The 133,700-nt window shown below is 45.3% G+C and overlaps 3 protein-coding genes and 1 pseudogene across 11 annotated transcripts; 2 read left to right on the top strand and 2 right to left on the bottom strand.

Moving 5' to 3' along the window:
* Nucleotides 1–12,029: 12,029 nt before the first annotated feature.
* Nucleotides 12,030–57,661, bottom strand: LOC8026867 (maestro heat-like repeat-containing protein family member 1). Of its 9 annotated transcripts, none has more exons than XM_040499378.2 (36): nt 57,455–57,661; nt 56,360–56,445; nt 55,226–55,371; nt 54,220–54,351; nt 53,862–54,024; nt 52,197–52,295; nt 50,204–50,355; nt 49,918–50,058; nt 49,539–49,631; nt 49,344–49,422; nt 47,278–47,400; nt 47,110–47,183; nt 45,492–45,611; nt 41,922–42,026; nt 41,377–41,518; nt 41,074–41,256; nt 39,849–40,015; nt 39,368–39,487; nt 39,092–39,211; nt 38,666–38,818; nt 38,388–38,590; nt 37,938–38,175; nt 36,326–36,430; nt 36,096–36,231; nt 35,873–35,982; nt 33,198–33,350; nt 29,695–29,849; nt 28,952–29,117; nt 28,475–28,665; nt 27,999–28,136; nt 26,714–26,975; nt 23,808–23,996; nt 20,865–21,020; nt 17,312–17,446; nt 17,074–17,176; nt 12,030–13,342 (listed from the first exon to the last, which is right to left on the bottom strand). In XM_040499378.2, exons 2-36 carry the CDS (start codon nt 56,400–56,402, stop codon nt 13,194–13,196), a joined length of 4,944 nt encoding a protein of 1,647 aa, XP_040355312.1. In that variant the 5' UTR covers nt 56,403–56,445; nt 57,455–57,661; the 3' UTR covers nt 12,030–13,193. The 9 variants fall into 9 exon arrangements, with proteins under 9 accessions (XP_040355312.1, XP_029850084.1, XP_040355313.1 ...); XM_029994224.3 differs by having other exon boundaries at nt 47,287–47,400; nt 57,455–57,657; XM_040499379.2 differs by having other exon boundaries at nt 47,287–47,400; nt 57,482–57,657.
* Nucleotides 57,662–57,687: 26 nt separating this feature from the next.
* On the top strand, nt 57,688–81,131 carry LOC8026868 (homocysteine-responsive endoplasmic reticulum-resident ubiquitin-like domain member 2 protein). Its single transcript, XM_029994225.4, has 10 exons — nt 57,688–57,853; nt 58,757–58,935; nt 59,291–59,368; nt 64,193–64,276; nt 66,130–66,254; nt 67,243–67,407; nt 70,949–71,132; nt 75,015–75,157; nt 75,971–76,133; nt 79,593–81,131. Exons 1-10 carry the CDS (start codon nt 57,703–57,705, stop codon nt 79,764–79,766), a joined length of 1,446 nt encoding a protein of 481 aa, XP_029850085.2. The 5' UTR covers nt 57,688–57,702; the 3' UTR covers nt 79,767–81,131.
* Nucleotides 81,132–93,898: 12,767 nt separating this feature from the next.
* Nucleotides 93,899–104,117, top strand: LOC8026869. Its single transcript, XM_029994217.4, has 2 exons — nt 93,899–93,962; nt 103,433–104,117. Exons 1-2 carry the CDS (start codon nt 93,942–93,944, stop codon nt 104,003–104,005), a joined length of 594 nt encoding a protein of 197 aa, XP_029850077.2. The 5' UTR covers nt 93,899–93,941; the 3' UTR covers nt 104,006–104,117.
* Nucleotides 104,118–109,760: 5,643 nt separating this feature from the next.
* Nucleotides 109,761–111,416, bottom strand: LOC115331948 (annotated as a pseudogene).
* Between the last annotated feature and the right edge of the window lie 22,284 nt (nt 111,417–133,700).

Genomic DNA, 133,700 nt, shown 5'->3' with positions numbered 1-133,700 from the left:
TATAATTGTCGAATTAACACCATCAAAGGGAGGAGGCAGTCCCTCAGAATTAAAAAGTATTCTCTGGAGGAGAAAAAAAAATAAAAATAAAAAAAGAAGGTGCTGGAAGGAGGGGAGGGGGTTAGTTAAAAAAACAAACAAACAAAAAAAAAAACATACTGTGCTGTAAAGTTCGGCGCAGACCAGAAAGCGTGGCCCCGAAAACTACTTTGTTGGCAAAAAAAAAAAAAAAAAAAAAAAAAATCTCTTGCCAAAAAGCGCCGTTCCTCACGCTCACGCCTTTCCTCACGACGATGCATTAAAGGGGCCCTGCAAAGCGTTTCTGGCCATTTTTTTAATTTGCATCGCGTTCGCTCGAACTAGTGAGAGGGACTCTAGCGGCACATTAAAAATAAAATAAAGAATAAATCTGATGCATTTTAAACATAATAGGTGAAATAAGTTCAGAATTTCGAGCACATTTTCTATTGTTGATAACGTCCTTTGTCTGAACCAATGGAGAACCGAATCGACAAGAGCGTGCAACAACCCTGCGCGATCATCCTAATTGTTGGAATAAACATCCAGTTTTGAAGATGTGAACGCCCCACCAATTTACGGGTGTTCCAAGCAAAGAATTACGCGCTTGAAAGGATCAGAAGGGGTCAGCCAGTTCCTCTAGAATTCTATGTCGTCATTATCCGACGCTCTAGACCAATGTCGTCACTGAACGCTCATGTTTGCCACTGAGAGGCACGCCCTTCGAGCAGCATTTGGTTTTCTTCATGCCTTTGCAGTGTCCTTTAAGAATTTGTGCCTCTCAAATACTTGGCTTGCACTGAGCGCGAACCTCCTGCAGCGCGCATTTTCCACTACCGAATTTGATCTTTTTCAGCAAGAACAAATCGCAATGACCACCGGCATAGGGTGTGACGACGTCACGTGCATTCCATGTTAAACAGTTGAAGCTTTCTCGTGAAATGCGACGTTCGCAACACTAGCAAAAGTAGAAGTCCAAATTGTAAAGTTGTGCGGTATTTATAGCAGTCTCGGGATGATCTGCGGCAGCCTAATGAAATGTTAGAGAGCATGACTGACAAAGCACAGGGTTGTAAATTGGGGGCTCAAAACAAGTGCACGTAAAACCGAATATAACATCAGCCTCCTGAGGCAGTATTTCGCTAAATTTCGAGTTCATGTAAGCTGTTTAAATGTGATTTATATTAGGATTTTAAGAATCTTTGCCTGTCCTTCGCGCTATTTATGTATAATTAGGAACATCATTGCATGCATCTCTATGCACTTCTTTTTGCAGTAAGGCGTTGGTGTAAGGGATTTTTATCTCTCTTTCTGCACATTTCGTGTATTTGCCTTCAGATCTATCATGTGAGCACAAAGTCCTTTAGGCATACCCTGCAACCCGGTGTTTCACACTGCCAAACAGTGAACAAAAAACATGTTTCCGTGGACTAAACAGCGGGCGTATTTTCGAGTATCGTCCTCCCGTGTCCGCCTCAAGCGGTTACGTGAACTTCATAATTAATGAAAAAATATTTTTAATTACTGACTGAAGATTTGACAACATAAGTAAGGGCCGATCATCTTAAAGATATACATCTCCCCTCCCCAAAATTATCTGAAAGGTGCTCAGCAAATCTTTTCCGGTGTTTTTATCCTCGATAGGCACGTTGTGATTTAGGAGAGCCTTACACCAATATCTAAATTTGAAGCTGCTCTAAATAACTATGTGTTCCTGACACATATAACTTCTCAAGCATATAAAAAGTTTGTTATCGCCTCTTTTATGTGGTGAAAATAACTTTGAGGTGTCTGTGGGCTGGACAAAAACAAAGTACACAGGCGCGCGTGGCGGAACTGTGACGATTACGACCGTCAACAGTCAGGGTGTGTCCAATTAAGTAGCTGCCACATCGAGTAGATAATTAAATACTACACTCTAAGAAATGCCTGCGCGTCTCCTTACCCGCAAAACACTCGAAGAGCCAATCTCTGCGATCTACGAAATCAGCTCAGCGAATGATGAGGAGGAACATCTGTGTAGACCTCAAATTGAAGTCTCGGGTGTGGCATTTTCCAATGCAAGCATGGCGCTGTGCATGGCGCTGTGCATTGCGTAATGCCACAGCGTAGACTTTGTTTTTAGGTCTAAACGGATGTTCCGCCTCATTATTCGCTGAGCGGATTTCGTAGATCGCTGAGATTGGCTCTTCGAGTGGTTTTCGGGTAAATATACACTCTAAAAAAAGCCCGTGCGTCAACTTTCCCGCACAACACTTAGAGAACCAATCACCGCAACTTACGGAGGCGGCTCAGCGAATGACGATGCCGAAACGTATGTTTAGACCAAAACGCGCAGTCTGAGTTGTGACATTAAGCAATGCAAAACGTCACGCTTGCATTGCTTAATGTCACAACTCGGACTGCGTTTTTTGGTCTAAACATATGTTTCGGCATAGTCATTCGCTGAACTGCCTCCGTAAGCTGAGGTGATTGGATCTCAGAGTGCTGTGCGGGAAAGTTGACGCACGGGCTTTTTTTAGAGTGATAGACGCGCAGGCATTTCTTAAAGTGTAGTTAGTTTTATTAAAAAAAAAAACAACATCAATTAGCAAGGGTTACGCCTATTTGCAAATTGAGTTGACCCGGCATCTTGTCAAGAACAAACCTCAACATCCAGACTATGTCAGTCTATCCTTGCAAGAAAACGCTCACTTGGGCAAGCGCTATTTTACACTCTAAGAAATGCATGCGCGTCTACTTACCCGCAAAACACTCGAAGAGCCAATCTCTGCGATCTACGAAATCAGCTCAGCGAATGATGAGGCGAAACATCTGTTTAGACCGGATTTAACGACCGATAATTATAAAATTCCTGGACTACAAAAGCAAGAGTGAGGTCATGGGCAGTGCGTACAAGCTAAAAAACCTGACATCGCCTAAAGTATGGGTCAAAGATGTCTTCTCACCTAAAATGCAACTCATCCGCAAACAGCCGAGGGACTTCGCAAGGGCGAATCAAGGCGAAAACAGATATCGGCTCTCATTCGACAAAGTGTTTCTTAACAATGCGGTTTACAAATATGATCCTACCAACGGACAGGTCGTGCCCTGTCAAAATGATCACTCTTCGACCGTAATCCATCGGCAGCCTTTTCAAATCGAGTCCCGTGGAGAACGTTGGTCAGCTGTCCTTTCCTGTCGCCAACTTTCGCAGTCTAACACCGAAAGACGATGACTTGCTTTCTTTTATTGATACATGTTCCGCTGATGTCATTTTGTAAACTGAGACATGAGTCAGCTCAGACATAGCAAATTCAGAGTTGAAATGGTGGGGTTATGATCGCCGTAAGAAAGTGCATCCCATCGTCATTTATTCCAGTTGATACAGCGCTTGAGATTTTGTGGGTTACAATCGGAATAAGTTTTCAAAAGTGCTTAGTCGGGGTGTGCTACAGACCACCGGACTCCGAGGCAGAGTTTATAGACCAGTTGTGATTGGCAAACCCTCTCCTCCCCTCTTCTCATGACGTCAGGTATCCCGCAGGGGTCTGTACTGGGTCCTGTGCTTTTTCTTATGTACATCAATGATCTTCACTCTGACATCAAATCTTGCGCTCGTCTATTCGCGGATGATGATGATAACAGGCGTTGCCCGGCACCAGTATCGTCCGATTTCCGACTTGCTGTGGCTTGCATGCTAAAGTGGCCAAAGCCTCTCACAGACAGCGCTAGCCACCACAGCATTGCTTCGTGCGATTCGTGCTTCGCAGCGTGACGCGCATTTTTGGGCGTGCATTGGATCACATATAAATTTTTTAGCTGGACGGCTTGGACCTGATCCGGGACATATAGCTGTCCCGACAAGGACGATGCGGGACTCGGGACGCCTAATGAAAAGTCGGGATACCCCCGCAAAATCCGGGACGGTTGCAAACCCTACGCACTGACACATCTGTCTCTGTGTTTAAAAAAAAAAAAAAAAAAATCCTCTAATTTTTTTTTTTTTTGTAGTTTGTTGACTGTGATTTTATCTAGTACGGGGTTACAATCGCACCTGTCACAGTGTACTGACAAGTTGCTTGCTGGCGATGATAGAGCATGTCGTCGGTTTGCCCTATGGACACTTTACCGCAGAACCGTTGAGTAGATCGTTCCGATGACTCCGATAATACCCGATACTCACCGCCGCCTTTGCGCATGCATCGTATCGTTATGGGGAATCGTTATCGGGGGTATCGGAACGATCAAATAAACTCTCTAATGTTGCCAACTACAACGACAGCGCACGGCACGTGTACATTACCCTGTGGTTTTTTCCACATGTAAATCTGCTCGCTCTCCCCCTGTTAACTTAGCGCATAACCATAGGCATAACTTCGAAGGCGCCGAGAAAACCATTGGCACACCATGACGTTGCGCTACTGTTTTGAGGCTGTGCAAAACCTTATGTACCATCGGGAATTCGAATGAAATGCGAACAGTGACGGAATTTCGAGCCCACAAACACATCGGAGTAGGGCGCTGCGAGGTTGTGCGTCCTACGCCGATGTGTTTGAACCTCGCCAAGGACAGCGAAAGCTTGGAAGCTGCGCCGGTATACTAGGCTCCAAGTTTCGTCACTTTTCGCATTTCATTTGAACCCGATGATACCTATGTCATAACCATAGGTCTCCTTTTGGGCTTTTCTCGGGCAACCTAGCTTACAAGGGTCTCGAAGCCATTTTGACAGGCTTTACGCCACTCCTGCCAGTAAGCCTTTTGGATAGCCTCCGTCCGTGAGCCTTGCTGTGGTCTATGACGGCACTCAACTTTTGCAGAAGCAAGGGGTAGGTGTTGGGTCTAGCGTTGATCCTGTGTTGAGCGACATTTTTCGTTCAAGCAGGGGATCTTGGAAGTGATGTGATCAGGGTTGACCAGCGTTGTTCCTCAAAAATAATTCTGTTCAAAGTAATTTTTTTTTATTGAGAGCACGTTAAGGCTCGTTCACACAGTTGCGTCGACCGCGTTGCGCTGCGTTGCGTCATGCAGCACAGCGCCTCCCCATTGGCTCGTCGTAATGGTCGCCATAGCAACAGCTCCACGCAAGCAGTCTTAACGCAGTCAATCGACCTTTAGAAGTGTTCGAATCGCATGCCAGTGGGTTGAACGTCACTACAGAAGACCCAGTAGATCGATGCTTAGTTTTTTAGATATCACACTTCAGTTTTTGGATGGACATGTTTGCTGAAGCTACATCCCCAGGAGCAAAAAAGAAAAGCGTACTTAATTTTTACTTTAGTTTAAAACTGGTAAAAAGGGGGTCGCGGTGGTGCGCTCTGCGGGAGGCATTGCCCACACCGAGATGGTTGACTGGTCTTGTTAATCAGGCAACAAGGCTCACGGACGGAGGCTATCCAGATGGTTTACTGACAGGAGTGGTGGAAAGCCTGTTAAAAGGGCTTCGAGACCCTCGTAAGCTTGCCCGAGAAAAGCCCAAAAGGAGACATATGGTTATGCCATATGCACACAAGGTTTCGCACAGCCTCACGAAAGTAGCGCAACGTCATCGTGTACCAGTGCTTTTCTCGGCGCCTTCGAAGTTGGGGAGTCTATGCGCTAAAGTTGACAGGGGTGAGCTAGCAAGCAGATTTGTATTCGGAAAAAAACACACCGATGGCACACGCGCCGTGTGCCATCGGTGTAGTTGACAACATTAAACTGTCCTGCGGGAAAGTGTATATAGGGCAAACCGGCGGATGTGTGTTAATAAGAGGTAAGGGAACCTGCTCAATCGATCAGGTCATCGCCAGCAGGCAACTTGGCAGTACATTGTGACAGATACGGTTGTAACCGCATATTAGATAAAACCACAATTTTAGGACGCCACAGTCAACAGATGACTAAAGAAATTTTATGATTTTTTTTTTTTTTTCGAAGCACAAAGACAGATATTAGTGCGGTGTCAATCGCATTGTTTGACAAAAAGTTGGCATTCCTGTGTAGGCTTGACACGTGTCGGGGACAGACGACTTGGTGCATTTTATGGTTTGCGTTTCACATCGATTTGTGTTTCTTTTAAAATAAATCAGTTGAGTCAGCGCTTCGTGCGTGCACTTCGTCTTCTTGTCCTTTATTTTTTGGCGCTGTTTATTTTACCATTTAACATGTACCACCAACTCTCACAACTTTCCACGGTACCGCTTTCGGTAATCCCTTCTAAAATTATCCTGGAAAGCGGAGTGCAGGAATGTGCGCGCACATATGTTTCCGATAGAGGGAGAAGGGGGCGAAGACTGCCTAGGGCGGTAAACTACGAAGTCCGCTTGGACACGCGTGTACTTCCACTTCTCGTGTTGAGTTAGTCATTGTATAAACTCGAGTTAAAAGTTCCAGGAAGCGGCTTGTAAAAACAAAAATATTAATATTGCAGAAATGGCGCGAGATTGCATTGACTCGCAATAGACCCGTTGCTCTCGGGCAGGGGGCGCGAGCGCGTGCGCAAGACGCGACCATGTTATGCTGGCAGCACTATCCAGGCAGCGCTGTAACGTTCGATTTTGCACGTGCTACGTTCGAATGCAAGCATCAGTCAGCATCTGTAGACGCCCGATAACAAAACGTCTAAAAAATAAAAAATAAAATAAAAAAGAATTATGCAGCTCGCGGCCTCAGCTTTATTATTATATTGCGTTCTTTCATAGCTTCTGTGAGATCGTATGTTTCACTTTACGTGATAGCGAAGCTGAAGCTACTTGCAAAAACATGTTCCCCTGAACGATGCTCGCACTGCACGAGCGCGCGTGCTTGGATGGAACACTGCAAGCTCGGAGCTCGCTCTTGTAGCCTCTGCTGCGCTACACTTAGAATGGAACGGAGTATAAAAAAACTGTAGTGAAGGAAGCGTGATAACGGGCACGTTCGAACCGCGAGCAAAATATTCTATTTTGCTCGCCTGGAGCGCTGCTCAAAACTTGAGGGCTACGGGCCTATGCTCGGAAGGCACACCTTCGAAATGGCTTCCTTCGGAGCGGCGGCGAAGTTAGCAAGAGCGGATGATCGAACTGTCAGAACCGAAAGGCCAGGTGCGCGAGTGTATAGCATGAGGAGTTAAAAACGAGCGAATTCCGCTCCCCTTTCCCGACAGTCGAAGGCAAGTAAGCCAGGGACATTTCGTCGAATACCCGCGCTTTTGTGCCCAGAGGACAGCCGCGTACAGAACCTCCGAAATGGAGCTTAACTAGAGAAAAGCAGGGGCCCACTTTCTCGGCATCACGTTGCTACTGCTCCGACTGCGTCGCGTGCGAGCGATTCGCACTGGCACTCTTCTCTTATTCTTTATTCAGAAAACTCCTCATGTAGCGCCTGGAAGGCATCATTGCAGGAGGGCGAATAATAACGAAAAGAAAGTTTCAGCATTTGCAGCGCAAAGTATACAATCTTCCATATGGTATTCCAGTCTTTGACCGTCCTAACAAAATGAATTTTCGCAGAGCTCCGTCCTGGTACAGTATTCGCTTACCTTTTGTACATGATCATTTCGTTTGGAAAAATAATTTGATTTTAAGATGTATGCCGAGCTCTACACCCCTTTCGAAAGTGTGCCCTCTATTGGAAGCTGTACAATTCCTGCACAATGGCGCAACGTTGCAATGGCGGACACCAGTGCGAGCTTCTTGGGTTCGCCCTTGTTCAGCGGGAGCACAAGTCGAAGCTACACGCTCGCGCTACTGGCACGTCAGCGGTGTCGGATGCTTTACTATTGTGCAGTGGACCGGATTGTTTTTATAAATCGGCACATGACTTTCGAAATCGAGTAGCTTCATGGCAAATGTTGTATACAAATTTCAAACGTAAATGTTTTCGCCAAAGATCCAATGAGAACCATCCTAGTGGTTGTTTTATAGCTACACAAGAAAACAACAAAAAAAAGAACAAAAAAAAAAACGGTCGTACTGTTCCCGGACAAAGCGTGCAGCACGATTTATTTCTTTTTTCAAGTCATCAATGCGATTTTTTTAAGAGTCCCATCAGTGCATGCATAATCTAGAATTGGTCGCACACAAGCAAATATGCTCTTTTTTTTTTTTTTTTTTTTTTTTTTGCGTAGCGTTTTTATAGGTTTTGTTGAACAAAGCCAAGTGCGACACCCGCCCTTTTAATAACATCATCAATTTGCGAATCCAACGTGCAGTGGGATGACAAAATGATTCAGAGATACTTTATTTTATGCTCATTGGTTACTAGCTCAATATTGAAATAATACTTTGTACTGATATGAACACATTTCTTTACGTTAAGTTGCATCCCCCATTCACCGCACCAGTGTTCTACTCGATCTAGGTTAGCCTGCACTTGTCTGGAGCCCTCCTCGTTCTTTATACACGTGTACACAGTGCAGCCATCCTCAAATAATCTCAATTAGAAAGTTACTTTGACATAGATATCGTTGATAAATATGAAGAAGAGTAATGGCCCCAGAACCGACTCCTGTGGTACACCAGACGTAACTTCAACAAAATGGGACGCCTCGCCGTTCAAACATTGCTGACGTGAACTCAAGTGTGACTGAATAAATTTTTGTATTGTAAATTCCATTTTTAAACAATACAATTTGTGGAGTAAGAACGAGTGCGACATTGAGTCAAACGCTTTCCCATAATCAATAAATACACAATCAGTATGTTCACCTCTATCGACGGACATGACAAGATCACGATAAAGCTCGCCGGTTAGTGGCATGATACAAGAATAACCTCTCCTAAACCCGTGTTGAGAATCCATGAAACAATTATGGTAACTAAGATGCTGGATTACCTGGCTATACAAAATGTACTCAAGTATACTTTACAACAAATATAGGTTAGAGAAATCTGCCTGTAATTTGTAACACCCTTCTTTCCAATCGTTTGGCAATGAGTCATTACCAAACGATTGGAAATAAGGGACCCAAAAAGGATGTTACAAATTACAGGCCGATTTATCTAACCTCTATTTGTACACATGTATAGCCAGACGTCCTGATTTAGGCGCTACAAGTCCCGGTTTTCCCGCTGTGGTCCCGCTGTCCCGCCAGCGTGCTTGTGGGACGATGGTTTCTCTGGCTTTCGGCTCCCCCGAACCGCGAATGGATAAAAGACGCAGTCAATCGAAAGGATCACATTAGTGAAAACGTGCTTTCCCTGACCTTTGAGCAAGGTATGCTTGCAAGAGAAGATGATGATGTTGAAGGTTAATTTGCATGGACATATCTACAAAAGTAAATACATTAAAGGGATACTCCAACGAAGTTTGAAATATACCCGTCGTTTTCAGAAATGGGTTGAATATGTTCCACAATATCCGTAAATGTCAATCGCACCTTTGTATTTTGAGCCTGATGGCTGTATTTTTCGTTATAAAAGGCCCACTCTGGCCAGCGCTCGGAGAGCAGCCAGCACAGAGCACGTGACATCCGACGCAATCGTGACGCAGTTCGTCTCGGGGCGAGCAAAGCTGCGGCGAGGCTGACGTCGAGAAAATGACCTAGTCGTTCCAGCCACCGAAGCGGCTGCCTTTGTTCGAAGTTTACAGTGACGGGTTAATCTTCTATAATCTTGTAGATAGCACTTCTGCTACACACAAAAAGAGAGTCTCGGGGAGAGGGGAGTTCCGCTCTTCTCTCGTCGTGCCCCTCGCCCAGTCCCGCTTTGGGGTCCGAGGAATATGGCCATTTTTGTAATGACCCGTCAAGCACAGATGGAATGAAAATTTTAAGAAGGTATGGGGAAATGGCACCAGCACAGCGCTGCAGAGCCTTAGGCGAAATTTGATTAGGGCGGGGGGCACGACGAGTTTCGTCTAATTTGTTTAGGAGCTTTAGGACTCTTTCGACACCAACCTCAACTGGAGCCATTTCATCGGACTTGTATGCGAAAAAAAAAAACAAAAAACAAAAAAAAAAAAACGATTGAAAGTTTTAAAAAGTCAAACTTTTTTACGAGCGTCCTCCCGTAGTGTCAGACACCATCCCTGCGTTGACTAAATTGGGTCCCCTCGCAACAGGAACGCCGGAACCGGGGGAACAAGCCAGAGCCAGCCCCCCTTCCTCCTAGTATTCTTATGGGGGCGGGGGGGTTCAACTTAAACTATAAGAATGCTTGGAAGTCAGACGCCAGGCGCTCGTCAAACGACGTAGTAAAAGGGAAAAAGAAACCCGTGAGGATAGTAAACAAAACTCAGATTACAATGTCTGCGATTTTTTTTTTTTTTTTTACACAAATAAAAAAGACAAAATGCACACGTCCTTCTCGTCCAGCCTCCTCATTGAGCAGAGCGCCGAGGTAGGGAGGACGCTGCTGATGAGCGCGAAGAGCCACTTCTGAGTCACGCCGCCGCCGAAATGTGCGAGTTAAAAAGTTTAAACTCGACCTGGACGAAGTACATGGCCTGTTCGCTGCGCCCTTAGGCTACTTACCATTTCAAGGCATTCGGTGACGTCGGCGATAGAAAGCAGCAAAAGCACTGACGCTTCCCGCTACCGCGAGTGAAGCCACCGGACGGCCATCTTGCTCGCAGACGAATTGCGGTTCTGCTAGCGTTGTAGAGGCTAGCGGCAGCGTACTGAAGACGCATTTTCTACTCGTTCGTCGTCATTCGCCGAGGACATTTTCACGTCTTAGGAGTAAACGTTGAGACTTGCCGTTGAGAACACGTGGAAAATTTTAAACGCAGTGCCGCAGGAAAAAGGCAGAACTCGTGGAAAGCAAGTTTCGCCGGTCGCGCGGCATGATCAAAGCTTCCTTGGCACGCCGAAATGCTGCGTCTCTGTGCGTTCACACGCTTGGATACCGATCAAGAATCGGCGCCGCGGTAAAAAAAAGTTTTGAAAGTTCGTCGCGCGTAGATGTCTTAGCATCATATATCGGCCGCGGAGTTCTCGATCGTCTAGCTGTTCCAGCGATTTGTTATCAATAAAGGGGGGAAAACAATCTGTACGATTGCTCTTATGCACTATCAACCATGGCTATGTTCCTAATCTACTCTAATGGATCACATGGCAGCACAAATAGAGCAACGCTATGGAGCAAGGATGGTTTTCGAAGGCAAAAGTACAAGACGGCGAGATTGAAAATCTCTGAGGCATAACCCATATGGTCGTGTGCAATCGGTTGACCAATTACAATTAGGCGAGCTGCGCTCAAACTTGATGTCACGTGCGATTGTTGATAATGAGCCAGACCACTGATCAGTGATGAGGAGCTGTGTGCGCGGTATTCTGTAAACCGTCTAACGACTTAAAAAAAAAAAAGACGGACCTTCCCCCTCTCCCCTCGTCACTGGATCAAGCTCATTCTGGACTGCGAGAGCCGCAAGTTACAAATACAGTCGTCATAGTAAAGTACGCTGCTCCAGAGGAACATACGGCTCCACGCACATTGCACTCGCAAAACACGTCCACACGGCGTCGAATCTTGATCGGCATGCAAGCGTGCGAAGGCACAGAGACGCAGCACTTTTGCGTGCCAAGGAAGCTTTGATGACGCCGCGTGTCCGGCGACACTTGCTTTCGACGAGTTGCGCCTTTATCGTGCGGCACTGCACTTTCGTAAAAATTTCCACGTGTTCTCAACGACAAGTCTCAACGCTTACAGAGTCTTAAAAACCTTTTCGGTGAATGACGACGAATGAGTAGAAAACGTGTCACCACCACGCTGCCACTGGCCTCTGCAATGCTAGCAAGACCGCAATTTGTCTATGAGCAAGATGGCCGTTCGGTGGCTTCACTCGCACTGCAGCGACCAAGCGGGGAAGCGCGATCCAGCAATTGTCAGTGAGCAAAAGCACCGTTCTTTCTGGCAGAAAGAATGATAGCTTCGGCAAAATTGAAAACTTTCCAGCAGAATTGAAAACAAGAAGAAAAAGAAAGGCCGGTTTTGTTTAGCGGACGATGAAGACGTTCCAGATACAAGTCTAAAAAAAAAATCGTTTTATTTTGAGTGCAGTGTTCCGTTTTTTTTTGTGGCAAGTTTTGATACGTGCTAGTTCGTTTAAGAAATCATTTTCCAGACAGGTTTCAAGACTAAAATACCTTTATTTAGCTCATGCCCAATGAATTGACAGAACAACAAAATTTTATATATCACTCAATCTTGCAGATAATCAAGTGGCGACAACCTCAACTTGTTGGCTATGCTTTGCAATGTAGCCAGTAAAATTGAAATAGTGGTTCTTACAACGGTACTTAGTTCCCGAAATCGGCAAAGGTGCAGCCGTTACGAGTTGCATCGTTGAATAACTGTGCTAATGACTTGTACGAGCAAAACAGTCTGCACTTTCTTGACTTTGGCACTCTCTACAACTTCTATGAGCCAGTTTAAAATATACAGTTAAGAGAAATGTGCTGGAAGTTGTTTAGCATAGTGCAGCCTTCACCATTAGCATCACAATGAGATCGTTGTGAACCGCAGCGGTATTTCGAACCGACAGCGGTATTTCTAAGTTGTGAGCAGCAGCACTCGCAACCATCGCAACAAGTTACCATGCCCCGCTGATAATGAGGCTGGGCTTGTGTTGCACTGACCCTCGCAAGCCTGAAAACACCGGACATAATGGAAGATACAACTGGAGACTTGGAATTCATTCTCCTATTTAGCGTTTTAGTCCAACCATGCAAGCATAAACGTGTTCCACCATTTGAACAATGGTGAAAAGTCCCCGACCAGGTGCCAGCCTGGACATTGACCCGAGACCCGACACATGAATGCAGAGGACCAGTGGAAGAGAGAGGCTCTAATGCAACTTGGGGGGGGAGGGGGGGGGGGGCGACGACCCAGTAATGTCAGAAAGTGGGCAAGGCCATGATTGCAGATGCCACCGACCACAGAAGCAACTTCGAGTTGGTATTTCCCTAGCATGCTGTTTTGCCAAGACTCGGGAGAAGTTTCCGACGGCCATCCATTTCTCTCGATGAGCTCAATCATAACCAACTCCATTGTAATCTTTCTTACATTGAAAAAGAAAAAAAACGTCAAACTTATCGTACACTGGTGAGAGAGTCTATGTGATATCCCCGACCAGATAGCTCCGCCACCGTTTTTGTACAAATCAATGATATGCGATAGTATGTGTACAGATAATTGTGCCACTGCTCAACCTAATGGGTGCAGGCCTCATTGAAACCTAGAAAGACAAAACAGAATCTTGAAAAACACGCGTCCCACAGGCCTCTCGTCGTCTCAGTAGTTGTGCAGCAGGCTCAGCGCCTCGGCTGCCCTTGTACGCTGCTCGACAGTGTCCGCCTTCAGAAGCACAATCAATGCTGCACAGACCCGGTCGTAGGGAAGGGAGTCGTGCATTTCTGCAGGTGCGTTGCCGAGCAGGAAACCTTGGAACACGATGAGAAAAGAGGAACAAAGTTGTTTCCTTCAGCTGGTTCTCCGCAATATCTCGTTGCACTTGGAGCTAAGATGCTAAACGGCATTACGCATTTTAACTATAAAACGAGTTGTCCAATTTACGATAAGGAAAGAAGGACATTAAAGACAAACAGACAAGACAGGCTTTCGCTTTCAACAAAGCGAAAGCCTGTCTTGTCTGTTTGTCTTTAATGTCCTTCTTTCCTTATCGTAAATTAATAACCAACACGCTCAACCATCTACAGTTGTCCAAAATATCTAAAATTTTCGGCAAAGTATTCTAGGTAAACCAGCGATGGAACAGACATCCAAAGAAAGCACGAAGGTAGCAGAAGTTGGTACGAATAGTACTCGAAAAGGAATCTCCTGGAAAGCCTCAGCCTAGTGGTAAACTTTTTGCTACAACACTTAGTCCAGAAGAAGCAATGGAAATATTGGCTGTCATTTTCAGCTCCGCAAGGTTCCTTTTGAAGATGCAGTGGAAATAAAAATGCTGTATGCTTAACAATTTAATGGAATGGGTAGCCCATACAGCAGTTACCAGTGAGTTAGAGTATAGTAAGTAGCCTCGTATTACCTAGCGGAAGATTCAGGGCTAGACAGAGTCCTCCCTAGTTTGGCAGAACTAAATTCAAGCACAATGTTTTATTAATGATAGAATTAGCCAATGGCCTACTAGATACATAAAACTAAAAGACATACTAATATGGAAAATTTGTCACAAAACTGTATTTGCACGAATATACTAACGCGAGGACAAATTTCGATGCCCTCAAAAAGAAAAGAAAAAAAAAATTATTACTATTATAACGCGAACCGAGGCCGCGTCGATTTCTCGCATCGGGGGCATAGCAGATGTGAAAAGTCAATAGAAATAGAAGAAATATCAGTTTATGTTTTGACTGCACTCATCCTCACTGCTCAGGTCCTTCCGTTTACAATCCACTTGGCGACTACGCGGATAAGCAGCAGCACGGCACTTGCTTGTCTGGTAGTTCCTTTTTCTTTCGTGCGAGCACCTCGGCAGCCCACAATCCAAACAAGGCAGGAAGCAGAAGCACCAACACACAAACACCAGATCACTCTGGAGCAGAAACTAAAGAATGCGCAGGCAGAAAAAAGACTGCTGAATCCGATACACAATCACACTTCTTCTTCTGGTCCCTCTGCATAAACAAATCGACTTCTTCCAAAACCTACGCGCCCCATCGCGGCGAAATACCACGCAGTGCACTCTGGGAACTAGTTGGCCACTCAGTTTCGGTTTCGAGTGAGCAGCTTCATCTCATGCTATCACGCCACAACCGAACGCGCTGATTGCGTTTTCAATTACCGGACTTTTTACGAATGCAGAATACACTCCATTCTCGAGCGATACAGAACGAAGGCCGGGGCACTTTTTTTGGTTCATGAAACACAGGATATAGTGCATGCGTATGCAAACATAGTAAGACGTGGCTTAGTCACCCCACCCCACAAGTGCATCTTTGAGCTCAATGTCAGTAATCCCGTCTAGTACCAGTGAACTACAACTGAAATTTGGTCACCTTGAGCCTACACATATTTTGCTTGCCAAACGTCCGCTTCTTGTTACTTTATTGGGCGAAAAGCAAGCCGCATCTTCACAGGATTATCAAAGCTGAGCCCAGTGTTGGCGCATGAACTTTTAAGGAAACGCAATAAATTCGACCTCACTACTGCACAAAAGTTAGTATGATGTCTTCCTCGTGTCATCACATATCTCACACTCAAATTTTATGCTGATAGAAGAATAAGTTATCGCAAACACTGAGATCGGCTAGCTACGACGGGGGCCCTAACAAGCGTCCCCTACTCCTCTGTAAGCCTTTTTGCACAAGCTTTTCCTGATGCCCAAGATCTGTGCCTGAACGGTCTGTCTGAAATTATCTCGGCATACTCAGTCAGGAAGGAAGCAAACACATAACAAATATTATAGCCCTTAGCAACCGTCAAATGCGCTTTGAATAAATTCATTCGTTTGGCGCACCGCATAGGGGTTCATGCCCGTCCGGCGCACCTCCGGCGAACGGTGCGACATTCTTAAAACAAGTGCTCGACTTTTGCTTTCTTAAAACGGTTTGTATGTGCGAATGTGCCTATATGATTGTCAGGATAACTTTATGCACATACACAATGTTGAATATTAGTGGAATGCAAGGGGGTGGAAACTTCACTTCGTGCAGTGCTGTGGGGCAGTACAGGTAAGAGATGAGAAGTGTGTTTAAATGGAGCTTTTCAATGGTGCCTTAGAGTTTTACCTCGCGTACTCAGGCATATTAAGAAAAAAAAAAAAAAAAAACGCATCTCCACGTGGTGAATGATGTTGATTGGAGCGAAGCTCTGGTGGTGCTTGTCTGCGTAGTTGCTGAGCCGCAGCATGCCGAGCCTTTCGTTCGTCTTCATCCATCTCACGCTGAGGTCAAGTGCTCAAATGCGTATATAACCACATTTCCATACCACACATTCTTTTTCTGACATGGATGAAAACGAATGAAAGGCTCGGCATGCTGCGGCTCACCGTCTACACAGACAAGCACCACCAGAGCTTCGCCCCAATCAACATCATTCACCACGTGGAGATGCGGTTTTTTTTTTCCCTACACCAGCACATGAGCTCACGAGCAGGAGCACGTGCACCCGACGGCAAACGGACATACGGACATGGCTAGCCTCTAAGGAGCTTCGCCCCTAAAAAAAGTAATCCCAAAACGTTATATTTCGTCTATGGACGCAGGAAACAAACTTCCTGATCAACAATACTAATGTGAAGGCTCGAGCTCGATGTATGCATATATACTTATTGGTTGCTACAGCTTGCTGATTCGTACACAACCAAGATCCCTGAGCTTCGCAGCGTCCAAATTCCCAGCACTGGCTCGTACACATACCTCGAAACGCTAACAGAAGGGCTCAAGTACAAAAATACAGCAGGCATGCGTTAAGACAAGCTAAACGTCTCGGGCTTGTGCTAAAGCTTCGAGGTCTGGCCATTTAGGTTAGTTTAGAGACCACAAACAACGCTCTCGGGACCAGAAAGCATGAGATAACGGCCGTTAATAGTCCACGCTGTGTGTGTGACCTCTTGTCGACGTGTCAATCGAAACCGAAACCATGCCACTCTCCCCCCTGGCCAACTAGTTCCCAGAGTGCAAAGCGCGCCGTGTTGCATGCAGGGCTTTATGGAAGTAGTCTATTCCTCGTGTTGCACGATTGCGTAAACGCGTTTGGTGGTGTTAGCTGGGCTTGTGTTGACTTGGCCCGGCTTGGCTTGGCTCGAATTGGCCAACGAATTGGCCAACACAAAAGCGATAAAAATGCTTTTTTATGTTTTCTATTCGCCCCTTCACGTGGCCAAATAGCTAATCAATTCCCTTCCACACCCCCACTTCTTTTCCCACTAGATATTTTGCATTGAGCCGGAGGGATGGCTTTCTCCTCTGGCTTTCTCCAGACTCGCACGCCTCGTGGCTGAACTTATTCCGAATATAACGCGAGGTGCGTTTTGGAGCACGTAATTTCGAAAAAAAAAAAAAAAAAATCGGGTTATATTTGTGCAAATACGGCATCCACTGCAAATGTTGGAACACACTTCATTATTTTGTTTTTAACTATGGGCCTCCACCAAGACAGCTCTTCATTGCTACTGCCATGCCAATAAGGAAGTTAAGATTGTACTGACCCAAAAGTAATGCAGCATTGCACTGAATCACAGCTTGAGGGCTCTTGAGATGTCCCAAACACAGGGTCACAAAATTAGCCATGTGCTCCTCGAAGTCATTCACCTAGAAAGGCATGCAAAGAAAGTCAAAGTCTGTTCGTAAATAAGCACAATTGTGACACACTGTCTTGTGTGTAGGCTGACCCAAACAAAAAGTGAAATCCTAAGAAAGGAAAATTATGAAGAACTGTTCACTCACCACAACTTTTGAGAGGTCGTTAATGAACTCTGCATAATGTAGATAAGAATCGTTGGGCAGGTGTTTCTGAAACATGTTGTTAATCTCTTCAGACCCCAAAAGGGGTCCGAGTTTCTTCAAGGTTGTTTTGCAAGCCTGCAAAAATTTTAAGAAACCAAAACAAATATAGAAACCATGTGGTACAGCCCACCATCTTGCAATAATTGCACCTAGGGTTCTACGTTTCGATTTAAACCAAAAAGTAATAAAACCGCAGAAGTGGCCACTTTGTTCAAGCGCCCACTATTAATTTGTTCCAAACTTGGGAATTCTGCAAATTATATGTTAAGCGCCTGATTTGACTGGACAAGTGCCCATGTCTATAGTGGGTTACAAATTAAGAAGGCAGGAGAAGCTCCTCCCACAAGCGTGATGTGCCCGTTTCAAATCTCTCCGCAGTCGAAAGAAGAGTTCACTGGAAACGCTCCTTGTTCCACTTCAATGGATTCCAACTTGTCTCCGATCCCACTTTTTAAGAAAGCGACCTTTGTATTCATCGGAGGGGAAACCGGCCCCTGAAAGCAGCCTTTGTATCCATCGGAGGGGAACCTAATCTCCAAAAGTCGTATTCGTTTCCATCGGACGGGGAAAACTCTAATCTCCCTCTCGTGGCTTCCACAATGCTAAGTCAAAGTCGAAAGATAAAGCAAACATGTACAAAAAGGCAAGACCCTCCTCATGCGTTGGCCGCGACGTCAAGGAAACGATGGGATGCTATTGGATGCGGAAGTGGCGGAGGGATATAGGATTCCCTTTGAGGGGCATTTGCCGCTACCTTCTTGACCTGTAACTTACTATAGATTAATCCAGTTTTCAGTGAAAGTGGGTGCGTGCTCCCCCGGCATTTTATGGTGAAACAATAAAATTATGCCATACTCATTTTTAAGATTTAGGTTTTATCCAAAATAGGTCAGTATATCTTAAAGCAGTGTGGCACAGTTGACGGGCGTTTCTGCGGGAGTGGGGTGTTGTCATTCTGCGATTTTGTAAATCGTTAGCGTATCTTTGGCACTGCCCTTTATTATGCTGGGGGAGGGTCCAACAACAAACAGTGTTTTGGGACCAGTGGTTGCTATCCTTTGAAGATGGGGGTTTGGATTGTTTGAAATGTCCCACAATTTCTCAATGTACGAGGGCACCTTTAAAACATTCAGTCGAAGCCAATGACGAGAATGAAGCATTGCTACCAAAGTTTTATGGGGACATGAAGCGTGCAGTGCACTGAAATGTGGTACCACTTGTCTTTTGGCATTCACATTTGACTGATTGCCCAGCTTTAGCACTTCACATCAAAAGCTTGCTAGTTTTGAGTATAAATGCACAGTCACTCTTTAGAGAGCGGACGTTTAGTGGCTGCGGTAAAGTGTTTCGAGGGTAGTTTTGAAACTGAATGGGCATGCATCAATGAAAAAAACTTGGTAAGTTTACAACATGTCTTAATTACAATCATATATAGTAATTACAATCTAGATGACCAGTGAAATTTAAGGTTCCTTGTTATGCTAAGGCTGGGTACATAGCCTGTCAATATCTATGTCTTTTGTGCTTGTCCGTGCATGTTCTGCCATTCTTTAAATAGTCTATACATCACTTTGACAAATAAAGAAGCTTTTTTTAAATTTTATATTGCTACATCTGAAGCCCAATCTCTTCTAGACTGCCACTCCTTCACATGGCATCAGCAAACTCCCCATGAGAGCACTGCCCTGAATGCCACCATCTGCTCTTAGGCTACAACCTGTGGAGACCCTCTTCCCGTTCCCCGTGACCTTCCCGCTTTCTGCCGCCGTCCTATCCGGGCGTTCCCCCATTTTCCGTCACCTTCCCACTTCCCGCCGCCGTCCTGTCCGGGCTTTACCCCATTTCCCGTGACCTTCCCGCTTTCTGCCGCCGTCCTGTCCGGGCGTTCCCCCATTTCCCGTTACCTTCCCGCTTTCTGCCGCCGTCCTGTCCGGGCGTTCCCCCATTTCCCGTGACCTTCCCGCTTTCTGCCGTCGTCCTGTCCGGGCGTTACCCCATTTCCCGTCACCTTCCCACTTCCCGCCGCCGTCCTGTCCAGGCGTTCCCCCCATTTCCGATCCCCTTCCCGCTTTCTGCCTCCGTCCTGTCCGGGCGTTACCCCATTTCCCGTCACCTTCCCGCTTTCTGCCGCCGTCCTATCCGGGCGTTCCCCCATTTCCCGTCACCTTCCCGCTTTCTGCCGCCGTCCTGTCCGGGTGTTCCCCAATTTCCCGTCACCTTCCCGCTTTCTGCCGCCGTCCTGTCCAGGCATTACCCCATTTCCCGTGACCTTCCCGCTTCCCGCTGCCGTCCTGTCCGGGCGTTCCCCCATTTCCCGTCACCTTCCCGCTTTCTGCCGCCGTCCTGTCTGGGCGTTCCCCCATTTCCTGTCACCTTCCCGCTTTCTGCCGCCGTCCTGTCCGGGCGTTCCCCCATTTCCCGTCACCTTCCCGCTTCCCGCCGCCGTCCTGTCCGGGCGTTACCCCATTTCTTGTGACCTTCCCGCTTCCCTCTGCCGTCCTGTCGGGGAATGTTTACAGCCATCCGGGAGGGACGCGGCAAGCACCCCTTCAACGGTTGGAAGGACAAAGCTAGGAAAGCCTTAAAAGGGGAGGCCAGACAAAGGAAGGCTCTCTCTCGGACGGCGACTCTCTCTAACGGCGGACAGCAACGAGCGTGCAGCAGTGACAGGAGACGAGGACGCTGGCGCGGGATTCGGCGGGAGACGGACGCTGGAGCGGAGAAGTGCGGGCCGCGAAGTCGAGCGGCGGACTCGATGAACGGACCAGACAGCGACCCTGGACGACGACATCCCCATGACGCGGTGTGGACGACCACCGCTGGGACTTGGAGCAGCTGCAGTGGACTTCCCCCCGGCCTCGCTAATGACCGTTCCCCAATACCGAAGCCCCCCAGGCAATAAGTGAGTAAATAAACCCTTTTGCCGAGAGCGAAGTATTGTAGCGTCATATTCATCTGGGGACAGGGTCCGAGAGAATCGGAACTAGAAGCCCGCAAACTATAATGTAATTGCCCAGTGCTCAAAAATATAAGCAAAACAAAAACCACATATGGTCTTGGGTTAAATGGAAATATGCACATATAACAAGAAAACAGTAAATTTTTATATGTACCGTAGAATACTGCGCATCCGCCCATACCAGACTAAGTGCCCATGCCCAAATTTGTAAGATCTGAGAAAATATGCACAGTACATCGATATGTAAAACTGATGACCGGAAAAGCGCCCATCCCCCATTTTTTCACGATTATCTCTAAATCTTGGGTGAGCGCTTGCCTGGTATTTTACAACATACATATTCACAATCAAAAAAAAAAAATCCTTTCCAGATAATAAACACAAAAAGTAAGTCAAATCTGATGAGAATAAAAACAAAAAACAATTAAACTTTGTTTCTGAAAACTACAATACAACATTTGAAACCAAAACTAAGCAATTGTATTTCTTCGCACTATCGAAAAATAAACAGGCAGCACTGATCACCATCCTTACCTTTACAACCTGCCTGTCGTCCTCGTTCAAATGCACAAGCAACGTGATGAAATTGTTCATGGCCTGTTCAATAAATGCGTCTTTGCACTCTCCATGCCCAAACTTGGCTAGGTCACCAAACAACTTGAAGGCAGCTGCACGCACTTCGCCCTTGTCCTAATAAAACAAAAACAAAAATACTCGTCAGAAATTAAATCATCAAGGCTTAAAACTTTTGAGGGACGACAAGATGGATATACCACCGCCTTCACAGTCAACTGCACTAATAATATGCGCATGACATACTACATGTTTGTTATTGCTCGTTGTTCTAAAGAAACAAAAATAGTTTAAGAGACAAAATCTCAGTGCTGCTTTACAAAATAAACTACAATAAAGACAACACACTTGTAGTTATAACCACCGAGAAAAGGGAACAAATTAAGAGAAAGACAAAAGAAATCAACAAAATGACATCTCAAAACTTGAGATGTCGCTGCGTTGTCCCCGTTCTTGTTTCTCTTCATTTGTTCCCTTGTCTCGGGGTTTATAAGTATAGAAGTATGATAGTTCACCAGCTAGCCTGTGCCATTCCCCTTACTTCAATTAAAGACAAGCTGGGTAAAAACACATGTAGTGCAGATAGGTTTGCCGATAGGATAGCATAAAATATCGACTATGCACTATTATAATTAGGCCATATACTCTTCGGTGTTTATTCATGTCGAAAACTGGGAGATATTTTTCGGTGTTTAGTCATTTCCAAAATACGGGTGCATTCCGGCGAATTGTCTTGAGCAGATGCTAAAAACAGTTCTTATAGATGGAAAAAGTTGTGAATAGATACAGACAATCAAGACAAGAAACAGTTTAACTTTTATTTACATCTGATACACAATGTTCTTGACACTTCATTATTGTAATATATGCATGCAAGCATCTGTCATTCCCGTCCGCTCCTTCCTGTTGTTGAGGCGTAATTTCGATAATGCGCTCTCTACATTTGCGCTAGACATGGGAAGTCTCAAAATGTCCGAAAAGGCTTGGGAGAGTAGTACTGGCACCAGTTGAAAATTCCCATTAGATTCCAATTGGAATTTTTAATTGGTACCAGCTACGTTTTGGGACAACCAATTGGTCACTGCAATGTGAACCAATTGGAACCCATTAAGATTCCAACTGGAAATTTTTTTCCAATTGGTGAGACCCATTGGCCAGTGTGTTTCCAATTGGAACCCACTAAAACCAATTGGCTCCAATTAAAACCAGTTAGAATTCCAATTGGATCTAATGGGAATTTTCAGCTGGGGCCAGCCTAGTGAATGCAGCTTCCGGACATGCTTTGACCCAAACAGTAGGAAAGACACTTCAAATCACCCAACTAGGGTCCACAAAGGAGGGCTAGCTTCAATGGGGCAATCTACAAAAGGGCACAAGGCGGACAAACTTTTGGGGACATAAACTGAAGGTCAAGGTAACCAGTACCGACAGAAAAAACATCTCGATTCCTAAGACACCTTAAGAACCTAAAACAACCGTTAAAAAAAAAAAAGAGCCCGACAAATGTTTTGAAACTTTATTTTTTGTGAAAAACAACAAATAACTGTTGCTTGTATGAAAATATTCAAAAACAAATATTTTTCGGTTTCAGCAGATTTTTTATTTTTGACACCGGCGATGTTATTGGCCCTTTTCGGTTAAAACCAGAAAGTATACGGCATATTTATGATGTACAGTAATCCCTCGTTTTAACGAAATTGCTTTTTTCTAATTATTGCTTTTACTTAAGTTCAACATGGTCCCAACCGAAATGCACGCATTTGGAACTGGATTATTCTAAGTGTATCGGCGGCCAACAACGAAGGCCGAGGTGCCGAAAGCATGCAAGCCTACACGGAGGTGCACGGAGACCCTTACGTTCCGTGCCCCTTCTTCACCGAGGCAAACGGCAAACTGGAAAAACGGCAAACAAGAGAACTGAGCAAACCGGTGATGGAGGGCAGAGCGCGCAAAGTGACGCTTCCGATGCCAATGCGGCGACGGGGCCAGGGAGCAGTTTCCACATTCCGACGCTACTCATGACGCTTGCGGCCGACGCTGCCCAACTCCTGTCGGAATCGGGTCAAAGGAGCGATGGAGCTCGATATGCACGCCTGAGCGGGCGCGCTAGCAACGTACACGTGCATTGTATGGGAGAGTGGGAGTGTTCACCGAAAGTCGCTTAAAACTGCGAGGTTGAGATAAGAGCGTTGAGAGTCTCAAACCCCCAAAATTGAGATAAGAGAGTTGAGAGTCCCAAATCCCCCGAAAATTCTACCTTACGGCATCGGCTGTTCGACACTGTCCACCATTTTGCGGAACAAGCAAGGCATACTAGACGGGCTCGAGAAGTTTCTCATGCAAGAAAAAGTGTGCCTGCAACCGAAGATGAAAGATCGCCAAGTGCTTCGTGCACGTCGGATGGTCTCTTAGGAGCATGCTTGCCGAGCTGGCGCACAACTCCTGCCATGGATGCTGCGATGGTAGACCTTGCGTGCGGCCAGGGTCAACATGAAGCGACGTCGGAGAGCCGCCTCGGGAAACGCCGACGACCGCGGAGACGCGAAACACCCTACGGTTGTTTCAAAACAAAGTAGAGTGCAGCGGCGGTGATAGTGTTCTTGCGATGCCTGGAGCAGTTTCAGAACTGATGCCGAGATAAAATTATCGGCAAACTCCACTTATTTATTCTTTTACTCGGTAAAGCTGCCGCGAGTTGTTCATAGCCAAGGTTTGTTTGATTAAATATATGGTCAGAGTGCTCCGCAGTGTTCCCGTCCACCTTCAGGGCTGCTATAAGTTTTTTCGAATTACCGCTTATGTCGAATTTTTTTGCCGTCCCGTTGACCGTTATAAAGAGGGATTACTGTATACCGTTGTATGGAGGAGAAACCATGCAGAGAAAAAAGAGTGTAGGAAACTTACTTTCTCAAACATGTTGCGCAACCGAAGAGAGACAGTGACAATGAAACTGCTGACATCATGTTCATCTGCCTGAGCAAGAAGTGTTGTGAGGCCATTCACAGCCTCCAACATTATCTTCTGTTCGGAATCATCTTTGTCGTCCATTCCGCTTATCATAGCAGACAGGACAGTGCCAGAGTAGCGGTGAACCTGCAACAGCGCAAAGTGTGGCATCTAGACTGAGCGACATTTAAACAATAAACAGCAAATTACCAACAGCCACAACAAACAACGACAATCACAACAACCACAACAACAATGTGCCATTCACCATGCTTCTAGTATTTGAGTGGATTATTGCTTATAAAAATAAAAGGTAAAACTGAATGCAGTGTGCCCCCAGTTCTTTTACAATTTACACTTTTTTTTCGCATCTTATGAGACAGATACGAAGGCTTTTATAACATATAGATGACAACTTCAGTTGACTTTGCTTCAGTATAACTGGACTAACTTAAACTTTAGGAAGCATAACTATACACCTAGAGGGTGTCGTTCAACACAACTAAAATACCAGTAGCCACTGGCTTCTTAGCACTAGAAATTACTATGTACTAGAACAAACTTCAGCTTGGCAAGAATCCCTAAGCAATGTATAGCTACAGATAAGTAAAATAAAGGGAAATGGAGAATGCAGTCACAAGCCACACTTATTGATGGTAAGAGAGATTACATTCAGTGTTGGTCACCTGCAACAGTAACATCTTTAGATTTGGATTTTCTGTCTTTGATAGGTAGTAGTGATACTGGTAATTTATTCCCCTTAACGCAATCCAACTCCTGACACCAGATGTGAGAAGAGCATTCTCCTGTGATTGATACATGATACACACATGACCTAAACTGATACTCGCCCCGCCCTATTTATTTACTGCACATTGTATAAAATATGTGAAAAACTAAAGAGTGTCTGCATTCTGCAAATATGAAAGTGAGACTAGAATTAATGGTGCCTCAAGCTAAAAAAAGTTATCTTAAAAAAAAAAAAAAAAAAAAAAGCAGAGTGAGTGCTTGTGCTGTTCAGCAGCGGCCTATTTGGTGACCGCAATAATGAATGTGAAATGTTAAGCAAGCTTCCATATATGTGTGTTTGTGTGCAATGAGAGCAACGAACAAGCTGCTTGAACAATGAAGGCAGAAGTGTAAAACTAGGTTGGAAGTAGTTTTATAAACATCTGCTGAGGCAAACATGTAACAATTTCCGTTTTTCTGGCCAACCAACCAGCTGCTTGTTAGCGAGAATGCTCTTGTGACCAGCCACACAGCCCAAGCGTGGAAGGAAGCAGCAACACACGGGACTGGCTGCATAAAGGGTGGGAGTACGGGACAGCTAGCCAACGACAGCCGTCAACGATGAAGATGAGAACTTACCCCCATCCACAGTTCCCCTATTCCATACTTCCGGTTTACGGGGAAAGCAAAGGGTGAACAGACACGGGGAGAAAAGTCAGAGGGAACCTGGCAAGGACTACTGCAATTCTTTCATCAAGCAGCCTCCAGCAATGAGTTCAACAAGCTTCCCATCTGGACATTGAAACTGACACTACCTCCAGATGACATCCTTCACACCACCCACTCTTTTTGAACACTCAAAATCTTTATGTTAGCTTCGTCCTACAAGCCTTTGCAATAGAGAGAGCTATTCATGCATTGCAGAGTAAGGTATTGTAAAATTCCACATTTTTGCGTGCCCCTGCTCTTTGTAAATTTTGAGCAACTCAAAATTTGCAAAATACTATACAACTGAACAAAAATTCTTATTGCTTTTGGAAAGCTGAAATGTTTGCTGAAACTCACAAACTTAAGGCGTTAATAATAGTATGTCTACTATGTCCAATATGAGAGAAATTGGGGTGGCAAAAATTAGGTACTTTGCAATACTAATTTCAAGAGTTATAAAAAATAACTTTGAGAGGCAGTGCATTGAGGATTGCGTGACGTTTACCAGAAATGCAATAATCCTTTCCAAGATATAGTACCAAAATGCCTCTGAAAGGGTGAACTATAAATGAGTGTGTGAGTACCAGCTATTTCATATAAGCCAGAAACATGATATAACAATTCGCAACGCTCGTTTCTTGTGCATGTGAACACATAGAACAAGAACCAAGCTCACTGCTTCTTCTCATATGAAGCATATATCGATATGCATATGAGGAGAAATCTCACTGATGCAATTGCCACAGCTTGACATAAAAGTGGCTGATGGCTCTATAGTGTACACATAAAATTTGTGCAAAATGAGCATATGAAAGCTACCTCAAATCGTCCCAGATGTGGGTGGCACTAAAAAACAAAAACAAAAAAAATACAACAAGAATATGAACAACATCCACAATTGCTGGAAGGGCAGAAACCGAGATGCATTACATCTGGATGTCTTTACATCAAATACGAGCTCGCAGTTTTTGACGTCACTAAGGCCACGCATCCGAGACCACATTTTGCGCGGTGCGGAATCGCTGACAAAGACTGTAAGAGTGCCAGCAGCAGGACTAAAGAGCAGCATTAATTCTTCCAGTGCCGTGGACGATCCAACCTACCTATTTACCTCGACCGGTTCAATGCTGCGAACCGCACACTTTGCATAAACGTTCAGCACATTTTGTGCATATTTGATGCTCTTCTACACTCCTCTTCTAGATTTTTTGGCATCAGTCACAACAACCAATCTGTTCTTCGATCCTGGTGGCACTCCTTTACTTTTTTTTTTTTTTGTGTCCGACGTGCCACATAATTCAGATTTATTCGCTCGAGCTGCCTGGGCCACTTGGCCAGTAGAGAATGCAGACAAACGCCTACACTGGTTAGCCCTGGGCCGTTCCAGGCCGGTACCCTCCCGTTTCTGGGACGCAGCCCGCACTTACGAGGTCTCCCTCGGCGCGCCCAACCCAGGCGAGACCCCGGATGCAGAGGCGTCGCACTGCCAGGCACGGGTCGACCAGGCGTCCCAGCACGTCGCCCATCAGGGGCTCCACCAGGGGCTGGCTCCCCGGGAAGCTCTGGGCCAGGAACTCCGTGAACAGCGCCACCACCGCCACTCGCTGGGAGTCCTTCTGCGTCGCCAGCGAGCTGTGCAGGCTTGTGATGATTGCCGGCACGTGGCGCGGGCAGTGCTGACAGATGAGCCTGGTAGGACAGGAAGGCAACGGGGATCGGTCCCTCAGCTCGTGCAGGAAAGAGCTTCCGGTAAGCCGATCATACTCAAAATGACTGCAGTGGTTTGCAAACTGGAGGGTTTTAACTCCAATACATGTGGCTGTATCAGAAGGACTATGCAAACTGCAGGGAAGAGGGGGGATGGAAAGGGAAAATTTTTATGATATAACTTTTAATGCATTTTTAGATCGAGTTAAACTGGTGTCTTCAAAGGCTGTTCGTAATATCAGCACGGCACTCAACTGCAACTCTTAGAGGGATTTCACACAAGCTACATTCTGCATGCGCTAAAATTTGTCCCCTAATTGTCCTTCTTGGTTGGGAGGAGAGACACACTGCCACATGAAATGTAACCAGAGGACCTGTTCAGCTACTGACAATTTCAATAGAGTCAAGAGTTGGGTCAGTTGGTATATGTTGAACATAATGGAAATTAAATGGTGCTTAAGAACAGCGACAAAAAGAAGAAAGACACTAGACAATGGGTGCTGTCCTGCGTTGTGTTTCTTCTCTTGGTCCCCGTCCTTAAGTGCCTTTTAATATTCATCGTGTTCCACTAACAACTTCCAGATATTCAAAATCTGGGTCGCATCTCGCATTCTCTGTTTGACTCGGCTCCAAAAGAGTGCCACGTCAGTGAGAACAGCCATTCAAGTCGGAGCATTGTGTGTACCCTCTGCTCAGTGAACTGCAGAGACCATATGGAAGAAGCATCAGCATTCCAGTTCAGCCCTCCATTTCCAAGTGACTTGCTTTTGTTGAATTAGTCACTACAGCGAAGCAACGAGTCGAAGCAAGACAAAAACACCAAATTTCAATGCAAGACTAAACTCGTTAGGACTGTATGCAAATGCACCAGGAACTTTTTTGTCGATGGGAGGAGGTGCTCAAAAAGAAACTGCAAAACACGCACACCCAAAGTCACGTATGCATATGTGGTGTGACTGCAGCAGTGTTGAAACTGAGCAGAGAAGCATAAAGCAGTAACCTCACCGCCCCAGCACAGCAACGGAATCCGGAAAGAGCTCCTCTTCCTCCATGCTCAGCCAGTGGCCTTCCTTGGACATGACGCTGACGACGTCATCTTGTCTGGCACAAGACAGAAAGGCTTCGAAAGCGTGTAGCGTACACCTAAAAAAGTATGTGATGAAACAATTACTTATTTTCTTCCTGCACTGAAATATCTAGTCGCAACTGATAGCATCTGGTTCAAAGAGCTACTAGCTATTTACCCGAGCAATAGTGACGCAAGTGTAAAAGTTAAACTTTCACTGTTGAAACCTAGAAATGCCACACACGTCCAGCTCTTTTACACGGAAAATACTGTCAACGGAAAAACAGGATGTGTATGCACATCCTGTTTTTCTACACTCCAAGACTTTTCTGGAGGTACTGAAATTAATTGACGGAAAAAAGTAGGCCTGAACACGTTCTTCATTGAAACAAAACGAGCCGTCGGGTGTTCTCACCGCAATGGAACCAGCTTGGAGTGATCTCCAGTCGCTCCCTTGGGATCACCAGAAGGCTGAGCAGGAAGCGGTGGAATGCCAACATAACTGGCTGCCACAAGCAGGAGTGCAGAGAAGACGTGGCCAAACACTTCCCGGGTGCAACCTTCCATCTCAGCCACTCGGAAGATCTCTTGCACAGCACAGACACCCTGAGAAGGTGGACAGCACAAACATCTCACAACAGCACGGTGCAGCAGCCTCCACAAACGGCCCGAAATCGGCCCAAAATAAGCACTAGCTGTTTAACCCCTCGGTTCGGTACATAACTTAGACCCTAAATAAGCATGCAAGAATTAAACTTAGAAATATCAGAAACTAAAATAAATAGAAGTGTTTCGAGTCCGCCAATTCTGGTTGTGAAAGAGCTCACCCCTGGCATAGCCACGCTTTATGCCTCTAGGGTAATCCAAAAGGCTTGACACAAGGTCCGCTTACCGCCAGAACTTCCGGAGAGGCCACCTTAATGGTAGCTTTCTGGTTCCTCGGGTCGGGATGTTCTTGAACAGCCTCCCGGCTATCAAACATTTCCAGGAGGTGGCTCACAATGTTGGACCCAGTCTCAGGATCCTTGGCCAGGGCCTTCCAGCAGTCACACACTTGCCTTGAAAACCAGATTGCCCACTGTCACAAACAATCTCTAGTGCTTATTTATTTGCAATTATTAATTTAGTCTCTGGTGTATATAAGTGAAGGTGTTCTCTTGGGTTATGGCTTCGTACTAGGCAAACAAATTTTATGTCGGAGACCAAATTTAGAGAAGCATCTCTATGTCCAAAAAAAGTTTGCTTGCCGGAGTAAGGCTGCGTGCTATGCTACATCACTTTTTTTTGGCAAATCTTGGTTGACTCTATATTCAGTGTTTATTTTTATTAACAGGATGATATGATAAGTTAGGAAGAGAGTATAATAAACCAGGCTATTTCTTTTTCAGCTTTCCAATAGAACAATTTTGCTTTAAAGATAAAAAAACCCAACCAATGTTCATTATTAAAAAAGTAATGAATTCTCCAAAACACGTTGGAGTTTGTCAAGAGGTAAGTTTTCAAAACATGCAACTCCCTCTGAGCAAGATAGATGCAACACCGTTCCACGATAGCAAGCACTGAGAACAGCCCAGTTCAGGCAGCCTGAACGGAAGATGCATTGCCTCGAAAGGCACGGTTTGTACTGCCACATACTCATCAAAGGGTAATGGTGAGGACAGCAGAGCATTCACGACGAGGCTGAGGTGGTGCTTTGCTAGGGTCCTGACAATCTGAAGGCTTCCAGTCCTTGTTTTCGGACAGTGGATGTGCCAGAGCTGTTTGCGAAGATCTTCCACGATGTGCCCAACCTGCAAATATTCCGACATAAAAATACAATGTGGGGAAACAGAGCCCTTTACATACCCTCCATGTTTAGAATACCGTATTTACTTGCACAATGAACGCACTCGCGTAATGAACGCACCCCCCAAGTCGGCTCTCAAAATTTCAACTTTTTTTTTCACTCGCGTAATAAACGCACCTTCAACTCGGACGTCAAAATTTTGACCCCCTCCCCCCACGCGCGCGAAATGAACGCAGTTTTTTTATCCTGGTGCAGCGAGGTCGCGAATGCATGAGCAGCGTGGGTGAACAAAACGCCTTGCAAAAGGCGTTAAAAAAATTCGCAAAGATTCAACGGAAGCAAAAAGAAAACATGGGGAGGAGATTTTTTTTTTTTTTTTTTTTTTGCACAGCGCAGTTTGGACTTTGGGTTCGCGCGCCGCCGCGCGCAAGTAGTTAAGAAGCGGAGAAGCGCTCTAAGCGAACGAAACAGCTTGCGAAAGGCGGCAAAAATATAAAAAAATACAGAACCAAGAAAAAACAAAAACAAAAAAAAAAAGAACTTTTTTTTTTTTTTTTTTTTTTTCACAGCGCATTTTGGTTACGGGGTGTCGCGCGCCGCGCGCAAGGAGGTAAGAAAGAGGATCGGAGAAGCCCTCTAAGCAAACGAAACAGCTTGCGAAAGGCGGCAAAAAGGAAAAAAAAAAAAGACCCACGGAACTGAGAAAAAAAAAACAAAAAAATAGGAGCTTTTTTTTTTTCTTCTTTTTTTGCACAGCGCAGTTTGGTTACGGGGGTCGTGCGTCGCGCGCGCCGCGCGCAAGGAGAAAAGAAAGATAAGCGGAGAGCCCTCGCCTAAGCAAACAATACAGCTTGCGAAAGGCGGCAAAAAAAACCAAAAAACCAAGAAACTAAAACAAAAAAAAAGCTTTTTTTTTTTGCACTGCTTAGTTAGGTTATGGGGTCGGGCGCCGCGCGCAAAGAGAAAAGAAGTTACTTCGATTTTTCAGGATAAAAGGTCCGTCATTATGCGAGTAAATACGGTCGCAAAAATTTCACTTCGCGTAATGAACGCCCCCCCCCCCCCCCCAACTTTCACAACTTTGCATCGATTTTTCGGAAAAAAGTGCGTTCACTCTGCGAGTAAATACGGTATATACACTAGGTATGCTATCTAACCACCATTCAACTGCTATTTTAAGTTGCTCTTTTTAAGAGATAGCTTAATGGGTGACACTTTGCAGGGATTTCAGTGTCGGCGTTTGTAGTTGTCTGTCCTCGCAGCAGAGATTGAAAAACCCTCGTTCTGTTCCCTCAAGGATCAAAAGAAAGAGGTCAGTGTTCCCATTGGCCGCGCCGCGTGAAGAGAGAAGGGAGGAGAGCCCCGATGACCTGCCAATAACGGCGCGACGAGCAAGCATCAGCGGAGCGTCTTCCCCTGTCATCTGCTAACGATAACTTCAAAACGCATTTTCAAACATTACTCGCATTATATAAAATCCCACTGGCAGCATCCAGCTGCTACGCATAATGTTGGAGGGTTCTAAAAACACAAAAAACGTAAATCCACAATCAATTTCACTATAACATCTCTACTTCTCAAACCCAACTCGAAATGTAAAATATGTTCTGCCGACACTCGTCGCCTTGCACACGCCTTCCCCGCAGAGCCTTACCTCGTTTATCTGCATGCATCCCCATCTCCGCTCATTGCTGAACGTCAACATTACACCCTCCCTTCCCCCCCCAACGACACCAGAAAAACCTGCGCCTTTGCTTGTGTTGTTACTGCCGCAGACTCTTCCTAAGGGTGCCGCCGTGCCAAGGCAGTACTTTGTCCCAGGAGCGAGCGTGAAGGGAACGGCTGGCTTTCCTGGCTCACGATCGGTATCGCGCCCACACTGACCACCGACAAGGAGCCGCTTGTGCTGCGTGTACACAGCGACGTGGGGATCTCGAGGAGCGTGAACATGGTACAGTTATCGCTTTTACTTCTTTACTATGAAAAAGGCACCCTTTTTTTTTTATCATAGCCCCTCGCAACAAATGAAAGAGCTCAAACATCTCATTATTTCTATATAATACTCTAATAATAATAATAATTACTATTATTATAAATCACCTATACATAAAAATGCCAACCTCTAGAAATCTGTAGCATCAGCGACATGCAGGATTAACCTCACGGTGCCATACTAGCTTATTTATGACTCAACTATTTTTGACTAAACCTAAATTATACTACATTCACCGCTATCTTTGGGGGTCGAGGAAGCTACATGTTCTTGGACCAGTCGACCGTCGGTCATGCACCAAATGATCACACTCTCTGTGGACAGTTGCACACAAAGTAACAATGAAAGACATGTCCTCGATTAATTGGGCGAGCTTCCACTGCCCTGTCAGCTTAGCAGTACTGCTAAGCTGACAGGGCGTGTAGATGCGCTATCGCAGAAAATATGAGCATGAACAGCCCACCGTGCTTCTTCGGCATGCCTTCCAGTTTTTCGCATTTCGGACTAGAGCTGTAACGTGAAATCGACACTCAAGACCGTAAATGCTTTGACAAATCAAGAGATAATGAAGCTTCCAGGGACTGCAGGTGTAGCGAAAGGTCAAACCAAGCATTACAGGTTATACAGTGGAATCTCATTAAATCCAACTCAAGGGGGACCAAAAATGTGTTTGAATAATGCCGAGTGCAAATTATAGGTAGTCTTTTTAATGATGGGACTTGTACGGGACCTGCATGTAAGGTTGAATTATCTGCGAGTTTGAAATAAGAGAGTTTGTATTGTCGAGATTCCACTGTACTGTCTGCCCGAATTTTCCATCATGCAGTGCTTCACAAAATTTGGAATGAGACCTCCTGACCTGGTTGATCTCCATCAATAGGCAGACATGACTCTACTACAAAAGATGTTTGAGAAGATAGCTTCTACCATTCTTCTTCTTCGTTTAGAGATCCTTACAGTCAACCTCCATCATATACCTCATGGCATCGCGACCACAACCTAAGAATAGATTCTTTATTAGCAAGATCGAACCAATAAATTAAAAATTGCTCCACTCTCTCACGCACTTAAAGATTGTAATTCCTTCCCTGAAACAACTGCACTTGAAACTAACCACGATAAATTCAGTTTTTTTTTCTAAGGCACACCTTAACATATGTTTGTGACTAATCAAAATATTTAATTGGTTACATTTACTGTTTATTTATTGTTTACTTGTGTTCTTATGTATTATGCAAAATGTGTATTTCGTTAATAATTATCCAAACTGTTATTCGGCAACTCTCATTGTAAAACACTTCATTTGAAGTGCCTCTGAGGAACAATAAACCAAACTGAACTAAACCTGAAGAGACTCACCTCGGCGCGCAGTTCCCCTCCTCTCAGCTTTATAACCCCGGTGAGGACGACGCTTGCCCCTGCTGAACTCTGTGAGATCGGGTCCGTCAGCCCCAGCATCAAGCTAGTCGTCAGCGAAAGGAGCTGGATGGACTGTACCTTCTGGGCAATAATCTGCAATGCACATAGCACAGTATAACCTCATTACAGCAGATCTGATTACAACAGACATTCGGTTATAAGTAGAGCCGGTATTTCCGGGACAAAATTAGTGCTGAAATCGGGACAAAATAGGGACAGAAAATGGCAAAACATTGGGACGCTTTCCAGGACAATGTACGCCTCTGTATGTGCAGTGTTTATTAGCGTTGAAATGATTCTTCTTTTTTTATTATAACACATTCTATACTCTCGTGCCTTGAAGGAAGTGGTCAGGAACATCTCAAGTGTTTGTTTGCTTAGGCTGTGCCTTGTCTTTGTTAACAAATTCTTAGTCGGAGAATGATCACTCCACTTCCACGGAGACAAGCGGCAAAAACCTGAGGGCTCGTTTGGCATCCAAGTCATAAACGCAATTTGGGGTTTTTAGTGAACGCACAGTCAAACCCGTCTATAATGAGCAGTAGGAAACGCTACGAACAGTTCGATATAGAAAAAACCATTTACAATGAACTTCGCTCGTTGGAAGGAGAGAGCTTCTCTTTCGCTCTCATCTCTTCGCTTACACCTTCTTACAAAATGCTGGAAAGTTGGTTTTTTTTGAAGGAGTGCAGAGTTTCTTCTTTTAGCTTATCTCCCCTTCTGAATCACTTCTCTTCGTAAGCAACCGCTTTGGGATGAAGTTTTTTTTTTTTTTTTTCTGTGCGTGCATGCAGTGTTTTTTTTTTAGCTTTCTCTCCTTCTGAATCGCTTCTCTTTGTCAATTTTGTTCGTGGCAGGAGCTTTTGCGATTTTCTTTCTTTCATAGATTTTTTTTTTGGGGGGAAGGGACAGGCTAGAAGACGATTTTTTGCACATTTTTGGAAGCCTTGCCGGGGGGTGGGGGGGGAGCGTTTGATATAGCCAATATGTTGTTCTTCATAAAAAAGTACTTTTTACATGCATTTTTATTTAAATTTTCTGCGAGTTCGATATCGACAATAATTCGCTGTACGTGGGTTCGTTCTAAATGGGTTTCACTGTACCCACTCTATGTCAGGGTTTTTCTCATGCGACTTACGAAGTTTGTCTTTTGCACAGCTGCCCAACAACAACGTGCCAACAAGAGAGGCCGTGGAAACGGCAACACATGGCCGGAATCCATCACAGATCAATTGGAGCGCACGTGGCTCTTTCTGGTGCAGATGCTGAGTTAAGGCGACTCGTTGGCAGCAACCATTAGAAGCATGTGCGGCACCATCAATCGGTGGCATAGTATATCCAGCGCTTTAGAAGGAGGGAAGGCAGCCGGCTCATATGCGGTTTGAACGCTGTTGGAGCCGTTGGCGAAAGAAGGCCACGCTGGCTCCTTGCCGATACAAAAATATTATCAATGGGTGAAAGGCACATTGTATACAGGCACTTCAGTTAAGTAACTGGACACTTAATGGAAAATCGGGACAACATTGAATCTTTCAGGACATTCAACGTAAAATCAGGGCAATTTAGGAGAACAGAGTTGATGAAAACCGACTGGGAATTGCTTGATAGATGTATATTGGTCACTGTTATTGGGACGCTTTTCAAAATCGGGACATGTCCCGGAAATCCCAGCTCTAGTTGTAACATACCGATTTGTGAAGTTTGGTTGGTCTTCCTATCTATGCCATTGAGCCAACTTCACTTATTACAAATTTTGTTATAACATACGTTCGGATATAATGGACTATATTAGGAAGTATGTAAGTAGTCCACCATTTCATTATAGTGGACTCTTCCACAGCAGTAATTATTTTGGACATTACGCAGCATTGGTTCGGTAGTGGTGGAAACAATTTTGCCAACTGCCGTCATTGCGCTTGGTGCCTCATAAGCCTTTCAAAGCATGCAGTGATGACAATCATCAGTACAGCTCAACAAATTATAACTACCCTCTTTTAAAGTTCAAAACTTTTAATAAACCAGTTCTTTCCTAATGATCCATTCTCATTATTAGTTTAATTCATACTGCTGGTCCTTGTTCAGAACTGTTGCAGGAATGGTATATAAATGACACAGCAGAAACAAATCCATGGTTAAATTTCGTCAGTGTCACTGGTTAGAACAGACTCCAGTCATAACCCACGTCAAAGTCTGTAGTAAGAGTATCTGCATTCTGCCTACTCCTTTTACAACAGACCAAAATCTTCATCACTATCAAGGTTCGTTGTAATGAGTTTATACAGTACTACATTTAGGCTCCTAATGATACTGGGCAAAGGTATTTTATAGTACCGCAATATTCTGACAAATCTAAGCACAAGGTAGTCCCGGTTCCATGGCCACAATACAAATGAGATGAGGAACCAACAATGTACCAAACATTGATTTTAATATTAAACTATATGTCACATCATTTGAGGAGGGCCAAGCATTACACAGTTATATTGCAATAGCAAAAAGTACAGCCTATATTTGAAGGGCCAACTTTGGACGAGTTGGTGGAAGCTGACCTTGTGGCGAGCATTTATTGCCTAATTATAGAATTCTGGCCGATTTTCTAGCGAGACTGAACTCACCTTAGCCAACCCCTGAGTTACAGAGTAGAGAGAATCAGGGTCCGGTCTCTGAATGATTGGCTGGAGCTCTTCGACCAGGTGAATGTCTGAGTCGTCCTTGGAAGACAGACCTAGCGGTTGAAAAGAGGGAGCAATGGAACATTATGTACAGGGACAGCCCAGGAGGAATGCAAAAACCACCGCCAGATCTGGTCACAAAGAGCACGCTCGGAAGCAGACTTACTCTGGCTCTTGTTGTTGATTTCCAAGGAGAACTGAACACACTTGAGCGCCGTGTTGCGTATAGAAAGGCTCGGGTCGGTGCAGCGAGGAACAAGCAGTCCCAGGACAAAGCCGAAGCAGCTGAAGATCTGGAACACCTGGAAGCCAGGCCCAGGGCGCACAGAGTGAGCCCCGCCATCTGGCAAAACAGGTCCCGAGACAGAGCCCAGGTGCCGTCCCAGAAAGACTTACCCCAGTTTCAATGTGGTCGCAGTAGAACGACATGAGCTTCCAGATTGAATTGAGACATCTCTCCCTCTCAAACTCCTGTTTTGATGTGAGCCAAGGGATCAGCACCTACGGTCATTTCAAAGGTGCCAAATTTAACATTCCGTCAGAATCCAAGTTAGAAGCTTTGTTCCCATTTCCCTAATACTACAGCTTCCAAATGACGACCCCCCCCCCCCCCCCCCCGCCCCCCTCAAATTTCGTTTTGTCCGATGAAGAACAAGGGAAGGCCAGATATTATTAAGAAAGCATGTAGATCATTAAATTATTTTTGCAGCAAATAAGTATTTTGTGGTTACAAAACAAAAATCTAAATTTAAAAAAAGTTATTCAAGAAAAAAAAAAGGATTATCACAGAAAAGTGATAAAAATGTTTTCAAAGAAAATGAGATTTACTGCAGGAGATTAAAAAACAAAAACTGTTCTTCTCAAGAGAAATGGGATTACTGCCTTCGCCTCCTGATAAACAAAAAACTAAAACAAGTCGGTCGACGAGTTAAAGTTACGAAATTTCACAATTTTCTGTTGAGAATGCATTAGGTACAGTGTTACTGTGTAGCTGATATACCTTCTTAAAGGGAAGCTGAAGCAGTTTTCAAATTCTAAAAAGCTGTTAGAGTTTAGATGTAGGCACCTAAAAAAAAAAGAATGTATTTTTTTTAATTTTAAATAGGAACGACGTAATTGCAAATTAATATTTCGCCACAGTTCCACCCCCTGCTGCCTGCCAAGCACCGGAGGAGAGAGGAAGAAGAAACCCTAGCGAAGGTGACGTCCCTGGAGGTGTCAGGTGACCCCTGCTCACCTTCGAGCTGGCTCAGCAATACTATGGAGCCTGCAACGCGTCTCCGACTGGTGTGTTTACCGCGTCCAAGGAAGTGATCCCTCAATTTCCTTCCGCCTGGTGACATCACAGATGTGTCATACTGTCGCCGGTCGCGATCCTGGCGCTGTCCCAACAGCTGTGGTGGATGTGGCAGACGCTTGTTCTGCTGCAGGTCGCTCTCCAGTGTGGCAGTCCACGAACGCTTCAGCAGCCAGGAGGTGGGACAGCGACACTCCCATTTCCTCGTGCTTTTTTCCAGAATTTCCAAGGCCAACCGTTAGGATGGCGAAATCGGACAGCCCGCACTCGGGCATTTGCGAGGTCATTTGTTGCTTTTTGGGGATGATGCATGGGCGGACGCTAAACACACCAGTCGGAAACGCGCACCGTAGTGATACCGACAAACACGTCCCATTGCCTTTGACAGGTAGAAGGCAGCAGAGAGGCTTGCTGCATTGCCTGCGAGGATCGCTGCCAGTTTTTCCATACCTAAGCAGTTTATGCTAAATCTGGTTCAATTTCAGTACAATACACAGGAAAAAAAATAACTATAAAAGGCCATTCCTTAGTTTTTCTCTTAGTGCTTCAACTTCCCTTTAAGAGAAAAAAAATACAAAACAAAATTGAAGCTTAGATCATGGAATGTCAGCACTCCTATTCCCATCAGAAAAATTCTTCCAGATGAAACTGGCTTTGTCCCGGTGCATGCATAAATGTTCAGGTGCCCATTTGACAAAACAAAGCACCAACCTTGATCATGAGCTGGAAGTTATCTGGGGACCTGTCTTTGAACAACAACTGTGCCAGGAACTGGTCCAGAGCACTGAGACTAAGAATAACTAGCTCGGGGTAGTCCTTCAGCTCGTCGCCATTGATTGCCTCGTCATACAACAAGCTGGGGTTCTTCGATGGCAGCGAGTATACGCGCGAGACAGCGGTTTCGACCAGCACGACTCTTTCGCTTGGCGGAAGGACGGGCTCCAATTTGCTGAATGTATGAGTCAAGGAAACACAAGCTAAACCAAAGAAATAAGTAAGTAAAACAGTATTTGTGTTTCTAATTTAAAACTAATTCTCCTTTTTCTTTCCCTACCAAGAGTACTATTAAAGCTTTGGTTCTAACCAAACCAACAGTTGGAGTCATGGCCGATGAAGTTTGGCTCAGGGCAAAATGGCCAGCATGCGCACATGAAAGGATACACGAGGCTGGCCAGTGCCTGAAGCACAAGGGCCCGTGTGGTTGTCGTGACGATAGTGGGGTTCTCAGCCTTGAGCATGACACGCATCTGGGTCACCAGTTCCCCCCGAGAGTGGAATGTGTAAGCCTCCTGCAACCGGTCTGGATGAACCGCGTCAGCAATCATCCGAACTGTGTGGAGCATTGCTTGCCGAACCGAAGGGTCCTGAAATGTGCAGTGCATGTCAAGCACAACAGGTTCGGGCCTTTCTTTCAATCGGGGGGAAAAAAGGGAAATCACCTTGGATGCCTGGTAGAACTTTGCAGCGCTCCTGAGGATTGGCGTCTCCACCCTTGTCGTCAGTATCGACGCCGGGGCTTGCAGTGAAACGTGACCGTAGCTCAGGACAACGGTTGCCAGGAGCTTCTCGTGGTAATTATCGCCCGTAAAATCCTTGAAAGAAGTGCATAGTGACATTCAGATGTCAAATGACGTGCAGCTTAACTAATGCCCTTATCACCTTGTTTAAATTCCGTAAAGATCAAAACACTGTTAATGCTCAGCCTTCCCAGCAACTAACAAGAATGAAATGGGTGTGAAAATGCCTTTCAGGTGAAATTTTCTTTGGTGTCAAGTACAGACAAGCCAGCTAGACAGTTTATTACAAACTTCATTGCAATAAACTGACAGTGTCAAGTGCCAAATGAAACTAGTTTGAATGATTACCTTGAGGAAACTAAGAAGCCCAGAGTTCTTCCTGAGGTCATCCTTGGCCACTTGCTCAAGCTTGACCAGGACAGCATCCAAATGTGACGTTCCGCAGTAGCCAACTGCAACTGCACACCCCTGATAGCAATGAATGAAAAGAGCAGATTAGTCACATAAACAGGCAACTAGTTGTGATGTCCTCAACAAAAGACACACACACATGAAATTGGTTAACAGACAGTTTGTATGAAAGGCACAACCAAAAGGCAGCCACGATTTTAAGCCCCCACTTGCCTCTCTTTCCTCCGGATGAGTGTGGTTTACATGCTCAAAGATCTTGTCGAGAGCACCATTGACAAACTGCTTGTTTGCAACTTTCTTCATCACGACACCGAGCAACTGCAACAATGTGCACTGCAAAAGCATCAAAAAGAGCGCATGAGACAACTGCAACTCAATTTCACAAAGTGCATTAAGAGAAACGGAGAGTGAGCAGACCATGTGGAAAAACAGCACAAAGACGTCGTATGCTACAAAGTCTTCTCGAGAGGCATGAAAAATTAGCATGAATTTCTTGAGACATTTTCAACAATCTATTCTGAAAATCTCGAGGCCGAATTTCCCAAACATTCACCTCGTAAAAGTAGGGAATTGCAAGCTTTTAGACAGAATGAAACATGTTCTGGTCCCAATAAAATTTAACTTCTGACCGGAAAAAAAAAAAAAAAAAAAAAAAAAAAAAAAAGGGTTGCTGGCAGCCAGCACCTATGCGCACCTTGTCCTCGGGGTAGGCGTTGTAGAGTGGAAGCTGCGCTTGCATCGCACCACCCACGGAAATGGTCCAGTCCTCCTTGTCCACCTCCTGGAAGCACTTGTGAGCCAGCTCAAGGATCTGCTCCTTCCATGACTCCCTTTCCAAGGACTCGGGGTCGTCGAGGGCACCTACGCAGAAGGCATCCAATGCGCTCTACAATAGCCTCCCAAAAGTTTTTATAGTCCACTCTTAACGCCGAATTCCCAAACCTCACTTGAACTGAGGCGCCCGTCCACTTCTTCAAGGAAGGCGCGAAGGCTGGTGCTGGGGCCAATCGCGACGACGGATAGGCGGCCTAGGCTGCTTATCCGTTCTCGCGATTGGCCCCCCAGCGCCGGCCCTTGCACCTTCCTTGAGAAGGAGGAGGGGTGCCTCAATTCGAGTGAGGTTTGTGAATTTGGCAGTTAAGCGCGCCATTAGGTAGGGAGCACAAAGAGCACTCGAAAGAGCTTAGAATTTCGTGTGTTGAAAAATTAAACCCTTCAATGTGGATTCGCATGACCAATAGCATACAGGCAAAAGGACTGCATTTGTCAGGTTAAAAGCACAAATAATCTGACAGGGATTTTGAGAGGGAGTGCCACTTTCACCTGCCTCATGAAACTGACTCATAACAAATTTTGTGACATTTAAAAAGTGGCTTTAAGGAACACATTTGTTTTTTTGTTTTTTTTTTCATCTTTGCACGCTTAATGTTTGGTATTGACTTTCCCCTTATGAAATGTATTCCACTAGAAATACCTTTGAGAAAGAAACTAAAGTGAACTGAAAAGCTCTTTTTACACTGGCTTGCTGTTCCAACAGATTTTTACCTTTCAAATTACATTACCTTTCTCATGAATACAAAGGTGGTGGAAAATGCATTACAGCACTTTATTCCAGAATTTAAATGTTGCCTGCACCAACCAAAGCTTCAACAATTTTGTGACACTATTTGACAAACAAAAACAAAATATGCAGGAACTTCCCCAAAATTACCTAGGCAGAATGCAAAAGAGGCATAACGAAAGTTAAAAGAGCCCACACATGTTACCACAGAAACTCAAACTAAAACCAAAATAACCCTCTTCATCTTAGTTTCTGAAGTTGTTTCTCAAGAGCAACACAGGACTTCTTGGCATACTGAAGCAAGCCGAAGTGCTAAATACTTTCATTATTTACAAAAGAAAAGGAGAAGGTTCCTTGCCTTCAAGCCTTAAGGCCATCTGGGGCAGAACCGTGTCCCAGAGTGCAACTATGTCCCTGTGCACCAGGGAAGGAATGCAACGCAGCAAGCGCAAGATGTGCACACCCCGGTTTCGGTGGGCAAATGGGTCTCCCAACATCACAAACAGGCGAGCAAGGAGAGCCTGCGGCCTGGGCACTCCAGCTTGTGCAAGAAGAAACAATGAAAAGCATGTTTTTTTTTTCTTCGTACAGTCATCAAACTCAAGAATGCAGCAATGTTTAGTTTGAGCTGAGAGAATGGACTTTTGTAGAGCCTGCTTACGATTCTTTTGATAGTCAATTTCTACAGCAGTCGACTGTTCACGCTTCTTGGAGGCAAAATTAGCAAGGCACTTGCAAAGCGTGCCTACAGCAGGGGTCAGGTCTTCTGACAACAGGTACTCAAACAGAGAAGGCCACAAAATCTGTAATGCGAACGCTCCGTCAGCGCAAAAAGCAAGAATCCACAACCATCGAGACTTAAGTACAAAACGAGCGTGTTGGTAACAATAATTAAACATGAGACTTAAGTACAAAACGAGCGTGTTGCTAACAATAATTAAACATGAAACATCCCGCATTTCCACAGCTCCAAGCGATTAGATGTCACCCTCACGAGATCGTCCTTCACTCGCTTGCCTCTACATCCTCTCCCATCACCTTTCCCCCTTTCCAGTGTGGCCTCTTTCACCCTCCCCTTCTTAACCTATATAGGCAAACTTCGGGTCAATAAAGGTTGTTGCTAGTTGGAAGTCTTTGTTGTCTGTCCCCCCTTTCTATGTATCTTCCTCATGTTTAACATTGAGACTTGCTTCGTATGTACCATACCTTTTCAATGTTGTCAATGGTGGTTGTCAGAAGCTGGAGGACATTTTCGCACATCGTTCGCAGTGCTTCGTTGCTCACATAATCAAAATCCATGGGACGTTTCGTCTATGCCAAACAGAAATGGGTGAGGAACTTGATAGAGCAGCTTTGTCCAATCATCAAATCTTACAATGCCTATTAGCTGGTAGTGATGCAAAACTATCGATAGCAATATCGATACTATCCATAGTGTAAGCCAAGTCTAACTATCGATAGTAAAAAAAACTATTGATAGTACTCGTATTGATAGTTGACTATTGTAAAACTATCGATAGTATACTATCAATTGTGACTATCGTGAAACTATTGATAGCCGACAATCGTAAAGCTATCAGTAGTATTTTATTGGGTGACGAAGGACCTCAAGAGTCCGTCTAGAAAATGTGCAGCTCAGAGAAAAATGCAATAGCAATTAGGGACTTCCGGATAATTACTCAGGAACAATCAAAAGCCTATTGAAAAACTATCCGAAAATGGTAGAAATTCTTTCTAGAAACTATTGACAATAAACAATGAAGAAACTATCGATTGTATACTATAGAAAAACTGTGAATAAAAGATATTGATAGTGAAACATTGATTATTTCCTTTACAAGCTGTCATAGTTTTTCTTCGGGTTTTAAGATTGTTTTTCAGGAGTTTGCACTTTGTTTTAAAGCGATAGCTTTACATGCGACACTTTACACAGATTTCGAGCTTGTGAGCTATTATCGCCGCTATAGAAAAAACCTTCTCTTCCCTCTTGGTGCAAAGAGAAGGAAAAAGAAACCCTGCTTTCTCCCCTCTTGGTGAGAGGAGAGGGAAGGAGAAACCCTTCTTCTCTTGGCACGAGGAGAGGGAAGTCGGGTCGGCCGCAGAGAGAGAAGAGAGGGTACCCTGGGCATCCCGCCAGTAACAACACAACGAAGGGAGAGTCTTCCTGTCGTCTGCTTGAAAGACTTGTTTTCAAACATTAATTGCGTTACGCGAAATTTCACTCTGGCAGTATCCAGTACCAATGCGTAATGTTGGATGGTCTTAGAAACTTCCACCGCGCTTACCCACTTACTTCACGAATCACTGGTGGCGGTCGTCAGTGGCATCCATGACGGCTATGCACACCCATCCTCGGGTATGCGACGGCACCATTCCACCCGCATTGCGCGACCGTGCTACAGCTATTGCTTTCATTTTTTTTCATAGACAGAATTTAATAAGGAAAATGAAAATATATTTGTCTCACCTGATAAGTAAACTATGCATCCCATCATGGGATCATGAGTCATGACTGTACCCAAGTGAAAAGGTAAGTGTGGCATTTCATTCAACCAAACAGGTTACGAGCACGAAAGGAAACAATACTGCCTTTTAAATTCACAAGTTTCTCTTTTTTTTTTTTTTTTTTTCACTGTAATAACGCATTTTTGCCAACATTGTCTTACTTGGATCATAGGAATTTTTTTCTTTTATCTTTTAATTTTTATCCAATTAACTATTATGTTCTCAAATGTGCTGTAATTGAAGAATAGAAAAAAAAAGTGCATCGGTAACTATCCATGTTGGTTTGGTATGAGCTTTTTATCTGGCAATGTTTCGTTTGAAGTATCCACAGCCAAATTTGTTACATTTATCGCCTAAAACGACTTCCTTACACATTATGTGACGAGGCCTATATTATGAAGTTGTATTTTATATTAACAGGCATCTACAAGGCATCATTATCAAAATCTGTGAAAATAGAAGCAAAGAATAAGTGACAATATATTAAGGCGAACAAGCCTAGCCATTTTGTCAACAGCCTTCCCCATTTTCGGGAATTAGCTTCAAATGGTCATCAGTTGAAAAAAAAAAGAAAAACGTTATAATCCCCAGCAGAGTGCCCCATTTTCACCTGTTAATGGTCAAGACTATGGAAGGTAACATGTGACAATTGAATAATAAAAGAAACAAAAGCGTGAAACAAACCAGTGAAAAACCCTGATGCTAAATATCTTTCAGCGGGTATATGAAACTGCGAAACTTAACATCAAACCCGAGGAATATACAAATAATGTGGACAGGAAAAGTAGCAAAATGCCATTTCTGTTTTATGTCAATTATTTTAAGCAGTGTCTAGTGTTACGACCGATGGAACCCGAAACAAAAATTAAAGTTACGATGTAGCTTTACCCCAAGGTTTCTATTTACGTCCGACGTAACCCAATATGAAAATTAAAGCCAAGTCCCGAGGAACTCGAAAGAAAAACTAAAGTGACGTAACTTTACCCCAAGGTTTCGGTTTACGTGCCATGGAACTCGAAAGAAAAATGAAAGTTACGTTGGATGGAAATAAAAATTAAAGTTATGTCCTCTGTAACCTATGCAACCTTATTGAATGTTACGCCTTACGGCCGATGCATGACAAACAAAAAAATATTGTGAATTATTGCTACATTAAGTTTGATGCAGCATTCGTTAGTTGGTTGAAATCGCGACTTCATCTGTACCTCCAAGTTTGTTAATGGGGCTGGAGTGTGTTCCTTGTGTATCAAGGCTGCTGAGGCAGGGGACGTGACTTTGCTTTTCATATTGGGTTACATATTGGGTACTTGAAATCTTGGGGTAAAGTTACATCAGACGGACGCAACTTTAATTTGTTTTCAAGTTCTGTCGGACGGACGTAAAGCTAGACACTGCATTAATTTTATGAGAATGCAAATTTATGTTTAGTTGCCATTCTATTTCATATTTTGCCCAAAGTCCTGCATTCTTTGCCCATACATATCTGTCGTCATTTCCTTTTTGGGCTGTGCTTTCACTCTTGTAACACTCCAAAGTTTTCTGAAAGTGGACTTTCGATAGGATCTATACTGAACCGAGGGTCAGCTATCGATAGTACTATTGGCAGTAAACTATCAATAGTTTATCGATAGTACTAACGATAGTCAATTATCAATAGTACTAATGATAGTCAACTATCGATAGTACTATCAATAGCAATGTTTTTAATAATCAAAGAAAAAATCGTAAGGGTGCAGGCGAGCTGGTGAATATTAACCATGTTGAATTAACCCGAGACTGGGGTAGAGAAGAAACATCAAAACGCAGAAGGGACAGAAAATAGTGATGGCATAGCATAGGGGTTAAGGTAAAATAGCGATGGCATAGCATAGGGTGTCCGCTTTATACGCAAGTGGACGCACGTTCGATCCGCGGTGGGCCTACTTTTTAAATGGAGACGTCGTCCTGTCTATTTTCAGTCCCTCCTACGTTTTGATGTTTCTTCTCTACCCCAGTCTCAGGTTAATTCAACATGGTTAATGTTTTTAATAGTTTTGCATCATTATCAGTTGGTCAACATTATGCCAAATGACTTGAGAACACAGTATGTCTGTATGTACCATTAAATTAGACATGGCCCAATGAGTGCAACAAGAGCAGGAAAATATCATTCTCGTGCCTCATGCAAACTGTGGGCTTCCCTTCAAACATCCTGTGCTTTGCAGTACCTCTTCCCTATGCAAAAGAATTAAAACAGGGAATGCGAAATCGCTAGATGTTCCAAGAACTCACTGTGTCATCTGGAAGGGCGCACTGACGAATGAGAAACTCAATCATGGAGTGACCTCCCTCCATTTCAAGGTAGCCATGATGTGCAAGTGCCACAATAACTTGAGCCAACACCTTCTTGACCTGCACAAGTTAGCACAGAGAAGGAACAAAAATTAGGCGTCTAGCAGAATAGGGAAAAAAGTGCACTACACTGATCAAGACTCCACAAAAAACAGCATCTGTTTCACTACTACTTTCAGGGAACAGAAAAATTTCAGTGACTTCTAAGTACAGGAAGCATATTAATCGAGGGCAATTAATTAGCCTGCACGAAAACCCCATAGATAGCGCATGCAACATGTCGTTACAGCCGCTTAACAGCGAAACTGGAAGTGGAACATAAGAAAATGTGGTGCCGCGGTGCCAGGTCGTGCCAGCAGGTGGTGCAAGTGGTTTCTTAGGCTGCTGCTTGTGCATTTTCTTTAACAGTTGTTTAACGGTAGTTTTGATGATTTTTCAGCCAAGAGAAAAATAGGAAAACCTTCAATTGCATGTCTGCACCATGTCATGCTTCATACATATTCTACCTGCATTCTCAATATTAAAGAGACAAAGTTTTCGTGTGCCATTGGGACGTCACCACAAATTTTCTGCGACACATCCAGAGCCTTAAGTCACTACTGGCTGGTTAGGGGTTTTTTTCCTCTCACTTCCAGCACCTCCGCCGAAGTCCATGACTCCAGTGTGGCAATATTTCTTGTCCAGCCCTACCAAGCCTGACTGATCACTTATTGCCAAAGCATAATCATACCTCGACTGGTCTTGTTAAGAAAAATTTGAGCGCATAATACGCCGCAGCCCGGCGAGAGCTGCCAAGGCCTCGGCGTCGCCGCGTGCCAACATTGCGAGATGCTGCAAGAGGCGCCAACAACGAAGCCGACACAAGGTAGGCGGCGCTGCAGGGGCAATGCTTGCGACAATGCTTGTCAGGGCGTCTCTCAAACACCCGTCCTCCAGCACGAACTCGCCTGTGCTCTCACGTCGCGTTTACATTCGAGGCTCACGAGATGCCGAAGCGTTATAGAAAGGTAAAAAGAAATAAAATGGATACTGCTTTTCATTCTCCAAAATTTGTCCCCTCGAAAGCTCGGCAGTCGATTGTAGAGCAAACGATTGCTGGCATCCTAGGTTGCTAGTTCGAACCTGGCTCGACAGACAGAACTATTTGCTTCATATGAACTCGGCGGTGGCGGCTGGGAGCTGTCACGCATATGATGACGTCACCGGGAGTTTCCGTGCAGGAGACCCACGCATTTTCCCTGGAAGGTTTCCACTAATAGCTGTCGTTGTAAAACTGCCAACAGCACGTCTTGTGATGTGACCTTCCGTTTGCAGGGAAAAGTTGCCAAGGAGGAAAGAATAATCTCGTACCCCAAAAGCCAACATGTATAAACAGAATTTTGTTCCTCACTGACTTATGCCTATATCAGCTGCCCTATTATTTTAAAAGTAAGACAAAATGTATTCACTCCTTCGTTTCAGTTCTTGAAGTAAAAAGCAGCAAATGGGATGGCTATCTTTTGGAGGCGAGTTATCTCGTGATATTCGGGCAAAACAACTGTTAGATTTTTCAGCTTACTTTATTGCTCTGGTCGTTGAAAACTGAATGAAGACCCTGTGTTATGTTTCGCATTCTGTCATCCAGACTCATGTCTGAAAAAGAAAAGTTTTTGCACCAAATTCCACTTGAAGTAAAAATGAGTGGAGGAAAGTCACCTAAAAAACATTAGATGAAAACATCACCTACTCCTCCCACCTGCAGAATTGATGATGTGCTTCAGCACCGTGAGAGCCCCAATTCTTGCTTTCTCATTGCTGTTTTCAACTTTCATTAACAGAAAAGCAATCAGCTTGTCGGGAAACATGGGGGCTTGATTGGAAGGAACAAAAAGAATGCGCAGGATAAATTCCTTTTCTCGGATAAATTCTGTTACACCAAAGTAAGGGTAGGGTAATATGGCTTCAACAAATATGAAACAATAAGCCCAACTGTTATAAGCATTTGTACAATACTGAATTCAATGATTTACATCAAACAGCTCTTTTTACACCTTTAACATTCCTTGTGCTGTTCAGAGCTTCACATAGCACACTCATTGTTCAATGGATGCTTCCAGGTAATATGTTCTTGACAAAAGCATATGCCAACACTTTACACACATGCACATAAGTAGAGCCCTGCATATCCGCGGATTATCCGTGGATATCTGCATTAAACTGGCGGATGCGGATAAAAATGAATCAGATTTGGCAGATCACGAATCGGATATGGATGCCAGGCGCTGCGGATGTGGATCGGATGCGGATATCCACAGGTCTGGGTCCACATTTTTGCCGAGACAACCATAAATGTGTGCGACCGCTCAGTGTAGAGTGAGTAAGTGAGTGATACTATGAAGTTCATCATCGAATGTATTGTGGGAGCAAATTACTCTCTTAGATAAAAGGTGTCAATCGGGGAGAAAATTGTTCTTTATGTCAAGAAAGACTTGATTTTCACCAGATTGCTTTAAAACGTTCTATCTCGCCAAAAATGCCGTCCCTAGAAAAAGTAAAGAATGCAGGAGCATCAGTCGTCCTAAGAAAGCGTGTTTTTGTTTGGTAGGAAAAGGGTGGAAAACATTCTTTGGGCAAAGAAAACCCAAAATGCACAAGCCACAAGAAAGTAGAAAAAGCCTGCAAGTGGCTTCTTCGCCTACAAGTAGATCGAGGAGAATGAATTCGATTCTCTGGAGTGGTGGAACTTGCGCCAGCACGAGTGTCCACATCTCATTCTTGTAGCGTAGTTCGTGCATGCCAACCCTGCATAAAGTTCACCAGTGGAGAGAGACTCCTCATAGAGGGTATTAATTTAAGAGAGGCGAACTAATCTGAATCTGTCCATGTTGACAATATTCTGTTTCTTCTCAGCAACCTCGACAAGTGAAACGTTGACTGTGTGCGAGTTTTCTTTTTCTCGGCAGTTGGCGCCGAGTTGTTTTTAAGTATATGGTTTCGAGCCTGCGGTTGAGGGCTAGTGTTTAAAACTGAAACCAATAGGTGCTGCCATTAATATTGTGACACTTTCCCAGTGGTTTACTCGTGCCTTTCTAAACATACAGAAGTACTTTGCTGCAATGAGTGAGCGCCTTTGCTTTCCCACTTATTTATTGCTTTGCCTAAATAAAATGATACAATGCTATTAGTCCGTCCTTTGCTAATTTTCATGTATATAAAATAGGAGTGCTTGAGCAAAGCAAAAAGGAAAATAAATATTAAAATTTCCTTTCTTTCGAGCGCATCTTCTAGATAGAATGTCCGCGTCACAAACTCCCAAGACGATATCATAACTGCGATCATCTTTCTAGCGATGCAAAGTGCCTCTGGAAGGATGATTCTGTGAATATGATAAAACATAATACAATAAAATGACTTTCACCGTATTCTGACACAAAGAGTTCTTTGTACAAAGGTAAGTAGACAGCTTATAGGATACCATCCAGATGCTTTTTTTAAATTTTTATTCATGCTTGATATTTTATGATGCAAAATGAATGCGCAGATTGAGGGTCGGATGCAGTTACGAATTTTGCACAGCTGTTCGCATGCGGATACAATTATTAAAGAACATTGCGGATGCAGTTCAGATGCGGATACCAAGTCTGCAGATGCGGATCGGATACAGATGATTAACTTGTTATCCGTGCAGGGCTCTACCCATAAGGTCAAGATGGGAACGATTCTTTTCATGAAATAAACAAACATGCGACACAAATCAATCTCTACAGTGCAACTACAAACTATATTCCTGGCAAAGCAAAAGAGAAGCATTACCTAGAACAGTGAAACAACGCAGAGACTCATTGTGATTGCGAACACTCATAGGCTCAGAGTAATCGGGAGGATTGCACACCTGGACAGAGAAAAAAGAAAACGCAACTAGTCAGATGCTAAATACAGCAGTTCCAGAAGACTAACTAAACATACACACACATACTAAACATTTGGAGAAGCAATTAGATGGCAAACCTGGGCAAAGATGGCATTGACGAGGCCCTCAAGATACTGTTCTAACGATGAACACTTGTTTTCAGTAGCAGCTTCTAGGATCAGACACAAGCCCTGCAAGTGGATGTCAACGATCAAAGACCGCTCCAACAAAGCCCAGTCCACACAGGTCCATCAAGGTGACGTCCCTCAGCAGCCGACATAAACGCAATCTGACGGAGCCACTCTGCTCATCACTTGACGAAAGCATTCGGAAACTTTTCAGGACTCCACCACAAAGTGTTATCATCATCATCATATTTGGGTGGAAGGCGACCAGTGAACCCCACTTGATGGAGCTGCAGGAATGGGGCTTAAAAATTGCATGTTTGCCATTGAGAGAAGGGCCAACGATTGTCACCTTGCTGATGGGATAGCAATCCTGATGTTTCCGGTATAAGGCAACGGTGGAAGTCACCAGCTTAGGCAGCTGTTCCTCAAGCTTTGCTTTGCTTAGCAGCTGTGCCATGCAGCCGAGTGTGACCGCAGACTCCGCCCTGACCTTCAAGACAAAGCGTTTGATGGGACTTTGTTAAACGGTTTGATAAACACAAGATGCGTCCCTTGATTCAACGATCCCAAAAACAAGAAATGGCGATCATGCGTGCATCATGTTATGAAACGAATGACGCTGTGAGAATAAATACCTTCGTTTCCCTGGCCTGCAGCCAGTTATTGAGAAGAAAATCGGAGGCACTGGCCACTTCACTCGCAAAACTTGCTTTCTGCACTGAAGGATCAGGAGCCTTCTCGATGTTGACGAGGTAGTCGAGGATAGCCTCCGAAAATCTGCCCAGCGCTGAAAATGAAAAACGCATTGAGAGAATGACTATATAGTGTTCTTTGCACAAGAATCCAAGGGGGAATCCAAATTGGCAATGTGGTACACATCTTCATATCATCAATGGTAACTGGAAGCGTATGGATTGCAAAAATCTGAGGCCTGCCCCAACTAATCCGATCCAAATTCTTTAAAAATTAATTTTCAACAAAGTTCAATATACTGCAGTAACATTTTTTGCAATGAACGGAGAGCAATAAATTGATCAAGGTGCAGGTGAGGTGGTGAAAGTCATTCTAAAACTTGAAATGAGGTACCACATCCAATTCCCCAGCATCAGGTGTCAAGACATCTTAACTAGTGTAAATAAATTTATTACAAAACAAATTAAAAAGAATACTGGCCTACCTTCATAGCACTGCAATTATGACAGGCGATTGCTAAGAGTAGCTTGAAGCTCATTGACATACGAGTTTCAAGCGACTGACAAATCTTGCAACAAATCCAAATAGCATTGACAAGTATACTTGTCAATGCTATCTGCTGGCTAGCAGATGCTCAAGCGTATTGGCTCTTACCTTTCAGCCTTGCAAGCCACCTGGGCCCGTTTGCTCGAAGCTGGTTAACTTTAACTGCAGTTAAGAGTTCACCTACCTTCCCTACAAGGTAACTACAAGTACCTAGCCAAGTTGACGAGGGCTGGATGAGCGATAGCTCCGTGTTTTATCAGGGGGTGGTAGCTGGTGGCACCTACTGGTTGTAGCGAATATAAGTGGCTTCTGTGGAAAAAGTTCCCAAAAAGGGTGGACACAAAAACGCGCACTATCGGGTTTTCACGACGCAGCGCGGCATACATTTGAGCTTAAAAAACATTTTTTGTTGCTTGTGGTACAGATATTGAGTAAGGTAAAACTAAATTAACCCTTGTTCGGAAAATTTCTAAATACTTGGCTGTTTGAATTAAGACAATACTCCTTGAACTTTTTTTCCAAGTTTGAAAGAGGACGACGAAGTTCAGTCCTGGAAACAATAAGGAAGAAGTGAGCAGTGAAAGGCGGGCGGTACACAGGCAGCATGGTTGGCCAGCATGTAAGGACTGTATATAACACCATCATAAATTAAAATACCTGTTTATTTGGCTCCAGTGAAAATAGACCTATTGGTAAATTACCCAAGCATCGAGGAGAACGCTGGAAGTATAATTCTATGATCCGCGCGCGCTGGCCTTTCCCTTATAGAAGAATTGAAGTAAATAATCATAATAAGGCTTTGACGAACGCGCGTGCAAGGCAAAATTTGTTTTAGGCTTTTTGCTTTAGAACAGTTACTACTGCAGACGCCAGAACGTGCAGTGCGTGTGACTACAGTTGTAACATGCTCCTTGGAGCTTGGGACGTTGTCTGTTTTTGTGTGCTATCAATACCCGGCCGACTGAGTCGAGGCAATCCACTTTCCGAAGACGTTGCCATGCCGACAGTTATCGCGTTCATTTAGGCTTTAGGAATGGCCAGAATAGAAAGACTATCTAAAAAATGTGGCGAGGTCATTGCTCATGCTTTGCGATTCAAGTGAGGTAAGGCAAAGCGAAAGCCTCCTGAACCATTCACTACTGACTAACGCGCTTGATATTGCAGCTGCAGCGACACATTAGTTCCAAAGCGAGCGGCGCTCACTCACCGAGGCACCGCCATTTTTCCCCACCGTCCTTACTCTGCCGGTCACGTGACTTAAAATTCTCCCCTCGTAGGGAAACGCGGTTAACTTCTAACCGCGGTTAGAGTTAACCAGCTTCGAGCAAATGGGCCCAGGGGTAACATAACTTTGTAAATAAAGATTATTATTAGCATTATTATACTTACCAAATGCCATGGCCCACTTCAGTTGTTCCGCACGTGCAGCCCCCAACATTGGGAGCATGGTCCCAAGCAAGGCTTTCAAGAAGGGCATTATGCCAAAGGCTGCGAAAAAACAAATCCCCACTAGTGTGAAAGACCAAAGGAACTACCACTGCATTACAGATGCGTGCAGATATTGTGAGGAGCGGTCAAATTTAAATTTCAACGTAAATGGTGCGCGAAATAACCATGCCTATAGGGGGGGAGGGCACTCTTGTCGTGCGATGCTCTGGAAGTCGTACGTCATTGAAAACAGTTGACATGCTAGCGTGAAATTCAGTAGATGAGAGACATGAGCAAAGAAGTGGCTCATCCAAGTGTGGAACAATGTGTTATTAATAAAGATCTTTTCAAGGAAGGAAACATGTGCAGCAAAGCGAGGAATTGCTGTCGTCGGATATAAGAATTTACAAAGTAAGGCTTTTAAAGAGCGTCAAAAACAAAGCACAACCCCAGCACCCAAGAGCTCCGTCTGCCCCTTATAGCACAATGCTCGGTCACATGCTGCTGCTTGCACGATGACGACAACATAGAAAATGAAGTGAACTGTTTTCCCTCATTCTCCATAAGGCCTGGACCTGTACTTTCATCTCTTTCGGCATATAAAGAAGTGTTTAGGAGGGAAAAACTTCACCAGCAATGAGGAAGTCAATAGGTGTGTTCACAAATGGTTGTGCCTGCAGCCAGAAGTTTTTGTACACAGACTCAAGAAGCTACCGAACCAATGATACCAATGCACTGCAAAGGAGGGAGGGGGGTTACATTTAAAAATTAAAAAGTGGTGTGATTTAAATCAGAGATCCATTAATTTTTTTTTGTACTGATCAAATTATAATTTAAATTTGAACACCTCTCCTGTATGACAAGTAGAAAGTCTGTCTTCCATGTCCCTCTTTCGTTATGTTAAAGATGCATAATCACCAAAATAAAATCATAGCATGCCAGCATGCGCGTTGGCCCATCGAAATTGTTAAACAGCTCAACCGTACTTGAAAAGAAGGGACTTTTAAAACAATTAATATGAAGCTCTAAAGGCACAATGTTTAGTAAATTATAAAATTATAGCTGGTGGGTGAGATAGTAGAGAAGGAAATGTATTTAGAACGGTCAATGTCACAGTCCTCATGAACAATTTTATGCAACATTTTGCAACAAAATCTGAATGCAGGCATTTCAACTTTCTCAAGGATGTAGTAATCCTAGTGGCCATAACTTTGGTAACGGACGGCAGCATGGATCACCCTATCTCAAGCTCCTGCCGCCCACCTTAATTCTACTCCCAGTTCACCTCATTTGCTCCTCTCAAATTATACCTTACGAGAGTTTTTTCACACTCCTCTCGACCTCAATGACCAAACTTCTAAATTCTTCTTTGTGACCCCCTTCATAATTCATTCTCCCTTCTTCAATAGGAAACCTGAGCACCTTCACACATTTTGTTTCTATACGACATATCAAGTTATCAAATTTTCATGATATTCTCGAACAGATTAACTGCAAGATTATTTTCGCAACTATCAGGAATGAGAACAGTTTCAAGATTTTGCCTCACTGACCATGCACATTTTGAGGATAATGCAAAAAAAGGAAAGTTACAGAAAGGAGAGAGGTACAAGAGAAGGAACTCACGATTTGCAAGCGCAAGCCCCGCAAGTGTTTCCAGCACGAGGGGGTGGGGCATTGGGCCTGGCTGAAACTTGGCAGACATCAGCTCCATGGTCTCGTGCGGGTGCTGTCTGCCCAGGGCAATAACAATCCCGCACATCACGCGCTCCCTGTCGGTTCCAATGTCCTGTCGAAAAATCAAAGGGGCCTTACCCTCGCTGCTCGGATAAATCCCCATGAAATGCCTATACGGCATCATTTCATTCATCCCAACCTCGTAGATTTATACACTAAAGCATTTCCAGTGTTCCTACCTTCCCAGTTCTCAAAAGAATGGAAATTAAGAGTGAAACTGCAATTTTTTTTTTACTCCAGCACATACCTTGATTTGGGTCATCTCCTCTATTGTTGTCTTGCAGACATCCATGAGAAGAGTTTTATCAAGATTTTCGACAGAATTTTTGCAAACCTCGTGCATCACCGAGAAAAGCAAGAGCTTGTGTGATGAAGATAGCTGCAATAAAATGGAGATGTCATCTACTTGCATTTTAGGGACATGTCAAAAAGGCTGGGTTCAAAGTGACTTTGTAATCTGTGAAAGAGTTTAAAATATTTATTTCTTCATACCAACACGGTTTAGTAAGCTTGCACAGGTCTCAAATCTGAGAACCTCATTGTACTGAACATAACTGTTGGTTGTCTGTTAGCACACTTTAAAACACTGGCCATCACAGAAAAAATTAAAGCACCTATAGACGGTGACAGGTTCAGAGTTCAGGGGAAGCTCCTCCCACCTGTTTCCACTTCAGCAGAGCGAACGCTGCAGAGGAGGCGACCTCCTCTCAGGCACTTGCTTTACTAAAGTGGAAAGAGATGGGAGGAGCTTCCCTTGAACTCTTAACCTGTCACCAACTATCAGGGGTGGATTTATGGGTCAGGCCTGGGGGGGGGGGGGGGGGGGGGTGCGGTAGGCATTTGGCTGGCGAGGGGGGGCGGGGAGGGGGATTCTGCTGAGATCTGACGTTACGGTTGAAACGTTGCACAGATCTATTTTGTTGATCCAATATTTGCTGTCTCCAAAACCTTAACATTTTGACTGGTGTATGTCAATGATTTTATTGAAACAAAGTTGACCTTGGGGAGCTTAGGGAGGGGGCGGGGGGGGGGGGGGAAGTCACCCCCCCCCCCCCCTGAATTTGCTTCTTCCGACTATAGGTAATGATCAGCACCAAATGTAACGTCAAAAGCAGAGCTTATTTTCTTCATTCCATACAGAGATACATTAGGAAGTCAGTGCAACATATCTGATATTACAATAGATATTACATGCACATTGTATTGCTCTAGTAAAGGGCTGTTGCACTTAAGCAAGGAAGCAAAGGACTAACCTTAGGCTCCTTGCAGACATATCTGTGGCAGCAGCTAAGAACAAGGTTAGGCTGGTGGTTGCCAATAACTTGCAGTGAATGAACAACAGCCCGGCACACATTCTCTTGCTTGTCACCGAGGGTTTCTATGAGGGCTGTTACAATGCCTGCAAGCCACAGTACATTAATTTATGGCAAGAATGGATGCTCAAAAGTCAAGCAAAAGATGCCACTGTAATCAAACCCTCCCTCAAAACTGGAAATTTCGGAGGCAGCAGTCTTTTCAAAACTGGTAAGACACGCATACATTTGCAAGTATATCTATTTATAGGATCTACAGTCTTCGCCAAAATTTTAGAGCCCATTGCACGCGTGGCCAGAGCAAGCCCATTCCTGTGCGGCAGCGCTGTTACCGTTGGCACTCACTGGCTGCAAGTTTTTTGAGAGTGAGGGGGAACTTCACTCTTGCGTTGCGCTCACTTTGATAATGCAAGAGTGAAGTTTCCCCTCACTCTAAAAGTCTCACATTTAGCGAGTGCCGATCGTAGCAGCGCCGCCGCAAAAAAAGCCAGCTCGCTCCGGCCACGCACGTGGCGGTCCCTAAACTTTTGGTAAAGACTGTACCTCAATGTTCCAGTGTCTGTAAAACTTATACCGTTCTGGAAGATTGCTAAAGCCGCAATGTATCAGCTTTCCGAAACAAATGATACCTGCGCAGAAAGCCAGATGAAATCTTTTTATTGTAGGCTATTCCAAACAATAAAATTAAAATGTGGTAAAAGCAGCTAAAGTGAAATGTAATGCTCAGGAGTGAGAATGCATGTCTTCAGGAAGATATGTTCTGTTGGGAAGCACTGGGACACTTAAAGGGAAATCGAAGCAGTTCTGTATTTGAGAAAATAGGGGACCAAAAACCACCAAAAATAGGGGTGGGTTATCTTTCGGGTGGGGGATCTCACGGGATATTACGGTAAATGCCTTGTCAGTCCCCTCTAGTACAGATTTGACCAACATACCCCTAGACATTTTTTTTTATTAGACAAGTTGTTTATGCCCGCAAATTTAGGAATTTAGTGTAAGTCTGGTTCTTGGATTGTAGCTCTCTTTAACCAAGTGATTCTGGAGAAAGTATGAAAAGAGGATGAATATACTTACCGTCCACCTGGCCTCCAGTTTGAAAGGGCATCTCCTCAGCCATTGCTGCACTTTTAGGCTTCACTCCGTCCAGTATCTACATCAGACTGAAAACAAAAGTACAATCTCCACTAAAATCAGTATCTGTGTCGAATGACAGTGCTATTTGTGGTTCAGAGAAAATTGGCAGTGTATCTACTCAACTGTAAATGTAAAACATAAAAAAAGAGTGAATGCCTGCTTAATACTGACCTTGAAATGCATTCAGCTAGCTTTAAAAATAAGACTTCCAACAACAATTTTGTTTCGTGAGTTTAAAATAAAATATGCAGCAAGATCACAAGATGTGTAGTATAGGTATGGGCGCCTGATAAACTAAAAAGCAAACAAAAATTAAACACTTGGAGTCGAAATTATTTTTCTTTTCATTTTAAACATGGGGTTGTACATTGATCTTTAAAAGTTTCTGAAGATTTCATATTTAGGATTAGGAATATTCACTCTTGTAGAAGCACATCATAGGATCGCACCCGACGCCGAGAAAGAAATATTTAGCTACGAACGAGATCGCAAATGAAACCACCGGAATCAAGACACAGAAACAAGCCGTTTTCTAATCTTTACGTGGGAACGCAGTGGCCCGATAGAGCGCCGCTCGGAAGGTGGGCGTGTAGTTTTTCAGGCTGCCTCGAGTGATCGACGTACCGGGCTCCATTCTGCGCAACGTCTGTACGCGTGACAAATATAACTCGGCCACCGTTTAGTTCGGTGCGGCGCAGCTGCCGATGACAGAAGGCCGGAGCAAAACAGGAACAACAAAATAACACTGGTCCGAAGTCCACGCGAGTGTACCAGACAAAACAAACGCGATAAGCAGTCGGCATGACACTTCCCCTCGGAAACGCAGTAGAGGGAAGGGTGGCCATTTCCTTCCTTTACATAGACGGACCCTCCGGACACGGTCAACACATCTCTAAACCCCGAAATATTCGCATATCTACCCGATGGCCGTTTGTTTACTCGAAAGCAGAGTGGCCGGAGGGCGGCCGGCTTAGTTCTCAATGGGTCCTACAAAAAAACTCGCGGCTCGGTGGAGCTTACGGGAATGTTACTTACGTAAAACGTGTCGGTATGCACACTCACGGAAGAACATCATTGACAGTCGTGGCGACAGGTTCCAAACTGGATGCGAAATTTCACTGTAAACAATCTTCACCCATACGATCGCGCGATACAACCCAATCAGCGGGAAATACCAACCAACGTTGGTACCAGTACCAACAGTACTTCTCGCAGGGTGATGATGATGCGCTGCGAACGAGAGTAGTGATTTGTTTTTTACTCTCGATCCGGGCTATCCACCAATGGGTGAACGACAAATCTCTACGGCTTCGGCAGAACACTTGCGGGGGGGCTGGGATACTTTGATACACGCAGCGGCGTTCACTTTTGCTGATTTATGCGCAGAAAATTCTCCTTCGACTGTGTCTTCCGTGCGGAGTGAAGCCTCAAAAGGTACCGTGCACACTGTTTTCTTGCACTCAATGCGATCAGTGGCGAGCCTAATTTGGAGAATAGAATTTGCCGACGAAGACGTCTGTTAATTGATCCGTGCGCTCGCGATAGAGTACTGCGATTGCCTTTTGCGAGGATTCTGCAAGCTTATCGCTTTAACTGAGCGCTCAAGTTCTATTAAAGTGATTCGGGTAAGTTTATGCGTTTTTTAGTATAGCCAGGGCCGAGGTCACTCGTACTAGAGCGACGACTTTTCAACGAGTAATATCCGGTGCTTCGTCGCGCCAGTTATCTCAAGGGACCTCTATGGGATCTTCAAAGCTTGTTGCCACCCAAAACCAGTGAGCATATTCCCTCAGATGCATAAACTCTCCTACTTGCTACCCCCTTTTTAACTGCGCGGAAGCTGCGCTTTCGTAACGAGCTTCGTGGGTTTCGTTTTGATCATCAACAAGCGCTTCTTGCGAACAACATAGCCATTTGAGATTGTCGCCCAGAAACCAATTCCGTGTTTGGTGCAGCCGAGTAGAGACTCCGCTCCTTTCGGCTGCAGAACGCGTGTGTGTCGTCAGACGTAAGAGACACGTAGAGTAACATTTGCTTCGATGCCTTCAAGTTTCGTGCAGCTGTATACGACATTGTTGCTGCGAGCGAGTTCCATGATGAAATAAAAAAAAAAAAAACACTAATCCGATTCGTTCAACATTTCTCCAACAAGATTAGTTGATAGCAATTCCATCGCGACTAGCTGAATAATTTCGTTTGCACAATTCACATATAAACTGTTTTCGAAAATAGTTTTCGCACTTTTGCATCAGCAAAGCGGAGTCAGAATCTAATAGAAGTATATCAAGCAGCAATTTATCGCTCTTCAGATTTTCATGTAATTCTTTGTACCCACAGGAAAAGAGGCATATCAAACATTGCGAGGTAACCGTTTGATGGAGGCTCTTAACATGAGCGCCTGCTTGGTTATCCGGGCGCCCAACCAAAAATTTGGGGACCAGCCCGTTGACTGCCCCCTCGACTGGTCTGTCCAACAGCTAAAACAGCACCTCTCCAAAGTTTACCCAAGCCAACCCGTAAGTGATGCCGTTGAACTTTGTGCATTCATAATTGAACATTGCTCCGTTTCTCCATTTTGCATCTCGGGTTCCTAGCCACTGGTCTTTAGAAGTCACAATGGCGGGAATAAATTCTCTGTTTTATTTTGTATTCTTTTCAAACAGTATGCTTCGCTGTCCTTTTTTTTTTCTTTGCTAGTGCAGCAGATGTTTCAAAGTTCACTCGTGCTGCTGATGCGAGTAAGATTCACAATATCAACAACATGTTGACATCTTCGTTTTGGGTTTAAAAAAAAATTATAATTTTAGTCAATTCATTTGTGTAGAGAGTATATGATGCAATGATCCCATCTTCTTGCATTATGTTTTTCAGAGGCCAGAGGATCAGAAGCTGATTTACTCAGGCCAGCTGTTAGAGAATCAAATGTCCTTAAAGGATGTTTTTAGACTGGTAAGTCTGCACAACCATCTATTTTTATCTCCGGCCTGTTGCTGACCCCTTCATGGCAGAAACTGGAATCTCTATAACCTGGGGTTCGCCGGTTCCAGTGCTCGGCCACCATGGCAGATTTACTCTTGATCATGGCTCGTGAACAATCATCTCTGAATGCGAACAGTATAATTCAGTTCCGCAACGCAGGGCTGCAGCATGTGGAAGGATAAAACCTTGTTTCATCAGTTTCTCAACACCAACTGAATGTGCCAGACTGAACACGCATACCATGAAATAGAGTTTTAGTATTGCGTCTAGGAGGAAATGCAAGCACTGTGTGTTTGCTTTAGCGTTGGGTGTTCCACGCTGTGCATGCGCGTCGTTGCCATGCTCTAATTTAAGATGGCAGTTTAGGAACACACAATGCTAATGCAAACAGAGTACTTGCATTCACTCGTATATACAATACTAAAACTCTCTAATGATTTTTGAACTTCTACCTTCTTACCTTTTCTCCTCAACTCAAAAGTGAAATGAGAAATCACTTTGTCATGACATAGCATTTCACTGGATGCAATGACTGCAATCTTCCACAGTGCTTTTTAAAAGGACAATGACACCCCCCAAAAACAATTTTTGCCAGGCGATTTTTTATGGTATCGGAAGACTACCCAATCAGTATTTTGTCACATATATCTTTATAAAGTAAAAAACCCCAACTGCTCGAAACCGATACTGGACTGGGGAGGCGGAAAAAATATAGAGGAGGAGAAAGATACCGAAAGTCACGTGACTGCAACTTTTTTTTTTTTTTTTTTTTTCAATTTACATATTTGCAGCTTTTTAGAAGTTAAAAAAATGGAAATAATATTTTTTGTATATTTTTAGTATTGAGTGTGTGCCTTCAATGACCCACGACTTTGATTATCTTTGGTGGTTGTGTCTAAACCATAGAAGATGACACGTGACCACGAAGAAGAGAGTGAGCGCGACCAGTTCTCGATCGGTGGTTTTGTGGCGGAAAGAAAACAAATTTTGAGCCGCAAATCGTGTTCTGGGTAGTTGGGCTCTCATATGTCATGTACAAATAAAAAACCTTGGTGAGCATAAATACCCTGTCAGTGTCCCTTTAAGTACACCATGGAACTTGTCATTCGCAAGTGATGATAAATGCTGTCATGGTGCTCATTGGCCACAAATGCGTATCCAAATATTCGTTAGACATATTGATTGTTGACAAGCGCATTCGTCCGAGTGACGCAGTTCTGGTGTACAATTTTGGCTGACGTCCATGGGCACCGCGGATGCATCACAGTGAAAAGGCGGAGAGCTTTTGAAGCAAAGAAGGAAAAAAATAGTCCGCTATATTTTCAAATTTATGTCCCGAAAAGCAGACTTTCGGCTTTCTGCCCTCGTGTACTAGTTTTCTTTTGGCTTATTAAACGATAGGCACTTAGTAAAATTCCAGTCTAAAAATCATTTATCCCAGCCCAAAATTTATTTCATGGTCCCTTTAATTAGAAAGGCTATGACTGATAAAATGATAGTGTTGTCACATCTTTTCTTTTTCAAACATGTACGACTTCACAGCTAAGAGCGTGGGTATCCGCCATGCTTTTGTATAATACTTGGGTAGTAATTCAATTACAGTAGTTGAATTACTGTAATCTATTTACTTTCTTTGTAATTGCAATTGTAAGTAATTACTTTTGGCTAAAAGGAATTGCAATTTAATTACTTTCTAGAGTCAGTAATTGCAAAATTTCGGGCACAATTGCAATTACTTTTGCATGATTTTGCGGCATTGACGGAATTTCTTTGGAAGCCTCGGCGCTCGCACAAGCGGTACTAGCGCTCGATGACACATTCGCACACAGACACCCACACGCACTCACAACAAAATAGCATCACTTTTTGTTTTTGTTTTTGTGGCTTACAATGCGGGCTGAGAGACAATCCTTTTTTGGAGCTTATCTCAACGGCGCCGTGTAGCGCCGTCTGCGGTGAGAGCAGAATACAGTAGCGTAAACATGCCATAATTTTGAAAGAAAAAAAAAATTGAGCTTCAGGTTTCATTGTCGTTGGAAATTTTAATTGCCTATGAAGTTATTTTTCTTTCTTTTTTTGCCAGTTTTTTATGTCTTTCTTCCAGTACTGTCGCACATTTGTATCTTTGTAATATTCTCAAGTGATTTCCTTTTGGTTTTGGTTCGGATATCATTTGCATAAGCATTTTGTAAACTGACCTCGCACCCGTGAATATTGTCACCAATGGTTCGGGAGCCCCGATTTGGTTCTCATATATTTCTGAGCCATTATAATTTCAACTCAACATAAATAATTTACAATAACATGATGTTTTTATGTGAATGTGGTCGTATTAGTGCATGTGGATTTTAGTTTTATATTAATACTCGTAAAATATTCATATATGACTAATTGTTGCATTTTTATTTGCGACCCAATTTGTCAACCCAATTTTTTCTTTAGTGATCTCTCGTCTTCCAGCATATGAACTAATTTAGTATTATTTATTAAAAATATAGGAATGTAGTACTTCATTGCCTCAAGCTGTCAAGTTCTATCATGAATTTAACAAAATTCATAAAAGGAAAGTAGTACAATACGTGACATTTATGCAGCGATGCTTAAGCCTCCTCAAGGAATGAAAAAATGTGTGGCATTCTGTACAACTTGTTTAAAGTTATATGGCCAAAGTCGGGTTGCTCTCAGAAATAAGTAATTGCAAAGTAATTGCATTACTTTCTAAAAGTAATTTCTAATTGTAGTTAAACTACTTTTGGCACAGAGTAATTGAAGTTAAATTACATTTTGTTAATAATTTACCTTTGTATGTAAACCAATAGGAAATTACTTTAAAATAATACAAAGATACAAATATGTGACAGTACTGGAAGGACATAAAAAACTGGCAAAAAAAAAAAGAAAAAGAACTTCATAGACAATAGACCGATCTCACCAAGCGTTCGACGCATGCCCAAGGCAGCCATAACTTTAATTTACAGGGGGCAATTGGCAGTGCACAAGACTGTTCGTGCCTTGCACGCGCAGAGCTCCAGTGAGGTTGTCGCACGCACAGAAAGACTAAAGTTCCCTCGATGCATTGCGGCAGCGGTGGCGTAGTCAAACTGGCTGGTGAGATCGGTCTATTAAAATTCCCAACCACGGCTGAAAGCTCTAACTAAAAGGTTTTTTTTTGCAAATTATGACACGTTTACGCTATTGTATTCTGCTCGTACTGCAGACGGCACTACACGGCGCCGTTGAGGTAGGCTCCAAAATAGATTGTCTCTTAGCCCGCAGTGTAAGCAGCAAAAAAAACAAACAATGTAACGCTATTTTTGTTGTGCGTGTCTATGTGTGCGAATGTGTCATCGAGCGCTAGTACCGCTTATGGGAGCGCCGAGGCTTTCAGAGAGGTTCCGTCGGCGCCGCAAAGTCTTGCAGAAGTAATTATAATTGTGCCTGAAATTTTGCAATTACTGATGCTAGAAAGTAATTATATTACAATTACAATTCCTTTTTGACAAAAGTAATTAATTACAATTTCAAATTACCAAGAAAGTAATAAATTACAGTAATTCAATTAGTGTAATTGAATTACTACCCAAGTATGACAGTCGCACGAGTACCAAGCCGAAAACTGCTGAGTGACAGCAATATGTCTGTTCAAAAATTAACCTCGCAACACAGTCAATTTTCCAAGTGCTTAGCAAAGTGGTATCTGGTTGGTAGGTATCTTACACTATTTTTGAGGGGCATTTAAGTGATAATTTGAATTTAGATGCAAAAGTAAAGTGGGCCTTCAAAGCCCTTATTCTTTTATATAAAAAAAAATTGAAGAGCGAGGAAGCTAGATGAAGGTCATTGTTGACATAATCCATTCTTGGAACACTGGGGGAAGGAAAAAATATGCCAACGTTGGTGGTTGGTCATTTATGTTTTCCTGCACCCCCCCCCCCCCCCCAGGAGGGGATGCCCTGCGTACTTAATAGCTCGCAGAAGTGGAAACATTTGTATCGCTTGCTGAAACCAGAATGCCAGTTGGGCTAAAGCAATGCCATCTTCACCCATCTACAACCCTCACTGTATCTGCCATTTTGGGAACTAGTGCCACCACCTATAGACAGTTTGAGTTGTGAGTAGTAGCTCAAGAACATTACCTCCGCTTAATGAGGAGAGAACATTAAACAAAATCAGTGGGGAAATATGTTTGCATTTGGCATGGGGAAACTGTTTCACCTTTGCTAAAAGGCTAAAGAGCCTCTGATAAGGCATTTATGTGTGGCTAAATTTTTACAGAAACATGGTGCTCAAAAGTCTAGCAATAAAAAAAAAATTTTTTTTTTTGCTTGAAAACAATTAGTGGACTTTCCTCACTCTCATTTCCTCAGCTATGGGCAATGATGATATAAAACTCAGTTTATCTTAGAAGTACTAAGCTGTCTGAGGCACATATTCATTACTAAAAATTATATAACCTGTAAAACATAACTTTCATGGTCACCGAAACCACATTGATTTAAAGGAACTTTGGATGCATTGTCATGGGGACCAAAACCGCCCGGGTGACCTCCAGTCTCTCTGACGTCGTGCTCCTCCGTGCTGGTCCTCTGGTTTCGTTTTCGCTTTGTTTTTCTCAGGAAATGCATTACTCAAGTAAACAATGAAATGAATTTGATGGTGTCTTAACGCTTTATTCTAACCCTTTGGAGAAAAAAAAAAATATTTATGTTTTGGGTTAGAAGTGAGGCAGCAGCCCTCAGTCAGGTGCATGCTTGTTAATTGTCTTTCTTTTCTTTTTTTCTTCCTGGCCTGAAGGACACTGGGAAGACTCACATATTGCACCTGGTGTGCAGATCCTCCAGAGAATCTCCAGAGTCGTCTCATTCAGCCATTCCTCTTGTACGTTTGGGCCTGCTTATTTTGGTGTGGGACTTGTGACAGCAGCAGTTGGGTTTTATTCCTGAAACTGGAAGAGCCTGGATTACAAAGTTGGCAAGAGAAACTGTTTTCAAACTGGAGATAAGGTCCTGCCTAAAATAGAAAAAAAAAAAAAGATGATAGGGTCAGTGACACTAGCCCTACAGATTATCCTTTAGTTTGTAAAAAGGGTTACCGGACATTTCATTGAGAGCCGTTTCATAGAATGTCGTTTCATCAAATAAGTGGACATTTCATAGAACGCTGTTTCATCGAATTTCTCTTCACTGAATTTCGGAGCATTATTGTACTTTGTAAATATATTGCTGTCGCTTTTGAAATTGTTTTGACACTGCTCTCGAATCACCAGAAATAGAATTGCTGCCTTTGTCATTTTTTTTTACGTAAATGTTGATTACAGCTGAATCATGGAAAGTAACTATCATAACAAGACATGAGCGGGTAACACTTTTCTAGTGAGATAAGCGGTTCTTCACCACACACTTTCTTCCCACTTCATCTCCCTATTTGTTGGTGTATGAAAGGCACTTTCTGAAAAGGGATAAAGATCTATTCTCAGCTGCGCCCTTTTTATTTTGTATTTGTCTGTTTACCTGTGTTTTCTTTCTGTCTTAGGAGAATACCTTCCCCTTTAAAAATATGGGTATAAAATCTGACAGGTCTATGGTTCTGTCGATTACAATAAATTAACATTGAGGGGAGACAAATCTTTTTTTATGTTTCAAGCGACATGGAGATGGGTCTTTGCTTCAAGGATAGCTTCGTCTTGAAGCAGAATACGTCCGTTCAAGGACCAAGATATGCCCTTGAAGGGACACATGTTTGCCACTGCACCCGACGATCACAGGCTGAAAAAAAATGTTGATTCAGTGTTCCCCGTTTTTTATTGGCCTCATTACCAACAGGAGTCGTCACATTTCTTTTTACTGTATTGACCTGCTCAACTGGAAAAATAAATTTTATAAATTATATTGATTATTACAACACTGCTATTGTCCCAGTGCTAAAAGAAAAACTTTACTAGATACAGAATTCCCGCTGCTCAAGTAGGCAACGTTCGGTGAAACGGCTTCAATGAAACGGCGTTCGACAAAATGGCGTTCTATGAAACGGCATTCAATGAAACTGCTTCGATGACACAATGTTTGATTAAACAGCGTTCTGTGAGATGTCCGGACCCATGTAAAAAGACCCCTCACGGTGAGGGTGTTAAGCTTTCTGCAAGAAAAAGACAGCAAAAGTGCAGTTTGCATGTTGTTACAATGCCATGTTCCTGTTTGGCGCACAGTTTAGAGAAAAAGAAAACATACTTTTTCGGGCCTTTTGTTTTTGCAAATAAATCAGTGATAGGTGATGGTGGTTTTCTTTGGTCGTGGAGCCTAAGGAGTTTTGTTTCATTGCTCGCTTTCTCATGGTAGAGGTCAAACCCGAAGCATATCTGTATAACGGCGAAGAGTTGAGCTTGTTGGTACATAGGAGCGTTTGGATACTCATGTTGAGCGTGCCAAAAACTGCTAAAGAGCCTCACTAGTATTGAAAGACTAGTCAAGTCCATGGGGGGGGGGGAAGTAGAAGGCTCTAAGAGGACAATAAAAAGTGTCTGTGTAGAAAAACACGCTGCAATTTCAGTCGAGTCTCTGCTCGTCAGGATTTTTGTAGCTTGCTCTAGCTGCACACTTTTGACAGACTTGCCAGTCTATTTCATTTTGTAAATGTGCAGCATTGAAGCATCAAATAATCACGAATTTTGATTGCATTTGGCAAAGAGTGGAATGAATGATTGGTCATTGCATTGTTTTCATGTTTTTCTTTAGAAGTCCGCCAGCCAATCGGGGTTTGCCCCGGCAACCAGTTCCGTCACAAGCATGCCTTCAACCTCTTCTGTCGGGTCAAGTGTATCGTCTGCAAGCAGCGATGGACTGCGACACCGAAGCACGAGGTAAGATGTGCATTGTCTTTGATGCATACGAGTGGAATTGTTCTCTCCCAATTTTAATATAATTTTCTGAATTTTTTTTTTTTTTTTTTCACATAGAATGTTTTAGCACACAATCATTAGGAACGTCACGGGAAATAGTAGTTTTCATGCTTGTTGTGAGCAGGGCAGAAACAGTAAAGGACATAATGGCAGTTTTTTAGAGCTGGCTCAAAGCTAGCAGCGTAGTGTCAGTACACCAGGGCCTCGCGTGACTACCGTAAAATACAGGAAGAGCGCCCACCCACTTTCACTGAATATTGGGTCGCTCTAGACATGTGAACTTGTCCGGTCAAATCGGGCACTTAACGTACACAATTCTCAAGTTTGGGAAAAGTCAATAATGTGTGCTGCAACGAAGTGGGCGCTTCCGCGGTATTTTACGGTAGTCCAGTCTGTGACAAGTATGATGCGTCAACCTCAAATTGGGGCATTAAAAGGCAGAATGGCAAGAGGTCGCTAACTATGAATGAGAAAAATCCTTCGTTAGTAAAGACACAAGTGTGCGGCAGTAATCGAAGTTGACAGCTTGGCTTCATCCTCTAGAAGCGCTGTGACCTTGAGCAGCCGAGTGCAAGGTTTTTCGCTCCAGTTTTTTTTCCTTCTAAAGCCTCGCTCGCATCTTTGGAACACAGAGGCAATTTTACTCAGTTCATGTCTAGGTTTGGGAAATGTTCTTTCCTAGTTAATTGTGCTCCTAGAAACACATTAATTTACATGTTTCTAAGTAGGATTCATCTGACAATTGGGGGAGGGACAAGTGGTTCACATCTTATTGACTTCTATGCCATGACTGTATGCTGCCAGTCGATTGTGGGGGATTTCTTAGTAGTATTGTCGTGAAACAGCTCGCTCAAGTTTGCCAGCGGACGTAAAAGTGTGCGAGAGGGTGATCAATGCAGCACCGGGGCGGGACCGTGTTCACCGTGGGCATTCCTGTTTTGCCCTGCAGTGGTGTCCAAGGTGCCCAGCAGGCACAGAATGGCCAGTTTCCGCTCCAGTTCCCGGGCTTTCCTGCTGGCAGCGTGCCTGGCGTGGCCAGCCCCGAGCAGATAATGCAGCAGATGGCTGTGGCCCAGCAGCTTTATGCCCAGTACTTTACGCAGTACATGCAGTTGTGAGTGGTCCTTCCTTGCCACCTTTGCCTATGTCTTTCAAAGGCCAGTTCGACTAACTGACGAAGGTCATCCAAAAAAACCGTGACCTTTTCGCATTTTAACATTTTTATTTTAGATACCGAGAAACTAAAAGCCTCTCAGAAGTGAGGTAACTTAGAGACATGTTGTTTCTGTTTTGAAGTCTCTTCATTTGACCATTAACAGCTAGCATGTGTTGCCAGTCTTCTTGGAGTTGTAGTGTTGATCTTCTTATTTATAAAGGTGTCGGTGGTGTGCTCGAAGATACAAAACAAGTAGAGCAACATGATGCAATAGACTACTTCTTTTTTGGTGTGCTGTTTGTCATATCATTCCTTGCATCTTAGTCTGTTTTTCTTTGAACATTTCTTTTTCATCATACCATATTATTACTAGTAACATATTACAAATTTGCTCAAGTCTCTCTGTACTATGGTCTATTAAACTTGCGAGTGAAACCCGGAATTGCAACATAACATTCTGTCAAGATACATGTGTGAAGCAAAATGTCACTTTTTATTTGGCCATTTTCCTGAACAGGTTCTCTTGGCCATGTCACTATTTAAAAGCACACTGAACTCCTAACAAACACTTTTCTAAGTGCCTGGAAAGGACACTTGTGTCACAATGTAAAATTGCTGCGAAAGGACAAAAAAATTTTAGCCAATACTTATGTTGCGGAACTCATTTTGAGTTAGGAGCGCTTTCGAAACTGGCTTCTATTTCGAGATGTCAACCTGAAATAGTTTTATAATTGCTCAAAGGTAATCTCACTAGCGGCATGCCGAAAATAATTCTTTATTAAATAAATTTGGCACGTTTATAAATTAAACTTTCCGAAGTCATTCTTCGGAAGTTAGCAAACCTGAATATAGCATTTTTAAAAAATCAGTGATGGAAGTGATGCACCAAATTGTGCCAAATTGCGCCATGAACGAAAGTCTGCTGCATCTTGCATCAAAATTATATTTTTGCTAAGCCTTGTGCCACACCCGTGTTGAGATAAGCTTGCAATGAACAAAGCAAAAAAGAAAAATATTTTATTATTGGTTGACCCTAATATTCAAAGAAGTAGAAGGAAAGGAAAGAGTTACAAATATCTATTTCACACTCAGACCAGCACTCACAAAACACTTTGGAACTTGCAGGATACACGTCATTGCTTTCACTGAGGTGTTTACTACACACGCGAGATCTCAAATCTCACTCTCTTATTTTCTATTTGATGAGGCATTCCTTTCTCGGTTTTATTTTGTCCAAATAATAGTAAAGAATATGCCCTATTTGCCGTGGTCGATGTAGTGGAGTAAAGCACTTATTCTATTTTCGTCATTCAGCATTTTGTACTGGGGTACAGAGTGCAGCACACCACCATCCCAGCACTTCGACACCTCAGCGTCAAAAGTGTTTGTTAGCATGACTACGCATGCCACGATTTCAAGCTTTGATATCACTTCACCAAATAAACACAGCGCGTGAAACAGGCTTTGCTGCGTGCTACTTAAACAGTGCATGAAGCGAGCTGACGAGCCGAGAGATCCAGGATCTGTGCGGTCTGTCCCAATCTGTCCTACCCATGAAGTCACAAACAATGATGATGATAGCTAGAGAAGTGCCCCCTGTAGTTTGCGCACACCGCCAATATGAGTATGGTGTACTGCCATGGGTGGTGCCGCTGCGGGACGATCGAGCAACACGTCACAATCCCACAACAAAGCTTCGGCCCCCCAATTACCAGGTGCAAGTGGAAAATCGTTGTATTTGTTTTAAAATTTCTTTTCTTGCATTTACAAACAAAAGACTGATGTTTCTCAGGTGCTGATGCAACGTGGCATGTATGTAACTAAGCAATGAAATGAGCTCTAAAATTTTGTTTTCATACTGCTTTGGAAAAACAGTGAACCTACCATAAAATACTGGGCAAGTGGCCTACTCAAACTTTGGAGATAATCACAAAGAAATGGGGGATGGGCGCTTGTCCGATCATCAATTTTACATATAAATGTACTGTGCATATTTTCTCAGATCTTACAAATTTGGGAATGAGCGCTTAATGTGGACTGGGCAGATGTGCGGTATTCTACGGTAGGAGAAAAAAAAAAAAAAAATGTTTTTTCCTACCTGGTTAGGACAAGCATATCTCAAAATTAATGTTAATCCAAAAAAAAATTTTTTTTTTTTCTTCAGTATTTATGTTACTATTAAATTTTTTCGGTTCGCTGGCGAAACTGAAACAGTACTCCTGTGGGATGATGATGATGATGGCATTTGTACCCAACTTGCGACGTTACTAGAACCACTCAGTTGGGAAACTGCCATAGAGCCTGCTCTGAAAAAGTGGCACCGATATGTACTCGAGAACGGAACTAATGGCGATCGCAACGCCGCCTTTTTCTGCAGCAGCGGCCACTCGGAGAACTGCATGGCTGCTTGTATTGGTTCGGGAGTATCGCATTCGATAGCGTCCGCTGTGTCTGCTATTTTGGACTAACGTAGCGATGCAGGCGAGTTGGTTATGTTGTTCGTGTTCCTATTCGTCTTTATTGTGCGCTTTCACTACTTTTCAACATGCTATTTTGGCTTCAATTGGCCATTTTGGCGCCGAAACATATACGGTGAAAGGGGTTTCGGGGATACCAACCCCCGTCTCCCATGTAGACGTGTCGCGAATTCAACCAAAATTAAGACGCGCCCAGGTCGGGACGCGCTACCTGAAATCACTGGTGAGACATGGTTGTATAAAAACAATATTAATTGTGCCGCAAAACCTTGTAAACTAAAAATTTTAGAAAACATCATGCGCCTGTTATTTTGTACTAAACTCCAATAAAAGTTTCTACAAAAAGAGTTTTTTCCGTTTGTTTTGACGCAAAAGCATGCTTCCTGAAAGCTCAAGTTGACCACAGTAAAGAAAAACGATTGAGCCACCATCTTGGCACCTCAAGCCTCGGGAGTTTTGATACTCTGGGAACATTCAGCGACTCTAGCAGTAGCCATATAAGGCAACTTTCATGTTTCAACTCGTCGATAAAGGGTGGCGCTGTTATCATATTTAGCTCGGTCTTGGTGGACGCCAGCAGCCCATGTTTCAACGGTGAGTTTCCCAACTGAGTGTTCTAGTAACGTTGCCGACTTGCGTGCACTTTGAGGTCCGGCAACCTCGGATCGGAGCGCACACAAGTGGGGTACTAACGCTATCATCACCCCACAGGGGTACTGTTTCGGTTTCACCTGCAAATCAAAAAATCTGTATTGTAACATAAATATTGGGCAAAAAAAAAAAATTGTTTTTCTACTAACATTTATTTTGAAATTCCTGTCCTAACCAGGCAGAAAAAAATATTTTTTCCTAGGTTCAATATCCCTTTAACATCCACCACTGCTTATACCTTCCCCAATTGGTACCGGGGGGCCTTCTGTTTTGTTGCTTGTATCACGGCGTCTTCCAAGAAAACCTCTGAAAATATGCCACTTATTGTATGAGCAGCGATTCTCTCGGTGAGATGACTATGTGCTGCGCAGCATGAACCAAGGTGGTGTAGGAGCGGCTGTGGCAGCAGCACCACCCGTTGTGGCTGACCCTGTGCCTCCTGTGCTGGCTCCCGCTGCACCAGTGGCACCCAACAATGTGGCTCCGGTGCCCCGACCCGTGCAGGACAACCGGGGGCTTCGTATGAATGCGCAAGGCGGACCCTTGCTCGACGAGGTACATACCCTTACACTGTGCTTAGTTTGCCCAGGGAGTCGGTTGATACTGGAAAATCTGTTGTGGGGAGTAGACGTAATGCTTTGTTTCTTCCTCACACTACGTCTATCTTCATCTCTCTTCCCAAAGGAATTGTTACGATTGCTGACTCGTTATTAATGCTCTAGCATAAGTACCCACGTGACAGGGAAAAGCTGATGGCGTTTGTCGGGGGACAAAACAGTGGAGACGGGAGTAGAGTAGCGAAGGACAAAGGCAAGAGGGAGGTGATGTCAGGGGGCGGAAGCCAATGTGGATGCTGGGGCGAGTCTGAACTTGCAAATGTGCGGAGCACGTATGCCTTGGTTTGTGCTACAAAATGGAGCGTGAGCCAAGTACTAGCGCTGGTCCAATTAGGCGGCAAAAAATTAAACAGATCTATTGGTGCATTTTCAGGAAATGCATTAGTATGACCCTTGAGTATGACCTAAAGGCAGCAAAAAATAGAGGGAGCGAAGGTGAAAGCCAAAGGAGAAAAGCGAAGAAGTCAGCATTAGTGTTTCGTAAAGGGGGACATGTGTGGCGTTTCCCAAGGGTTATGCTCACACATTCCCCAAGGATCCAGCAATGGATCTTCCTTTAATTTGTTTCTTCCAACTCAGCCTTACGTGTCGAATTCAGAGGGGGGGTCTGGATGTCCTGATCCCCCTCTTGATCTATGCATGTGTAAAAGTTCAGGGAAGGAGGGGGATTTAAAAATATTACATGCTGACCCCCTCCCCGTTTTTTTTAAATACCTGCGTCCACCCCTGGGTGGTCAAGTCATTTCATGAGCTGATGCCCACCAACTGTTGGGTCACTTTATTTTACTTCCTCTTTATGACAAAACTCTTTTTTTTTTTTTAAGTATAAGCTACCATACTTACATAGTTCCAGACTTCTCTTTCTCTCTCCTTCTCTTATCTGTTGGTAGAACAAATGTCTGAAGAGTCCGCGCTGGCGTGATACTCGTCTTGCGTGGCATAAACAGTGGTGCAACTATGTGCGGTTTATGCTATGCCTGAGCAGTATCATGCAAGCCAGCGCTATTCAGATCTTTGCTTAAAGGCGGTTAGCTCTGCCAGCAGTTAAGGAGCAGGGGCTGTGTGCGGTCAACGGAATATTCTAGCAGACGACGCTCGCGCCGGAAAGAGCTTTGTGCGCACGTGCCTAATCTCTCCCGTGTCACCGCACCCCACCTCGGCACGGCGCTGGCCGGCCCGGCAGTCAGTGCTCGCTTGATATTATTAAAAACTTGGGCCACTGTACATAGTCTCACCCGGGTCAAATTCTTGGACATATAATGAACAAAACCACTTGATTAATTTTACATGTACTATTGAATGTACGAAGTTGCTTAAAGGGCCCATGAAACGAATTTTGGGCTATAGTCGGTTACAAGTCAAGAAGGTAGGAGAAGCTCCTCCCACAAGCGTGATGTGCCCGTTTCAAATCTCTCCGCAGTCGAAAGAAGAGTTCGCTGGAAACGCTCCTTGTTCCGCTTCAATGGATTCCCACTTGTCTCCGATCCCACTTTTTAAGAAAGCGACCTTTGTATTCATCGGGGAGGGAACCGAGCTTCTGAAAGCAGCCTTTGTATCCATCGGGGGGGGGAAGCTAATCCCCGAAAGTCGTATTTGTTTCCGTCGGTGGGGGAGAACTCTAATCTCCCTCTCCTGGCTTCCACAATGATAAGTCGAAGTCGAAAGATAAAGCAAATATGTACAGAAAGGCGAGACCCTCCTCGCGCGTTGGCCGCGACGTCACGGAAACGATGGGACGCTATTGGATGCGGAGGTGGCGGAGGGATATAGGATTCCCTTTGAGGGGCATTTGCCGCTACCTTCTTAACCTGTAACCGACTATAGAATAAATCAATTTACATTGGGATTTTACTAATAGTAGCACATCGTTCAGTGGGTTAAAAGAAAAAAAGGTAAAAAGTCAAAAACCTTTCTTTCGGTACAAAAATTTGAAAACACAGCGGACTATTTCATACCTCCTTCCCTTCGTAAGCTCTCTGCCTTTTCACTGTGATACATCCGCGGACCTCGCAGCGCGTCACCGGGCCCAAACGAACGTTACAAGACACCGGAGCTCACTTAATCCCTTCACCCCTAAGCTGACATTGTGGTGAAAGCTACGCGCTTGCCGGGCCAATCAGCCACCCCCCCTTTCATCACCTGACTTCATTCTCTGTGCGTGGGTATGCGCGAGAGAGCGTGATCACGTGGCAAAAGTGTGGCTGGCTCAAGGAGCACGTAGCTTCCAGAGCACTGTCAGCTTTGGGGTGACCGGGGTGGGGAAAGAAACTTTTGTCTGAATTTTGAGCGACGGGCTAATCTTCTAGGGGGACAATGGCTGTGTCCGGATTACACAAACGAGACTCCAAGCAAGAGGGGACTCCCACTTTTCGTCTTCTTGAACTGCTTGGTAGAATGCGCGATTTATGAGTTGAGGAAAGCTAAACAGGAAAAAGTTGGAAAAACATTTCATGACTCCTTTAACCCCTTAAGTGTCAAATTTCTTTTTCAAAAAGTAACCTAAAAGGGCCAGATTTTTTTTATTTTGAATTGTAACTCCTCTAGTATTACACATAAAATTTGAAAAGTTTATTACGCAAAAATCAGCGGAGGCGAAAAAAATATTTGCCAACTAATACGAGTGCTGCCATCTATGATCAGCACCGCTAAACTACTCGGACGAGCCGAGGAGCCGAGCTCGTCCGTTGAATTGAGGGCAACCGAAAAAACCACTGGACGAGCTGAGATCGTCCTTGGCATTTTTAGCCAGAAAGTGGCCGACGAGCTCAGGTCGTCCAAGGCACTTAAGGGGCTTAAGGGCAACTCCGCTTCATTTTTAGTTTGTGCAAAAACAATGCAGTCCTCTTCAGTATCACTTAGGAAGGCCACACGCCAAATATTACGACGTAGTTCTGTCTAAATGTTTCTTAAACGGTCCGGCAAACTTTGTAACTCGCCAAGTTGCTGAAATCGGCTGACTCAAGCGGGTGAATTGAGGCGCAACCAACAGCGCAGTCAAAGCTACGGCGTGGGCGAAGCCAACTTTGAGCTAAACGTGATCACCATTGCCCCCTTTTGGTTGTTTTTACTTCTCCGGACAAGCATAGCAGGTGACGTCAGCAATGTCTCCTCACGGCGTTCAGCGGTGTCCATGTGATTGGTATAACGCGCTTGCGCAGCACGCGTTTTGGGAGCCGTTTGGCTGCCCCGCCGTGGCCCCGCCGTTACCGCTGTCTTCCGTTTCACAACCGGCATCTCCGTCTCACCGTCTGTGATTATTGTTTCTCGGAGTTTCATCCACAGTTCGGACACTACATGCGCAGACTAATGCCGCAGTTGTGCAGACGTCGTCGAATGTCGTAGACACCAAAACTTGGTGAAGAGCGCGGTGGAGATGACACTTGCGCCTGGTACGCGCCCGCCCCAATCCCGCCCGCCGTTGCGTAGAGGATCACGGGACATCTCATATCACGTGATAGCCATGTTCTTGGCGGCCCGAGGCCAATGTCCGGACGGAGTCGAAATTTCGGTTTCGATTTCCGCTCGTGTTAAAAATTAGATTTAAAAATATACATCACATTTTTTTGCGATGCAAATGACTTAGTGTCTTTTAAAGTGCTTTTTAATGCGAAATCACTCATCATCCCGAAATCTTTTAATTGAGTGCAGTTGCCCTTTAATGCAAACCATTTTGTCTTTTGATAAACTCATAGTACATTTGCTGAATCGATCCAGCCTTAATGCTAGTTCACTGCACACTCGGCTGGTATTTGCTCTCAATGGGAAAGAATCGTCAGGCAGCAAGCAGCCAGAGAACTGAGCGGGATCTTACATTTTGTAGGAGGATGACGATGCAGCACATCGTGACTGGCTAGACCGTATCTACACCTTGAGCAGGGCCACCATCCTGCTGGGCATAGTCTACTTCTACTCTTCCTTCGGAAGGTTCCTGGTGGTCACTGGAGTTGCTGTGCTTGTGTACCTGTAAGTGCCTCTTCTAGTTGGGCTATGCTTGGCTAGCCCACGGAAATTTTATAGCAGGACCACGTGGGATGGGACAATTTTATGCAAAAATGTAACATATTTACACACTAGGTATAAGCTAAGTCTCCACATCCACTTTCCTTCAGAGCACGCAGATAGCCAATCATTGCAATCGACTGTAGTCCAGCAATTCAGGGACAGAGATAATGTCCTCGTGTAAAAATGCTTTCTATATGAATCGCATCTTCATGGGTAGTAGTTTTCTTGCCATCATTCTTTGCTGTGTTTCTTACATTGAGCGTGGCATTGGGTTTATGTGTGTTTGTGTGTTTCTTACATTGAGCGTGACATTGGCTTTATGTGTGCTCTGGAGGAAAGTAGATGCATCACAAAACAGCCTGTCATTTACTCAAGTGCATATTGGGTATAGAAAGGTGTCTTCCCAGGTCTCAGTAGTCTCTGGCAAAGAGGTGGTAATAGTAAGCAAGAGTTCCAACCTTGTGCTCTTTTGCCATTTACTTTGAAGAACACAAAACAAGGACTCCATGACATAGGTTTGTGTTTCCTTCCCTGTTTATTTTTTCTTAGTTTGATATAGAGAGTCCTGATTCATACTTCCACTTATGCAAGCGTAATTCAATTCTTTTTTAATTTTTGTTTGGTCGAGGCGTGCAATGTCTGCCCATTTCCAGAATTTAAAGGAGGACTATTTTGCGACAATTGTAGTTGACTGGGACTCTAGGTTCTTGAAAGTGTGTAAGTTGCAAGATATGTTGTGCTTGTGTGACGGTAGGTCCGTGTGGCTCTCTGCAGGTACCAGGGCGGTTGGTTTGCAGCCCAGAGGCAGCAGCAGCAACGCGAGGAAGACCCGAATCGTGCGAGGGAGGCAGCCAACAATGACGGTCAGAACCCTCCCCCTGCTGAACCCCAGCCTGCCGCACAGCCAGAGCCCCAGGCAGCTCCAGAAAGGCCGCAGGTAAGCTAAGCTGTTTTAAGTCATAGTTTGCAGTCTGTGTTCCTCTGCCCTTTGGCCTGTATTCTTCTCATCTATAGTAGCAGTACATGTTAGCAGGAGCAGGGCTGTTATAGTACATTTCATTTTTACTATGGATGCAAGTTCTGAAGAAAAAAAAATGTATCTCTTATAATGAGTCATTTTTCCCAACTGACCTGGAATTGGTGTTGAAAGTGATTTCATTTTGAGGCTTTCATATCATCCACTGTTTTCAAACGAGAAAGTTGCATGTATTTTTTTATGTTTTCCAATCTTATAATGAGGGGATGTAGAGAGAAGAAAGTAGCGCATTTCGGGGGTAGCTTCACCGAAGGATGAGAAAAGGAGAGTGACTGTGGTGCTCTAAATTCAAATTTGAATGCTACGTGGATTGTGAATCTTCCTTCAAAATTCTGAGCTATATGTCTATTTGGAATTCTTGTTTTTTATTCTACAGCCCACATTCATTCTTTTTATCAGCCGGATTAATTTACTATTGTATAAAAGATAATTACGGTTTCCCTGGGAGCTTCTTTCTGAGTCCTAAAATTATGTCACGATAGGTAACCAATTTGGAGAGCAAGTCGTCCGCTTCTTGCGCAGGGATTGCAGTGATGTCAGAACGACGCCGACTTCTGATTGACTTTGATTGGAAGGATAGTGGGTAGACCTCTATGCTAGATGCCTTATATTTTTACCCACTATTTTTTTTTTTTTTCAATCAGGCGATAAGAGTTTGGCATTCTGACATCATCGCAACCCCTGTGCAAAAAGCAGATGAACCTGTGCTCCACATAGGGAATTTTGGTTGTCTACACAAGATGGCGATGTAGACCGGACTTGATGGCCAAAGACAGAGCGTCAGAAATCACTCCAACAGCGGCGCCATAGTGACATCATGCATGCGAGTCAATGGATGATGTCTGACTTCTGATATTATGCTCAGATACTTGTAAAATGACTGACCTCATTGAGATCTAGTGTCACCTATTACACCACGATCGGCTTTTAGGTTTCGAGCCGTACGCCGACACCGTATGTTGTTTTTGCTACCGTATGTCGTGCTACAGAGGAGAGCTTGAGGGAATTGTTTGAAACTTCGATCGGTAAAGCCGCGAACCGATACAGTCGTTAAATGACGAGCCGCGAATTGGTTCTTGCTTTGACCAGAAAATTGGTGATCCGTTCGCAGAAAAAAAGGACGAGAAGGCTGGAAATATAAGTGAAATGAATCGCCTTTGTTACTTGAGTAGTGGCACATCAAGTTACTGCTGAGGAAGATGGTGGTAAAGGAAAATTAATGGAAAACTCACGACCATAAAGCCAGTTGTTGGGAACTAGCACGTCCTACAGCTACACACGCAAAAATAAGCAGCCCAAAACGTATGTGCTGATAGCCGAGAGGTCACGTGCATGCTTCCATTCTTGCTACTGACTTCGCAAAGTTCTAGGTTCAAATCCTCTTGGAATTATACTTATTTGTTTGCTTAACTTCATCTTTTTTTATTATTCGTGTCCACAACAAATGCAAGCCGAAACTGTACCCCGGTAAGTGATGTGGCGTCTGACTAAGACAAGAACGCTAATAAATAACTCAATGTTTTTATCACTCCCAATTTATTATTTGAAGATTAGATACATTTGAATATCTGTTCAACGTTTTTCTATCGCTACCATGACGTTTTGCCGCTAATGCTGCCATAAGGTGTCACATGGTCGTTACAGACTGTAAAAAAAACTAAGCATAAATGACAGAATTCATGAACATGCGGCATCTGTGAAGGGCACAGCAGTAGGCCATTTACCAGTTCATTGTAAGACATGCAAATGCAGTTCAGCATTCAGCAACATCACCATTCTTGGAACAAACAAGAATCCTTTTTCATGTGAGATGCCCAGGGCACTGGCCATCGAAGAGCACACGGAGGAATGTTTTAGTACCTCATTCCTTACAATCCACACCAAAGAAAAACTGTATTTGAGGTATGCCACACCCAGATAACTGGTAGGAGGAAGTTTAGCGGGTAACAGTAAATTTAATGATTTCTTTGTCTTATTATTTAAAGCTAAGAGTTACTTTGTATGAACAGACTCTGAAGAAGACGATTACACATACGAAGAAGTACTAAAGCAAAGTTGTTTGTTGGCTGTTTTGTCTTGTCTAGTCCTTTCTACACCTGTTTCTGTAAGTTCAAGCTGACCCATCACCCATACATACCCAGTAGTTCAATTAAAACCTGTAACAAAAGACATGATTTTTATACACGGTTTATAAAATGCAGAGGCAATATTTTGCTGTAATACTTAGGAATCAGTGTCTTTGTTGTTTTAATGAATATAAGAAAGTTTAAATCCGGCAGATTCTTTTTTTTTTTTTTTTCTGACCCCCTTAAATTTGGAAGTCACTGTAGTCACCCAGTTTAGGGCTGAATCTCAACTCTAATATTCTCGTTGAAAGATTGGCATTCTCCACCATATTTGCAAGTGGCAAATGCATTTCAGTAACTATGCAGATGCCCAGATCAGCAATTTACGTTAGAAGTATGCAGTTCTGGTGAAGTGATGTTTTACAGCAATAGCTGTTATGGGCTTTTCCCACCACTGGAAATTATGTCCATTCTCATTGTAGTTGTGCTAGTTGTTGATGTTGTAATTGGCGTAATAGGGCATATGGTGTCCGTCGTAATATTGTCAGCTGCTTGAAAAAGATCACTCGCCGCTCTCAAGAATCGAACCTGGGTCCGTTGCAATCGAACCTGGGTCCATTGCATGCGAAGCAAGCGTATTACCACAGATCTATGCCACAGCATTGGCAATCCACTTTATTATACGGTTTTTGTGCAACAAACGTGAGTACGAGTCTCGAGTAGTGCCTGCTAGATGGCAACAGCTGCTGTGACGTTGCAATAAAAAATTCTTCGTCATTCTTAATAAATTCCAAATTTAATCGGAGTTCATTGTTCAAATGAAAAACTTCGGCTAGGTGGCGCGAGCCACCGCCCGATTCAAAGGGTTCAGCCGTATCCCTCCATTCAATACCACCTAGAAGAAGGGCCTGCACATTAGCTCATTGTTAGTGGATCCATGAGCAGCCCCAGGCTGCAAACACGCTGAAATTCGAATGTACGGCGCAGAACAGCAGACACGGGTGTCTTCGTGTTGCCACGTGATAACGTCTTGCTTGTTGTGAGACGCTGAAAGATACGCTGGTGGTGACGCTGACGCGTCTCGCTCTGCGTCGCATGCTCTTGAGATCGAAGCTGATTGAACGAACGACTTCGCCGTGACTACTGTAAAGTAACACAGGACTGCTTTTTTTAAATTTTTTTTTATTTCGACCTTTGGTAGGTGATTGCCACCGAATGGCACTTGCCTTTAAAAAACGTACAGTAGAGCCGCATATTGCTACAGGTTGTAATACGTTTACGGGGCTCTGCGCAGAGGGAGGCCAACGAGCACCAGCTCGAGGAGATGATGGACGGGGACCTGAACGAAAATGCGGCTGTGCCGGCACACGAGGACCGAGTGTCGCCCATTGCGATGGTGTGGACAGCGGTGACTACGTTCTTCACCTCGCTCATTCCTGAGCAGCCACCTCCGGTCAACATTAACTGAACGGGCGTCTAACCTTTTGACTACGGCAGAAGTCCAAGCACCCCCTCCGAAAGCAAAAAAGAAAAATGTAATTAAGCAGCAAGTTGTCAAAACGATCGAAGCACTCGCCTTGAATTCTAGCCTTGTGAACATAGACACTTCTAGGATTCCGAGAGTAGTAATGCTTTCAGGTAAGCCTTCGGAAGGCACGCCGCCGGTCGGCAGCTCGGAGAGCGGCATAGCTCAGACGGGGCTTTGCTGAGCCTGTTCAACATATCACGAATGTCGTGCTGACGAAACGACATGTTTGCTTTGTGAACGAATCTTTCGTAAATGCCTTTTTTGAGAGTACTAGGTTCTGCCTGAAATGGTCATGCTGTTGCAGATCTATCAGTGAGCAGTTGTGTCTGCCCCTGCTAGAAAAGCATCCATTTGGCTTATATGTTTTTTCTGGAACACCAAAGACGTGGCAGCTGCTGAACATAAAATTCTTCTCGGTTCTTGTCTCCAAGAGACACCTGTAGTGTGGGGGCTTGCGACCCATTGACAAGTATACCATTTAGGGCATTGTAAAATAAAGACTTGTACATAGCAGAAACACCGTGGAGAGACTGGAAGTCTGAAGTGCCCCGTTGAGGAGAAGGTCGTCTACATTTTTCTGTTGACGTAACTTCAGGTAATGAAGTCTCACTTTCATGGCATTATTTTTGTAACGAGGTGAGACTATTTCCTATGGTTCTGCTGCATGGCATTTTTATTTGTTTGGTGGCAAATGGAAGAATGAAGCCCAATGATCTATCCTATCTTGCAAGAGCAACATGCTAAGTTGCACCCAGCATTGTTTGCTTTCTTTATTTTTAAATACCTAAGGGACTGTTTTGTGTAACGCATTGTGCCATTGTGTTAGAAAATCTAGCTTGCAAAGCTTGTGTGATATTGTATATTTGTCCCACCTCGATTAAGGGGTTCCACCGTGGCAAGTTGTACAAAAGTCGTCTTTCAAGGTTTTTCGCAGCCGAGGCATTGTTTTTTTCTTGCGTTTGAAGATGACCACTTAATTTCAAATTTGTGCACTTTGGCAATGTTGTGGAAATGTTTTCTAGTCTGTAAGAAACTTAGCGTACAATAGTGTATGCTGCAAGGAGGGGTCCATGGCATTTCATGTGTGGCTGCTGTTAATCTGGTCACCCTTCCTTTTTATGCAATACAGAAATTCCAAAGTACTAGCACTTTTCAGACTACTTGATTGGTTGGCCAAGTGGTTCTGCGGCACTGCTGTTAACTGCACACTACCCAAAGACATCGGTTTTCTTCTGTACATACTCCTAGTCCTTTTTTGTTGCTTTTCTATAGTGTAATAAAGAACTATACATTATGTTACTGTTACTCGTGGTCCTTCTTTTTCTCTTTGTCATTTCCATTGAAGTACAGACGTCTAAAAGGAAACTAAATTGTTTTAGTTGTTTTATCAAGCAAGTTGGTCAGTTCTAATTTTAAATATTTGCATTCTGAATTTTCAATCGAATAAGTAGAAAATAAATGAAGGTTGTGGAGAGAGGTTTACCATTGTTTAATTTTGGAAGAGATGTTAAAAAGTGGAAATGCTCTAAAACCAAGAAAAAAAAAAAAAAGATTACCACATCTCCACGTGGTGAATGATGTTGATTGGGGCGAAGCTCTGGTGGTACTTGTCTGCGTAGACGCTGAGCCACTCATGCCGAGCCTTCCGTTCGTTTTCATCCATGTCAGAAAGAGGATGTGTGGTATGGAATGTTGACCGCAGCGCCCTCTCGTCTATAAACGTTGAGCCAATGCATGCAAAGTTTAGCGCAATTATACACGCATTTGACCGCAGCGCCCTCTCCTGTAGAGACGTTGAGCGGCTACATGCAACGTTTCATCCATGACACCTCTTGAGTTACTACCACATCTCAGAGCCCCCTACTCGCCCTGCACAGGTTCAAATCCTTTCGACTGCGCAAACTTTTTTTTTTTTTTATGCCTTACGTGAGCACGTGAGCTCACGAGCACGAGCACCAGCAAGATCGATGTGAGCACGGACGCTGGACGGACAAGGCTAGACCCTAAGGAGCTTCGCCCCTAAAAAAATGTATATATATATTTTTTTTTTATGACAGTATGATTGTTTTAGACGTGTCAATGTGATCCCTGCAACTTCGAGAGTAATGAAGCAGCAGTAGTTGTTTAATATAAACTTTATTTTCCGAAACCGAAACTAGGTCGTCATTGCGCGGTGCAAGCTGCCAGACTAGGCGGGAACCAAGCTAGAGTTCTGCACGGGTTCAGGTCAACCCCATAAATTCGAAAGCCCGGGTTACGCGTGCTAGCCGGCCGACTAGCTTGTGTAGTTCTCGGGCCCGGGTCAGTGTTGTCGAATCGTGGGAAATTTCCCATATTGTGGGAAAAAGCATGACAGCCAGGGGAAAAGGGAACCCAGAATTTAAACACTTGTAAAACGTGGGAAATATTTTTTAATACGATACTAAACCAAAATTTCGTTATTTTCTTATCTACATCGAACAAGAGAAAGGACGTGGCACTATACTTCGTTTCACCTTATGCGCGAGCGAAGGCAAAGCTAGAGGCGCGAGCACGAAAGCTCCGTGCGTTCAGGCTTTGCTCGAGCGCGCGAGCCGGGGAGAAACGCAAAAAAGCGCTGGTCTCGCGCTTCTAGCTTTGGCTTCGCTCGCAGATAAAGTGAAACGAAGTATAGCTACCGAAGCAGTTTGCTGTTTTGAAGAGCCAGCCTAAAGCGCGAAACACATGTACGACGAAACCTTCCGATCCGACGTGCGGACTGCCGGAATGACCTTGGGGGGAGAGGGTTTTCGTAGCATCGGAGAGCGTTGAAAACCCTCGCCTCCGACCGTCGTATTGCGCGGTCGGACGTCGGATCGGACGGTTTCGTCGTACATGTGTTTCGCTCTTTAATTCATCACGACTTACATCATGTGCGTGCTGCAAGCCTGCCGGTGCAGTACTGCCGGTTCGCGCGCTTTTCTCACCGCTAGCTACGCACATTAGTCCTCTGTCAGTGCGATAGATCATGGATTGCACAGTGGGTGGGGTCCCTTTCACATCACGATTTTAGTTTAGTTTAGTTAATGGCCCGCTTGCCTTTATGCAGTTCCCCTGGTTCATTCAACCAATGTATAGTGTGGAAAAGAAGGAGAGGGGAGACCACTTTGCCGTATGCCAACTACATTTCGTAATTTATGCAATGCAAACTTCTACAAAACAAAAACATGGGGAGGTGTTGGTGCATTTAAATATACTTGGCGTCATGCGTATCTTAAAAACGACTTCTGTCGCTAAAATGGTGTTGTGGGGAAAAAAAGGGGGAATTTTCGCCGCTTGGCGAGGGAAAGACCGAAGTGGCAGTGCGGCAACACTGGCCCGGGTGGGTCCCGGGCCAGAATGAAACAGCTGCAGTTTTTCCTGAGGAGATCCACTGCGCCGACACTTCTTCGTATTCGCACACCTCGGCCTCTCGCCAGGCCGAGACGTGTTTCTTCTCAGTCGGGCATGGTTCGAGCCCGGTAGGCATCCCATCGGACCGTGCCTCAAAAGTATTAGCCCGTATAGGGTGTCTTCACGTGATGTCAATCCGCCATTTTGTTGCTAGAGTGAGTGAGGAATGTCTAAGAAAGAAAAGTAGCGTGATGAACTTTTGTACACTACCGATCTGACAGTGTCGTATGAATCTTCGGAATACTCGCATTTCACACGCACCAGACAAAAAAAATGGTGGACTATGCCGAGCTCAAATCTCCAAGTCGCGGAGATCCCAGCCCCAGGTGATGAATATAATTGTTTTACTTCTAATTTGTTTTTTTGTTTTTAGCTGTTTGGTAATGGCACATATGTCACCAGATTAGCGACGTCGTTCGCTCGCCGTGGCCAACATTGTGAGACATTCCGCTCCCCACGTGTGATGGTGCAAATGCATACCATCAATCCTATGACCATGAGCGTTTGTAAAGGTGGTTTAGCCTCGATGCGTCGGTGTACACGGGAAAGGTAACTTTACAGGGACTAATACTGTGGTCAATAAGAAACGTTCCTGGGGAATGAAAAGTATTTATGGAAATAGTGAAATTTTTGTACGTGCTGAGTCTTACGCAATTGCAGCCCTCGGAAACATTACGTTTCTTCAATGTAGTGGCCAGAAATTCTAGATTTTCCAGAAGTGGTTAACAAGAATTAATGCAAGCAAATATGTCGGGCCTGGGAATAAGAAAGTATACGTTCCTAAGTTCGTGATTATAGTCGCTGACAGAGTGAGAACGGCCCATCTTTCGAACGCCCGCGGCCTCCAGCACGCGCTCCGTGCCTTGATTGCGCGCTTGAGAGGTGCGCGAGACCGTTGTCGACGGTAGAAGGCTCACGCCGGCGTCGGGACTAGAGTAGCAGAGTTGCGCGTTCATCCTCGGCGGGTGGCCGTAGCGCCGGCTTTCCTGCACGGCCCTGGATTCTTTGCTCGTCACGTGACTGAATTTGGCGAATAGTGGCGCCGGGCGCGCGGCCGCGCATGGAAAGCAGGGGAACGAAGCAAAAGCAGGGGAACATGATCCGGGGCGCGGCAACGTCGGCGAAGTGACCGTATTGGTGGCTTTCCTGCACGGCGAAGGATTCTTTCCTCCTCACGTGATCGATCTCGGCAAATAGCGGCGCAACGGCACGTGGAAAACTGACGCACCGTCGCCTCAAGATCCTCGAGATCGAACCGTGTCGCTACCGTGCAGCCGAAATTGGTAACATACGAAAGCGGGGATACTGCCGTGCGTTGTCTGCTACGGGCGCACGTTCCGAAGCACGGATCTCGACGACGCAAGCCCGCTTCCGGCTGAGCTGGACCCTCCCTATTAAATGCTTGTTGTTTTTTGCTGTTGCTCTTCTTAGGCCCGCTTCAGACAGGGCAATTTCGCCCAGCAACTTGACGTCGCAACTCCAGCAACACGGGCCGCCCGCGTTCACACGCAGCAACCGAATTGCACCGACTTGCCATCATCATCATTAAATTTGATTCTTTTACTATTTAGACGTCCAGCTACGCGGTAAAAACGCGTTCTTATATCTTTGAACGGCGTTGAGAATACTAACTCATTTTTCTGAAACTGTTTATTTCCGAAAACGACCCATTCTAAACCAGAACTAAGTTTTTAGCTGTCATCATCACCACCACAGGGGTGTCACGTGAAAATATCGCGTCTCTGATTGGCTGCAGCCGCTTCAACCGTCTTCGAGTTGCTCGCTTGTTCGAGCCGGACCCGATCTCAGCAATTCGCGTCGATCTAGGGAAAGTTAGGGAACAACCCGCCAGCAACCTCAAAATTGCTGGAAAAGTTGCCCTGTCTGAAGCGGGCCTTACTAAAGGTTTTGTTGGATCGTTTCACACGCGTGGAACTTCAGCAAAGCGATCAATATTAAGTCGGATGCTTCCATAATCTTAGTACAGTGGTTTGTAGAACCGCTGGTCCTGCATATTTTAATGCGAAAGCATTAACTGTCCCACGGAGCGAAGCCGGCGTTATATGATCGTCTGTAGCAGCGAAAAACGGCACCTAATACCCATTGGCTGAGCGAAACGGTACCTAAATTCCCATTTTGGCAGGGCGAAACGGCACGTAAATTCCCATTGGCTGAACGAAACGACACGTAAATTCCCATTGGCTGAGCAAAACGCACATAAACTCCGATTGGCCGCAAAGCGAACGCGCCTGGAAACAAAAATAAAACAGAAAAGCACAGCAACGCACATCATCATGGAAGCCGTGGAGGTCAAAGCGGTCGCGCCCCAGAAATAAAACACAAAGAAAAACACCACAACGCAGATGCAGCGTCACGGAAGCCGTGGAGCCGGCGGGGGTGCCGCGCCTGCGCAGTGGGGGAGCGTGACTTCACCGCCGGAGCGCCGCATGAAAAAGGAAGACGTGGCGCGCTACTTGAGGAATCCGCTGCGTGTAGGAATGCTGTCGCTCCATCCATAGCTTCCATAAAACATTGAACGTTGATTGGAGCTGGGGGTTGATTAAAAATTAACCCGACTGATCTCCACCCTTTAATAGGTTAATGAATTTATAAATCCGTTAGTTTATTTTTCTCCAGTCTCATTGCACAAAAGACGTTAAAACTACACTTTTTTTAAACTATGTTTACTATGTCATAAATGACATATTCCAGTCCCATTTCAATCCACGTTGTGACGCCTACAGAAATATGAACAGGGAAGCCTTTTAAAGTGAAATCATTTTTAGTTAATATTTAAACAGCATAATAACCCTCGATGACAATAACAAGCAGGCATTTTTTTACGTTTTTTTCGGACTTTTTGTTTCAACACAAACCTCCAAAAAACGGCAAAAAAAAAAAAATCGCCATTAAAGCGTCACTTGAGTAATCTGAAGGTGATTCGATGAACTGCCCAGTCCCGATATGCGTTAGGTTAGGGCGGAGGGTTATCGGAAACTCTCGCGAGAGTCGCTAGCCCTCATCAGTAAAAGAGTGTCGCTGCGGCCGATGCTGGTGTGTCGTGGTGCGAGTCGTTTGTTGCAGTTGCAGAGTCTCTACGTTTGTATAGAAGATGATGATGATAGTGCGACAGTAGCGCCACCTCTTGGTTGATCTCGAGGCCAATACAGGAACTCTAGTCGGGACAACTGAAGCTCATCCCTGGCGTTCTCAGCTTGTCAGTGACGATAGCATTAAATAAAGGCTTGTTCTCACATCGAAGACAGGCGCCGAAAAAACACACGGACAAGAAGAAATGTAAACACGTCTCTTCTTGTCCTTGTGTTTATTCGGCGCCTGTCTTCGATCTTGAACCAACTGGCCCAAATTGCCATAATAATGTTCACACAGTTGCGTCGACTGCGTTGCGTCGTGCAGCACAGCGCCTTCCCATTGGCTCTTCGCAAGGGTAGCCATGACAACAGCTCGACACAAGCAGTCTTAACAATACGCAAGTGGTCGCAGCCGCACTCGAACGCACTTGTGAGGACGATGGTTTTCACGCCTTTTCCTTGTGCAGAGGAAATCAAAGGGGACGCGGAATACTTTTGTTCATTAAAAATAGCTGGCTCTCCGAGCAGGTTGCAGCCTCCCTTAGTCATGCTGAGGTTTTGGCTGTTACAGTTTTCAAAAAATGCAGCGTCACTTGTAATTTGCGCTATTTATAGATCCCCGAGCTCAAATCTTCCTTTATTCTACGACGAGTTGGAATATTTTCTGAACGGATTTAACAATAACAGTCAGCTGGTTTTTAGCTGCCAAATCTCAACATCGATGTTATGAACGTATCTAAATATGGTGTTGCAGTATATCTTAATCTGTTGTCGGGCTTTGTACTAGAAAACGTCATTGGGAATTTCACTCGGGAAGAGACTTTGGGAACTCGAATTACAATCACGTGCATTGATCACACAGTTGTTAGACTCAATGAACTCAACTTTGCCTCAGGAGTAATTAAACAAAAAGTAGCAGACCACTGTTTTGTATCTCTCATTGTGTTTGGTGGTGCCCTAAACGAGGAGCGGGTTGATCATTATGTTGCAATTTTTGATAACAAAAAAGATAGATAAATTATTTAATGATTACGACTGGAGCATTTTGGTATCATTGTATCACAGCACTGCCTATAAAAAAAATGGTGGAAAAATTCGGAAGTGTATATAACAAGTGCATGAAAATAATTCGGTTGAAGTAAAGTTAACGCGAAAAAGTGTGGGTTACCGCTGAAATAATGACGTGTCATGAAAAAGACACACTCTGGAATTGATGTAAAGCCAATTTTCAAAGATAGCGCACTTAAAAAAGAGTCTAGATGCTACACATAAGAAAATTACCGCCAAAATAAGACTTACAAAAAAAAAAAAAGACGTTTGTTTTGAACGTCGCAGTAGAAACCCCAGAAAAACATGGAATATTATACATGAACTAGTTAGTAAGAAAGGGAAAGAAAATATTGACCAATCAATCAAAGGGTCGTTTGGAGACCGGGATGTACAATCTTTATGCGAGAGGCTCAATGAAATATTGTTCCAAATGTCACAGATCTCCAAGTGACGGGGTTTAGTTACAGAAATATTTCCACCGGTCCTGCGGGGGGTTGCACCAACTCAGCTTATCTGCCGAAGATGACGGAAGCAGATCTAAGTCTGATTATAACTAATATGTCCGCGGCCAAGGCCCCTGGGAATGACGGTATTCGTTTGAGATACATCTTGGCTAACTTGAACAAAATTAAATACGCGCTGCTGAAAATAATTAACTCATCTCTTTCAACGGGTAGAATCCCTAGCGGCCTAAAAGTTGCAGTTCTAATGCATATATCTTTAAAAAAGGAAGTAAAAATGACATGTTGAATTACAGACCCATTTCTATTTTTTTCCGTGCATGGTATCTCAATCCTGAAAAACTTTGTCTTAAAAACAATGACGTCTTTTTGTGAGAAGTATTCTTTACTTTGTTGGTTCCCAGTACAGCTTTCGCCAAAAAACAGGCACGTGCACAATCATTACTCGAAGACCTGCCCGATCACATCCACGAAAATATTGATCGTAACAACTTTGCGCTAACTTTTTTTCTAGTCCTTAAAAAGGCATTTGAAACAATTGACCACGGGTTGTTTGTACATAAATTAGAGCACTTGGGTTTCAGAGACCCATTCCATGACTTCCTGACTGACTACCTTTCAGGGTGTCAACAGCTAGTAAAGATTGGTGACGCTAAGAGTAAGTTAGTGACACTTAAGTATACGGTGTTCTCTAGGGATCTATTTTGGGTGAAGCTTCACTTTTCCTCGCGAGTATTTCAGTACGCCAACGATACCGCTTTGGTTTTATATGGAAATGACGAATTCGAAGCTACATCATCTTCTCAAGATGACATATTCTACCTAATGGCGTGGTTCACGTATCAACCAAATTTGTGTAAACGTCAATAAAACGAAAGTGACGTGCTTTCATAACCCGCACAAAATTATAAAATGTTCGTCCCCCTTAGTCCTTCTTTTATCCACTTGTAAAAACTGCAGCTACGCACCACTAGACTAGTGCGTGTCATCTACAAGGTATCTGGGCGTGCTTTTCGACGAACATCTGTTATGGGAAGCGCATGTGGATACCTATCTATAGACGCCTACGAACGGTATCTACTTATACATACCGCCTTCGTTTTCGGACCGAGACGCGTACTACAGGGTGAAACAAGGAGACGGCAGGCTCTTTAAATCGACCGAAAAATTCGGTTTCTTAACCTATCACGCTACGACTTTGTGCAGCGTTGCCCACAGATGGTGCATTTGTTTTGTAAAATTTGCAAAGAGCGAACTTACCTGAGGAAAAAGTAAAGAAAGAAAAAGGCTTAGCGCCTATGGAAACGCAGCGACGCCACCGGTCTGCAAACAACACGGCGCTGTTTCGCACGGGAGACAAGAGATGGCGCAACAAACGCCGCCAACGAACGAGCATACGGCGCCGAGAGCAGGCCTTTTTAGCAGACGATCTTTTCGACTCAAAAGCGGCGTGCGTTCCGCAGGCGGCGACAGTCGCAGAAACAAAAAAGACAGGCGCGGTAACAGCAAGGAACTACAGTTCCTTGTCTTGAAAAGGGCCGGCTCTCGGCGTCGTCTGCTCCTTCGTTGGCGGCAGTTGGCGTCGCGACCGCTTGCGCCATCTCTTGTCTCCCGTGCGAAATGGCGCCGTTAAGAAACCGAATTTTCCGGTCGATTTAAAGAGCCTGGCGTCTCCTTGTTTCACCCTGTAGATACAAGACATATCAGGCACTGGGGGAGTCCATACTACGATACGGAATAACGGTTTATGGTTCCTGCTCGTATTATAAGAAAAAAGAAAAGAAAATGAGATAGTATTCTGCAAAACATAGCAAGAAACATTGCGTGCGGAACTAAATTTGGTGAACTTGAAACTGACTTAAAGACGCGGTCGCTACCGATCTTGCAATTTAACAGCTTGTACAGCTATACCCATATTGGCACACAATTACTACAAATACACGTTTAAGAAGCCACTAAAAAGATCGAGGTATACCTAAGCATTCTTTACGAGTTGTGAATGCGAAAGCATGCAAGCCGCTCTGTCCGCTCCCTTTTTCGTCTGCTGCGTACTTTTCGTCGCCGGTCAGCGCGTGTGCTTCCCCGGGCACGGTGACCTTGGACGCTCCGTGCCCAGGAGAGAAACGGCGCGCTGATGGACACGCAGCGCCACGGGGTGAGCGGTCGTGGAAACTGACGAGCGCAGCGGCCAATGGGAGCCCCGTCGACGTGCGCCAGCCAATGGAACCGAAAGATCGGGGAAACTATGTGCCGTTTTCGTGCTTCAAACTGATGACTTCAGCTCGCTCCATGAGACCAGTTAATGCTTTCGCATTAAAAATCAAAGGGTCCCGACGAAAATATAATGTTTCGTTCTGTCAAGGATTTTCACAAACTGCGGTAAAAGGGTACGGCGTTTTTATGTTCCACGTTATTATAACATGTTGCCAGATCGACTTTTGGATTTGAAGTCACTTATGATAGTTAAAAGAGAGCTGAGAGAGTGCCAAATTTGCAACCTCTAATCTCTCTCATTTTTCTTTCTTTTTTTTTTTTCGTACGTCGTTTTGTGTGTTTGCATGTTGTGATTTTTAGTTTTAAATTTACAGAGTTCGTAACTTGTTAAGTTTTGTAACATGTACGTGACTTTTTTTTAAGCATGCCGGTACGTCGTTTTGTTTTGACAGAGTGATAACATCCTATCTATTGCAACAGTGTCCCGCTCACAAGAACACACGTACTTTTGCGGGTCTGGATGATTCATGTACACGTTCATTATGCAATAAATTTATGTATGTACGTATGTTTGTCTATTTTCCGTTTGTACCTCGAGAACTTCCGAGAGAGGGCGCAAAGAATGCCCGAGAATCTCGGGGATGCTCGCGTGGATCAACTGTCAAAATATAGTTGAGCCTTTGTATGGTAAGTTTTTGTTAACCTTTTGTATGGTGAGCTTTTGTCCGGTGATCTTATGTCTAAGAGCTTTTGTGCGGTAAGGTTTTTTCTGATAACATTTTGTCGGTGAACTCTTGTTGGGTAAGCTTATGTCAAGGCCGTTTACTTCCCGGTTTTAACAAAAAAAAAACAAAAAAAAAAACATCGACAAACATTCGCCGGTGTCAAAAATAAAAAAAGTCGGTTAAAACTGAAAAATAGCGGTTTTTAGATAGTTTCGTACAAGCGGCAGTTTTTTTGTTTTTTTTTGCACCAAAAAAGTTTGGTTACTTTGCCGGTTGCTTTGACATTCAGTTTAGGCCTCCAAAAGTTTTGCCTCATACTGCCCTTTTGTAAATCGCCCGGTTGAAAGTTGCCCTCCTGCTTTGTAGGCCCTAGTTGGGTGGTTTGGAGTGTCTTTTCTATTGTCGGTGTCGAAGCGTGTCCTGGAGGGAGGGGAGTCTGGCCCACCGGGGTTCCTTCATACTTCATTTCAGCACGCAGCCAAGGCTACGAGGAAATGGGACCAATCAAGATGCGCCAAACGCGCAAGTCATTGGACCTTTTTCGTTTATGATTGGCTCAGCGAGGAAGGTGCGCTTTTGACACTGTCTGATTGGACCCATCAGCCCGTCGATAAAAGCCGTTTTCAGCGACTGCACGAGACAATTCACCGAAATGCACAGGTATTTTGGAAATAAATAAACACCGAAAAACTTCCGCCGTTTTTTGGCATAAATAAACACCGGAAAGTATGCGGCCTACTTATATCCGATGAGCTTTTGTCTATCGAGATTTTTCCGGTGAACTTTTGTCCGCTGAGCTTGTATCCAGTAGCTTGTGCCCGGTGAGCTTATTTCCGGTGAGCTTTTGTTCGGTCAGCTTATGTCCGATGAGCTTTCGCCCGGTGAGGCTTCTGTCTGGTCAGCTTTTGTACATGAGTGTTTTTCCAGTGAGTGTTTGTCCGCCAGCTTTTATCCACGAGATTTTGTTCGGTTTTTGTCTGGTGAGCTTTTGTTCCGTGAGCTTATGTCCGGTGAGCCTTTGTGTAGTGAGCTTTTGTACAGCGCGCTTTTCTTATTATTATTAATCGTTGTTGGCTCAGGAGATCCGTGGTACCGCAGAAAGGCAACAGCCCGCGTTAAAGGCCCGCGGTGCCGCGTCTAGTGATGGTGATTCTGTGATGATTATAGGTTTTGCAAGTTGTACTTTTTTTGGTGTGCTTATGTCCCGTGAGCCATGTCTGAAGTTTTTTGTCTGGTGAGCTTTTGTCCGGTGAACTTTTGTGTAGTGAGCTTTTGTTTGCTGGGCTTATGTCCGGTGAGCTTTTACTCGGCGAGGTTTTGTCCCGTGGTCTTTTGTTCATGAGTGTTTGTCCAGTGAGCTTTTGTCTGTGAACTTATGGCCAGTGAGCTTTTCACCAATGAATTTCTGTCCGGTGAGTTTAGTGGTCAGCTTTTGTCCATGAGTTTTGGATTGGTAAGCTTTTGCCCAGTGAGCTTAAAACGGAAAAGTAAGCTTTTCCTGGTGAACTTATGTCCAGTGAGCTCTTGTTCGGTGAGGTATTGTCTTATGAGCTTTTGTCCATAAGTTTTTGTTTGATGAACTTCTGTCCCATGAGTTTTTGTCTGGTGAGCTCTTTTCCGGTGAGATTTTGACCGCTGAGCTTATGACCAGTGAGCTTCTTTCTGGTAAGATTTTGCCTGGTAAGCTTTTTCAGTGAGCTTTTGTCCGGTGAACTTTTGCTCAGTGAGCTTATGGCCAGTGAGCTTTTGTCCATGAGTATTTGTTTGGTGAGCTTTCGTCTGGAGAGCTTCTTGTCTGGTCAGCTTATAACCAGTGAGCGTTTGTCCGGTGAGTTTCTGCCCGGTAAGCTTATGACCCATGAGTTTTCGTTGATGTGCTTTTGTGCGTGAGCCTTTATCTGGTGAGCTTTCGTTCGGTGAGCTTATGTCCGGTGAGATTTTGTTCGATGAGTTCTTGTCTAGTGAGCTTTTGCCCGGGATTTCTTCAAAGCAACCGAGTTTAGCCTCATTCCAACCCTTTGCGTCGTTGCCCAATCTTGAACTGAATAATCACGTAATCAAAAGATTGCGGGGGCATCCTTTAAAAGCACCAAAAAACGTGTTACAAAAAAAAAAAATCGCCAATGGACTCTATAATTACTTTTCTTTCCATTTGGTGTTCGTGCATTGATTCGTGTATTATTTAGCCGAGCTGTTGAGGAAACGTCGAAAACGCTCAAAAGTTTTATCTTCAATCGGGGAAGGAAACGTTACAAATTCAGACAGACCAAGTGGTCAAACGCTACTTGTGACTTAACGTGTTTATAATACAAATAAATGAACTGTTTTGCATGATAACCTCCTATGAGAAAAAAAGTAGAAAATTATACAAAATTATTAAGAAGTGGCTAATCAGCTGCTGAGTGAAAACTATTTTGTTGAGAGAACTCTTTTAGATTTTTGTTTTCATGTTCGTTCCCACCTTTGTTTAAAAAGCGGCACTGCGCCAGAGACGAGAGCAATATTAGATAGTAGAAATCAGTTAAAAAAACGCTGGACCTTTCTTAATTTTTTTTTTTTTTTGTCTTCTCGAGTACCTCTAGTTAGAATTTGACAAACGCTCGGTTGGTTTTATTACCCGGACAAACCACTTTCTCCAACGATCTTGGCCACCTGCTGCTTTCTCGGAGACTTCGCTGTCCACACGGCAGCGCTCGGGGGTCGTCGACCGCAAGATTCGGAACCCGAAACCCGATAAGCAAAAAGAAGGCGCCTCTCGGCTACTAAATAGCCGCCTCTCTTCCTCAGCCCAAGTCGTCGCGGAGCGGGCCGGATCCCTCAGCGCAGATTCGTCGATTTTGGATAGCAAACCGCGCATGACTCAGCGCGTATCTGCGTCAACGCGTTTGCATTCGACAACACAACCTTTGTTCGGGACCTCATTAGCTATGCGGGATCCCGTAAGCGCGGAGTGTAAACTTCCTTCTTTCTCGTGGCATTCCCACATCCGGAACCGTCGTCTGGCATAATAAATTCACTGATCCAAGGAGAACCGCCTTTCTTGTCGGCAGTCCGTATAAAGAAAGAAATAAACAAAGGAGCCAGATAGGTGCGTGGTGCGCCGCTGGCGTTGCCACAGTCCGGGAGCAGTCGGCAGCTGGTCCGCGCTGTGCTACCTACAGCATGGCCGTCAACGTCGTTTTGGTGAGTACTCACGCCGCGCACCGACAGAGTTCTCAGAGTTCATCCGAACCAAGGGGGTGACTCATCTTTCGTGCACTTCGACCATCTTTCGTCTGGTATTTCGTTCGATTAGAGCGCCTGAGAAAGTGAAACGAACAGTTCCGCCGAATTAAAACGAGCCTACGGCTGTTGGCATTTTTGTTTCTGTACACATTTGCCGGCTTACCGCGATTGGTATCTCGTTTTCCGGGCCGAGACATAATCTGCGTTCGCGTGTCAATGGACCGCATAAATTGGTGTCCCGGCGGTACGCGGTATCGTGTGCTGTCAAAGATGGCGTCGACCTAATGGGTATTAATACGGGGGTTAACCCGTTCGGCACCCGGTGAATGGTTAAGCCGTTACAACACGACGGCGTTGTGTTTTGTTTCGTGCGAGCCAAATAAATGTGCGAGCCAGAAACGTCTAAAAACGTTCTCCTAAAAAAAATATTTAAAGACGATTGGACGCCAAGTGGTCACACTTTGAAGGTTTGTATTGCAGTGTTACGTATTTCTCATTGCGTAAAACATGGGTTGTGTGTCGTCATACTAAAACCCGAGGCGGAAGCAAAAAAACTAAGCAAAAAGACAAACACATCTCAATCGAGACGTTGTGTTTCTTCTTTTTTGTCTTCGTCTCGGGTTGAATGACAACCAGCTCGCCTACCTAGTAACGTTGTATGTGCCGCCCGAAACTATGAAATCCTTTTGCAACTTTGTCACGTGTGGTTGAGTGCTAACGGGCACTTGGGTAGCAGGAATAAATCCGTCCGCCATTTTTCTTCCTTCCAAGTTCTGCACTTGATTTTTGCTTCCCGATTGTGAAGTGTTTTGAGCCCTATTCTACAAAAAAATAACTCGATCAGATACTATAACGCCCCGCACTGCGACACGGAATGCGCATCAAAATACGCAAGTTATTGAAGGGTCGTCAATAACTATGGGAACATTTGCATAGAGGCATCGCTGCTTGAAACAGTGTATGTCCTTCATTTGCTTTTGTGCACTTTAATGGCGATAAGTTCCTAGGCCCTTCTCTACTAATAACAGCTAGTCATGACTAATTGTTTCCCCCTCCTCCCATTAAAAAAAGGCATTTTTTAAAGGGGCACTGAAGTCATTTTCGAAAAGGTCTTTTTTGACCTTATATTGTTTAAAATGTGTTAGCTCCCACATATACCAAATTTTGTATTACAAAACTGCCATTGGATCTCAGGGCAATAAAAAACATGCGGACTCTTTTTTCTCGCGGACTACATTGTGTGGACAAATGAAAGCCAGATTCCGCATGATTTTATTATAATTCGTTTCGCAGAGAGTCTGATAGGTACGCATTCAGATAAGACTCCTTTTTTTCTCCGCGGACGGAGCCATCGCTTGCAACTCGTCGACAAGCGCCCTCCGTTGACCACGTCACTCGGAAGAAAATTCTTCCCAAAAATGGCGTGTCACTATTTTTTTTTTTTTAAATGCGCTTTTAACGAGGAAACAAGCTACGCACGATTCTGGTTTCGGGTTTTGTTGGGATGCTTAGAGCGTCTAGATTGAGTTGTCACTACAAAAGGACGGCCTCAGAATCAACTTCAGTGCCTTTTCAGGGGCGATAAAAGCGACCTACAAGTTCGTGATTTTGGTATGTTGTCTGTGAATGTAATGTGGACTTAACAACTACGTAGCGGCCGTGGAAGTGTGTATGTCGGTCAGATCTCAAGGCCACCAAATCCCTCCTAACGATGGCATGCCAAATTGGCTCCCAGTTTGTCGTCAGGGCGTTGGCGTTGCTCGGGGGCCTACCACTTGGGCACTCGACGCCCTACAGGCTATTTATTTCTGTACACGTGTAACGCGTTTAAATGAGCCTGAGACTGGATGCAGAACGTTGTGATTTGTTGGACCCGTCCGCCGAGCGCGCGTCTACTTGGGAAACACCAACGCGCGGTTCTAACATACGTCCCACTGCTGTCGACGAAGGGAATGCATGCGCAGGCGGGAATCTGGTTTGTGGGCAAGCGCAGCACGTGGTGTGGGAAAACCAGTGTTGGGAAGTACTTTAAGCACATTGCACTTAAAGTACTACTTCAAGTACATTGTACTTAAAGTACTACTTCAAGTAGGTTTAGACAACCTGTACTTTACTTGAAGTACATTACCTGAATATGTACTTGTACTTTACTAAAAGTATCTTTTTCTGGTACTTTCCGAGGCAAATACAATTCCAGACTTCAAACTTACATTCACCAAATTTGGTTTTGTTAAATTTGTATCACGAATTGATGCTTTGTCAATTCCGAATAAATACTGGGACGGATATTCTACTCTCACCAGAAACGTGGGCAGACGACGCATCGCTCCGTTTGTTCTGGGGGCGGCTTTTCCGTAGCTTTTTGAACTCTCGCTACTTCTCGGTCGTTCAGCGCAAGCGAGGAGGCTTAAAATATTAGGAGAGCAAAATTAATCATAAGGTAGCACCTGAGACTGTGGTGCGGAAAAATTAAAATTTTAAGTCGAAGAAAAAGACAACAGAGGAGACCGTCACAGTGTTTCGAGACATACTCTTTTGTCTTTTCCTTCAACTTCAAAGTTCCTTAAAGTTTTGGCACCCCAATCTCAGGTGTCACATTATCATTAATTATCACCAGCTCGCTTGCACACTCACTGTTTTTTTTTTATTAAGGAGAGGACACTACTCTATGAGAGGATTGCAGGCAGCGACGGGACTGACGTCTTGCTCTCTCCTTGTACATTTAACCCCCCTGGGTGCAACAATCCAATGCCAGCGGCGCCAAATTTAGAAGAGGGATTTCTGAATTTGGCTTTAATCCTGAAAACTACTACTCTGTGGCCACTTGACTTTATCCAATATTCGCCGCTGTTTTTGAAAATAGGTCGTGCCAAATAGGTTATTAGGTTATTACCCCTGGGCAATGCATACCAATAAAAAAAGAAATCACTGTATAGGGGAATGAAAGGACATCATGAAAGATTGTGTTATAATACTTGTACTTTGCTTTGAAAGTACGTTGTATTTATAGTACTTTACTTCAAGTAGATTGCACCCAGTGTACTTATTACTTTACTTGATGTACATCACGTCTCGTTTACTTTGTACTTTACTTGAAGTACCTTTTAGATCTACTTACCCAACACTGGGGAAAACGCGGACTTGTTTGTAAACAAGCTCTGCATCGTCAATGCTATTGGGTACGTGTGCGATCGAAATCGTCGCTGTGATCGCCGTGCCACGATTGACCGAAGGCTGACTGTGACGTCAGCAAAGGATTTCTCATCGACGGAAATAAGTGAAATGGAAGAACTTCGATTTTGGCGGTGTTGGCAGTGTTGCTTTGAGGGCGCAATGATTTAAAAACTTCCATCATGCTAATTACAAACACCATCGAACTTGTTGTTTGAAGGTTAATGACGTCACGAGAGGGAACCATAGAAGGGCTCCGCCAAAACATGTCGCCGCTAATAGCGTAGATTCCAGTGTAGGCAGCTCCGCACTGCTGCGCGAATACGTGGATTCGTCTCCACGTCTCATTCTCTAGCGAAGCCACGCGCTCGCGCGAGTAGCTTTGACAGAGTGCCGCGGAAACTACGCGGTGAAGACGTCGCACAGAAACGTTGGCACCGATAAAAGTATAGAAATTACGTGACGGACCGTCATCAAAAGAACCCTTGTCGTTCCTACTTAACAATAATTCCATCCTGCTTATCTTTGCCCTTCTTATTATACATCAGTGTTCAGCGATGAATATTCATGCCCACTACGTCAACAACAACGCAAAGTAATTCTTCTTTTTAAAACTTTAATTCGGATTAAACTTGAATATGCTGCTTCAATTTGGCAGACTCGTATTACCCATGTGGTAGTATCCATTCAGAATCACTCCGCTCGTTTTATATTTTCCAACTATCACCGCACAGTTAGCTTTCGATAGAAGCATCCCTATCCTTGTTTAAACTTTCCCTTCGTAGAAAGATATGTCGTCTGTGCTGGTTCCATAAGATGAATCACTCTAAACCAGCTAGGGTCTCACTCATTCGCGAGTGTGGGGGCCACATAGCGCACCCTTGAAAGGACGAGGGCCAACCGGGGGGGGGGGGGGGGGGGGGGGGTATTGTCTATTTTGGGACAAAAATATAAACAAACAAACAGCAGTGGTGTTTCACGTTGCGAAGAAGCCGAGTGTCCCAGCGACAACCCAGAGATTTTCTAGCCGAGGGACCTTGTGCTTTGTAAGCTCAGCGTTTTTGCATCTTTAGCTTTCATCTGCATATACGACTACTTCGGGCCCACACCTGATGTTATAAGAAGATTTAAAACACCACCGCACCATAGTACCGGCACTATTCAATAGAACGCGGGAGCAAGCACACCGTTCATGCTCCGTCGCACAATTCACTAGGATCAACGAGCAAGTAAAAATATACTTTTAAACGGCAGATTTTGCTTTCCTGGCATTTTAATGCGAAAGCATTAACTGATCCCATCGAGCGCAGCCGGCGTTGTCTGCAGCCGCAAAACCAGAAAAGGCATTTAGTCACATTGGCTGAGTGTAACGGCACCTAAATACCCATTGGATGAGCGAACGGCGCCTAAATGCAAGTCATCAAACACCCGCGTTCAGAAGTAAAACACAAGGGAAAGCACAGCAACGCAGATGCTTCGTCACGGAAGCCGACGGAGGCGCTCAAGGTCAGAGCGGACGCGCCTTAAAGAAGTAAACTCAAAGAAAAGCGGAGCAGCGCAGATGCATCGTCACGGAAGCCGTGGAGCCGGCGGGGTTCGCCGCGCCTGCGCAGTGGGGGAGCGTGACGTCACTGCCGGAGCCCCGTGTGCGATAGGAAGATGTGACGCGCTGCTTGTAGGAATGCGCTGCGTGTACGAATGCTTTCGCATTCACTTACATGCATTCCTACACGTAAGTAGTCTTAAAGAGACAATGAAGACAACTTTATTTATTTTTTTAAACAGTGTTTTTATGCTTCTTGGGAACATAGCATGCTGCCCAGTTTTTTGTAGACATTTGTGACGCGTAGCCTACGAAAGAAGTAAAGAAACTGAAACTGAACAATCTCCATTCTCGTTTCTGGGCCTCCGAAAACGGAGGTGACGTGAGGAGTGTCGTCAAGTGTGAATAGTCGGTATCGGTAGTATTTAGGAGATCGAGACACTGGTTACCGCGATGGGTTATAGCAGCGCGGTGGCGCGGTCGTTTAGTCGAATCTGTCAACATGGACGGCAATGCCGCTCTCGCGAGCGAGTTCGAGCTTCCGTTCAGTGAGTGACCCAACACAAACGGAACGGGAGTACCTGTGCGGCGGCCTCCGCCATCACCCGAGGGAGACCGCCTAGCCGGTAACGAGCGGCCCGCATGCCGAAGTGCCCGTAGTTACTCGTTGGCCGTTTCGCGTCCAGCGTAGCAAAGGAAAAAAAAACAATTATGCCGCTTTATTTATGGTTTAGTAATCGTTTCCGGTCCGATTTATACTTTTCATGGTTATTCTAGCGGAAATTAGAACAGTATTTCTAAAAATCGCGAACCAAAACGTGACCGAGGGCACGTCTCTCGTTTCGACCAATCGCTGACGCGTCTCTTGTGACGTCGCGCCTTTTGGCCCGGCATCGGTCACGTGAGCTCCGCTTCTCCTGGTTTCTCCCGCAACTCTCGAGGCGTCGCCCCAGTCGATCCCGGTACGATTATTACCGCGACTGTTTAATTGATTTGCGCGGCACACAAGCGCCGGTTTCGGCTGAAATTTGGGCAACGTGGCCTGAGACCGTGCCTGGAACCCAATTCAATCGTCAAAAAGATGTCCGAAATGTCCGAGTTGCTTCCCAAGCTCATAGTTTTACCTTTGGCAATTTCTCCTGCTAAGAAAGAGTTCGAGCAGCCGAGCTGTCTCCTTGGGCAAAGAGTTCGCGCATGTATAGGTTAGTAGTGGTGTTGCCATTTCGGTAGATTTATAATAGAAAAGAATAAGACACCAATATTTAGATGAAGCAGTACCCTGTCCAAAAGAAAAGTAGAATTGTGCAAAACGCGTGAACACGTTATATGAGCTGAGTTTCTTTTTGAGCGTAAATAAATCGACAATAAAAAAAAAATCAATTATTTATGGCGCATGTGGCGCTCGAGGCATGGGAATGGGGGCTCGCAACCGCGGAATGCTTGCGGGCCGCTTACCAGAGAGTCGCGGGCCGCATGCGGCCCGAGGGTCGCTTGTTTGAGACCCCTGCTCTAACCGAAGACTTCGCCAATCGCTATGTTCAGAACCACCGCACATATCATCACGCACCAATCATGGCCTAAAAGTTAGAATCCCCCGCTGCAGGACGTCCACTTCGAATGCCTCATTTTTGCCCTCAAACCTCCATTGATAGAAATCGCCTTTCCAGAGCCATTGTCACAATTTCTGACACTGATATTTTGAAAATTTCAATTACTAATTTGTTCAATAATGTTTCATCATAATTTTGTATTTTGTCGTCTGTTTTTTTGCGTTTATACTTATTGTACGATACCTTACCCCTTTCCGTAATGCCTTCGGGCCCCGAGAGAAAAGTAAATGAACTGAAATGAAGCTTTACTCTAATGTCGTTGTACTGGCAGTGCTTTCAATAACATGCATATTTCCCGGACAAAGATACGAGCATGTGGGTCAAGCTACTCGCTCTTTTTGCGAACGTGCAGAATCTGGCATGCCAAGGAAAATTGCGAATGAATACAGTGGAAACATTTGTCTGTGGAATCTCCTGCTGTGCACAGTGTTATTTCACTGCACACTCACAGCGGTTCCCTTCATTGCGTCATCACGGCTTTCCTGCTCGCCTCCTCTGCTTTTCTGTGACGTCGGTGCCTGTCCATCTGTTCTGCCGCGCCCTGTCCCGTTTGCGGGATTATACTTGAACAGAGGCCTTGAGCGATTGACTGACAGTCAACGGAGCGTGTGAGCGACTATCCGGACTCACGAGCATGCCCTAGGACTCCGTAAAAAACACAAGCAAACTTTAACAACGCCTCCCCCCCCTCCCCCCCCCCCCCCCCCCCCCCAAAACCCGGCAAAAAAAAAAAACAAAAACGGACGGAAGTGGATTGTCGCACTTCATGTGGCGGAGAAGTGTCGCTTATGTCACGCGTTCTTGAAGTGTCCTGTTTGAACAGCCCTTTATAGCTGCCTGAACTGATTAGAGACTGCGGGACAGTATGCATGACGGAACTGCTGAAAATGCACGCAGCGTATAGTGTTCCTGACTGGCGTTACAACGTGCGGCTTAAATGGCTCGCATCGGCGACTGTAGTATGCCCTTTGCAGTGTCATTTTCACGCCAAAAGACACGGGAAGCTGCCATTAGGGAGTTTTCGTAGACCGCGTTCCCCCTTCCGCTAAGCCCTCCGCAACGAAAAAGCCGCTACAGCGCCTGCGCGCCGATAGCCTTGACTGTGGAGTTCCGGGTAACGTAGCGGGTTGCGGAGGGCCGTTGCGGAACGGCGAAAACCATCTACGAAAACTTCCTATTGACTAATAGCGAGTTCGTTTCACACGTACTGGCACCGTTCGAGCCCGCTCCCAGAATGCATCACACTCGCGGAGTGCCGCACAAAAAAAAAGTTGGAGCCGAAAGTTCGTAGAGCGCGCCGATTGGACGCTGCCGAAAAAAGCGCGAAGTCATCGTGATCATAGGCCAATCGGTGCGCTCCGTTAACTTCGCGACCCAAACTTTGTGTTTGTCGAGTTTAGAGGCCCTGGGCCCCTAAACTCGTGAAACACAAAGTTGGGGCCGAAGTTGACGGAGCGCACCGATTGGTCTATCACGACGATGACTTCGCGCTTTTTTTGCCAACGTCTAATCAGCGCGCTCTGCAAACTTTCGGCTCCAACTTTGTGTTTGACGAGTTTAGGGCCCCTGGGGCCCTAAACTCGCCCAACACAAAGTTGGAGCCGAAAGTTCGCGGAGCGCGCCGATTGGACGTCGGCGAAAAAAGCGCGAAGTCATCGTCGTGATCAGCCAATCGTCGCGCTCTATAAACTTCGGCCCCAACTTTGTGTTTGACGAGTTTAGAGGCCCTGGGGCCCTAAACTCGTCAAATACAAAGTTGGAGGCAAAGTTGACGGAGCGCGCCGATTGGACAATCACGACAATGACTTCGCATTTTTCTCGTCGACATCCAATCGGCGCGCACCGCGAACTTTCGGCTACAACTTTGTATTTGACGAGTTTAGGGCCCCTGGCCTCAAACAAACTTGCCAAAATTAATGCACCGAGTGCAGAAAACTGATGCAGTCGCCATCTATGTTATAGAAAGAGTACCGACTTCAAACCGAAACTAGCGTCTTTATGTGCAACGTGATGGGTGGGAATGCGAGAGTGCATTCGCTGCCAACGTTTATATATAAACGTTGGTCGCTGCAACCTCTAGTTTATATATGCGATGACTTCAAGCATCTCGGCTGTCGTAGAGATAGTTACAGACGGCGTAAATTTTCGTAACCAGCGTACTACAAAAAAAGCTGGTTGCGATGTTTCAATTCTTATAACCGTTTATACTGGTGAAAACTGTTGATGCTGTCCGCATAGAAGCTTGATCCGTTTGAGCATGGTATTATGCGTGAACCACTGAAAGCTTAAAACTAGTCTGTTGGAATATTCAGCAAAACGTTTGGTGGGACATTCGATTTCGATCGTTGTTACAGGTCGGTCCGATTTTAGCCTTGGTGAGGGCGTCGAGAACGAGAGCTTTCTCAAACAAAATACGACGGGGCAAGATAGCTGACGTAGGCAAATGTTAAACATGATGATGTTGCCCAAGCCTCGGGTAAAGTCACTATGTTTAGCTTTCTCTGATGCTTATTGGGCTGTCACAAGTTTCTGCTGGGGTGGCTTTGTCGACAAATGTTCAAATTTTCACCCGCACGCGGATGGTGATAAAGATATCGGGGGCCGCCGATGCGTTTGTTCTGAACATTTCTTTACACACCGGTATATTTCGGCGTCTGTACGGCACATAGCGATTAAAAACTTGCAAATAAAGCGCGGGTTGTCAATTGCTTCCTTCGTAAAACGGCTGACGCTCACAATTCAAGCTCGCGTTTGATTCCGTTGCCCGCGGGAAACGATTTCTGTCAGAAAAACTACTTTTTTCCTTTCGGTTCTGCTGCACAAATGACACATCGTAGCAGACGAACCCTCGTCGCACGCTCCCGCTCCTTGCCTGAGCGAGGCATGAAGGAATTGCATTTCGGCGCACGCTCGAGTTTCTCGGTGCAGCGATTGCATGCACGCGTGGGATGCCGCTGTATGAAACAAACTTGGAGGGTGCAACCACTCGTGGAGTGCCGGTCGAAACGAACCCGCTCCACACTGCGAGTGGGCACGCGTGAACACGACTGTCGTGAAACGAACTCGCTATAACACTGGCGTGACCGGCTTCCCTGTTTCCCCAGTTGGCCACCGCCGGGTTCAGCCTGCTGACCAGCTCAGCGGCGGCGTCCCTGGCAGGGTCCCAGTCCCCGACATCGCGCTCCCGACCTGGCTCCGTGTCGCGACGTTCCAGTTCCTACACGGCCACCGGTGTCCGGACAGACGCGGACACATCCCACGCGATCGACGCCAACCTTCATCCAGCCGTGCTGAAGACGCAGCGACTGCACCCGCAAGAAGACTTGGGCGTGAGTTACATCGGGGAGCCTCCAGACTCGGGAGAAGCCATCAGCCGCGCGGAGCTGTTCGCCATGATGCTCCAGAAAGAGCAACCGCGTCCGCCCCACCGCCATTCCGCGACACGGACCATCACTCCGAGGTTCAAGACGCAGCGCTGGAGCGCGCCCTCGGCCAAGGAAACTTCCCAGCGGCTCCCCACCCGGAGGCCCACTTCGAGGGCCAAGCTGGCACCGAGAGCTCGGCTCAGCTACGTGAAGACCGTGTCGTACATTCCCTTCCCGTATTACGGCTTCGGGTACGGGTTGCACCACTACAGTCCCTGGATGTATTACAGCCCGGTGGGCCTGGGACGTTGAAACGGGGAAACACGCCAGGAAGAGCTGCGAATGACCGAGAGACCGGCGCCATCGTGACGAGACGTGAGAGCAGCGGGAATGCAAAGGGAAATGAAGAGCCGATTTGTTACCGAACGCCACGTTGAACTGTACTATTGAGGTGTTTTCTTTTTTGTTTTGTTGATGCATATATTTGGGCCTCGTATATTTTCCGTCCTGCTTTTGCTTTGTTCCTTTTGCTTTGCTTACAGTGAACCACGAGAGTTTGTGTGATCAACATCTCCGCGTCGGAGAATACCAATGAATCAGTGAGTACCGCGAGAAAAAAAGAAACACAAAAAAAAACACTATGTAAAACAACAACAAATGTAGAAATTGACGTTGCCAGGTTGTACTCATAAAGAAACGTGCACGTGAATGTCTCGTTCAAACTATACACATCCAGAAAAACAAGGAAACATAATCCGGCTCTAATTATTGCTCTTAAAACCACCCTGAGAAAATTGTTTCCGTTATTGCGAAATAGAACACAAACAATCGCCCGCGCTCCACTGCGGTAGTCGAGCTGGAAATGAAATGGACGCTGCCAGTAGAAGGATTAGGTTTCGGCCTGCTTCTATTTACAAACACCTAAAACCAAAGGCCGAGAGAAGCCTGCACGTTTGTCAAGCGGCTACCTACGTACGTTTCCTCCTGGAAGCGATTCACCCGCAAGTTTTCGCGTTATCTGTTTTTGTTTCTTTCTTTTCTTTTTTATGTTAAATTTCTAAGAGGACGGCGGGAAAGAGGTGAGCGTGGGGCAAGCGCCAAACGCGCGCTGCTCTCCCTCTCGCATTTCTCTGGGCGCAGGAGGAAGCCAGGATCCAAAACAAACCGGGGAAAGTCTAGGCGCCACAAGTCCAGTCCGGCGGCGCACTAAATCGGGGACTTTGGTGCGGCGGCGATGGCGGCGGCGAGCCGCCCACTGAAGATAAAGAAGAAAACACCAACGCGGGCGTCACAAATAGGCCCGAAATCTAAATCAGCTCGGCTGCTATAGCTTCCAGGCGCGTGCAAAAGAGCCGGACTGGCATCCTCAAAGCAGCAAGGCGTGTTCCAAGGTCATTGGCCTCAAGATCAAGGCTGGTCTTCCCGCCACCCGAAGCTAGGCAGCGGCAGCAGCCTGAAAGCGGGTCAGGCTCACAGCCACACCGCTTCATCAACGCCCCGAAAATGTCGACAACCCGTCTTCATTTCGGCGTCTAATTCGACCCATCTCCCGCGTTAACTTGCTGAGGGACCAGCCGACGACGGTCTCGCTCAGTCGACGGCAGGCGGCTGCAGGGCCCGAGGCTGTCGCAACCAAGGCTTTCGGGACCACTATTCTCGCGAACATGATGGTTTTGATGGGCAGGAACGCTTTTCCTGCATTTCACGCCTCAACAGTGGCCGCCCAGCTCGTGACCCCGTTTCGTATCTGCCACCTCTCTCCTACTAACTAAACATTCTGTCCAGCTTGTATCTTGCTTCTAAGTGCTGTTTCGAAATTCGCGTAACGCGCACTTTCTCGGTTATTTCGTTTTATTCGACACACAACTGGTTCTAAAATCTCAGATATATTTAAAAACAAATCAATTTAATTGCCACTGCTTGCAAGCTACTAAAAAAAAAAAAAAAAAAAAAAAAAGCTGGCAGTAGTTTACGAAACAGCACTTTACAAGCAGGGTTATTGTTACTTGGGGAGGGGGAACTATACCTGGTTTCACCTCAACTCTCATTCTAAACAAAATGCCCGCGAGTAAAACTTCCCTGCAGAGTACTCAAAGAACCACTTGCTACCCTCCAAGAAAACAAAAATGCCTATGCGTTTTTGTCAGTGCATGCAGACGGAAGTCCAACGATTGTAATTTACAGAACACACCGGCGGAAAATGACGAGACGTAAAAAGCGGCTGATAAGTGCGATCTGCCCAGGGGAAGCGAGCATTCCCTCAACCTCATTGTCTCTGCACAAATCGTGTTTTAGAGTCCTAACACTTTTTGTGAAGCGTCACTCCCCGGATGTCAGTTCGAAGAAGCAAGTCAGAAGTATGTCTCGAGCTAGAGTCAGTGACAGTTCAAGAAACGCCTTGTTATGTTCCCTCTTCTTGTGGCCTGATTGCTTCTTCGGCCTTCCTAGTTTCTCACTGACTGCGGAGGGATCATCGGACGGTCGGGACACGAACTCTTAAAGGGGTACTGACACATCAAAATCATATTTTTTTTTATTATCCGAAACGATTGAAAACGATGCCGGGACATTACCCTCAAAATTTGAAATTTGGGAATTCAGTATTTGTGAAGTAAAAAAACAATTTCCAAATGCCGAATTCGAAGTTCCCGCGCGATCGGCGCCGAGGAGACGGCACCACAACGAACTCCCGATTTTTGGTATTTCAAAAAGAAGGGCCGTAGTGCGTTCGCAATTGCGTTAAAAAACATGTTTTAGGATTGCCGTTATTAAATGTTATAGAGATGTCGCCTACAAAGCTTCTAAATTTCCTGATTTTTGACGTCACCGATCAAAAGAAGCGAGGAGGCGAGAGGCGGGAAAATCAAACGCCAAAAATAAAAAGGCGCGCGCGCGCGCGGGAAAATTTTTTTTCGCGATGCGGTTTTTTTTGCGTGTCTATGACTGCAACTTGCATCGTTTTAGACAATAAAAATAAATACGACCTTTGGGGTGTCAGTGCCCCTTTAAAGGGGCATTGAAGTCAATCCTGAGATCGTCCTCTTGTGGTGACAACTCCCTGTGGACTCTCTAAGCATCCCAACAAAACCGCAATCACAATTGTGCGTATAGCTTACTTCCTCGTTAAAAGCGTGTTCAAAGTTCGCGACGCGCCCTTCTTGGGAAGAATTTTCTTCCGAGTGAAGTGGTCGACGAAGGGCGCTTGTCGGCGCGTTGCAAGCGATGGCTTTGCCTGCGGAGAAAAAGAGGAGTCATATGCGAATGTGTGCCTATCAGACTCTCTTCGACACAACTTATAATAAAAGCATTCGGAATCTGCGGGTATTGTAGGGCTTTCATTGGTCCACACAATGTAGTCCGCGAGAAAAAAGAGTCCACATGTTTTTCTGTTACCCTGAGGTGTATAGCCGGTTTCGTAATATTGGACTTGGTATATGTGGAAACTAACATATTTTAAACAATATAAGATCAAAAACGACTTTTTTCAAAAATGACTTCAGTGCCCCTTTAAGAAAGTCTGCCCGAGAAATCAAGTCTGCAGTGCGTTTCCGGGTATGACTCCAGCACGTGAAACCCGGTGCGCAGCGTCTTATCGCACACTCTATTCGCGACTCCAGCGACCTATAGGGGGCGCCACCACCAAACAAACATGGGGGCTGAGTCCAGGTCGCGTCGGCTCGGCCGGGCCGCCTGAATGGGTGGCGCATTCAATTTAACAAATTTTCTTTTATTGAATGCCCAATTTTATGGGTATTTGAACTGAGACAGTTAAGTGTAGCCGGTGCGCATAAACTTGCCGAGCATAGTTTTGTTTTGTCGGTGTTTTTTGTTCTTTTCATGTCAAACTTTCGTTTCGGAGACTTCGATCAAAACCGAAACTATGGGCTCCGAAGAAACGGTAATAGACTCTAATTAGATTTGATCATCTAAGGAAAGCGGCGAGGGCTACAAAATTGTCCCGCCGAGAGTAATTTTTAGCTAACTCGCATGCCTCGACCATGCGACTTATCTGACCGCGAAATCGAGCTTTTGTGCCTGTCCGCGTTTCAAGAAACAGCTCCAGTCGTATGCTCGGTCAAGAACACAAGCTGCAGGAAAATTACGCAAATTAAGCTAGCGCTTCTTGAGCCAAGGAGCATGTCAACTCGCTGGCGCTTCACTAAGCAGCTGATACTCGTATTTCAATTCAGGTTTTAGTAGCAATCGAGAAGTCATTTTGATGAATATGCGGATTATGTATTATATTACGTACTATGGTCCCGCTAAAGCGATATTAGTATATTCTTCGGGTTGAAATATGAACTTAGTTGACTAACTATTAGGTGAACTGCTGAATAAAAGTATATTTGACAAAGAGATACTACTTAAACTTAGCCAAATGGTTCTAGCCGGTAGAACGGAGACGAATGCGGACAAACTGAGGAGAGTCTTCTTTGGAGATTCACTCATACCTCTCCGCATTGAACTTGACTTCGAATCCTGAACGGATAAAATGAGTATTTTTTGTGGCCGGTCAACCTGAGCAATGTAGACGTATATTGCTGCTGGCTTCGACAGGGGTTATAATATAAATATTGGATGCGCGATAGATCCTAATGACGTGACAGCTTCTAACTTTGCGAGACACGTCCCCCACCTTTTGAAAGGAAATAATTTCCCTCATTAATCATATGCAGCGAGCAGGTTTTCTGAATCAAGTAATTGCGAAATTAGCCCAACTCCTTCAATGTGGTCTTTTTCGGCGAAAAGCCGCGAAGATGAATAGCCAATGCACCGGCCGGCGTTAGTGGCTCAAATTAACTTGAAGCTAATCGAGCAAAACCAAACTCAAGGAAAGCAGCTATCGAACTTTCCCATGCACTTGACTGCAACATTGGTGTTCCCTCCAGTAAACACTTCGTCTGTCGACCTCAGTCCACTGTTCTACACTCTTATAAAGAAACCACTTATCAGTTACCAAGTAGTCGTCACTTTGAATGTGATTAGAGACAGACGAAAAATCAAAACGTTTTTCCGTGATTCCTCCTCATCCAAAAAATTGAAAGCACGCGACCGTGTGTTATGGAGTAAACGGGCTTTCAAACACGTCATGGAATGAAACAATCTACTGAGGCTTCATTACACTAATGAACACTCAGGCAAACTTAAGAAATTTTCGGACCTTCGTCAAGTTACATTGCTCGCCCCCGCGCCGACAGCACGTGTCCGCGAAAGCCATCAGAGACGCGGCGGGGCGCGGAGCGACCTGGACCGACTGGTTCCCGGTTTTCCCGCTTGGCGGCGTCCGTTTTGCTGGAGTCGCGAATACAGGTCAAATTTCAGGAATATTCTTGGTGTCGTCGCCCTCACGAAAAAAAACCACAACAACAAAAAAACTTCAGTGATCATGAAAAGTGAACATCACGCATACAACTTGTAGCACAGCATTCGTTTCAATGAATAATAAGCACAAAACAAGCATCCGAACCAGATAATTGATGATAAGGCGCTTTTGATAACAATGTGAAGCACGTAGCGCTCACCGCATACGTTTCTCGGTAAAGATTACTGTTGCGCAAGCTGCCGCGGTGACGGCAGCTTGCGACGTGGAGAGTGACGTCACTAGCCTTTCATATATATAAAGAAGTTCTGGTACAGTGCATTTACTTTTCTTTCGTCGATCATTTGGTATAGACTAGGGTTGTGCGAATAGCGGTTCGAATTGAATAGCGCTGCGTCATTCATATCATTGACAATGCAAGGGAGAGAGAGAAGTAGGCGTTTATTAAAACAGTGATGTCATCCAGCGCCTTGTGCTGGTTTGCTACACTGTGTAATGAACGGAATAGCAAATAAAAAATAGAAAGGAGTAGAGAAAGGTAAGAAAACAAAATTGATATAAAGGAAGTATAAGAGAATATAAAAAAAAAGTGATACAAAGTAAAAATTAAAAAAATAATTGTAGATGTGAGTGTTTCAATGGCAAGCGTCATACACTTCAGTTCACTTTAGAACACTAGAGCCTATGTTGTAAGCGAGTATTCTTCAAAAACTTCAGGAGAGCTTCTGTGGCCTTATAACCGTCAGAAGATGTCATCCAGGGGCCAAACACGATGTCGATGCTTATTTGTTCTTCTTCTTTGATGTTGAGGTGTTTCTTCATTAACTGCCTTTCATGGCTGTACTCGTCGCATTCGCAGACTACATGTTGGATGTTATGGACGCCGCCGCAGGATGCACATTCAGGAGACTGAGCTTTTCCGATTTTGTGAAGGTAGCTCTTGGTATACGCAACTTTTAGCCGTAAGCGGTGTAGCACGGTCTCCGTTTGTCTTGGTAAACCTCGTGGAGCCCGAAACTGTAGCTTAGGATCAATATTGTAAAGATATCTGTAGTGGTATTGAGGGTTTTCCCAAAGAGACGATGTTATTTCTTGGCCGATGTTTCTTATCACGCTATTTGAATCTGGTCTCGAGAATGGAATAGAGACAATAATAATGCTCTCGTGAGCATCTCTAGCAGCTCTGTCGGCAAGAACATTTCCGGTTATACCGGAGTGGGTAGGAACCTACTGTAGAATAAAATGGTGTCCCTGGCACGAAGCTTGGCGAGCTGCTTCCAAAATATCTTGTGCAAGTTGTAGATATGGGCTACTTTTTTTCATCGAGGAGAGTGTGTAGAGAGCGGGCTTCGAGTCAACAAATATTGCCCAAAATTGAGGTTTTTCAGTTCCCGCCTGTGTCACTGCTGCTCGAATTGCCGCGAGCTCTGTCGCCGTTGATGAGGTGACGTGGCTCAGCTTTGCTTTTATGGATGTTCTCATAGAAGGAATGTAGACTCCCAGAGCCGATGATGACGTCATTGTAGAGCCATCAGTGTAGATGTGGCGGAATGAGTTGTATGATTTATTGATGTATTCAAGAGCAATCTGGGTGATTACCGGCGCAGGCATTTTTGCTTTCGAAGTGATCCCTGGGATACCTGTTCTGATTTCTAAGTGGGGGTACTTCCACGGCGGATATCTTGGAATTGTAGCCGCTTCAAATGACCTGGGAATATAATCCTGCAAAAGCGTGACTACTTGGGCAAATCCTGAGGATGGTCTCTCTGTTGTGATATCTGCTAGATGATGTTTATGTATTCGAGTTTTGTGACGAAGATGAGCTCGCAACGTTTCTTGCGTCCTTAAAATGGCGGGCGAAACTGCTCGTGCTTCAGCCAGAGTTCCCACATTCGATGTGCATTTCGGCAGTCTTAAGCAAGCTCGAAGAGCTTGTGCTTGGGCACGTTCTAATTCTTTAAGAAGAGACCGTGATACATTATGCATAACAGGAAGACTGTAGCGCATAAGGCCGACAAACAGAGCGTTGTATAGGGCCATTAGCGCAGAGACAGAGCATCCCCATTTAGTCCCACTAATCATTCTGATCATATCGATAAACGAGGTCAGCTTTTTCTTTAGGCGCTTTATGTGGGGGCTCCATGTCAGTTGCCTGTCGAGAGTGACACCCAGAAATGTGTGTTCAGTGACGTAAGGAATTGGTTTTACATCGATCACGATTGGGTATTTGTCCGTGTGTTTTCTGCTGAATGCCATCACCGCTGATTTGTCCGGTGATATATGCAGACCCCGCTCGTGGAGGTAGCGTGCTGTGATGTTTATTGCTTTCTGTAGTCTTGCTTTGTTTACGTAGAGAGACCTACTACACGCCCAGAAACAGATATCATCAGCGTATATGGATACGTGAACGGTTTTAGGAAGTATTTTAAGAAGGCCTATTAGAGAAATGCTAAAAATCATGGGGCTAAGGACCCCCCCTTGCGGTACTCCCCTCTTGATTTCATGAAAACCAGTGTTGCCCTCCAGCGTCGATATGTACACTTGTCTTTCTTTAAGGTAACTTGCAATCCACGTATATATGCGTCCTCCATAGCCAATGGCCCCCAGATCGTGAAGAATGGCCCCGTGTTCTACAGTATCGAAGGCCGATTTTATGTCCACAAATACAGCTGTTGTTATCTTGTTGACAGTTTTCGTTTGTTCAATGCTTGTCACTAAATCACTAACATTGTCGATGCTGCTTCTTCCGCGTCGAAATCCATTCATGGACGAGGGATATAATCCTCTATTTTCTAGATCCCATTCGATACGGGCTAGCAACATTCGTTCCATTACTTTGCTCATGCAACTTGTTAATGCAATTGGACGATACGAATTAATATCTAGGGGAAACTTTCCAGGTTTGAGGATTGGCAACACACGAGCAATTTTCCATTGTCTCGGTATAATTCCTGTTTCCCATGAGGAGTTAAAAGCCTTTAACAAGAAGGTTCTAGCCGCTTCCCCCAGGTGACGTAAGGCTGAGTATCGTATTCCATCCGTGCCCGGGGACGACTTGACGTTAGATGCAAATAGTGCCATATCAAGTTCTTTTAAAGTAAAATATGCTTCAACAGCATTGCACACACTTACGGATGGGTGGTCATCTGTCGTATTCGCTCTGCAGTCGATAAGAGTAGAGCAGGAGGTGATCTTGACACAGAATTCCTCGGCTATGGTTACTGCTGAGACTTGGCGGCTCAAAGCGATGGCCCGGAAAGGACGAACTTGCTGCGGCCTAACACGCAAGCTTCGCATCATGGGCCATATGCGAGTAACTGGCTTTCTGGGATCAAGGCCGGCACTAAGAGACCTCCAACGTTTTTTGGAAAGCTTGTCCAAGTGTCGTAGAACGCGCTTTTGTGCTCTCCTAGAAACCCTGACATCCTCAGCACTCTTAGTTTTTCTTGCCCTGCGTTCAGCCCGCCGGCGGATGGCACGCAGTCGTTCGTATTCTCCATCAATAGCTGTTGGGGGGTTTGTCATATTGACAGTTTTGGTCGCTTCGGAGGTTGAAGAGTTGATGGCCGCAACAAATCCTTCTGTCTCAGTTAGTACAGGCGGACTCCAGTTTTGTTTTGAAGATATCCCAGTCAGTATAATGCATTGTGGTGCGCCTCTTCAAGCAATGCAATCCTTGAAACGTAGTGTAAGTGGGCACGTGATCACTACCATGAGTTTCAATATCAGCGAACCACTTGGCTCCCTCAGCGAGACATGAAGATACGAACGAAAAATCTAGAGAGCTACTCGTAGATGCACCTCTGAAATACGTCGGACTTCCGTCGTTAAGAATTGCAAGGTCATATTTTAGTGTAACGTCTAATAAGGCTTTCCCTCGAGCATTAATTTTTCTGCTTCCCCATAATGAGTGGTGGCTATTGAAATCTCCTGTCAGAAAATGGGGTGATGGGGTTTGCTGTAAAATTGTATCCAGCCTCTGAATGTCCAAGGCTGCCCGAGGAGGTATATAGCTAGCAATAACTGTGAACGAAATGTCCTCTATCTTAACAGTCGCAGCAATATATTCATTTGTAGGGTGCGACGGAATATCGTGTTGAATATATGTCAGGTCCTTTCGAATGCCGACCAAAACTCGGCTAAGACCAGTAGTTCTGTGGGAATGAAAAAGCTCGTACCCTGATAGTCTGATGCTGTGCGTCACTCGCGACTCTGATATTGCGATAATAGGAACAGGATATTTGAATATGAATTGTCTAAAGTCCGAGAGCCGATTTCGAAGGCCTCTCGCATTCCACTGAAGAACGGTGGCATCTCTACGAAGCTTGTCTAATGACACCAGATCATAACAAGCGGAAGTATGGCATCTAGTATGGTTAACAGTGCTTGGGCTATAGGAGAGTCCCATGAACGGAGAATATTACGGACAACGTTGGTGATGGTTTGGAGATTGACCCCGGAAATAGGTGGTTGCTCCCTGGTTGATGCCCTTGGCTGGTCCCTCCTGGGCTGCCTATTTTCCTTATCTTCGACACGCGAAGTTGATGCAGATCCAGGGAGTGCTGGAAATTCTTTGTCATCCTTTAGCTGCAACGTAGGAGCTGTAGCTTCTGTGGATTTTGTATAGGTCTTGCCTTTTCTCACGCTGGATTGCTGCGTTGACGGGGAATCTCGTTGAGCACGAAAATCGTGAGCTGCGACGTCGTGTCTTGCTCGGTTGACTGCTGTCCTGGCATGGCCAGTGGACATCTGATCTTGTGTAGACCGTAGAGCCTCTTTTGCTGAGGTGTAACCAACCTTAGCTTCGCTCTTGTACCTGTATATTTTCTGCTCTCTTTTGTATGCCGGGCACAAACGAGATGTAGAGTCGTGTGCTTTGTGGCAGTTCATGCAGAGAGGGTCTTCCGCTTCGCACTTGGAGCGATCATGGGGTCCCCCGCAGCGAGCGCATCGCGATTCCCTTGTACAGGCGGTCCGAACGTGCCCAAAACGGTTACATTTGGAGCATTGACGCGGTTTCTCGGTGTACGGTTGTGTCTTGTACCTTGTGTATCCGATTGTAACGTACTCTGGTAGAGTGTCCGTGCTAAAGACGAGCTTGACGGTCTCGGATTTACCCAGTCGTCGGATGGAGATAACAGGTGCAGTAGTGCGAACTGCCAGTTGAAGTTCGACCTCGGTGAGGTCTGCTGGTACTTCGTAGATCACCCCGGCCGCCGATTCTCGTGGGAGCGGTTCGTAGGCCAGGACAGCGATCCCGTCTAGTGTGGTGAGTGCAAGGAGCGCTTTCGTAGCGTCTCTATTTCTGGTGTCAATTGCCAGTACGTTGAGTCGTCGGTTTGGTCTAACTAGGATCACCCCGTCTGGAGCAGTCATGTCCAGTTTTTCTTGAATTTTCTTCGGGTTAACGGTTGCGATCACTTTGTCTGGATCCTTGGGTCTGACTATCACCGTGAGGTGGGGTTCAGTACGATTCATAGTCTTGACGGTCTTGTCGCTTGACTCCGAACTAGTTGAGGCTTTGCGTCTCTTTCGGTTCTGAACGAGCTGAAAGGGTGCCGAGTTGGCGTCCAGCTCGTCAGAGATGCTCTCATAGTAAGAGACGGTGCTTGAAGCGCTTGACATACCCAATGATGGCCGCTCAGCCTGTCCATCCAGTTCCATTTCGATCGACGGTGAGCCTTGGCCGGCGGGATGACCCGCCTCAGCCATGGTCGGTGACCGTTGCGTCAATAGCGAGGATCGTATCGTTTTTACCTTGAACTAGCACCGAAAATCTTGAATAAAGATACAATATAGCAAGACAACCTCGATAGCAGCCAAGGTAAATCCGACTTCTTCTTCTTCCTAAACCAGGGTTGATTACTGTTAGGACAATGCAAGGGAAATCTAAGACGGCCGGTTCTTTCAGCATTGCCGAAGCTAGGGATGACGCTGCGCTATTCGTTCGAACCACTATTTACACAAAAATAGTATAGACCATTTTGTTGTTTATAGACAAGAACTGGCCGCTTGCGTCCGAAGCGACTTCTGGTCGGACCGTCCTAGCAATCCTGTCGAGCTTGCTTATGGCACGAGTGCTAGAAAGCATAATGCTACACGGACAACAAAGTTGGAGGTTTAACGAGGGACTTCGGCTGTACAATATTACATCTTGGATGAGGCCACTTGGTTTACCAGAATACTCGAAACATTTTAACAGATCTCGCACTCCAATTCGTTTTTTTGGCGTTCACCTGGAGAATTGGTGGTTAAACTTTTCATCTACGTTTCAGGCAGCGGCGTTAGGGTGGACTTTGCTCATTCTTTTTTACAATCCGAAAGCTCTCTGGGACATCAAAGACTGGATGGAGCACCTCTGGTGGCGTTTGTTGCAGGTGCTACCACAGCTTCACTGTCCAACCACCTTCACAAAACGTTTTTGTTTTTTCGGTTTCGCCATTTGTGGAACTTCCTCCGAGTTTGCGGTGATCTGGTCCCGTGTCGTCTGGGCGAACGTAAACGCACGGGTGTATTTTTTACGGTGCGCGTCATCTAAAACAATCCGCTAGAACTGTTCAACGTTATCTAGGGTCCACCGCGGCCCCGCTTTATTCTTGGACCGCGGAAACGCTGTGGATTAGCGGTAATATGTAAATTAGGCACGAAGCGCAAAGGGCCTATCTTTGCGTGACTCTCCGTTTCATGGGCCATTTAAGATGCGACGCGCCTTCAACTTTCCCACGTTACACTTTTTTTTTTTTTGCCCTTTTTGTTTTAGGTTTCGTCTTTCCTCGAGCATCTAGCCGGACCTCTTCATTCACCGTGGAGCTCCACTTTCTCGCAGACCAGTCCGAGTCCCAATCAATGCGACCTACGAAGGGAGAGTGGATCAGTATATAAATGAAGCCTTGCGATAGGGCACTGAGGAGGACGTGAGCCTGTCAAAAGTCGTGCGCAGTGTCATATCGCGGACCTCATTTGGGCCCGTTCTCGCTTCGCCCTTTTCCCCTGGCCCTTTTCAAAACAGCCACTCTCAAAAATATCTCGCTTTGACCCGTCGCACTTGACTCTTTTTCATACCAAAATCGTTTTTTGGGGTAATATTAATAAATAAAGAGATAAGATAATCCGCCAACCAAAACTTGAAATAGTAGCGACCCTACGTTTCGAAACCGTTCGTTTCTTCTTCAGGGGGATGAATGAAGGACAGCAGCTTCTTCTTCTTCTAGATGTTGAGCGACTTCTTTTTCTTTTCATTGGTCTTAGTAGGCTGGTCGTGCCGTGCGCAGTCTGTTATAACATCTTGGAGGCCGGTAATATATAAAGTTGGAAGTGCCCCTAAGGACCTATTGATGTTGTTAGAGGTTGTTTGTATGTACCATGACTCTACGAGGTGTCTTCTACGTAGATTTGATGCCGTGTCTAGGATGCTTGCGTTTTCAAAGGCAATGCGGTGGTCGAGGGTCTCGCAATGTTCAGCGAGAGCACTGCGTTCTCTGTCGAAGTTTCGCACGTCGTTTTTATGTTGGCGGAGTCGATCGTGGAAGTTCTTCGATTCGCCGATATAGGAGGCGGGGCATTGGGAGCATGGAATCTTATAAATGACGCCCTGGGCCCTGTCCTTCGGTGGCTTGTCCTTTGGGCGGGGTAGGAAGTGCCCAAGAGTTGACACCGGTTTGTGTGCAACCATAATATGTTCCTTTGCGAATAGTCTGGATAGTAGTTCGCTCGTTCCTTTCACGTAAGGGATGCTGACACGTGCTAGCGGTTTGGAAGCTGTTCTTGCAGGTTGGTTTATCCTATTATGGTTCTGACGGCGAACCAAATTATATACCCAACCAGAGAGAATTCTCTCAAACATGTTTACCTTCAAATATTAATAAATGCATTGATATATTTTGTGCGTGTGTGTGTGTGTGTGTGTGCCACGTTACAGGCATACTTTCTCTGCTAAAGATTTTAGCAGTGCGTCGAGGTCGTCGTGAAAAGCTAATAGCTGATAATAAAACAGACCAACTATTTATCGCAGCCAGATCATATTCCGAAATGTCACGTTCTTTGAGGTCTCTCGACTCGGGACAATGCCACCACTTCTATAATGCAGTGGTTCTCAAATGGGGGGTCTGCGAAGGCATCATAAGGGTCCGAAAAGCCTTATCTCAACAGTCAAGCACGGCAATATTAGTTGTCTTTCTTCATGTTGAGAAGAAACATTCCAATTTTCAGGTGAGTACTCTCGTGTGTATGTCAATGAGATAAGTCTGCTTCACACTAGCAATTAGTTATATTCATTTATTAAATCATTATCATGACAACCAATACCTTTCTATTCCCCGCACCCCGAACGGAGTCCTCCATCATCTCCGCCTTTCTACAAGGGGTCCGCGAAACATCAATGGTTGAGAACCACTGCTATTATGTATGCTATTTCTATTCAAACAAAGTTTCCAAACTAAATGTCCATCGCTTTTTTTTTCTCGTTTGCTTAAAGGAAGGAAAGCAGGCGTCATTGCACGATTCTCAGTGCGTACCTCTACACATAACATATATCTGATGATGTGTTGGGGGCCCAAGCAAGGTAAGGCTCATCAACAAAACCGCGAAGGAATAACGACGTTAGAAGCATGCCGAACTAGTGCCATTCGGTCGTAGCGCGAACGGGCGAAATGAGAGTGGGTCCAGTTGCGAAAAATACAATTTGGATCTTATGAGAAGCCTTTCAAACAAGGCGGACCAAATGAGAATGGGATGAAATGCGCACGGTCAAAATGCGAATGCGATGTCTTCAGATAATGGGCAAAATGAGAATGGGGCCAGTTGCGAAAAACACGATTCGGATCTAATGAGAAGGTTCAATTGAGAAGGACCAAATGAGAATGGGACGAAATGTGCAAGGTTCAAATGCGAATAGGACGTTTTGAGATACACCCCTCCTACCTTCTTAACTTGTAACCGACTATAGTATTTGAGCAAGAGAAGAGTTCCTCCTTTCCCTCCTCTTGAACTATTTGGTAACTGCGCTATTTGTGAGTTCAGGAGGAAAGCTAAAAAGGAAAAAGTTGAAAAGAAGCCAATGAGGCCAATAAAGTAGCGCGAAAAGCGCCACGGTGTTCGCCATCTCTCTTTCATCCGGTATAGTTCCAAGATGGCGGAAGAGACGATAGATTCTCCAGGATTTCCCGTCGCCTTGCCCGCTGACGCTGGTCAGTGCGCTAAAAATAATTTATTTTATCAACAAAAATGAAGCGGTCAGAGCCGGAGCATATTACAGATGACGGAGATGTTCATGTGCGTTAGAAAAACGAGCATAAAAGTTACGGAAACCTCGACTTGCGAAGCTTTGTAGAGGGCGAGCGCGCTTTGGGCACCGATCACGTCACTGTTTGTGGCGAAACGTGCACTTTTGCCGGTGATGAGGATATTGTGGCGTTTCTGCTTTGCCTGGCCATTTGTGCTCTAAAAATTGAGCTGCGAACGGTGACCATCAAGCTCCGGAAGAGCCGCGTTCACAGTATTGATGTCTTCGTGTCAGTGTTGTACGGAACGGCGTTCCAAGGAACGGCGTTCCTGGAACGCGTTCCTTTTAGGAGGAACGAAGGAACGCCGCCGTTCCATTTTGACTCGGTGGAACTGGAACGGGAACGCGTTACATTTTTACTGGAACGGAAAGAGTAACGGCGTTCCTTTTTTAGTCCAGTGAGTAATTTTTATTTTTGTTTCGAACAGGAAAATTGTAAAAGTACAAAAACAGTATCTTTACGAAGTGCAGAATCCCGTTGCCTTTTTGGCTACTAATCTTATGGATTATTTTGTGTGGTCCTCGCCTGCTAACAGTTTCGGGTGCATTAGAGCTGGTGGACGTTGATTCTTTTTTGAGTGTCCGAAACTGCGGTACAAAAAGCAAGGCTTTTAGTCGTAGGAAAAGACAAAGAAAGAGGGTTGTTTCAAACTCAGCTACTTTCTTTGGTTCCACGAATCCTCATACACCCACAAATCTAAGGCCAACTACAGCCACAATTGTGAACTTCCATAACGAGACCTACAGTTACAACAAGATCACATTCAGCCAGACATTGAACGCACCATTGTACCCTGAACATTGGTCACTTAAAATATACACACAAAAAAACAACCCTTATTTCTTCTTTTGTCCCCCACCTTCAAAATGAACAACAAAGCCAACGTACAAAGAAGTTGAGCATAGTTGTAAACCCGAGACTGGGGATACGGACAAGGGACAAAACACAGAACGACACGGACGAAGTCTCAATTCTAAGGCGTGTCGTTCTGTGTTTTGACAGAACGACACGGACGAAGTCTCATTTCTAAGAACGTGTCGTTCTGTGTTTTGTCCCTTCTCCGTATCCCCAGTCTCGGGTTTACAACTATGCTCAATTTACACCAGCTAGCCTGCACCCTCACCATTGCTACAAAGAAGTATTTGCAGTTTTTAAGACTTACCTTCCAAAAGCCCTACCCTCTCTTCAATTTGCTCGTCTTGCGGACAGCAACATCGAGTAGCAACTGTTATTACGTTCGAACAAGGGACTTTGTTCAATTGAAACGTGTGAGGTTGTTATAAAACGCTCGTACAATGTTGAGTAAAAGTACATTCGGCTCGTCTGAATCGTCCACTACAAACATGAATATGGTTAAAAGCTGGGATTTTTAATTTGAATATATCAACAAATGAAACCCTGCTTCCTCTTGTTTTCTTCTCCTGTTGCCCTTCCATAACGACATACAAACTAGTATGTTGACTACTAATGGGATAGATAAAAAAGCTCTGCTTGATTTAACGAACTATAGTAATTAGAAAAATACAAATGTAACGTATATGTAACGATACGTTCCATTTTTTAACTGTAACGGGAACGAGTTCCTTTTTCGCAGATGTAACTTCTAACGGGAACGCGTTCCAAAAATCAGAAGGAACGAGGAACGAGCTTTCGTTCCTTTTCTTGAGGGACGTGTACAACACTGCTTCGTGTCACAGGTTCACGACTCGCTGCTCACCACCGTGCGCGATTTTAGTGTATTGGAAAGCGTGATCAAACTGCACCATAATTATTGATAGGAAGTTTTAGGATAGCGTGACCACAGGCTACCGTAAGGTGTAGCATAGCAACCGGAAGTCAAGCTGCGCCTTTAAAGCATAATTTTAAGCGCGCGCGAGGAACGTTGCCGTGCTCACGGTAGCCTGCTGTAACGCTATGCTCAAACTGACTATCAGGGAGTTTTCGTAGATCGTTTTCGCCGTCCCGCAACGCTCTCCACAACCCGCTACGATATTCGGAACTCTACAGTTAAGGCCATCCGCGCGCAGGTGCAGTATAGCGGCTTTTTCGTTGCTGAGGGCTTAGCGGAGGGGGAAACGCGGTCTACGAAAACTCCCTAATCTTCGCTCATCGCTCCATGGACAGCGGCCGAGCGGCCGAGCTCACGTGTTCTGCGGCACGAGAAGTTCACGTGAGTCTCTCGCGCGACTCGGTGAAGCGTTAAACAATATCTTAATCTATTCTTAATTCATTCATGAATCCAAGCGAGTTAACGTCCTTTTGGAACATTGTTGAGACGAGCTGCGTTGTTTTGCTCTTTACAGCGAAGCTGTTTATGGCTAGGGTTCCGTGGGTTTTTCGTGTGCAGTGACTAAACACTCTACGCTCGCACCGCCGCAAGCGCACGCCTTCCCCGTATAATAGATTCAAAGTACATAACCAACATAAAGCGTTGACGAACACGCGTGCAGATCCCATTTGTTTTAGGCTTTTGCTTTAGAACAGTTACTGCATACTGCAGATGCCGGCACGTGCGGCGCGTGGAACACAATTCCCTGCATTCTCCTTGATGCTTGGATAATTTAGCAATAGGTGTATTGAGTAGATTAGTTTTCAATAGACACCATTTTCAAGGTCAGTAGACTTTCAGGTAGATAATAAAGGTTTCTCAAAGATTTGCCGCTATGCGACCCGCGTTGGCCAGCCGCTCGCACCGCCCTCTCTTTGTTGTCGTTCCAAGCGCTTGTGTGCCTAGTTTCCTTCCGCTTTCCCGGGTTGGCGGTCCCGTTGCGCGTGTCTACTTTCCGCCGGGTGGCGGTCCCGTCGCACGGAAGGATGCAGCGGACATGGGTGTTACACTCCGTTTCACCTCACGTCCGGACGCAGCAGATGCTACGAGCTATCGTAGCCAATAGGGAGTTTTCGTAGATCGTTTTCGCCGTCCCGCAACGCCCTTCGCAACCCACTACGATACCCGGAACTCTACAGCCAAGGCTACCGACGCGCAGGCGCAGTACCAACTTCTTCGTCGCGGAGGGCTTAGGAAAACGCCCTAATCCCGTTCTGTGGACGTAGCCCGTGATACGCTTTCCGCACGTCACTGTGACCCCTCCCAAAGGCCAGGTGACACTCCGACGGCCTTCGATTGACTTCGATGGCTCGTAGCATCCGCTGCGCTCAGACGTAAGGTGGAACGGAGTATAGACCGTAAGAATGCGTGGAATCGTTCCACCTTATACTAAGTCCGATTCCATCAAGCCACGCTTCAGTCGTTTCAAGGAAGTCACGCAACACTGCAAGTTCAATCAAAGTGTTTATCAACTCACATTCCGTCGCCCCAAGTCCCGTTCACCGGATGCGGCAGTTGTTTGTCGGTTCCCTCAATGAGGACTCCTCTACCAAAGACTAATTCTGAAGACCGCCAAATGAAGACTGTCAAATGAAGACTCCCAAATCAAGACTGTCCTGAACCCCCTCCTGCTATCTCCTTATATAGCCAGTCCGACCCCTTTGCCTCCCCCTCCCCCGAACATCCTCCTGGCGAGGAGGATGTTCACCCTGGTTGAAAAATATTTTGCAAGGCCGTGTGGAGATTTTTTTTCTTCGGAGCACAACTTGTAAGTTAAGGTTTTTTTTTTTTTTTTTTTTTTTTTTTTGTATAAGGGATAGAAAGGGTAATTTCATCGAGATGGAATTACTTTTCTTTGCTCCACATATTGCTGAAAAAGATGGAGCCGCGGAAGTAAGACAACTTTTTTTTATAAGTTTTTTTTTTGTTATAGCATTTTAGTATAGTTTTATAGTATCAAAAATGTGTACTATATAAATGTCATTGATATGTATATTTTGTTATTCATTATATTTTATTTCAGAGCGAGTCTTGTTTTAGTGTGCTCTGCTGTCGACGAGTGTCATTGTCTTTTTAATATTTCATTTATGTAGCGGTACGGAGGCCTCGTCAGACCTTCTGGTCTTTTGCCTTGGTACTGCAGACAAAATTTGTCTGAACAGACTGAAATAAAAAAAAAAAGTCAGAATTCGCGTGTTCCTCTATATTATTTGTCTGGTGCACGCGTGTTCTTACTGGGTTCGAGTGAATCAGCGAAATTCCGCGACACAACTGACCTCGTCAAATATCCCAGTAAACATACATCATCACCACGTACCATTTTCGTAGACCTTGCGCACGCGCGTTTACGAAACCAAGTTGTTTCCGTGTTTTGAAAAAGCCTTCTCGCACTCCTCTCCTTCAAACCTAAATAGAAAAGAAAAAAAAAAAAACACGTCAACATGAAAGCGAATCACGCACGCGCGTTGGAGACGTGCCGCGACTACCGAAACTATGTTTCTACCGCTCGGGAGGCGCCGTGCACTTGCGACGCCGGTGGGTATGCCTCACATCTGCGTCGCGGATGACGTTTGCTGCCGGCAGAGTTTCTTTTGTCACCATAGAACATCACGGAACGCGAAAGCAATGCCAGTGGTTCGGCGTCGCTCGCTTCAGCTTCAAACCCCCTCATTTTTTGTTTCTTCTTCTAACGGTTATCCAAAATGCACCTGCGTTAATTGAGATCGCTGTCACGATTAGGAGGTAGAGAAACAGGAAACGCTGAGGTCGCGCCACCGCCTCGAGATAAATAACGAAAGTGAGTGAGGGCAGGGGAGAGAACCGGAAACGGAGAGTGAAAGCCTCTTGTTGAGGTAGTTCGGACGACAAGAATGCGCTCGAAAGATTGCGTATCCGTGCTGCACGGTTGAATCACTCCTCTGAGATTCAGGGTGGGAGGGAGGTGGGGCTGCATGGAGAAAAGCCCTTTGATATTCCGCAAACGCACGCGGACCAAGTTCGTCTGTTGTCTACGCGTGACCCCGATGATAGCGCTGTGGGCTCCAGTCGCCCAGAGCTGTGTGTAGTGAGAGTCTGGCCAATGGGAGGAGCCGGCGGAAGCTGGGGTGGAGCGGCGAAAGCGGCGGCGCCGCCAGCGCCACATATTCCCCTTGTGATTAACTTGTGAAGTAAGAATGCGCTGGGATGACCTTGAAGAATTCGCGTGGCACGGTGCAGGTATCTTTTTGCTTCTGGATGAGGCTGAAAGTATATGAATGTATAATTGTAAGAGATTGTTGGAGAAGGGGAGTTTAAAGGTGCTGAGTGTGTTTACCGAGCCAGGGAAGGTGACACTGACGAAGGAAGTTTCCTGAAACATGAGGCGACACTGCGAATGTGGGTTGCGAATTGGGGGTTTGAGTCGAAATTCCCACGCAACCGAATCAGCACTTTTTACCGCCCACTCAGTCGCGGCCACGGCAGCGACTGCCTTCCGAGCGCCTTCTGCCAGTCAGCGCCATCCATGGAGAACCCACGCTCCCTGTGGCCCGCGTTCCTCCGTCGCGCGTGTCACCGGGCTTCCCGCCGCTGCCGCCGCGGAGGATGCCGCCGCAGCAGCTCCCCCCGTCGAAGGCTCAGTACTTATTGTTCTCGGCGCCAGCCGAAGTTCCAGTCGACCTCATCATCAACGCCTGGAATGCCCTTGTGGGCAAGGGAGGCCTAACACACCTCCAGCATCATCGTGCGAGCAAGTTCCTCGCTTTTGTAGCGCAGGAAACCCTGCCGCGGTCCCCTCAAGCAAGTAGGCCCGCGTATCGTTTACGTCTCTGTATTCCGGCTGCGGCCCTACGTCTCCGACTACGCCCTCTGTGCGGCCCTTCGAGCGTACGGCAAGGTGCTCGAAATTTCCCACGCCACGTACGAGGATTGCCCAAGCCTGTACACCGGAACGCGAGTCCTCCGAATGGAGATGACGAAATCGGTGCCGAAATTTCTCACCCTTGCATGGTCAACGCGTTATGTGTGAATACCGCGGCATCAAGCGAGTGTGAGCCCGCTGCGGCCTGGAGGGTCATTTCGGGGCGGCATGCAACACCCTTCATTGCAACCGGTGTGGCACTTTCAACCACAACTCCGAGGGCTGCAGTTTGCCGTTCCGGCGGCGCGGTCACAAGCACGCTACGACGGACTACACGCTGCCACGGAGCTACTCAGCGGTTGCTCGTGCCGTCGGTCCCGCGCCTGGTGGACCCCCGACAAGCGTGGCGAGCTCGGCCAGCGACACGCCCTAAGCCAGCCTTCAACCCGTGCCGGCTCCTGCGCCTGACGACCACGGCACGGCCCGAAGCTCCTCAAGGTTCTCCAGTCGACCCTGCAGCTGCCGGCGTCAGCGACACCACGGACGACGAAGCCATAGGTTCGCTCGTCACTGACGAACCCGAGCTGGACGCGTCTCCCGCAAGCCCGGAGTCGTCGGCGGGCGGGGCGACTACTTCGTCCAGCAGCGACCCGGGAGTGATGCGACGGATTCCACCGTCGAGGCCACGGGGGAGTCTACCGACGACACCGCGAGATGTTGACGTCTGACGGGGACTCTGGGAGCACCTCTGCACTGGAGCGTGGCAGCCAAGAGGACACTTCCTAACACCTCAGACTCGGACGCCCCGAGGCATTACACCGCGCGCGAGGCGACCCTGAACCAAAAAGGTGTCGCGACGCACCTTTTTGACGTCCGGCACGGACGTCAAAAAGGTGCGTCGCGACAAGGACGATTTGGTTCAGGGTCGCCTCGCCCTGTAGCTTTAAACTCTGTCGCGGCCCTTATTTTGTTGCAACAATCTCCGTTCCGTATAGGCTTTACTTTCTTTTTTTTTTTTTTTTTTTTTTGTGGCCCTTTGTGTACTATCTCTAAACGTGCAGGGTTTCCGCAACGTAGGCAAGCAGCGTGAAGTTTTTCATTTCGGCCCAAGTGTGGGCTGTGACGTGCTTTCCATACTAGAGACGAATTTTTATTATGCACTTGACGTTGAGGATTTCAAAACGCGATTCTGTGTTCCATGTTTTTTCTTTTTTTCTTATGGACTAACTCAACTCACTGACGTCACGCCACTGCGGTGGCGCTGCTGTCGGTACTGCGCATGCGCAGATGCTTCGCTCCTCCCAATTTCGGCTTCTGCGCACGCGCAGTGCCCACACCTCGCGGGAGCAAAGAGGACTCCTTTGTAAACACTGTTGGTGTATCGCTCGTCGCGTTGCACGGGCGTTAGTGTTAGCGTCTTTCGGCAGTGCCTCTTACCTGGCAGTTTTTGTACATTTGACCTCGACGGGCGTGTTATCAGGTTTCATTTCAACTTAGAGGGAGGAAAGGGGAAAGGAGGGGGGGGGGGTGCAACGTGTCCGCGCGATTAATGTGTATGCGCCAGCGCAACCGACGTTTTGGAATTCTTTCCTTCGTTCGTCGGACGCCTTTTTTCTCGAACGGCAGCCGTTTTTGTACTTGGAAACTTTAACTGCGTCGTCGACTCTGATATAAGTAGATGTGCAAGGTCGTGGACGTGGTCGATCTACATGGAAATCCAGGGAACTTAAACGCCTCATTCAGGTTTTTCAGCCAGGGGATGCCTGCCAGGTTCTGCACCCTAACACCTGCGGATATACGTGGTGTCATCGCGGCACTTCTAGCCGCTTAGACAGAGTTCATTTTCCCGACAACTTTCCTTTCGCGATATCTCGATGCGAGATCCTGCCTCTCCCGCCGGGCGCACTGTACATTACGGACCACCGCGCACCCAATGTGGCACTGGCGGTTCCAGAGTTTTAATCTGCACGTAGCGCCTTGCGACGCCTAGACGTAAGCCTGCTGCGAGAGACTGCGGCTGCAACCGAGCTGCGCGAAAGCATAGCACGGACACTGTCTCTGCCGCCCCTTGATGCCACCTAGTGAGACGGCTTGAATGCAGCCTGGCAGTCCGTGCTGGCTTTGGCCGGAAAGCGCCGAAAGGTGGAGCAGACTGCGATGCTAAACGATGTCATCACGCGCATGCGCATTGTACAACAGGAATACATTGAAGAGCTGCGAGCGCGGTACAGCCTCTTGCTTGCTCCGGTACAACTCGCGAACAGCCAGTGCCCAGTTTTTGAGGGGTAGGCCCGTGTCTGACCCCGAAGTGCTGAGTTACCTCCGCGTGTCAGACCGGCACTCGCCTACCCCGTTCCAGTGGTGGCTGGAGCATTCCGTGCCTGCCAACGTTTACGCGCTTATTGGCTCTAAAACGTGTGCTCAATCTTTTATACGACACAGAGTAGGTTGGTCATCCTCTTGTATTGTATTCATTGGGCCATCTGCACCGAAATCTCGTGCCCAGGGGGCTTGGCATACCGTGCCCTGCGGCGGAGACTCCCTCTCTCTATCATGTTTCAGTCGTCGCTCGCAATACATGCCGGGTGACTGAAAATTTGTCCACTGTACACGTTCAGGAAAGTCCCGCGTCGCGAATGTGCGAAGCACTTTGTGCGGCTGACGTGTCTGTCCGAAACTGAACCCGGAGTTCCCAGGTAATTTGGGATGACATGTTAACCGCAGACGTACCAGCGGACGCTGCCAACACTGGCTTGAAGTATGGGTGGCGAGTGTTGCCCACCAGGGACAGGTTGTCACATTGGGGCGTTACCGCGACGGACATCTGCCCCAACAGTACTTACCCAGAAACAAATGAGCATGCTTTTACCACTTGTGTAGTTGTGCGTACATTCTTCACTCTCGTGCCTGGAGTGTTTGGAATGTGCGTTAATTTCCAAAGGCGTACACACAATCGCTTTGAGAAACTGTGGTAGTGATCCTAGTACGCCAAGTCCTGTGGAAGTATAGATGTAGGGTCGAGATTCAGCGTCGCCGTTTCAGGCCCATGTTCCCCGTGCTTCGCACGTTGCGCAAGAAGATGGCGGACCACCTGGAGGATGAACTGTGGACTCTTGGAGAGCAGGAATTTCTACGACGATGTCATTTTCGGTTTTTCATAGTGAGTAGAAGCAGGGTCGTACTGCGCCCCACATTCGTGTTTAGATAAGTAAAATGTAGGGTCTCTGGGGGGGGGGGGGGGGGGGGGGGGTGGCCTGCGCGCCACTCATTTTGTAAAGATGTAAATCAGCCTTTCTTACAGCAGTCAAGAGGAAGTCTGAGTGCGTTCTGAATTTCGCCGTCACGTGCGTTGCCCCTTTCAGTTAGAAATAGTTGCAAATTTCAACTCTGGCGTGCTCAAATAAAATACATAAATGCAGCCATAGCTAGAAATTGTAATTGGAGGGTAATTGTTAATTTGATTGCCTCCACTAGGGGAATATTTGAGATTGGTCACAAGAGCTGTCAATCATCGCCCCAAGGTCATTAAAACAATATCGGCCAATGACGTTCCCTTATTTTCGCCCTATTCTTACCAATTAATGACCAAACTCTGTATATACGGCTCCGCAGACGCCCCAGTGGCCTGGCAACAGCTGCAGCTTCTCCCAGCCATAATCCTCCCGTTTTCGAGCCGTACCGTAAGTCTCGAATCCGGAGGCATCCCAATTATTGCGTGCTATTTTCATGTCGGCGATAAGCATGGACGTCAGAGAGCTCTCCAAAGTAGTCATAACAAAGGGCCGAGGAAAGGAGCGAGCCGCGTTTTCCATTCACGAGCCTTTTTTTTTTTTTTTTAATTTTTATGCGCTAATAGCGCCGCGGGTTTCGACAGCACCATCGAACCGTATTCGCCACGGTGTAGCAAGAAATTACGCTCGCCTATTTTTGCGGCTGGATCGTGTAGTAAGTACTCCAGAAATTAGGTCACGAGAGAAAACGCCAGCGCCAGATCTGAGTTTGGGCGGGCCTTCCATAAACTTCATTAAAAACATAAATAATAAAAAACTTGATTATAAAAGGGTTGTGCGACGATATTCGTTGGAATGTTTTTCACTTTACACGAGATTACTGGCACTATACTCTGTTTCACCTTACGTTGTACCGCAGCGAAGGCTAGAAGCGCGAGCTCACAGCATTGCGAGCTGCTCTTAACGCACGAAAGCTTGTGCCGCCGAGATGGGCCGTATGAGCAAGGAGCTCCCGCTTGTAGCCTTTCCTGCGGTACATTATAAGGTGAAACAGAGTATAGTGGGAACCAAGTATACTCGCGCGCAACCCCACTGACCTAGAAACCCTTTGTTGCGGTGTATAGACCTTTCCAATGTTTACAAATCCACAGCTCAGCGTGCGATCTCCACAGCTCAGCACGCGCGTGTGCGTCGCTTCGGAAAGCGAGCAAATCACGCGCGATACGCACGAACACTGAAAATGAAACCGGCCAGCAGCCCTTTTCTGGAAAGGTCTATAATTTCAAAAACAAAAGCGATCCTTTTCTTTCAATCTCTCCTTCGCAAAATCTCGATGATTTGAATGCGGCTCATAGATTGGACCCGAGCATTACTTGAGTACTCGATTTGGGCTCGTGATAATCAATAGCTCGACAAGCATTTGGGTAGTGACCGGTGTCCAATCGCTGCAATGACGACAGTAGCCGAACCATAACAATGTCTAGAACTTAGCGCGTGTCCTGTGCTTTGCGGCTGTACGACACGAGAGCGCACGATACGAGAGTGCACGACGGGAGAGCGTCGCGACACGAGAGCGGATGTACGCGCCTTGGGAATGATCGATGTTTGAGTCTTCGAACACATGTTTTCTCGGATAGCACGCTTTAACCCATTTTATTGGTTGACTACGCAGACCTGGGAAGAGTCTAAAAAATAAAATTTTCGGAAACTCGAACTGAACACAACCCAATATTCGCATTCTGGCTGGATGTGCTATAAATGTTAATTTCACACGACGTTGCGGCGTTGCAAAACGGCGTTGCATTTTGACGAGTGTCGACTTGCACCTCTTCTTGGGGGAAGCACCGACCCGGTCCTATGACATCTTCATAATCACGGTCGGTACCTCCGAGCGCAAAGCGTCCATTGCCTACTGTTGGTATAGGCTGTGACTGACCATGCCTCCCAACCTGCGGTTTCACTTTTAGAGTTTTTTTTTTTTAGCCTTCTTTTCTACCTCCAGGTGGGTCAGGTCACTTGGACCGGAACACGACCGGACCTCCCGAAGGCCATGAGAATCAGGGAAACCCAGCGACAGAGAACCCCTTGGTGACATTTGTTCCTACTTTACACCTGGGGACCTTTTTTCCGGGGACGTTTTTTCTGGGGACATTTCTTCCAGAACCACTACCAACCACGCTATAAAATGGCGGTATTTGCAATTGCAACATGGACCATACAGCCACAAATTAAAGAGGTAATTAGAGACGTTTAGTTCATTGCCCAACATATATGAACCGTACATTGGTACCTCCAATGTCCACCAGTCTTGAACAGCACATATCGAAGACACCCACAAAGCAGAAAGCCCTCCAATACCGATCATTCCCAAGGCGCGCACATGCGCTCTCGTGACGCGCGTTCTAATGGCACGCACTCTCGTGTCGCGGCGTTCTCCCGTCGTGCGCCCTCCTGTCGGCGCTCTCGTGTCGTGCGCTCTCGTGGCGCCCTTCCGTGCTTTGCCAACCCCAGCGCGGCTATGATCCACATATCACGTGGCCGCCTGCTCTGGCTGCGGCGAGTTGAGGGGGTGAACGGTGCTCGCTTTTCTTTAATTTTTGTTTCTGCGACTTTAATTGCGTGTGGTGAAAAATGAACGCGTGTTTCATAGGTCATTAACGTCAGGGAATCGTTCTAAGCGATATTTGCGCAAAAAAATGTTGCATCGCCCCTTTAATGAAGTGTATGGCGTGCGTTTAGTATTAAAATGATATGACGTCTAGTATGGGCTGACCGCTCAAGCCTTGCGCACTTCGCGTCGATATATCGACTTCATTGCAGCGAATAATTTATAGGGGGAGAGGAAACGTGTCGCCGCCCATTGGCTCGTGAATCAGGAAAGCGATTTGAGCACGATTCTCAGCTTTACCGGGTTTGTCTCAATCAGCAGGTTTGATGGAAGAGCGTTCGACATTCGTGAAAGAATGTAGGCTACGCCGGGGGGTGGAAAAAGGGGGGGGGGATCTCTTTTCGAAAACCTAGTTCCTGCGATCGGACGAACTGGGACACGTGCGTGCGGGAAGACACTTTCATCGTGCCTTTGCATCGTAGAATAAATGAATTCGACAGAGACGTCCGATTTTTCCACGTGGCCATTCGTCTGACTATGCAGCTTGGTTTTTGGAGCACGTGCAGATCAACGCTATGAACTGTCAAGCAATGCATAAAAATGCCGTTACAAAAAAATAAAAAAAAAAATCTGCAAGAAGGGTTAGGTTTTGCATACAGTATACCTTCAGCGTATAGTCATCAACCCGTCGTATACCTGCTATCCTCTATTGAATGCTTCCTGGTTTGTCAAATGTTGTATGGCTGTATACGAGCGGTCCGAATTCGTTCCTTGTGTCTCAAGCAGGTTGTCAAGTGCCGGGTGCTGTTCAGTTATGGTCTGTCACTGGTTCGCTCCGCTCTAATAAGCTGATCGTACCAAGTTCCTCTCACGATGGATTTACTTTTCGCCCTGTTGATATTATTTGAGTACAGAACGAGGCAGTACTGAATATCCGTCACATCACAATGCAAAAATGTCCACGAACGTCAGGATAACATGGATCGCAATTCAGCGCTGCCCCGATGCGCACTCGAAGAAAAGAAAAGAGCTAGGAAGAGATAGAAAAGAAATATAGAAATGGTGATTTAGAAATGGTTTATACAACCTGAACTTTGTCTGCCTCAACGGGCGACTTGTCTCTTAGCTGTGTATGAGCAATTTAGCCAGTGCAGTGCAACCGCTAGCCTGGGGTCTTTAACGTGCGCCACGCAGTAGTGATTACAGGACCGCACGCCGGTACGATGCTCATCCAGGTCGAAACGGGCAGCGCTGGGGATTGAACCCAGGGGGCAGTTAGACAATAGCTCGTCCCTTGCGCGTTGCTTGACCCCCGTCGAAGAATGGAGAGTTGGAGGCGAAGACAAACGGGAGGTCGGTGGAGGAGGCTCGAGTAATTGCGCTTTGAGAGAAAAATTGGCGTGTCACGTCGTTCTTCAAAATTTTTAAGTATCGCTCTGGGTAGAAGCATACTTCCGAAATTTAAAGCGCTTGACGTGAAATAACTGTGTCCGGTGCCAAGGACATCAATGGGAAAGGACACCGGACTTTATGCAACCTCTTGAAAGCTTTTCGTCTGGTGACCTCGGCATAAATGTTGCTGAAAATAAAAAAGTTCAAGGTGATATATTAATAGATCATGACGCTTTTCCCCACTACGGTAAGTAACCCAATACCTAGTTACACTAGCGCTCTTAATAAAACCAACGACAATTGACTCAATCGCGATTGGCTGGAGTTACACGGCGATGTCAACTGTCATTGAGCTCATGGGCCAGCGGAGCACTTACTACTGCTGAAGATAGGGGGAGGTGTCTAGAAAGTATCTTAGTGGCCAATATGGTCGGAAGAGGTATGATTAGGGTCCAGAGCTGCCGCTACAACGATCACGGCACGTCGCGGAAGTCAAAACTCGGTGAGGGCGACCATTGTGATGTCGTACCGATAAGACTTTTGTTATGTCTCTCTTGCTTGCATTAGTGTGAAACATTCTGATTCTCGTTTCTTTACTTTAGAAACAACAACCGGAAGAAGTTCATTATAATTTGTTTTAAACTTTTATAATGAATTAAAAGTGTGCGCATAATTCATTTGCATCACTTTAAAAAAAGTAACATGACAATAGTTTTGGTTTTGTTTTGGTTACCACTGCGTTCCGTGACGCGTATCTCATCTGGCTTTTTTAGTACCGTGTACCCTGTAACACCGGGCGACTTAGTAGAGCTTAATGACAGTTGGGAGATGTTAACGATCGTTGGCTTAATGACAGTTGAGAGGGCTAGTGTAACTAGGGTATACATCATTAACAGGTTCTACAAAAACACTTTTCGTCGAGGCAATCTTCTTATCATACACTATTGCGAGAAAACAGTAACAACAGGTAAAATGAAGTGCTTCCGATAACTGGATCAACCGCGAGTTCGTCGTGCTGGCTTTTTCGTTCGTGGCCATATGGACTCGTTTTTTTCTCGTTCAAAACGCCCTCCCATTTCCTCGTCTATGTCGTATGGAGACTAAAGCAGGCGGTCATACGTTCGTTTACTACCCGGGAAAAAGTTGGCGCATACCGGCCGCATACAAATTGAAATCAAGCGAGTTTGGCGACCGTTTCTTTTCTGTATGCACTTTATTCCAACCTTGATGTTAGCGAGAAATCAGGTCAATCTGGACGCCTACGTTTTGCATTGTTTTTTTCTCTCGCTACAAGCTCTCGAAAACATCGTCCGACGTCTTTTATTTTATTTTTTATTTTTTTTATTGTTGTTTCTGCTTCTTTTGATTTCCGCACGCTGTGGTTCTTTGCGAGTTCCTGTGGGCTGCCAAGTATACGTATATGCGCCGGAGATCCGAGTGATTACCGCTTGCTGCTCGCTCTCGATGAGTCATGTTCATTAGCTAAACTAATAATGAAACAAAAACCACGCCAAAAACTGGAGTGTGTGATTTCGTCACGAGTAATTCATGTATCAACGAAAGGAGCTCTACGTTCATGTATCCTACATCGCTCACTCTACACCCGTTCTCCCCTCAAGAACCATAGCGAAAGAAATACTGCTCCTCAAGGAGCATAACTAATTTCCTCGTTTATTTAGAGAATTAATACACATAGAAGTGTATTTTAGATTAGATTATCTTATCAAGACGTCCCTGTTTCAAACGCCAAAAGCATCGCTTCTTCCTCCGACAAACCATGTCTCGTAAGAATCAAAGCGAGTATAGTATGATCCCTATGCCCAAAACTCTACGAGATATTCCCGACAACGAATCATTAATAAAGAACCCCGAAAAATATCATTTTGTTTTCTCTTACTAAACATTTTCAAGAAAGCCTTCCGTACTCGTTTCACCATATCCGTCCGTTGAGTTGAAGCAAGATTTGAAGGAGAGGTCAGTGAGGAGGAAAAATCGCGGCTTATTGGTGTTGGCGCCTCTTGCCAATGTGATTTGTCCCGCGGCGTTGTTATCGGCTGATGCGGCTATCTGATCGGTTGCGGAGGGATAATACGATGCTTGAAACTCATCACGCGTCGAGTTTTTTTTTAAAAAGCTGTCCCTGGCTATTGGCGACGTGCGCGATCGAAAGCGTCGCTGTGGTTGGCCTTCCACGATTGGCCGAAAGCTGATTATGACGTCAGCAAAGGATGTCTCATCGACCGAGATAAAAGGAATGGGAGAACTTTAATTTTGACGGTGTTGGCAGTGTTGTTTTGAGAGCGCTATGATTTCAGGCTTCCACCATGCTGATTACAAACACCATCCTACTTGTTGTTCGCATGGTAATGACGTCATGAGAGGGAACCACAGGAGGGCATCCACCAAAACATCTCGCCGCTAATACGGCGAGCGAGTGTTCTCAAATGCGTCTTTGGCGCATCGGAACCTAAAGAGGTACACGCCAATCAAAAGGGAACATAAGAAGCACG

The sequence above is a fragment of the Ixodes scapularis genome, unplaced genomic scaffold (assembly GCF_016920785.2).
Source record: "Ixodes scapularis isolate PalLabHiFi unplaced genomic scaffold, ASM1692078v2 PGA_scaffold9__187_contigs__length_104089568, whole genome shotgun sequence".
NCBI classification, from domain to species: Eukaryota; Metazoa; Arthropoda; class Arachnida; order Ixodida; family Ixodidae; genus Ixodes; species Ixodes scapularis.
Note: the sequence above shows the minus strand (reverse complement) of the source record. Positions and strands in the feature narration are given on the sequence as shown.

Excerpts from the sequence above, each read along its gene's own strand:
- LOC8026868 (XM_029994225.4), top strand. The coding sequence starts at position 57,703 with ATGGGTGAACGACAAATCTCTACGGCTTCGGCAGAACACTTGCGGGGG. Across the intron at positions 71,133-75,014 it reads GCGGACCCTTGCTCGACGAG|GAGGATGACGATGCAGCACA; the intron begins GTACATACCCTT and ends TACATTTTGTAG. Across the intron at positions 75,158-75,970 it reads GTTGCTGTGCTTGTGTACCT|GTACCAGGGCGGTTGGTTTG; the intron begins GTAAGTGCCTCT and ends GGCTCTCTGCAG.
- LOC8026867 (XM_040499372.2), bottom strand. The coding sequence starts at position 56,402 with ATGGCTGAGGAGATGCCCTTTCAAACTGGAGGCCAGGTGGACG. Across the intron at positions 40,016-41,073 it reads GATGGCCTTAAGGCTTGAAG|GTGCCCTCGACGACCCCGAG; the intron begins GCAAGGAACCTT and ends CCTTCTGCGTAG. Across the intron at positions 38,176-38,387 it reads CAGGCACTGGCCAGCCTCGT|CAAATTGGAGCCCGTCCTTC; the intron begins GTATCCTTTCAT and ends TCATACATTCAG.
- LOC8026869 (XM_029994217.4), top strand. The coding sequence starts at position 93,942 with ATGGCCGTCAACGTCGTTTTG. Across the intron at positions 93,963-103,432 it reads TGGCCGTCAACGTCGTTTTG|TTGGCCACCGCCGGGTTCAG; the intron begins GTGAGTACTCAC and ends CTGTTTCCCCAG.